Source organism: Ambystoma mexicanum, chromosome 1p (assembly GCF_040938575.1).
Source record: "Ambystoma mexicanum isolate Mex_15411 chromosome 1p, UKY_AmexF1_1, whole genome shotgun sequence".
In the NCBI taxonomy this organism is placed as follows: domain Eukaryota; kingdom Metazoa; phylum Chordata; class Amphibia; order Caudata; family Ambystomatidae; genus Ambystoma; species Ambystoma mexicanum.
The window spans coordinates 1,319,633,135-1,319,777,313 of NC_090921.1; the positions used below are offsets into that span (position 1 = coordinate 1,319,633,135).

At 45.2% G+C, this 144,179-nt stretch overlaps 1 protein-coding gene across 1 annotated transcript; it reads right to left on the minus strand.

The window, feature by feature from the left end:
• Positions 1 to 10,782: 10,782 nt before the first annotated feature.
• On the minus strand, positions 10,783 to 116,873 carry LOC138453563 (serine/threonine-protein kinase SBK1-like). The gene is made up of 4 exons (XM_069606545.1): positions 116,435 to 116,873; positions 36,741 to 36,936; positions 26,347 to 26,549; positions 10,783 to 21,591 (listed from the first exon to the last, which is right to left on the minus strand). Exons 2-4 carry the CDS (start codon positions 36,904 to 36,906, stop codon positions 20,773 to 20,775), a joined length of 1,188 nt encoding a protein of 395 aa, XP_069462646.1. The 5' UTR covers positions 36,907 to 36,936; positions 116,435 to 116,873; the 3' UTR covers positions 10,783 to 20,772.
• Positions 116,874 to 144,179: the final 27,306 nt, after the last annotated feature.

The window sequence follows — 144,179 nt, forward strand, 5'->3', positions numbered from 1 at the left end:
AATATGTCGTGGCGGAAATGACACTGCTAACATGCGCTCTCATGTTGAGAGACCGGTCCAGAACCACGCATATTATTTTTATCTTAGGAAGGGGGGAGATGTCAACCATTCCTAACCTGAATGATTTAAACAGGGGGTTCAATTTAGCGAGGTAGTTTGAATTGACCAAGATCATAAGCTCAGTTTTACCTTTATTTAGAGCAAGATTGTTGGACATCATTCAGTTGTCAATAATGGAATATATTCTGTAGAGTTCTAATTCATCCTGTGAGTGAACACCCGAGAGTTTTCCCAAAACCTGGGTATCATCGGCATAGTTGGAAAATGAAATTCCTTCTTCTTCAAGTATGTTAAAGAAAGGCGCTGTGTAGATATTGTAAAGGCATGGGGAGGTACTGGCGCCCTGGGGAACACCATAGGGAACCGGGACAGGGTCCACCTCATGCTGTCCGATACAGACTCTAGTTTGTCTGTAGGCCAGGAAGGAATTCATCCAGGATGTAGTGAGGGGGGCGAAATTGGCCACCTTGTCCATTCTTGCTACCAGAATGGAGTGATCCACCAAGTCAAATGCCGCAGAAAGATCCAATGACACGAGTAAGGTTGGAAGGCCTTTGTCCATGTTGGTTAGTAGTTGTGACTTCAGATCTAAAAGGGAGGTCTCAGTACTGTATCCCTGCCTAAAACCTGACTGGTAAGTATTTAGGATGTTATACTGGTTCAAGTGAGAGGCTATCTGTGAATAAGCCACACGATCTAGTATTTTCAATAGAAATTGAGTGTTAATGGTGGGGCGGTAATTAAGACGATTCTCCGGGGCAAGTCCAGGTTTCTTAAGAATGGGAGTGATCCAGACAGTTTTAAGATTATCTGGAATACAGCCCTACTGTAAAGAGGCATTAACAAAGGTGCAAATGGATTTTAACAGCAGAGGGGGGCAAGATTTTTTTTTTGCAACTTGGCGATCCCAGGTGAGCTGCAGGGACCCCCTGCTCCATTTTGCCATCCTGTGGCCAGCAGCCATGACCCCATGAGCCACCAGGCCCCCTCGTGTTGCTCCGTAACCCGTCTCCTTTGCTTCCCCCTTCCCCTCCCTCCGCCCGCCTCCCGGACCTCCCTCCACCCGTGATTGGCTACTTGGGCCTACACTGTGTTGGGTCTGCAGCTACACCGTGGGATAACGCCATTTGCAACGCGGCGATCCCAGGTGAGCTGCAGGGACCTCCTGCTCCATTTTGCCATCCTGTGGCCAGCAGCCATGTCCCCATGTGCCCCCAGACCCTCTTGTGTTGCTCCGTTCCCCATCTCCTTTGCTTCCCCCTTCCCCTCCCTCCGCCCGCCTCCCGGACCTCCCTCCACCCGTGATTGGCTACTTGGGCCAACACTGTGCTGGGTCTACTGCTACACCATGGGATAACGCCATTTTCAACGCGGCGATCCCAGGTGAGCTGCAGGGACCCCCTGCTCCATTTTGCCATCCTTTGGCCAGCAGCCATGTCCCCATGTGCCCCCAGGCCCTCTCGTGTTGCTCGATTCCCCGTCTCCTTTGCTTCCCCCTTCCCCTCCCTCCGCCCGCCTCCCGGACCTCCCTCCACCCGTGATTGGCTACTTGGGCCTACACTGTTTTGGGTCTGCAGCTACACCGTGGGATAACGCCATTTGCAACGCGGCGATCCCAGGTGAGCTGCAGGGACCCCCTGCTCCATTTTGCCATCCTGTGGCCAGCAGCCATGTCCCCATGTGCCCCCAGACCCCCTTGTGTTGCTCCGTTCCCCGTCTCCTTTGCTTCCCCCTTCCCCTCCCTCCGCCCGCCTCCCGGACCTCCCTCCACCCGTGATTGGCTACTTGGGCCTACACTGTGTTGGGTCTGCAGCTACACCGTGGGATAACGCCATTTGCAACGCGGCGACCCCAGGTGAGCTGCAGGGACCCCCTGCTCCATTTTGCCATCCTGTGGCCAGCAGCCATGTCCTCATGTGCCCCCAGGCCCTCTCGTGTTGCTCCATTCCCCGTCTCCTTTGCTTCCCCCTTCCCCTCCCTCCGCCCGCCTCCCGGACCTCCCTCCACCCTGTAATTGGCTGACTGTCTGGTCTTAAATGAACCGACCAAGGCAGCCCTCTGCCTGGCAGCCCCTGTGGCTAAGGGCCCCAAGGCCAAGGGCGGCTCTGACATTGGCGGCTCCAAGATGTGTCTGCAGGTGTCAGCAGGGGAAGCCAAGGAAGCCAACGGACACCAACAAAACCGTGAGTGTGGCATGGGTGGGGTGTAGAGCAATTACTCTACTCCAGAAAACCCTTGTCACTCTCCCTTACCTTCCATAACGTAGACTGCCATAGACTTAAACAAATACATACTTAGGAAGACTTGTGACCACTATAAATGGATTGTAAATGTTGCCTTGTGATGCATATTAACTTACTTGCCAATTTAGCTAGTGCCACACATGTAGGAAACTGAACTTTAGCTTGCATAGATAGAAATGTGCCCATTAACATGCCCTGGTTGACTTTAGAAGTGTGCCTAATAGCGTGCCTTGGTTGAATTTAGAAGTGCACCCAATATCCTCTCTGTGCAAAGTGGAATTTAGAAGTGTGCCTATTAACATGCCCTGGTTTACTCTAGAAATGTGCATATTAACGTGCCCTGGTTGACTTTAGAAGTGTGCCTAATAGCGTGCCCGCTTGACTTTAGAAGTGTACCTAATAGTGTGCCCCGGTTGACTTTAGAAGTGCGCCTAATATCCTCTCTGTACAAAGTTGAATTTAGAAGTGTGCTTATTAACATGCCCTGGTTGACTCTAGAAATGTGCCTATTAACGTGCCCTCGTTGAATTTTGAAGTGTGCCTAATATCCTCTCTGTGCAAAGTTGAATCTAGAAATGTGCCTATTATCCTCTCTGTGCAAAGTTGAATTTGAAGTGTTCCTAATATCCTCTCGGTGCAAAGTTGAATCTAGAAGTGTGCCTATTATCCTCTCGGTGCAAAGTTGCTTCTGGAAATGTGCCTATTAGGGTGCCTTGGTTGAATTTAGTAGTGCGCCTAATATCCTCTCTGTGCAAAGTTGAATTTAGAAGTGTGCATATTAACATGCCCTGGTTGACTTTAGAAGTGTGCCTAATAGCGTGCCCGGTTGACTTTAGAAGTGCGCCTAATATCCTCTCGGTACAAAGTTGAATTTAGAAGTGTGCTTATTAACATGCCCTGGTTGACTCTAGAAACGTCCCTATTAACGTGCCCTAGCCGACTTTAGAAGTGTGCCTAATAGCGTACCCTCTTTGAATTTTGAAGTGTGCATAATATCCTCTCTGTGCAAAGTTGAATTTAGAAGTGGGCCTAATACCCTCTCTGTGCAAAGTTAAATTTAGAAGTGTGCCTATTAGCGTGCCTTGGTTGAATTTAGAAGTACGCCTAATATCCTCTCTGTGCAAAGTTGAATTTAGAAGTGTGCCTATGAGGGTGCCTGGTTGAATTTAGAAGTGCACTTAATATCCTCTCTGTGCAAAGTTGAATTTAGAAGTGTGCCATTAGCGTACCTTGGCTGAATTTAGAAGTGTGCCTAATAGCGTGCCTTGGTTGAATTTAGAAGTATGCATAATATCCTCTCAGTACAAAGTTGAATTTAGTAGTGTGCATAATAACGTGCCTTTTCCTGATTTCAGAAGTGTGCCAAATAATGCACCCTGGTTGAATTTAGAAGTGTGCCTGATATCTTCTCTGTGCAGAGTTGAATTGGGTTGCCTAATATCCTCTCCGTGCAAAGTTGAATTTAGGAGTGTACCTATTAGCGCGCCTGGGTTGAATTTAGAAGTGCGTCTAATATCCTCTCTTTGCAAAGCTGAATTTTAGAAGTGTGCCTAATAGCGTACCCTCGTTGAATTTTGAAGTGTGCCTAATAGCCTCTCTGTGCAAAGTTGAATTTAGAAGTGTGCCTAATACCCTCTCTGTGCAAAGTTGAATTTAGAAGTGTGCCTATTAGCGTGCCTTGGTTGAATTTAGAAGTACGCCTAATATCCTCTCTGTGCAAAGTTGAATTTAGAAGTGTGCCATTAGCATACCTTGGCTGAATTTAGAAGTGTGCCTAATATCCTCCCGGTGCAAAGTTAAATTTAGAAGTGTGCCTATTAGCGTGCCTTGGTTGAATTTAGAAGTATGGATAATATCCTCTCAGTACAAAGTTGAATTTAGTAGTGTGCCTAATAACGTGCCTTGCCTGATTTCAGAAGTGTGCCAAATAACGCGCCCTGGTTGAATTTAGAAGTGTGCCTGATATCTTCTCTGTGCAGAGTTGAATTGAGTTGCCTAATATCCTCTCTGTGCAAAGTTGAATTTAGGAGTGTACCTATTAGCGCGCCTGGGTTGAATTTAGAAGTGCGTCTAATATCCTCTCTGTGCAAAGCTGAATTTTGGAAGGGTGCCTAATAGCGTGCCCTGGTTGAATTTAGAAGTGCGACTGATAGCGTGACCTTGGTTTACCTTAGAAGTGTGCCCATTAGCTCGCCTTAGTTGAATATCCTCACTGTGCAAATTTAAATTTGGTTGCCTAATATCATCCCCATTGCAAAGTTGTTTTGGTTGCCTATTACCCTATTTCTGCAAAGCTGAATATAGAAGTGTGCCTATTATCCTCTTTGTGCAAAGTTGAAGTTAGAAGTGTGCCTAATAGCGTGCCTTGGTTGAATTTAGAAGTGTGCCTTTTCGCGTGCTTTGGCGGATTTTAGAAGTGTGCCTAATATCCTCTCGGTACAAAGCTGATTCTAGAAGTGTATATAACAACACCACTCTGGCATAGCGGGATTTGACAGTGTCCACAATAACGTCACTGTGCCAAAGTCTAGAAAGTCTGCCCTATATCGAGTGAGCAGGTGAAGTGGATGCCCTATATCGGTTGAAGTATGTGAATGGAATGGGTGAAGTATGTGGACAGAAAGGGTGAAGTATGTGGACAGAAAGGGTGAAGAGTGTGAATGGAATGGGTGAAGTATGTGGACGGAACGGGTGAAGTGTCTGGACGGAACGGGTGAAGTGTGTGGACGGAACTGGTGAAGTGTGTGGATGGAACGGGTGAAGTGTGAGGATGGAACGGATGAACTGATGTAGAATGGGTGAAGTGGGTGGAACGGGTGAAATGGTAGAACGGATGAAGAAGGTGAATAAACGGGTGATGTGCTTGTAACCGGCGAAGTGGGTGGAACTAATGAAGTGCATGGAACAAATGAAATGGGTGCAATTAGTTAAGTGAATGGAGCGTGTAAAGATGACGTATGTGGATGGATGATGCTTGGAGTAAGGATAACGGGGGTAGAACGAATGAAAGGAGTAGTGCATAAAATGGTGGAGTGCATAAAATGGTTGAAGGACATGGAACCGATGGGAGTGCATGGAATGGATGGGAGTGCACGGAACGGGTTGGAGTGCATGGAACGGATGCGAGTATATAGAACGTGTTGGAGTGCACAGAATGGCGTGACGTACATGGAATGGTTTGGAGGGCATGGAACATCTGAAAGAGCTTTGAAAGGAACGTCTGAGTGCTTGAAACGGTTGTAATGCACGGAACAGTCAGAGTACATGGAACGGATGAAGTTCATGGAACTATTGGAGTGGGCACGATCTCAAGCACCTACAGTAAACCACCATATTCACATCTCCACGCTTACTCTCTTCTTGTCACCACCACTCAAATAGAACACAGAGATACTATGACACCATTCGGTATAGCTGTTCTCATACCAACATCTGCCTCATCTCCCCATCACTCTAACTAAACACTGCTGGTTACACACCCCCCAGCAAGGCGTTCTCCTTAGGCACAACACAGCGACAATCGGTCTGGATAAATCCTGCCAGAACGAACACATACTATTGACCTCTCAACCACCACACCTACCGCTAAGAAGCAGCTATTTCACGAATACCACACCAGCTGCACACATATCCGGTGCTCACACGCACCTTTGACTCTCTCTACTCTCTCTACTGACTTGAACTTCGGTTCCCAAGGGCGTTCAACCTACCAGCGCCTTCAGACCATACCAATGGTACATAAAGCGCTATATAAATGCAAGTAACATAACATAACATTATAGAAGAACAAGTATCGTCTTTACATTTAGTAGGCTTGAGTTGTTCAATAATAGATTTTAGATTTTATTTTAGATTAGATTTTAGACTTCTGAGATTGTGTGAAAGTTAAATTTGGGGATTGAGGTATTTTTGGTAAATGGTTTAACGTGGCAGCTTGTTTTTGGATAATGTCAGCTCTAAGAGAAGCTTATTGTTCATGCCATTCTGAATTTGAAGACACCAGGAATTGTCTATTGGTTGAGGTTGTCCTTGTGGCTCGGGAGTAGATTCCATGTCTTTTAGAATTTTAAATAATTCTCTAGTGTCAGATTTGGCATTAAGTATCTGAATATTATGATACATCTTTTTCGCTGCAATAAGCTCTAATCTGTAGGACTTGGCTGAGACTTTATATGCATCTAAAGTTAAAGGGTTAAGATCAGCTTTGCATTTGTGAAAAAGCTTGGCTGTAATGGATTTAAACTTTTGAAGTTCCTTAGTGAACCAAAGGTTGCTTCTATTAGGGCCCAAAAATGTTCTGGATTTGGCAGGAGCTAAGGACTGTGCAATGGAGGCTAAGTTGGTTTTAAGTATAGATGACATGTCTGCTAAAGTGGTATGTTCAGGGGAATTAATAGCAGGATTGAGTAAAGGGCCAATATTCTCCTCAGTGATATGTTTGAGGTTACGTGTGATAACAAAATTGGGCTTATGACGTTTGGATTTAACTGGGAAAGGGACTCTTATGGAGAAGTGAACAAATTAATGATCTGACTAGGGACAAGGTTTAATTTGGGTATCGAAGCAGGATGTATTAACTGAGGCAACCCAGTCCAAGGTATGGCCCGAGAGGTGAGTAGGCAAGTAACTTAGGTGTTTGAAATCTAAGTCAGAGAGGGTCTCCTCAAGTTCTTCGGCCATACGATCCTCGTTGTGGCCTAACCAATGGTTCAGATCTCTGACGAAAATGAGTCGAGTATTGGGTTTGAGAAAAGATAGCAGGTAGTTGGTGAGAGAGGCAGTGAGGTTATGTGGGGAGGAAGGTGGACGATAGACTAGAAGGAAGTTTAATGTGGATTCTGCATTCATGCCGATTTTGATATGCATAGATTCCACTCCTTCGAAGTCTCGGTATCGAAATATCCAAGTAGATAAGGTGTTTTTAAGGATAAATGCGACCCCTCCACCTCTCCCTGTGGTACGATTGTGGCGGGAGATGGTATAACCAGTGGGAATTGCTAGGTTGAGGGAGGGACCTGCGAGCTAGATGTCCAGGTTTCTGTTAGAGCACATAGGTCAAGGTCATTATTCTCAATGTAGTGGTTAGCTTCAGTCTCATGTTTAATAATAGACGGAGTAATAAGTAGTAAGCAACGAAGTGTGCTGAATGGAGGAGATTGATTACCCTCTGAACCTCTGAGGGGAGATGGAATGGCTAGCATAGCGGGAAATTGGTACAAAGATAAGTTATCAGACTGAGAGTCAGGAAGGGAGGCAACCGGAGGCATAGGTGAGCTCATAATGGAGTCAAGGGAATTAATCGGTGAGCTTAAGTTGTGCAGTGTGCTGGTTATGAGGCCAACCGGGTGAGAAATATGAGTGATTATTCAAGGAGTGTGCAGTCCGAGATGGGAGGATGGGGACTGTACATGTGGTACAGGGGAGCAGCAGCAGAAGCGTAAGGTGTCAGGGAGAGCAAACTTACAGAGGTAGCTATAGGCTGCGTGTGTCTAGGTATCACAGGGATGATTCACGGCACTTTATAGCTTCTACCTATGTATCTACCTATGAAGGAAGTCATATTGTATGTTAAAAAATTCCCTTCAGCCAAGCTCAGAGAATGTTATCTAAAGTTTATATTTAACCGCCTGCCGACATTGGAAGTGATGGATCCCAAGTGGGGATTCCGCTGGAACTGCAAGTCTGCAGGCTGTGTGGGGAGGAAATAGAGTCACTGAAACATCCAGCAATGTATAGTCATAGAGTGCTGGACAGGAGGATCCTTTTGCTCGACCTTTTGTCAATTCCCCCGCAGGCATTATAACTACAGACTTATGGCACAGGTTCGTGACAACACCTCATCTCTCTCTCACATTGTCATTGGTAAATTCTTGATTCTACTTTTTGAAAGATTGGAGGAGGTGTGGTAGGCAGCGCATGCTGAGAAAATTGGGGCAACTTAGTTCAGGGGGTACCAGAGATAATTTACAAAACCCCTTGATTAGTTATAGTACTAAGGGCATAAGAGAAGGCTTATTGTACCCATGGCAATCCTTGAATGCAGTGTTGGATTGACAATGTTTTACCGATTAATTGGTATTAAGAAGGGTTTTAATCGTTTTAGATGATTTAATTGCTTAGTTCCTGAATTTGTGTTGTGTGCCTTTCTTCTTTTTTTTCCTTCTTCTTTTTCCTCTGTTGTGGTATTGACCATTGAATTTTATACTTGACATAAAGTAAAAGTATCATGTGTACTATGCACATTTACATTTTTTTTAAAAATCTATCCCTATTAAAAGACAGAAATAGAAGAAGTGTGTAGTGTAATGAATTAATAATTAATAAAATCTACTAAGGCAGAGTTAACTTTAATTTCTAAACCTCATGTTAACTTCCATTGGAATTTCAAGTACTTTCTGACAACTGGTGGCAATGTGGGAGAATTAAGGAAATTGGCTGCTCGGTATAAGTAAAGATAAGCGATAGTACTCGGTAGAGCAGGGCAAGCCAGACCCTTTCTCACCAAAGAAAATTGTCTGAGAATTACCCATGCACCCATTGGCACCAAGACTGACTACTGTAATGTCCTATTCACATGTACCTTGACAAGCAATATACAAAGACTACAAGTGGTACAAAACAATGCCTTGGTGAGCAGCACTCCACATCCCAAAAAGCGATCACATTTCTCAAGCTAGAAGAGAAGCACACTGACTCCCCATACAGGAGCGCATCAAATTTCAAACCCTCTCAATCACCCACAAATACTTATCCATCACAGCCCCCCTGTACCTCACCTACAGAATCTCCAAGGCGCCCACCGCCAGACCTACAAGGTCCCCTTACACTGACCGCCTAGTCTTACCCAAAGTCAACAGATGTAAAGCCGGAGGTTCCAGCATCTCATCATCTCATATATTGCTGCAAAACTTTGGAACAACCTACCTCCCTCCCTTAGAGCTGAGAAGTCTTACTGGCTATTCCACAAAGCACTCAAAACACAGCTCTTTGCATAATGAGACCTGTATCTGTCAATTGTACGCTGACAAGGACATGCATGATAATACAGTTGTTCTTGATTTTTGATCCTACACTCTCATTACTGATGTACCTCATGTGAACTGCATGACAAGCTACACTTACCTGACATGTACCTGTAACAGCGCCTCAATGCCTCTGGGCTGTCTGTGCACTTTTTAAATGAAACAAATACATAAATAAATAAATATAGTTCAGGATCACGCAAATGTTTCTTCAGTGGGTGGGTTATGATGGATTGTTTTGGAATTTGATATACCCCTCTTCAAGAGATGGATGCATCAGGTTTTTCGTAATCTTGGAATGTGTTGGCACATATTATTTGACAATTTTGAAATGCTGTTCATGTCTTTTTGCATTTGGCTGCTTCATTTTCTTAGACATGGAAACACTAACAACCCTTGTTAGGTTACAGTCTGCAGCAGTACTATTGTGTTGCACTGGTGCGCGGGATGACGTGGTATTGGTACACAGAGCCCAACTTGTTTTGAAAGAATATTAAGTTATTAGACAGTTGTTGTGTGGAACAGACAGGTGTGATGGTTGTGGATGGCCCACTAATCTCTGTATATCTTGCAATAAGATATTTGAAGGGGGTCATTGTTGTAGATCTGAGATTGGTAGTTCTTTCGATTTTGGTGCCTTGAGATTCATTTGTGCTCTAATCTGCCGCAAGCTGTGATTAGCTTAATTTGGGCTGTTGGCGTTTCACTTGTTTAAATACAGCTATAACCCCAGCATCAGGGGCATTCTGGGTTGGTGAAGGTACTCCGGCTGAGCCTATGCATGCCCAAGTGAATCGAGGGCCACACAGAGAGCTGGTGGGCCCTTACCAGCGCGGCACACCCCCCACCCCCAAAGCGAGGTCATAGCTATTCACACCCCAGACTTCACCCAGGGTGCGAATAGTTTGAAAGTATTTTTTTCTCTGTGCATATTGTGTGAACACAGCCTCCAATGGAAAAAAAAACAATCAAGATGGCAACCACCATAGGAAATAGAAAATTGACAAAGTATCTTTTCTGTTTCTATGGTCGGCACCGAGAATAGTGATGGAGCCCAGCAACTGGAGCAGAAAGCTCTGGGCTAGTGAATGAGTGGGCCTAGAAGGCCGAGGGGGGTGGAAGGGGTGCAGGATGTCTTCAGGACCAGGGGGATGGGGACATAGGAGGGAACAGAGAGGGGCTGAGGACCGGCAATGCCAAAAACATGGTGGCTTGTGGGGAAGAGCCTCGGGTGACTGATCGACCTTCCCCAGGTGCAAATATAAGTTCACAATGTGGGTTTGTTGCTTTGCTTTGCATGATCCTTTTTAGGTGATGGGAGCCACAGCAGCACGGATGTATGCTACTGTAGTGGAGACCCCTTCTCTTTTGGGTAGTGCACGGTCCAGCTGGTGATGCACAAATTCCTTCTAAGCAGCTCGGCTTGTTCACACACTCCACTACATGCTCTTATTTAAAGTACTTTATTGTGCAAAAGGCCGTCAGGAATAAGCTGTGGCCAGATATAGAACATATAAAACCACACAAATGCAGACTATAAATACAGACTTCAATTGACATATCAGACAGTGTGTACCTGGGTTCGCAAACACTTGAATGCATGAAATCTAATCTATAAGCAAATAGGAGTTTTTTTTTTATTTATGTTTTGTTTGTTGCATTGATTGATGACGATTTACCGTGAATTTGAATTCAGAAGCCGTCTGCTATATAGGGGGATTGGGTGTTTCAGACAGGCAATGTCTCTGAAACGCAGATAACAACTTTCGACTGCATGCCAGCCCCCTGAGATGAGACGGTTTTATCTCTAGTTGGACGGGTCTTTCAGTCTTTCAGTGCCTTCTGCCAGTTGAGGAATGAAAGGATTATCCCTCCAGGCCAATCTGTCTATATTTAAAGTTCCCCAGCGGCTGGCTGATTTCAAGGCAGGCGCTGAAAGGAATGAAAAGGACAACCGCCTGCAAGAACTGTTGTGTTAGAGCGGGAGGGCCCGAGGAACGGAGAGTTGGGAGCGAAACTGATGAAGCAAGCCAGCTACCAAGCACACGTCAAGGTATTCAAATGACAAATAAACAAGCACCAGTGTCATGCAGATGGGTTATTTTGGATCCAAAACTGTTTTACTGGGGGCAAGCTAATTACATAAAGAAGCCATGGCAAAGCCGGATGCAAATATAAAAACCAAAGAGGGCAAAACTATTGCAATCGAAAATAAAACAAATGACTGTATTGCCGCTGTTGACGGAAGAAACACAAAGAAAATGAGGAGGCAGCATGGTAACCGCTGCAGGGTCCTCTCCCAACTTGTTCCCCTCCCCTGGGGAAAGGGGAGGTTGCGGGGGTGGAATGGTGCCAAAACACCCCAAAGCCCGCGAAGGGCAAAACAAAGGAAAGGGGCGGGTCAAGCCCCTTTATAACCAGCAGGGTCCTACAGCAGAGTCATCCAAATCCTGCAGTAGGACCTTGCAGACACGCCGTGTCAAGCACAAATGATAGACTCCGGATGAGCCAGAAGGAAACCGGAATGGGTCTTCAGTCTTCCGGACCAGTGCCTTCTGGGGGCCTAACGGCGGGGGCGTCTGGTGGTAACAACTAAGGCTCAGCTTCCCCTAAAAAAGAAACAGCGCTCTCCCCACCCACGGACACCGGCCCTACTATGGTAATTATACAAAGGTATAGGGGGAAGCAGGTGAGGTCGACACGGAGCAAGCACACTTACAGACTGGAGTTCACAAAATAATTCTGTTGTTATGGAAATAAAACTGCGGCCAAGTTTGCCATTTGAAAATACTGTCTCATGCCAATTCATTACTTGTGAAGTAACAAGGTGCAGCGAAGGAACGAGCGAAAGAGGGCTGTTTGGCAATGAGGGCAAATGGACAAATGCAGAGGTTATGCGTTTCACCCATAATGCTCTTCTCTCTTTTTCTTCTCCTTGTTTCAGCCGCCTATTTAGTCACCAGCTACCCTACTTATTTCATTTCTGACTGCGCACAAAATCATTACATGGCGGAAGTCATAAAACAAATCAATAAAATAAAAACATTAAAAATGCAGATAATGAAATGTTAACAGGAACAAGCTAGAAACCAAAAAACATATGACGAGGTATTCACCAAAACAAATAAGAAAGAATATAGTGTGATGGGCAGACTACTACTCATGTGAAATAAGATGGCAATACCACAATGTGTGGAGGAAATAAGTCAGAGGAGCTGTCTGGGTGAACATATAATGTGTTACAATGCAACACTAATGAGAGGAAAGAGTCAACCTGGAGAGATGAACAAAAAGCACACAACATATTTGTGTACAAAGTGCAACGCTACAGATCATTTACATATTTTGAAATAGGAATGAACTCGTAAAACCTCTGAAGAATTACATTTTCTTGTCAGATGCCATGCGTGCGTTTCATTATTGACAAGTTCAGCCATATTTAGAAAATAAATGTTGTATGTCTTTGCCACGCTGCCAGAGAAGGACTGACCTACACTTAGGCCCTGATTCATGGAATTTATTGCACGGTAAATAAGTACTTTGCGCACCAAACCGCACGCAAAACCCCTTCCGTTGATTCATGGAATCGACTGCACAGTCCTTTTCAGGGACTTGCGTGGACTTAACGCAGGACTGGCACGCCTCTACAGGCGGTCAAGAGCCTTGCGCGACACTCCTCGCAGAGTGTGAGCTGGGCATACGAAGAGACCTAAATAGGGGGCAGAACATGTAGAATGAGGAAGAACAAAGGAAAATGTGGGCATTCCGAGGGACGAGGGAATCGCACACCCACAACTGCGCAGTATAAATCGTATTCATGGATCTCACTGCGCAACCTCACGTCTTGGAAATAACCATGCAAAGCTCCCGATCTAACCACCACCCGAAGCAGGCCTACAGACACTTGCGCATAGGAATCACTGCACAGAGGTAAGATCGCATGTTGGATTAAAGGGTTTGTACACACAGTCAGGGTTCCGATCCGACTTAGGGGTGCACGTAAGCAGTGTAGCAGGGTGCAGGCATGGCTTACGGGGGTTCACACACATATTTACCGGGAAAAAACAACTTTTACAATACATGGTACGCATGATGTGTGGGTGCTCAGGATAGTTACAAGGGACCCTACTCAGTGTTGTGGGGATGCTGGCTTGGTTACGGGAGACCCCACTCAGGATTACAGAGAAGCATGAGTTTGCACCTCTGGACCACGCACAAATCGGTATTAGTGGCTCTTTCTGCTCAGCGGGGCCGTATCAGGGGTGTTCCAGCCATGACTTGCATATAGACTTACTTTGCAGGAACAATTCCATGAATATGCGGAGCGTGCAGAAAAACGTATGCCCGCAAGCTCGCACAGAGTCCTTCTCGGCGCGCAGGCTTTGCAGGATATATGAGCACTTTTCCATGAATCAGGCCCTTTGGGTGTTATTCTTGACGTCTGTGCCAGACAGGGGTGGGAAAGTGTTGATCAAATATCCTGATTACCTTGCAGACCAGTCAAACTCTAATCATTACAAACAAATGCCAGAATGTACATCTGGAAATAAACAGTGAAGAGTTAACGGTAGCACATGGCAAAATAACACAAAAGATCTCAACGCATTCACAAATTTGCGTGCTATCCAAGCTGCCTGCCTGTGCATTGCTAGCTGGGTTTATACTGGCTTAGAAAAACAGAAGCATGGACGCCGTAAGAGAACGCTGGATACACAAACGAATAATCGGTTACAGTAGCTCTGGATATTTAATACAGTACAGGACCGAAGATAACTTCTTCATCAGTGGGCATCTCTGCTGAGCCTTGGACGCCATGGTCTATCTGGTGCAGAGAGATTTTCAATCTGTGCAGATAGGTTATTAACCTGAAGTGTGTGCTGGATCCTTCAACCCCTATTTAGATTTCAGTATTACTTTTATCTGTCCTAAAGAAAACTACCATAAAACTATCTTAATTGCCCTTAAAGACCTTCCAACATACACATCAAATTGGGAAGCATACCAGATAAACCCGGTATTGCTTACATTCTCTTGGGTAGCCTTGTGGCAACTGATCACCTTCATTAAATCTTCATGGAAAGAGAAAGGTTGGCTATTTAGGAAGCAGACACCTACAACACATAGTTGATCAATTTCCGTCCAATCCTTCCACATTTTGGCGAAATTTCTAGAAGCATCTCTCTTATTTGTCTGGCTCCCAATCGCAAATCCACTCCTATCTAGTTTGGCTAGAGGTGTACCACGCTTCCCAGTGCTGTCAACTACACAGCTGCTCATTGCTTGGCAAGGGTGTTGCTTGTGATATTCTGTGATGTTTGGAGAAGAATGAGCGAGACCATTTTAACTAGACTGCACTCATTATATAAATTAAATCTTTGAAGTCAGCCCAGGGTTTTTTCCTGAGCCTCGTGCACTGGCTGTGTTTGGTATGACCAGGGTGTGCAGTTCGAGTGTCATGGGTGAAAGCATATATGTGCAGTCATTATGTCCTGCATTTTAAAGCAGGCTGGTGAGTTGACTTTTGCGGCTAAATGATTCTTGTGTGCGGCAAAGCAAGGATCATGTCCTCAGGTTCTATAGCTGGCGATAGAGCATATAGGCCAGACCGAGCCTAAAACACATAGTGCTGCCAGGCAGGGTCCATTAGACAGCACTCGTTGGAAGGTGATTGGTCGGCTATTGTCATGTGGGGAGCATTATTCATTCGGATGATATATTATGGGCCCATGTAAGAGTTAATTGGCAGTGCTAGATGACATCACTCTGATGAATAGACAAGTTTCGGGGCAGAAGACGAATGGCAACACGACAATATATGGCCAAATGCTTTTTCAAAAAACAAGCGCCACCTGTTTTATCGAGCGGCCAATGACAATTATCCAAGGGTGCACTGACAGGAATGTCATCAGGACATGTCTTCCCTAAGAACCGAAATGAACCACGTGTTTGACTGCCAAAGAATGCTTCATAGGTTTTCCTAAGGGTAAATGTGGGGTTGCAGTTTTCCTGGTGACTGCCTTTGCTTCTTCTGCTGATCAGAGGACTATTAAAATGCCCATGCTAATCACAGACATGTTTCATCCTAGATTAAGCTCTTTGGTGTGGAGCAGGGCATTTATTGGGAGACTAATGGTGTTCATTGGATGGCTCCTACTATGCAACCTCAGTGACAAAACCAGTACAATCACGATCGCAATCTCCATTAGACAACATATATTCACCATCATGACCTATGCACCACTCAGCAACCACCCCTGCAAGGTCCTTTATCTATGAATGTCGCGCTTGGTTCCAGGCACAAGCAGCCAGAGATCTCAAAAGGCCCCTTGTCAGGGACCTCCTCACGTCTCCATTTTTAGTTTCGACTATTTGGTGGCATGGAAAGGGCTGCCTATGAGCAGAAACTATTCTCACGGAGAGAGAGAGAGAGAAAGAGAGGGAGGGAGGTTGTATGCTTCACACTTCGGTGAAGTAGGTATGTTTGGTGTCGATATTAATGCAGGTTTTTTTTTATTGTATGGCTATCACCTAAATTCAAAAGGTAGACGTTGCAAATTGGATTTGCTTCTTTTTTTCGCTGCAGCAGAAACATTCCTTATCTTGTGGACCTGGACAGTGAGTAAGTGGCGACTTCAAGATAAGCAAAGCAGTATTCATTCCAAGCACCGATCTTAATCGTGTCTGTTAAAAATGGCGCATCGTGGTGGAGGTTGTAGGAAGGGGTGGGTTACAGTGTCAGCCCGTAACATACACATTTAAATACCTTGCATGGTGCACTGCGCAAACAAGCCTCCTATGTAAAAAGGATTAGTAGCTGCCCCCTACACAGTGCTAGTGAAATGCATCCGTGGGGTATTGATTCCATGCTGAGTAAGCCGGGAAGCCTCCTTGTGCTGAGTGCTAAGGAATTTATAGAACTTGTTAAGTAGAAGGGTCCTGCAGGGTGAGTGCACAGCTGTGGAGGAATAATATGTAACAGTTAAACTTGTTGAGGGAAGAAACATAGTAAAGGTGGCCGGCCTATACAGGGAGAGCAGGATGTATTGTGAATGGCCAGTGCCTCAAGGAGCCCAGTAGGGTTGGGACAGAGTCAGTCACATGCCAAGCCATGAAAATCATCCGATTTTTCTGCAGGCGGTGGTTCCACTTAGAAATGTATGTATTTATTTATTTATTTATTTATGTATGTATTACAATTCTTGAAAAACACGCCACATCGCGCGTAGGCCTCAAGGCGCACAGTTTGGAAGACAAGAATGATGGCAAAGGTGTGCTTTGGTAGAGAGTGAGTATATCTGAAACCAGTGAAATAACTCAGCAGAATAAAATCAAATAAAAGCTGCTACATTAAGCTGTGTGCAATTACAGGTCAGAAGTTCAAAACCAAATAGGGCTGGAGCCACCTTTCAAACTTCTGCTGTGGATAGCATGGGTACCAAAGAGCGCGGTAATAGAGGTGCACATTAGGTACGATCATAATAATTCTGTGAATGTCAGTGGGTCTCTCTTGCTCAAGACCACCAATTCATTGCAGATTGGTCAGCTGGATGCATGCCAAAGATCAGGTGCAGGTGCTCCAGTTTTGAAGGAATCTGAGGGGTGGGGCACGTGGTCTGCACACTCATTCCCTCCCCAGCTGATTACTTAGGGATCCTGAAAGAACTCTCTATGGGTTTCCACCAAGTCATCTCAGGGAGTCAACGAATGGAGCTGCAGTACCGCCTACACGCCCTGTTCTGGGTTTCCTCCAACACTTTGTGCAGCGCAGCCCTCCGAACAGCGGCTTTTTTGTATAGAGCTTAATCGGCCAGGGTCTGCACCAGCTTGATCATGAATTGTTGCTCATGAAAGGATGGGTTCGGAGTGTTGTTGTCGAATTAGTTGAGGTTTTGGTTTTATCCTTGGGGAATGGGCGAGTGTTCCGAACGCTCGATGCGGCCGGCTTGTAGCGTGGCAGAGCGTAAACCGCCAATGGGAGGATACACTTGAGGATGGGGAGCCTTACATGGGATTCTGAAGCATGGTTAAGAGTGGACTTGGGTCTCTCTGAGTAGTGACTTTGATTTCTACTTGATCAGTGGCTCAAATCCCAGCCAATGCAGTTGCCCAAGGATTACGCTAGAGAGAGGGTCATTTAGGACTGCTCTGTCTTCCTGGCTTCAACTTCATTCATTTTAGCACTTAAGAAATATTTTTTTTGTGGATTTTGAGGTAAAGGCCATTGTCTTAATCGATTTTGGCCCTACAATGTTCCTGTAAGTTCACATAGTCCCAGCACGCACGTTGCTCCCCTACGTTGACTATGCTGCAGAATTGCACTGACCCGGGCCAGCTTTTGGAGTAGCATTCTCCAAAAGGCATTGTCAGTCTGACGACCTGGAACACAGGCATTGAAAGAAGCGTGACTCAGTGCCTGTGCAGTCAGCCAGAAAGTCCTTGGCATCTGCCCTGCTGTGAGGTATCACCGCACTGACATTAAAAAACGAACCCGCTCTCTGTTCTTCACAATGGAATCTCCCTGGCACCCTCGTGTTGCCAGGTAAAAAGGAAACCTCAAAGCTGTTAATGGTCTTTTTCTTCATAACCTAGCAGCGGGGTAGTGTCCTTGCTCAGTCGCCCATTCCCTCGTGTAAGAGACTGCACACGCTAACTCATTCACTCACCTCATTTACTCACGCAAACCACTCACATGACTCTCGCACTCAATCACTTACATGTAACCAATGTCACAGCACCTGTCCTCACTGCCTCACTCTCACATATTCACTATAATCACTCACCTAATGACACACAACACTCTCTTGAAGCCTCGACCATTCACTATCTCGCCTCACTCCCTCACCCATCCTCCATCTCTCAGTTTATTCACACAACGCACTCACCCCACTCCTTTCCCCTCTCCCTCAGCAAGCACGACCCCTCGCTCTCTCTCTCTCTCTCTCTCTCTCACACGCACGCACGCACGCACGCACGCACACACACACACTCACTGGCTCACACCACGCGTAAGGTGCAGGGTGTTTTCTGCAGTCCCAGCTAGCCTCTCTCTCCCCTGCACTCTGTTCTCAGGACAGGCCACCAGCCTCCTCTTGGAAACGAAAAGGGCAGGAGGCAACTGTTTCTCTTTCGTAAATAGACCGGGGATCAGGATCCTTTCAGCGGAGAGCAGCACTCCTGGTCCCACTGGATCGCAGACTTGCTTGCGGCTAGTTGGCACTCCCATTTTAACAAGAAAAATGCCAGGCAGAGCCCAACAGCATTATTGTTTTAAGAAAATGGTAGTCAGTTGCGCTTACCCTTCACCCTGTGGTACAGAGCCGTTACAAATGCGTCATTCATTGGAGAAAAAACAAACAGATTGCCCATGATCCCTTGCGCACCACACAGCTGGTCTTAGATGCGCGTTATCAGGAGATTATGTCACAGAATTAAGACTGAGGGAGGAGTAGATTTTCCCAGTGTTACGACTACCCCCCTTTTTAGCCTTAACAGTGCCCAGGAAATGCTCAGAATAATACCACCCTCTAAAGGCAGGGCCACTTTAAAACAAAACCTTGTCAGCAAAAGACACATTTCTCTCACATGTGTTCAACAATTACAGACACTTGTTTTCCTTGTGTCATGCTTAGTAGTGTGATGTGGATGGCAAGCTTCGAAGACCACAATAGAAGGCTGACTGTTGGAAATGAGCCCGAATGAAGGGACACCCTTGCCTATTCAACAGTGTCAGTGGGGGGAGTCTGCTTTAAGATACTATGAGGGAATTATCCTCAATGAATACCAATCACTCCTGTATGGGGGTCTCATCGAGTGACGTCAGACTTCTTATCTTATATGAGGTGGGATTTAAAGATGGCACATCTACCCTTGCATGACCTAGAGGTGCTGAGCATGGCCTTGAGTGATCTGTGGCGAATTGGACTATGGTGTCTCCCAAATGGAATTCCATGGTCTGTAGGGACAGTCAAGTGAGGCTTCCTGCTGTTTTGTCAGGTGCTTAGAAGCCCATCCCTTCACCAACCTGTCTAGGACTGTTTGTTGAGGTGATGTATGAGAACCTGTCAGATTCCAGACAAGTGCTGTCAAGAATTATTGCTAGTAAACATTCCACTAGAAGGCCCGGCACGCGCTAACCTTTGCATGGTGCCTGGGCTGTGCAGTCATAGCAAGGTGGTTAGGTACCGTGCAGGCCACCTCGCATGCCTGTCAGTCACTGGCTGTTGGGTGTTGTGGAGGAGGGTCTGTGCATTTTCAGGTCAGTGCTCTAGAGTGGAAGCTGGTGCCATGGCAATTCATAAATAATGATCGAAGTGGTTGAATACAATTGTGAGTGACTAAACACATCGCAAGACCCACTTGGGTTTTTTAAGGTGACTGGAATTGAAAGCGGGACACGCCATGGCACCGTTTCAGAGCATGAATTCTCAGGGCACTTAAACAATGGGAAACTCAGAAGGTGGGGGTCAAGGAGAATTGATCCATAGATATATCGATACAGTCTAGTGCTTTCGTTGGATACTAGGATGTGTACAGAGTGAGTCATAGGCCAGGAGCTGTAACAATTGACAATTCTCTTGCCCCACATATCCCTCAGAGGTGATGTATGATTTTCCTACAGACCATTGTTTTACTTGGGATGGTGAGGACACTGTGCATCTGCCAAAGGTTTTGGTTGGAGAAAGGAAGGCATGATTGCACAGGTACCCGTACCTTTGCCGCAAACAGTGTGTTGTGCTCTAGGCAGCCTGCTGTGTTCATGCGTCTCATGCAAAGCCAACTTCCTACTTCAGAGGACCCAAGAGGTGTTCAGCATTCTTCCTTCAGAGAAAGGGATCACAATGTTTGTAACAACTGCCTACTGAATGGACAACCTTGACAAATTGCCATGCTATTTTCTATTGCCCTCCCCCGCTGGGCGTCTTCTTTTCCCCTGCGATCCTATGTGTACGTTTGTAAGTTAAGCACCATTCTACCTACAAATAAAGCTAATCAGTCCATTTCCTACCTTTCTGCAGGAAAGAGCACAAGCATTGCGGTACATATGTTTAGCTCATGTCCAGCAGAATTAGAAATTATGGTAGTGCAGGATGTCATATAGCGAGATATCAAACAATATGAATGTATCTATCTATTGTATGGACTTTTGTGACAATTCCACCATTGGAGGAAGGACACACATTCAGCACAACGTGAGATGATCTAAAACGAGAACATTGTCTACTGTCCATATCTGCAATGCCTTCTTTGGTGTTTGCATGTCAATGGGCTGCATTGCGAGGGCCTGCACGTCAGCTCAGTTCGCCTTGTCAGTGTAGGCTTGTGATTGCTTAGTAGCCTGACAGATCTGTAAACATATTTGCCATTTGTTGGGCTGATATACTTCATATCAAGCCCTCTGTTCTTGGAGCACTCTTCCAAGATGTCCAAGTATCTCCTCCTCCAACAGATCAACGTCCCTGTGAATTGGCCTCTTTCAGAAAGTCAGTCTTGTATGTGGTCTCTTCAGCCAGGTCCTCTAGACTTGTACTGCTCTCTGTCCAACTTTCCTCTGGCATTGAAATGCTACAGGAGCTCGGACACATGGGAGAGCATTCAAGGGAGAGCATCCTAGAGCAGGAGTCCGCAGTGCTCCGGCAGTCCGCACTAGCTTTCACCTTCAGATAGTTCAGATTGTCAACCTTCTCCTCCAGGAACTGGGAATTGTCCAGTCTCTTTGAGTTGTGGTTCAGGTTGCTGACTCGCCACGTGACGCTGAGGTATTTCGAGGCTTCTATGGCTGGACTTCTTTTGTTGGGATTGGGTGCAAGAAGTTTACGAAACATCACCATAGCTTCGCAAGTGAAGGATTTCCACTGAGAAGGTGTTGTTTGGTTATCGTTGGTACTTTGCCACCTGACAAACTCGTCGTACTGGGTATCAGAATTGAGAGCGGTGTCCCAGGGGAAGTACCCAGTTGAAATACAGAAGAGAAGTACGCCAAATGCCCAAACATCCAAACTTGGGTCCAGTTCCAAGGTTTCAGGGGCCTCCAAACTGCAAAGCTCTGGTGAAGAGTAGGGTAGTGTTCCAGACATGGGCGCGATGGGGAACCCTTCCAGCCGAGTGAGCCCAAAGTCGCCAAGCTTTATATGGTGACAGCCTTTGTCAAAAAGAAGGATGTTGTCTAGTTTGACATCACGGTGGACCAAGGCTTTGTTGTGCATGAAGTCCAAGGCTTTAGAAACTTGTAGAGCACACCGCTTTACAGTTGGTTCAGGAAGCCCAATCTGAGGAGAGATGAAGAAATACATGCAAGTTAAAAACCACTTCTCAAAATATTTGTTCTTGCCGCAGAGTTCCCTTGCTTAGTCCTGCAGACGTTAGTTGCTAACTAATGAGGCGGGTCATCATTTGTTGTGTAATGTTGTGTTGAGCAAAGTATTGTTGACTATTTTGTTTTATATTCTAATGATCAACAATGTCGTATTGGATGACGTTGCATTAGGAGATGTTCTCTGTGATGTTGCGAGTAGCAATACAGTGTTGGGTGTTGCTATGCTGATATTTCTAGGACTAAGTAATGTTATATATATATATATTGATTTTAAAAAAATATCCGAGGCTGTGTTTTGTGTTTTTGTTTTGACTGTTGTTATATGATATTGTGTTGTCTCACTTTGTGCTCAATGATGTAGCATTTGGTGGTGTTAGGCTTAAAATGCGGAAATGACCAATGATGTTTTAAGCCATGTTGTGTTATGTTAAATTGTATGCCAAGATGTTGCCTTGAGCGGTATATGATTGAGTCACGTTCAGAAATGATTGCTCGTCTAAATCACTGATGAAGAATGAACGAAATAGGTCACACTGAGTCATGCTGCATGACGTTTTCACTGTTGTGTGATATGCTGTTGAGTGATGGCACTTAAAGTGATGTGCTTTGAGTGAGGATGTTGCACTAGGTGTTCTAATGTTTAGTTATGCTATGTGATCTAGTTGAGTTATGCGTTATGCTTCGACTGATATTCGGTCGAATGAGTGTGTGGTGAGTGTTGTTGCAGCGAAACAAGGTTCTGTAGAATCACGTTTGGAAGGACATAGGGTTGCGAGATGTTGAATTGACTCTGATTGGTTGACTGTGCCGTGGATATATATTATACGACCATGTGTGGTGACATACACCAGAAGTGATGAGTGGGGGCATGTAGACGTCTGACAGAGTCTTTTAGGAAGACCCATGGAATGTGTTGGGTTGAATCACAAGCTTAGGAAAATCGTTCAATCGTTTTACAGACAGACAATTCATGTTATGTTCATGTTCTGAAGTTTTTATACTGTGCCAAATGACCACCATATGAAAAGAGAAAGAGCAAAAAATAAAGAATGCACAGGGGGTGACATAAGCTGGTAGATAAAATGGAGAGGGGTAAGGTTTGTGAAAGCTTGTGTGCATGCTGATGAGCTTAAAGGGGTCTGTATGGGAGAATTGACGCAAGAATAGGTTCAATGTAGGATATGATCAGTTGTAGCATCGGGCAGTACGATGGATTTGAGACGTGCTCAGATGCCCCCTTGAATCATGAAGGCTGTTGTTTTTTGATAATGCACCTAATGTCTGCAACCCACCAAATACCAGCATAGTAATAACGGACCTGCCAAGCCAAGGGACTATTAGTGGGCAAGTCTAGGATAGACTGTGATGGATGATTGTGAATTGAAACTTGGGGGTAGGCAGTGGCAGGAGATGCGGGCAAGCCTTATCCTGCTAATTGAATGAAATGTTTTATGACATCAAGTTGCGGCTCTGGTAGTGGGTACCCAGTGATCTAGTAGGCTGAATGAAGGGCACTGTAATACTTGGGACCACTAGTTTGGGATTACAGGCACCTAATGGCTGACACTTCCTCCTGATGAGGGATGAACTGCTTAATTAGGGCATGAGAGGTCCCCTGTACAAGACCTTATCCTTGAGACTTCAGAATCAGGAAGGTCCAAAACTTCTTCTTGGAAGCATAGGTCTAACAAATGACCAAAGACAGAGTAGCCATTGTTTGCGCCGACTCTCCCAGATTCCCACATTCCAGAGGAAGAGAAAGGCGCGCAAGATTATTTGATGTCTAACAATAGAATTGAGCTTGAACTCAAAGTTAGAAAATGTATAATGGTCGGGCGTCCCCGACCACACTTTTCCAAAATAGTTGTTTAGTATCTGCATCATTTCATTTTCAATTATTTTACCTATATATCACTTGCACCTGAGAACTGAAAAGAGACCTATACAATGATACATATGTAAGAGGGAATACACATTTTTGCAGATAATAGAGAGGTGACAAGTAAGATTGTGGGAATTCAAAGGAGAGCAGAAATAATCGCCGTAGGAGCAGATCAATTAGTGTGGGTCAGACCATTCCAATGCGTAGAGGCAAGAAACAAGAAAGAACAGACTTTGGACTGCATACACAGAGGCAAGGTACAGCCAGGTGAAGGCTCGAGGAGGACTAAAGAGTTCTAGATGGTGAAAAACACAGTGATGTATGAAGGTAGTGCCAGATCGTGAAGGCATTTGCCCACTGTGGCAAGGAAACAAAATTGTATTCAAGCAGAACAAAGGGGCCCGTGAAGTGAAGCAATCAAGTCCGAATTCTCTCTGGCTGGGGCAAAGTGGAAAATCAAAACAAATGAAAGAGTAATTAATAGATTTCAGCGGAGAGAAAACATAGGCAGAGTGACCAAAACGAAAAGAACAATAGCCCAAGTGGGAAAGAACGAGAACACAGGTTATTTAAAGCAGGACAACATCCTTAACACAAATGGTCTGCTCACTCAGATATTTCACTCGGCAGATCATGTGTTAGGGTGAGCGGTTTAGCTGAATTGGAACTGTACGCTTCATACTTTTCATTGGTACCATTGAGGCAAAGCTCTCTTTGTATCAGATGTGGACAATAATCCGAGAGCAGAAAAGATAACCTGCTAAGGGTTTGGCCCATGAATAGGATGTATCTTTACCTCAAAGATTTGTATGGACCTAAAACAATGTGAGCAAAAAGGTAATGATCTGTAGTAGGAGAAGACAAATAATATTCACATAGCCAATGGCAGGGGCCACTATGCTGGTTAGAGAACTGAGCACTACCATCCAGGTACTATATAACATTGCCCTCACATGCGCCATGTGTAGTTAACCTGCGATAGGAATAATCGCATCGGAAGGAAGATACACACTGAAACCTTCACCTGGCAATCACAGAAGGCCAATTGCCGAGTGCAGCTGTACCAGTAGCAGGGAGTTCTATCTCTTAATATCTAAAAGGGATAACTCAGGGGATTTCCTGCCTCAGGAAGATGTCGCTCTAGCACACTGTATGTAGGGCCTGCCAATGTACAAGAGGCAATGGAGTAGCACGCGTATAGAGTGTGGCGAAACACTGATCAGAGAAAAGTGTATATGGGAGAAGTCCCTTCTACCTTCATGTGAGGATGGGCAAGACTTATCTATGAAGGAGATAGAGCGCACCTGATTGTGTGTTTGCTGTCATTCATGCATCACAAAGAAAAGGTCAATTGTTGAAGTTGATAGAATAGAAAGGATGTTTGTGATAGACAGAAGAGATATTTTCTAATTCACAAAAAGGTCTGGGAGTCCCTCTACCAAGAATTAACATGGCCAATAACCTGTTCTATGGGAAGGTGCCCACTCGGGAGGGTCTACAACCACATTTTAGTTCACTGTACCTTTCACAGAGGAGAAATATCCATTTGCATACCAGTATTTGTCCCACCCACAAGGGCAGTCGAGCATCGAAATGCTAGGCAAGTCTCCTCTGTACAAGAGTACCAAGAGCAACCCCGGACACATGGTTTGGCCTAGTCGGGCCTCACCAGTGAGGTAATGCTGTGCCTCTTTAAGTACAGTGAGCAAGGGGTCCACATCTAGATTACCCTGGGTAATTTAGGGTGAAACCCCAAGTTCCTAATACATTTACAAAACCCTCTAACCGTCAGTCAAAGATTCTTCTCAGATTCGAAAGCCTTCCTGATTCAACTATGTTGAAGCTTCTAGAGAATAAGGGAACTGAACTAAGAGTGAGATTAAGGGACGTCTTCATGAGCAAAGCTTTCCCCATAAGTGTGTTGGCTGCGATTATGACCTTCCCTCAAAGTCGGTTCCACTGACGTTTGCACTTCAGAAATCATTACAGTATTGTGTCGGGAGCACTTAAAATGGGACACTGCCATGATGGAATGCTGTCTTCAACAGATGGAGGGAGGACTGGACTGGCAGGGCAATCTATTGTATGATTCCAGGCACAATGGTAGAATTAGATGTCTGTCAATCAGGATGGGGGACCCAATGGGAAATATCCACCGGGGTTTATGGCCTAATGATTAGACAAATCTCAATTTAAATGCATTAGAGTTGATGGTGGGGTAATTCCCCCTAATCAGTAAAGGACAGAATGTGGCTCTTCAAATTTATAGGTCAGCTGTCAATTTTGTAAACCTCTTAGAGAACACAAGTTCCATGGTCCTAGTGATGTTACCATGCATTTCTGGCAACACATCCTGGATCACCATATTCAGATTCATGAAGCTCATATTCCAGGTAAATTTAGATCCAAAACAGATTGGCTCATACGCATCACTGATAAGGTTACCAATAGTTGCACAGATGAGGACTTGTCTGGGCCATTGCACACATGATCTATTTTTAGAAGTTACAGTTATGGATACAAAGGCAATGGTAATCAATACTTTTCTCCATGACTGGATGACCCATAACCTGCACGTGTCCTGAACTCTATCCAAGGTAGTTCATCAGAAAGCCAATTTGGTTTAGATGATTCCAGCCACTTCCAGGCATGAAACCCAATTACCCATTCACGAGAGAACGGATAACCAAAGTTTCCTCATCCAGGACTGCTTGTCTTAAATACCCCACCCCTTTAGTTTTAATGAATGTACGCACTTTTGTAAACGTGACGTCCACTCTTGGCCCTCCCACGTGGGACTCAAGATCCCCAGTGGAGCCCACCTACCCCAGGTTCCATGATGGTGAAGAGATCCCCCGCCGACGCCAACTCCTGCACGAAGATGAAGTATTTCTCAGTCTCAAAGGCGATCCCAAAGGTGCCGATGATGTGGGGGTGGGAGGCGAGGCAGAGCGAGACACAGTACTCCAGGAGGAAATTCCCACGCTTCGTTGTTTTCTTCTTCATTAACTTGAGGGCCATGGACTTCCCTAGTTAGAAAGAGAAGCACAACACTGTGGTGAAACACAATAGGGCTCATTTCTAATTGAGCATCAGTATACTTGCAATGGCATGCCAACATTACAGAAGCCCCAAGCTAACGATTTACCCTAAAAGAGCCATCAGTTATAAGCACTGAAGTGAATTAGAGTCCAGCAGCCCAAATCCCGCAGAGGATTTTTATTAGGGCTTGGTGTTCCAATTTCTTCAGACCAATGCAGATATTGGGGCTAAAATCGGCGCTAATTTACTTATTTCATGTAACCACGGATCAATGCAAGTTGTTTTGCCAATCAGTATTTACATTGTAATTTTGGACCAATTAGAGCTTGCGCATTGAGAGCAAATCATATGTTGGCTTTTACAGATTCAGGATGAGTAAATCGACCATTCCCTTCATTGTGTGCGTAGAGTCACTCATTTGACGTGTTTATGAAAACGGTATCAGTGCGATGGGTTTGTGCCTCAAATCGTTCGTTTAAAACGTCTGGAAAATTCGTCAGTTCGTGTGTATTGTGCGGGCAGTCACTCATTCAAAATTTAATTTGCAAATTTAATTAAATGTCACACTGAAATGTGCAACACCATTATTTCACAAAATGAAAGTGTGCTCGTAGCACTTTTGGACCAAAAATGTGAACAGTCCTAATGCTTATTCTTTATTTTTTTTTATTATTTTTTTAATAAAACTTTGTATTGGATTGGTTTACAACATTACAACCAACAAACTTTATTATGCCACCAGATAAGGTACGGTTTCCTCTGTCTGTCATTATCTTGGTTGTTTTGCTGGGTCCAAAGTATGGTTTTGTCTCAAAAACACAAAGAAGTGAGAGAGTGGATTGCTCTGGCTATGTCTAAAAGTGAATAGAGTGGAAGTGTGGATGACAATGCGTGCATACACCGGAAAAACGTGCATTTCGAGGCAGTCTTTCCAAGAATTCCAGCTTTTCCTTAAACACAGAGTGGAATAGAAAATCCTCTCCCATGAGCCTTTGTGTCGCTTCCCAGGCTGTCTAGGCTGCTAAACCTGTGTCGGCTGAAAGCCAGCGAGTATTCCTGGCTCAGCACCTGTTTTTTGTCTACGTCCCTGGTGTTGAACGTGACAGAACGCAGCATCTGTGAGAGGAAATCAAAAGGCAGTTGTGCTTCATTAGCAGAAGCTAGGGGCGGGCGGACGTGCAAAAGTACAGTAGCCTGTCCACTGGCATGAGTCATGTGTGCCATGGCCACAAGGCCTCCAGCACTGTGCTGGGAAGGTCAATGTCTGAAGAGATATTCCGAGGGTATGCCAAGCAAAATTATGAAGTGGGAAAGTGAGACTGTGAGCTTATACCTTTTGAATTGCATTCCATCATTTAAAGGCAACTCTACCCTAACGTGAGAGAACTATTTGTAGATTTGAGCCAGAGAACAAGGAGAATAAAGAGGGTTAAGGAACCATAACTACTGTTATTACCTAGCGCTGAGAGCTTTTTCGTTATAGGTACCCCTCCAGAAAATGGAGGTGACAGGTTTTGACAAACTCACTTCCATTATGGGTCCTGGGCTTAGTGTTCGCCATTTCAAAACAAATTACTGAAACAATTACAAAATGGCTGCCGTGTATGCCACACAGATACGCCAGATGAAGAACACTGGAAAGGTAGACCAGTTTCTAGACATGGAAGGTGGGCTGTAGCCAAAAAGAACTAGTGGACTAGTGCATTATAGCAGTCCACTACTGAGGTGATGGGCTTGAAGGGATAGGAAAAATCTGGCAAAAGAGAGTAACAAGGTTGTTTTTATTGCCCAATTTCATCATACTCAATTTATCGACTTCAATAGGGGGCCATGAGTCAGACCTAGACTTGTAGGTTGAAAAAAGGTCTGAGAGGAGAACTTGACTTATTGAGCTATCTTCCCAAACTATTTTTTAATTGTTGTTGGCAATAACAGTAAAAATCTCAATACAAGCAAGTATAGTACAAACAAAAGTTAAAATGAATGCTTGTCATACAAACAGCAATTTCATAACCATTCAAAGAATAAGACATTGAACATAATCATTCATCTGTAAAACAGAAAGACCAGAGTTAAAAAAAAGATTAGAAAACTATTTAGTAATCCCTACTCAGTAACCCCCAGTGAAGCCATGGAGGCGACCTTCATTGTCTCTTCTAATTGAAGGGTTTTAATACATCCCACGACTGTTAATACTACAACAGCAGTACACACAGATAACAACTCAAGCCAAGAATCAACAGGCCCAGCACCATCGAATCTGTAAAAAGAAAGGGCTGAAATAAATTAGCTGCTTTGTTGTTAGAGCTGGGAACAACATAATCAGGTGTTCAAGGTCTTCGAAAACATTGGTAATCCTGCAAAAGCGTCATTTCGCCAGAGAGGCCTCACACTGACTATTTCGAATCAGTAAATCTTCAATCTTCAAGAGATTAACTCTAAACAATAGGAAGGTTCACCTCGTATTACGATTGGGTTAGATTGGCATATCGAAGAGCTATGAGTGAAATCGGAAAAGGGCAGTGTGACGTTATGAAAGAAAGACATGAAGACACACTGAAACGATATGCAAATACTAAAAGGATAAAGATGTAACTGGAATTGATAAGAGAAAAATGTAATCGAATATGAAGATATCATACGCATCAAAGAAATAAGTAAAACGAGATTAAGTGAATGTATATACACATAAACGCAAGGTAGCTGAGACATATAGAAGTTTGCAGAAGAATGGTTCAGGATTAATATCTGCCATTTGTAATGTAAACTAGAACATAGAACAATTATATTTGCAATGGATTAGCTAAACTCCATCTTCTCCTGGCGAGGCACACATGCACCCTACCATGTGTGGCTCTTGGCGTTGTGCCTCTTTAGTAAAAGAAATGGAGCACCAGAGTGCAGCAGGGTTCAGTATAGAGTCTTAGAGCTTTCACTACTTCAGGGCAGAGGCACCAGTACCCTTTGGATGGGGGGGAGGGGTATAGAGCCAACAATAGGAGTGAGTGGAGTCTGTGCATCCTCTCTCTCATGTGTGATTCCCACAGATGGTCCCTTTTTCCCTAATAGCACCTAGAGAGTGTGCACCACATGTGTGCCAATTCACCTGTGATGGATAAGCACAATGCACCCACTGGGCTAGATTGTTTAGGCACATACTTCAATGATCCAAAAGATATACAATGGTAAGTGAGATTGCCCCGTTTCCATGGGGTACAATGAATTCCAAATGAGGGAAAGCTTTATCATGAATGCCCTTCCACAAAGGTAACGCACACAATCGATATTACAGAAGGAGGCTTGCTCACCTTTTGTACTAGCAATGTGCCCCCCATGCAGAGCAAACAGCACATCTTTAGTGTTAGCTATAAGGTGGTGCTTAAGTGCTACTTATAAGCTGAAAAACGTTTCTATGGGGGAGATTACATGTGAGGCGGGAAACACAGCTTGTGGGTTTTATTTGATTATGTATGCACCCATTGACTGCCCAGAGCTATGCTAATCCTCTCACAAAAAACTCAAAAAGGGCAGAAGGGCCCAAAGGGCCAATCCAGCAGTCAGTCTAAAAAATAAAAAAACATTGTTTTCTTTTTATTTGGGCAGAGGCAGCAAGGGAGACAGCAGGGGTCAGAGCTGCAACCCCTAGTGTCCCCCAAATGATATCACGGCACAGAGGCGTGAAAGAGAAAGCAACAGAGAGAAAGAGAATGAAGAGAATGGAACCGAGAATCTGAATGACAAACATATCTGTGGGAGACCCAGGTAGTCGTCTGAGGGTACAACACAAAGAGAAAAAAAAGGAGAGAGAATTTGAGAATAAAGAAAAGTAAAAACTATAGCTAAAACAAGAAGATGAAGAGAGAAGGGAAAGGGATATAAAATCAAAGTGGCACATGCACTAAATTGAGACATATGTCGAGGATTAAGGCAAGTGGTGCATTTTATGCAGAAGTCTTGACCATGGCTATGTTCTTAATTTTAAGAATTGGATGAATGCGTGTAACACACAACACAATGACTCAGTAACACCATAGACAAAACCCACCTTGTATTCTGGTCGATTTATGCCCCAAGATGCCCATGTAGCCGGTAATTCCTCTCCATCAAGTCTCCTGGCTAGCTCAACCCCAACTAAAAGCAGGAATATGAAATCTGACACATCACTTAAGGTCTGGCCCCCAAGGGACACACACGTTCCTTGATTTTATCCTGCCACACTGTTTTGAGGATTGCTACACAAACAATATTGAAAGCACGTTGACTCTAAATGGGGGTTATTTACTTTACTTTACTTTATTTTATTTATATAGCGCACAATGGACCCATAGGCATGATGGTGCGTAACATAACAAACAATTGAGGTCTGCAGCCAATCCAGGCCTTTTGTGAAAAAATCTGTGTTGTCCCCAAGGCCTTTTTGTGCCACGGTGCCGCTCCCACTCCCTCCACGCACCCTCTTCCGCATCTCATCCCCTCCTGCCTCCTGACCCGCCAACCCCCGCTCTGATTGGTCCTGAGGACCTGTGTTTGTTGGCCTAATGCCTCGTGTGTCTGCACCGGCTCCATTTCAATTTCTGGAAGCCCTCTGGGCCTTTCCCTGTTTCCAGCTACAGGTGAGTGGAGCTTTGCTAAGAGAACCCATTTGTGCCCAGTAACTGTGAAATCACCCCATCTCCCATCCGCCCGCACCCCTCGTACCACTCATTTTCCCTGTTCCTGATTCCAGCTGAACCCGCCTCCCGTGCCCGCCCCGCACCCTGATTGGCCCTTCAAAGAGGACATTTCTGAACACTCCAGGGCAGCCCCTGCCTGTGCAGCCCTGCGGCTAAGGGCCCTAAGGCCAAGGGCGGCTCCAACAGAGGCAGCTCCAGATCGCATCTGCAGGCATCTGCAGGAGAAGCAAGAAGCCAGTAACCTGCCGTAAACCAGCACCAACCAAAAAGTGAGTGTGGCAAGGGTGGGGACTGAAGCAATTACTTCACACCAGAAAGCCCTACCATTCTTACTTAAAAATCTTAAAAGTTTAACTGTGTTACATCGTACAGTCACATACTAAGGTCATCACTATACTGAACCTTGTATGTAGACCTTGCTCCCAACATCATTGAGTGTGCCTAATAGCAACACTTTGTTAAAGTTGAATTTAGAAGGTATTCCCAACATCATTGATTTTGCCTAATAGCGTTAAAGTTGAACTTAGAAAGTGTGCCTAATAGCGTCACTGTGTTGAAGCTGAATTTAGAAAGTGTGCCTAATAGTGTCACTATGTTAAAGTTTTAAGTTTGAACTTAGAAAGTGTTCCCAACATCATTGAGTGTCCCCCAGGGTCTATCGACCTGCGATGCACCAGTTCCCCCCTTGCCATCCAGGAGGAGTGCAGTGAGTGTGCCCAGGAGCTTTGCTCCAAATAGTTTGTTTGCCCTATTTTGCCCAACAGTAACCCCCAGACTCTGTTCGGCTCCCCTTGCCTTCTTTCTCCCTCCCCACACCCTCTTCCTGTATCATAGCTCCCTCCTGCCTCCCAACCCGTCTACCGTGTACTGATTGGTCCATGGGTCATGTCCCCAAGCTATTGGCAACTGTCCCAGGGCAGCCCCTGCCCGGCATCCCCCTCAGCTAAGGGCCCCAAGACAAAGGGTGGCTGCTACAGAGGTGGCTCCAGATCGTATCTGCAGGTATCTGCAGGTGAAGCAAGAAACCAGTAGCCTACCGTTAACCAGCTCCAAACAAAAATGTAAGTTTGGCAAGAATGGGGATTGAAGCAATGACTTCACGCCAGAAAGCCCTACCACTCTTACTTAAAAATGTTACTGTGTTACATCATACAGTCACATACTAAGGTCAAACGATTACTAGTACCCTTATAGAATCACTATATTGAACCTTGCAGCTAGACTGTGCTCCCAAGATCATTGAGTGTGCCCAAATTGTCTCACTGTGGTGAGTTCTCATCTAGGTAGTGTTCCCAAGTATCATTGAGCGTGCCCTAATAGCCTCACTGTGTCGAATCCAACATCTAGATTGTGTTACAATTGAACTTAGAAAGTGCGCCCAAGATCATTGAGTGTGCCCAATAGCGTCACTGTATTGAATCTTGCATCTAGATTGTGTTACAATTTGAATTTAGAAAGTGTTCCCAACAACACTGATTGTGCCCTATTTGCATCACTGCGCTAAAGTTGAACTTAGAAAGTGTGACAAATAGCGTCACTGTGTTAACAGTTTTAATTTAGAAACTTTCAGAAACACTTCATTGAGTGTGCCCTAATAGCCTCACTGTGTTCAAGCCGCACTTGAATTTAGAAAGTGCGCCCAAGATCACCGAGTGTGCCCAATAGCTTCACTGCGTTGAATCTTACATCTAGACTGTGTTACAATTTGAATTTAGAAAGTGTTGAATCATACATCTAGACTGTGTTACAATTGAACTTAGAAAGTGCGCCCAAGATCACTGAGTGTGCCCAAACTGTCTCACTGTGTTGAGTTTCTCATCTAGATAGTGTGCCCAAGTATCATTTAGTGTGCCCTAATAGCCTCACTGTATTGAATCTTGCATTGAAAATTCTTACATCTAGACTGTTACAATTGAACTTAGAAAGTGCGCCCAAGATCACTGAGTGTGCCCAAACTGTCTCACTGTGTTGAGTTTCTCATCTAGATAGTGTGCCCAAGTATCATTGAGTGTGCCCTAATAGCCTCACTGTATTGAATCTTGCATTGAAAATTCTTACATCTAGACTGTGTTACAATTGAACTTAGAAAGTGCGCCCAAGATTATTGAGTGTGCCCAAATTGTTTCACTGTGGTGAGTTTCTCATCCAGATAGTGTGCCCAAGCATCGTTGATTGTGCCCTAATAGCGTCACTGTATTGAATACTGCATCTAGACTGTGTGACAATTTGAATTTAGAAAGTGTTCCCAATAAAATTGAGTGTGCCCTAATAGCTTCACTGCATTAAAGTTGAACTTAGAAAGTGTGACAAATAGCGTCACTGGGTTAAGAGTTTGATTTTAGAAACTTACAGAAACACATCATTGAGTGTGCCCTAACAGCGTCACTGTATTGAATCTTGCAAAGTGCGCTCAAGATCATTGAGTGTGCCAAAATAGTTTCACTGTGTTGAGTTTTTCATCTAGGTGGTGTGCCCAAGTATCATTCAGTGTGCCGTAATAGCCTCACCTTGTTGAATCTTACATCTAGACTGTTTTACAATTGAATTTTGAAAGTGCGCCCAACATTATTGAGTGTGCCCTATTAGCGTCACTGTATTGAATCTTGCATCTAGATTGTGTTAAAAGTTTCCATTTAGAAAGTGCACCCAACAACACTGAGTGTACCCTAGTAACACCACTGTGTTGTATCCTAGTAACACCACTGTGTTGAAGCTTGCATTTTGGAAGTGTGCCCAACAACATTAGGTGTGCCCTGATTGCACTAAAGTTTTACTGTATTGAATTGTGCCGCTATTTATAGGAGTCAAGCGATATTCAGTGCACCCCATTAACTTCACTGTACAGTGAATCCACTGTGTCGAACCCCACCTCTTGATATTACAACCGCGCCATGCCATGAGTCCATCCCGCCCAGCTAGGTCCAGGGTAAGAGCCTCACTCTGGTGCGCCTCCCTCCTCCTCCCATTTCTTCCCTCCCCCTCCCATCCCAAACCACCCCACCCTCCACCACGCTCCCACCCCACCCCCTATCCAACCACATGCCAGAGGAGCCCGATGGTGCGCCAACCCTCCTAAGACTCCTGTTCCTCCCATCCCTCTCACCCACCCACCCAGCACGCCTGCCCCCCCGCCCCACCAATGAACCCGAGACCCACCCTGTGCCGCCACAACCCCCTGTACCTGTATCCCCATGTTATCTGTATCACATGTTTACCCTATCCATCCTGTCGCTTTATATATGTATGCCGCTATGTACGCCCCTCTGTCCTGTTCTCGTACCTGGTCGCAGGCACTTTACTGATAACCACCATATCACACTACTACACCTACTCTCTCCTATACACCATCACTCAACTAGAACACAGCTAAACCATGGTAAATTCGGGCTAGCTGTTCTCATACTAACATGACCCCACAAACACCTCTTCATCCTAATAAAACACAGCAAGCTAAGTACATTCCCGCTAGCTAAGGCATCTCCTCAGGCCTAATGCAGCCAGAACTCAGTCTGGGTGTCCACCCTCCAGACTGAACACATCCAACTGATTTCCTCAGACCACACCTACCGCTATGAAGCAGCTATCATGCAACAACCACTCCAGTTCCACACTTATCCGGTGCGCCCACGCACCATACGACACTCTCTCTCTCTACAGACTTGAACTGCGGTTCCCGATGGTGTTCAACCTACCAGAGCTTTGAGGTCATACCAATGATATATAAAGCGCTATATAAATGCCAAGTAACATAACATAACATAACATAACATAATATAACATAACATAATACAAACAACAGGTAACATAAAACAAGAATCATAATAAAAGTATGACCTAAAAACCAGTAGAGACCCCCTAGGTGAACAGGAAGGCAAGCCCATAATGCAACCATAAGCAAAATAAAGCTAATATGTAAGTTAAGATCCGCCAGTCTAACAGAGCCTGGTCCTGTGCGTTGGCGCAGTCATGCTAGAACTTTATTTCTTAAAGTTTCTCTTGTCTCTTTTGAAGTAACTTTCTGGATATTTGAGATAACATCACTGTGTTGGTCCATGATAAACGCATGTGTACTAAGGTCCTTGATACAAGGCATTAGCAGTTTATTTGATCGCACATTCCGCTTGACAGCTTGCTTGGGAGCAGGATTGCTTTCAGGAGCTTGTAATTCATGATTTTTATCTTGGAAGTGATCTGGTACTAATGTTACCGTGGATATGTCCTTGGGTAGCTCCTTATCAACAGCACTGGAGTGATTGGTCTGTTACTTAATGGTCGTCGGTGTCCCGACTGATACTTGCAGGGAGCCAATGATTAGGTTAGTTTGGGAAGCTTGCAGGGTCGGATTGGCCCCTCGGACTGTGGCCGGGCCGAAATCGTCCCTGGGGGTCGGTTTCTGGCCATGCCTGGGCTGGTTTGGAAGAAAAAAAAATGGAAAAGAAATATATATTTTTTCAATTTTTCTTTCATTTTTTTCTTTTCAAAAAGCCTTTCATCCTTCTTAGGTCAATAAATGAGTACCAACACAGGTTGGGTGATATTGTATGAATATTTGTTCAATAAAAAAGAGCTAAGTGTAACTGCTATACAATAACATATTATCATTTGGCCTTGGATGTCTGTTTGGATTCACAGTAATTTAGGGGTGAAAGGTTGTGTTTCATCGCTTCCCGGGATGTCACTCTGCGGTGGGGTCATCAGAGCTCAAGGGTCGTGAGGTGAGGGGTGGGCCACTTTTTTGAGGCAAGGGGTGGGACACATTTTTTTGGGTGACCGGGCCTATTTCTTGTCCCAGTCCGACACTGGAAGCTTGTTAATGACTCGCTACTAGTATATTGGTTGGGCAGCCATGTTCTGGTTTTATTTTGCTGTTTCAGCTCAGCTGTGGGGATTTTTGTGACAGTTTGTGTTGCCATGTTGACTTTATGCGGACATATGACCGCTACAAACTCATTTAGAGTGGCCATAAGAGCGCAGAGATTCTGTAAATTATGACACTGCTGGAGTTCTGTCAGGATACCTTCTTTTAGATGTGAAAACTGCATAGTGGTAGTGTAATCTGCTTGGACAGATGAACTCTCGGGCCCTTTGCTAAGGTTAAGGGTGAGGATGTTAGAGGGTCAGAGTCACTCATGGCATATTTCTTTATCCCTCCTAATAGGGTAGTCACAGCTGGTGAGAAAGCTGTCCCTGCAGGGTTATTTATATCACAAATGGATTTATAGAGTCATGGTTATCCTGACAATAACTTCAACAACCAACATAAATAAAACATAGATAATTACATGGTAGTGTGCAGCCATTTCAACACCATGCACTGCACAATGACGACAATGCTTAAGAGGAGAAACAGATATAAAATTGGTTTTGGTCTTTTTTTTAAAGAAAAGGCTAGAAGATGTATTCTGTAGAAGAGTACATGCAAAGCTTAAGCCTAATTTTCCAACCATTACAATGTCTGTGAATTGAAGGAATTTCTACTCACAGACTCCTCACCCTGATCCATACCTCGCGACCGATGTTCCACTTGCAAGACATGTCCATACGAGCCGCTGCCCAGCTCCTTGATGACCCGGTAGTGTTCCTTCAGATCCAACAGGGGCATGGTCTGGGAGGTTAACTCCATCATCTCCTGGAGGATCTCCTCATTCTCGTCTATTTCGTTCAAGTTCATGGCTGACTTTGATTTGTGTTTGCAAAGCCTCTGAAAGAGATTGGACAAACAGAATGAAAAACGCCAAATACAGTGAGCTCTCTAGCATTATATTCGGGGGGGATAACCCCAGGCGTGGGACTTTTTCTGAGCCGAGAAAGAGATGCAGGTAAAAATGATAAAAGTGTTGATTTTCCAACTGAAACTCACAGTAAATTTTAGGATATTAAAAAACTCAAATTGCACATGCTTCTGCTTTTCTTGGCTATACAAAAGAATATCAAATGTAGGTCATTAGTTGTACATTTTGATCTCACAGCTCTAATCGTTCAATAAGGATCATGCAACTGCTAGTTATATACTAACACTGTAGTATGGAATATCCAGCCTGCTATATACCTTGCAGCTTCGCTTTCCACTGCAATCTGGATTTCCTGGCTGTTCCTTTCTAAAATATCATATTTGGGGCCCATATTTAACCCAACAACTATAAGATCACTGAGGAAACATCCACTAGTCCCAAAAACGGAGAGTGCGGTGCCACAGATCTTCCTATTGAAGCCTACAACCATCCATGGTAAATTGAAATGCCCGCAATCTCCACCATATGGCCCGTGGAATTTCTCAAATGGTAAATAACTGGGATGTATTGGTCTCACATTCCTACTTCACATATGATATGATATGATATGATATGATTGTATATATATATATATATATATCCAAAACATTGAAACGCAACATTGTTCAAACTGTGATAGTTTGGTTGGTCTGAACGTATGTTAATAGCAAACACGTCCGCGGTGCAACGCCACAAAGGAGACGCTTGCGCAGTATATTTTTCAGTAACAGATCAAAGAGGTGGAATGCCACTGCAATGCTCTTAAAATGAACATCAAGCATCTGCCCTTTGATTCAGAAATAATGCAGGTTATGGCTGTAGCAGTATTTCAACCTTTTCTGTCCCAACCGTGATCCTCTTGCATGGCGTTGAGCAGCGCAACTACCAGGACAAGTGATACCAAGATGAATAGGAAAGGGGTCATTAAGGAAACATGGGACTTTTGTTTAAAGATGAGAATCTTCAATTTATTTAAATGTTAAGCCACATGGGGTTCTACGTGCACTTAGAAAATCACTTGTAGCAATGCAGCAGCATTCTCATGAGTCAGATTGGGACTTGCCTTGTTTTGACTCCTCAGCTTCTCAACTGAGAACCATACTCTCACGCGTCAAGGATCAACTGGTTACATCATCATCAGATTTCGTGGCAGTTGAGGACCAATAATCCATGCGTAAAGCCAGAGCAAGTGAGCTGGGAATCCCCCTCTTGAAAGATGGCAGCCTCCAGGTGGTGCTTGGAAATATTTTATGCAGTCGTTTTAGTACAAACCGTGTTTCCAAAACACTATTGGTATTTGATTGTATTTGTAATTATTGAGGGGTAATGGGTATTTCACCCAGAAATACGTGCATGAGAAATCAACAGCAAATTGGCCGATCCTTATTCTGGTGCCACACATTAGCAGGAGGGTTAGTGAACAGCGGACCAGTGGGTGAAAGGGAAGACATGATACAGCAACCAGGGATAAGGCTGACGGGTGGCAAACAGTGCTCTGAGGGGACACCTGTTTAAAAGGTACTATGTACAGTAGATTAATTTTAGGATAGTCAAGGAAACGGTTAAAGGAAATATGGTGAAGAATGATGGACTAGTGGGCGGGGGGAATTCAAATCAGTAGTTGTCAGAGTTATTGAGGTCTGCCAAGGGCCTTTTGGGCATTAGTAGGACAGTTACCACCTGAAAGCAGGCTTGGAAGATACTGGTGGAAATGGAGAGGTTAAAGAAGGCAGAGTGTTAGAAGGAAATCAGTTCTACCAGTTCTTTCACCATCTGCAAGGCAAATGGTTGAAGGGGGGCACGGGGTGCCAGTGCAGCCCTAAGGATGAGTCCATCAGGAACATTCAGGGGGAAGAGCCTAAGGAGGAGGTGGAAAGTGTAGGTCATGGAGGGAGAAAGAAAAAGGGAGAGGGAAAGATAGGATGTGGGTGAGTGTGTCAGAGAGATTTTCTACTTTAAAATAGAAGTAGTGGGCACAGTCTACAGTGGAGAGGGAAAAGAGATAGCCCTAGTGCTAAGAGGAGTAAACATGGCTTGTCGTGTGGAGTGGAGGTGGCAGGAGTGAGAGTACTAAGGTGCTAATTGGATTAGAGAAGTAGAATAATGTTGCAGAGTTTATGTCTCTGATGGAGAGGTGGGCATCCTTTCAGGTGAGGAGAAGAGATGGATCCTGTTTTTAAGATACAAATGGAGGTGTCATTGTATATCTCCTTTTTAGGAGGGTGTTCTGAGGGTTGATCCTGGGCTCAAAACAAGGCTGAAGTCAGAGAAGGCTCAAAAGAGGAGGTCTGGTGATGAGCATGAAAAAGGAGGGATTACCAGACTTTGGCTAGGTAGGATATAAGGTGTGTGGTTTAAATGTATGTTTGGAGATGTGAGGTTCGGATAGCCAGAGGGTGTGGAAATATTGATATTAAAATGGAGTACTGAGTTGTAATAAAGGCGAGGCTGAGTAGTGATATTGGATAAGGGAAGAGAGAACAAGAGGAAGACAAGCTCATTTGTGTTACCATGGTAGCGAGTGGGTAGAATGAGAAGTGAGGAGAAGGGCCCTCATTACGACCCTGGTGGAAATCGTGGTGCAATATGCACCATGGAGCACGGCGGAAAGCTGCCGATACCGCCATGGGGGTTGGCGGATTAACCGCCCCATTCCGACCTTGGCGGGGCGGTAAATCCCCATTCCCCATTTCACCCTTCCCCATTCCCATTTTTGCCCCATAGGGTATAATGGGAGTGGGGAAGGCGTTAATTACGCCACCGTAAAATACGGTGGCGTAATTAACAACAAGGTCCCGTAGCGCCATGGATTTCTCCGCCCGGAAAAACCAGGCGGAAAACGCTCCATGGTGCTACGGGAACTCGTAGTAGGGCGGACGGGTCCGCCGCGAATACCGCTGGCGTAGACCCACTCCGCCAGGGTCGTAATGAGGGCCAAGGAATGGTCAGAAATTTAAGGGAGTCAAATTCAAGTTGGGGGGTTGGGAACACTATGGGTGCTATTGGAATTTTGTTTGGAATTGAGTCTATATGAAGGCCTAGATGAGAGAAGGGGTTGTGGAGGCAAGGCATCTGATGGATTAGAAGGCTGGTGAGAAGTTGAGTGATGAATTTAAAGGGAAGAGGTAAAAAGTCAGATGGAAGTGGGAAGAGGGATGGGCCTTGTTTACCAAAAAATCAACCTCCACCTCTTTTGGAAGAGCAGGAGGAGAGTATAAAGTTAGCAGATTGGGTCTCTGGGGCAGAGGAGTCAAGGGAGTTTTTCAAGTCTAATTGATAACCTTGACTGCTGGGACTAAGAGTGGGGCATGTTCATCAAAGTTATCAGTGACGAAGGAGGCATGATTACACAGACACACACACATATATATATATATATATATATATATATATATATATATATATATATATATATATATATATATATATATATATATATATATATATATATATATATAACACATATATATTTGGCATTCAAGAGCCTGTATTTAAGGGAAGTTTGGAAATGTGAGCACAAGGAAGGTACACTGGAGGGGAATACATGAGATTAGAGGAAGGACCATGGCCTGGGGACTTTTTGTGAGTGGGGAAAAACGTAGGGACACAATAGGAAGAGATAGAAAATGGGGAGAAAGTGAGGAGTGGTTTGGGAGGGGGAAGAGACACCATTGGGGCATAAGTATGGCAGTGACAAAGACAGTTGTAGAAGATTGGAGAGTGAGGGATACACTATGAGAGAAGGACAAGTAAAATGCAGGAGATTAGGGAGGGTGACATTGGGCAGAAAAGGGAGGGTGATAGAGAGGAGGGAATACAGGGGTGACCCAAATTCAAATAATGCAGTACATATGTAAGGAACACAGGGCTGGGAGATCAAAATGCAATTTATTGAGCATAATGAAAGGTAACAGGGGCTGGACGACCAGAATTCAAGTAATGCAGGGGTCTACTGTTAGGTGTGTTGCAACACTGCATGTAAACCTCATACTGTATGCTGACAGTCAAGTAAAACTTACCCCCAGCTAGCCACCTCAGCTAAATTTCTTGGGTTCAAAATCGACAGACATCTCCCCTTCAAACAGCTCATAGCAAGGAAGACAAACATGGTTTGGTACCAGCTTTCTCTCCTGCAGAAAATCAACTGCTCTGGATCCTGCTGCAAGCATGAATGATCATCCAATCTTGCTCTGTAATCTACAAGGCTGTCACACAGAAGTCCCCAAAGCTACCTAACTGAGAATCTCAGCACCTCCACAGGCATTAGAAGAAAGGACATGTGCAGACTTGAACTGTGCTGATGCAGGATGGAAAGAAGCAGAAGACAGGCCTTCCGTGACTACATCCTGAGACTCTGAAACCTCCTCTGCGTCAACACCAGGCTAGCCCCTGGCATCTATATTTCAGGAAGAGCTCAATAATCTTGTCTTCGAGGAATGTCTCCCCCCTAAAACCTAGGCGTCAAACACCCTCCACTTCCCAACTAATAAGAGACTGGGTGATCAGCTCCAATATTTCCTTCCTTGGGTTCTTGTAGATCCCTTGTTGCCAAATCACTGACCCTCACCCGACCCAGTTGTTGGCTCCCCAGTCACCTGTATTTCTGCTTCCCTTACTCTGTCCTTCTTCTTATGCTTTGTTAAGTGTTCTGTTACTTCCCAATGCTAGGTCTGCACTCAATAAATAGCCTCATAAAATATACGTGTAGGAGTGTGTATATTTATTTATTTGTTTATTGTGCATTTGTAAAGCTGTTATACAACAGGTAAATTGTGTTTCAAGATGCTCAAAGGGCAACAGGGAGGGAACATGGGAGTACAATTAGATATAACAATGTAAGATAGAGGTGGACCTACTAGGCCTTGTGAGCATTCAGAAAGTGCAAGTGCAGAGAGAGAGAGAGAGAGAGAGAGGGGGGGTGGGGGAGCAGGGGGTAAGTGCTGGGGAGTGAGCAGCTTTAAATATCTGGGTGGAATGGTATACCACCAATAAATATGTAAGTGCACGCCTGTGGTGGCACAGGCCAGTGCATGCCAAGGCAAAGTGCTGGGAGGGGCAGAGGCTGCAGGTGATTGGGTGTGGGAAGCCAGGGCTCAGGGCCTCAGCAGCTGTGAGATTTATCAGAGGAGGGAGGAAGGGAAGGAGGAGGAGAAAAGGAGAGTCGTGAGGAGCTTCTGGAATTTGAGGAGATCCGGCTCAAGATGAAGAGGAAGAGGGTGGCTGTTCCATAGGAGTGAGCATGCTGAGGAAAGAGATTGGCCACCAGCTCACTGTTTAGCAAAGCACTTAACACACAGAGAGTTGATGCCAGAGGAGCATAAAGATCTGGAGGGAGAATATTTAGTGAGAGCAAGTTGCAGATAACGTAGTCCCCAGCCCCAGACAGCCTTGTGGATGATGCAGAGGGATTTGAATTTGATCCTTGCAACAACTGGGAATCAATGGAGAGATTTTAGGGCTGGAGAGATGCGGTCCCTTGGCTTGAGACCAAGGATAAGTCTTGTAGCCCTATTCTGAATTAGTTGGATCATTCGTATGGAAGAAGAGGGTAGCTTAAGGAAAAAGGCTATTGCAGTAAACTAGCTTAGAGAGAACAAGGGCTCTAGAGACGTTGAGCTTCTGGGGGAAAGTGAGGAAATGAAGAATTCCTTGAGAAGGTGGAGTTGAAAGTGGGACTTCTTGGCAAGGTCCTGAATGTGAGGGATGAAGGAAAGAGAGGAGTCAAAAATGACTTCCAGGTTTCTGGCCTCGGATGAAGGAGAAGGGAGAGAGCCCATGGAGTGGACAGAAGGAGGGAGCAGGGGTCCCAATAGGAAGGATCACAGTCTTCCTTGCATTAAGGCAGAGATCATTGGAAATGCACCAGGACTGGATGGCAGATCGGCAGTCAGGAATGAGGGATGCAGTAAGAAGAGGATCAGAGGGAAGTTTGAAGAAGAGCTGTGTGTCATCTGCATACCACTGGAATTTTGGGGGGAAAGTAGAAACAAGGTGTGAAAGCGGAGCAAAGTAGTTGTTAAAGAGCCAGGGTGAAAGGCTGGAGCCTTGTGGGAAGCCGCAGGTGGAGATGGAGTTGGAGGTGGAAAAAGAGCCCAGAAAAAACTGAGACGGACGGTCAATGAGTAAGGAAGTCAGCCAGTCCAGTGCCCACTCCAAGATGGTTAGGGCATTGTGGAGCTGTTTTATGAGGATGCAGTTGTTCACCGTATCATATGCAGAGGAGAGATCAAGTAGAATGCGAACATACATAGAGTTGGAGTCAAGAGATGTAAGCAATTCCTCGGGGGTGTTCAGAAGGGCAGTTTCCATGCCTCTGGATGATCGGAATCCAGATTGATGGTCAAGGAGGCAGCCGACAGGTTCAGTGTGCTGGGTTAGTTGGGGGAAGACCAGCTTCTCCTAGAGTTTCCCAAGGACGGGTGTGATAGATATGGGGCGGTAGTTGGCCGGGTCTGCAGAGGTTTTTTCAGGATGGGGTGCACAAGGGAGTGCTTGAAGTAGGAGAGTAAAGATCCAGTAGCAAAAGAGTGTTTGCAGAAAACAGCGAGTGCAGGGGCAAGGGAGCTGATGTTGTCCTTAATAGTTCTGAAGGAGCAGGGGGAAACCTGTTTGGAGGAGACCTTCATAGAGCGGACAACTCTGGTGACCTCATCAGGTGTGATAGGAGAGAAGGAGGAGGGAGAGGCAGAGGGAGGAAGGGAGGCCATAGGGGAAGAGGGGATGATGGAAGGGGAGGAGGAGAGGGATGCAAGGGTACTCAGGATATCCTTGGTTTCCTTCTGTGAAGTGTGTGGCCAGTGCATTGTAGAGGACCTGGGAGGGAAGAGGTGAGGAGGAGACTGCAGAGGACTTGGCTAGTTCCCTGCAGATTGTAAAGAGTTCAGCTGTGTTGTTGGATGCACCCGGGATGCAAGCCTTGATGTGGGCCCTTTTCTTGGTGCAGATGGAGAGTCTGTATTGCCTTTGGAGCAGGTGTCAGGCCAGTTTGTCAGAGGGTGAGCCTGAGGTCTGCCACTTCCATTCTGCATATTTGCACTTGGATTTCATGGCTGCAAGTTCGGAGTCATACCAGGTGTTGTGCTTAGAGGCAAGTTTAAGGCAGATCCTCATGACTCAGGCAAGACTGTCAAGGGAATTAGTAATGGCAAGTTCGAGGTTGCTCAGAGCAGTGTCAGAGATAGATCCCTGAGTGGGGAGAGAGGGGGGATGAAGGTAGATGTGAAGGCAGCAACTGACACTTGTTTCATCGGCCGGATGTTCGGGAACAAGGTTGGCAAGGCTGATGGAGGTGCGCTCAGGGGGCCGAGCAGACCCAGGTGAGAGGAGAGGAGAGAGTGGTCTGACCAAGATGGAGGGGTGATCAGTGGAGGGAGTGAAAGATCAGTGTGGATGAAAGCATCAAGAGTGTGTCCAGCCGAATGGGTAGGACCAGACGCAAGAATGGAGAGAGAGAGTGAGGTGCAGTGGTCATGGAAGAGAATGGAAGCTGTGATTGAGGAGTCAAGGTGGATGTTCAAATTGGCCATGAAAAGGAGTTTAGTGGTGATATTCAGGAGGGAGGAGGAGAAATCAGCTAATTCAGAGAGGAACAGGGTGGTAGAGCAGGTGGCCTGTAGATAGTGGCAATGGTCAGACAGGAGGTGAGAGAGATGACCAGCTTGCAAACCAGGCTTTCAAAGGAAGAGTAAGGCTGGGTGTGTATAAGGGAAGAAGAGACCCACTCAGGAAAGATAAGAGCAACCCCATCACCTACACAGTTAGTGTGAGTATTAGACATTATCTTTAAGCCATCAGGGAGTCAAAAGCAGTCACTGAGCTGGCCTTGAATCACATCTTGGTAAAAGCAAGGATATTGAGATCAAAGTCTTCAAGAAGTTGGCAATATCAGCAGAGTGTTTTATTGCAGAATGAACACTGAGCGTCGCTAGATGCAACAGATCTCCACCTTTGAAGGTTTTCCGTGGAGGGGTACAGGGCAATGGTACACCAGTCGGGGGGAGAGTGGAAGAAGGAGTAGCAGGAGTAGGAAGTAAGCTAATGAGAGATGTCAGGCGCCAGTCAACAAAGAGGAGATTAGGTTGAGGACCCTGAACCAGGGTAGTGCCAGTGTGATAGACATTAATGAAACACCTGGATGATGCGAAGCCCGCCAAGAGGACTTCCCATTTGGTGTCTCCATTAATGGGTGAGGATGTAAGAGGAGAGAGAGTAGAGATGAAGTGAGGTGTCCATAGATCAGGAGAGTGGACACACAAGAGGATATCAGTGAAGACCTGTCTGAAAGATGCACTGACATAGGTGTCTGTGATCGGTAGGCCAGGGTTAGTGGCCAGGATATCTTTTTTATGCTTTTTTATTCCAGACTTATTGAGTGAGGGAGGGTGAGTGATAGTATAGCAGTTAGCAAAGATGGGGGAGAAGGTGAGTGCCCTGGTGGGGGAGGACAGGAGGAAAGAAGAGGGGGCTGCACAGCACAGTACTAACACAGCTCACCAGATGGCCTAGTAGTCAAGGGTAGCAGGAAACAGATGCACTGGGCTAGCAATCAAAGCAACAAAACATATAAAGGCACCTAAAATAGATTTTGAAACAAGGTACAGAAAGATCACAAAAACGGAATTGGCAGCTCTGATGTAAGGGCACCTAAATATGATTTTGACACAAGGTACACTAAAAGCACAGAAACTAAATTGGCAGCGCAACGTTGGAAAAGGACAAAAAGTCAGTACGACTAAGTCAGGTGAATTAAGGCAAGGAGGATAGAGTGTTGTAGGCACACTATGGTTCAATGGTTTTTTGAGATGAGTCGAGAGGCAGTTCCCAATGCTCAGTAATTCATCACAGTCAGTATGCAGGGTGCAGTGAGTTGCGGCCCAGGTTTGTGGTGTAAAATGCTGTCCACCTGTCGGCCGCTCCATGCTTTCCATGGGAAAAAGCCCTCCGTGCCCTCCCAGGCGTAGACAGGCTCAGACAGGGGCCTCACTCATGGGGCCTTGGAAAAAGTGCCCGGCTTCCACCTGCCGGAGAAAATGATTAGCGTTTCAAGGATGGTCGGGCCAATCACAGGGGGTGGCTGGCTGATCTGTGTGATGACCCGCCACACAAGGATATGTCGGCCATTACTGAGGGGGATCTAAATAGTTATATGAATGGCAGAGTGGCATCTAGTGTGCTTGTGCTTCACAAACACCAGCACAACAGGCGCGCATCAGGAAAAGGCCTGTGTGGAACACTTGTCATAATCTTTTCAGATGTTCTTCTTTTGTGTTACAATTCAGCTCAATATTACAAAGCACAACAGGGCTTGCCTCCATTTGGGTCTGTGGCCTCTGGAATGCTGCTCCTGTAGCATCTGACGTGGAGATGTGTTGATGGTTCCACACAAGGCTAATGCAAAATAGAAATGCAATGGCTGGTCCTGCTGGTTCACATATGTTGAACAGTTCATGAAACATGTTCCACGCAGTTCAATGGTGGAAAACACTAGAATCCCGGGTCTCAGACACAAGGGGAGTCCTTTTCCCATGCTCCCAAACACAGGGAGGATGGCACACAACTGCAGGGGTCCTCTCCCATGGTGAGGTCCTGGGTACCATTGTGACTGGCAGATAGGGGGTCTTGCACCAGAAGCAGGTCACCCGCAATGGTCCCTGTAATGGGTTAGGGGACAGAGCTGGTCTCTGCCTTGGAACACCTGCATCCACCTCTATGGATAGGGCTGCTCTCCCAGCAGGGTCCAACGAAATATTCAGAATGTATCAAGATGATTCCAGATGATTCCCAAGCTGATTCCAAGAAGTGGTGGGAGGCCCCTTCTTTTATAAGCAAAAGTCCCCAGTTTATTGGACTAAATCTAGCCTGCTTTAGAGGTCCAATCCCTGCTCTTGAAATGAGGGAACTTTATCCTTATGATGTCACACCCAAAGTGCATTTCTCCAGAGCAATTGGAGGGGACAGGAAAGAGAGGCAAAACGACCACTCCCTTTCTCAATAGTATCAAAGGCCTTTATAAATGCACCCCCGTGTTGTGAGGCCTGGCTCTCTATGAATGGGTGTGCCTGCTGCTTTCTATTCCCAGGCCAGTGCAGTGTGGAGTGGCTGTCCTGGGGGAAAGGGTGTTGGCTGCCCTATACAAAGGAACAAAGAGAAACAATCCCCCAAGGCTAATCCTATCAGTGGACGGGGTGGGCCTTGTCTGGGAGAAATACACATAATAATTCAAGTAATGCAAGGGGGTGATCTAGGGCTCTACTTTTAGGTGTGTTGCAGCACTGCATGTAAATCTCATATTGTATGTCGGCGAGCAAGAAAATCTTAACCCCAGCAAGCTACCTCAACCAAGTCTCTCGTGTTCAACATCGACAGGCACCTCTTCTTCAAACAGCTCATAGCAAAGGAGACTGAACTGAGCCCACAGGGCTGACACATTTGTGACATCAATTTAATGTGGCTGAGATAATTCTGAAAGATGCTGCCCACCATACCCTAACACAGGTATGGGTTAAATGTACAGTTTTATGTGCCACCAGGACAACATCTTCAGGGTTTTGAAGTTCTTGGAACAGGGATGCATATTTTAAATGCAGCTCCTGCACTGCAGAGACTTTGGTGTCTCTACCGCTGTCAAGATGGAACATGTGGCCTCTGAACCTGATCTGTGCCATTCTTATGGTATGAGCTTATGAAAGGGGAATCTGATTAGCAGAGATGGAATTACTTACATCATGTTATTATTTAAAAACAATATAAAAAACTGGGCTTTCAAACACTTGCCTGGTGGCAATCCATCACAATGTATGTACATATAGGTTTATACACAGGGAGGTGTAGACTAAAGAAGCAAATGTCTGGTCCTATCCACACAGATGCTGTTTTGCTAAATTTTCAGAGAGAGAAAGAGACAGAGAAAGAAAAAGAGAGATAGAAGAGGCCAATAGTAATCTCCATGTCCACCGTACTTCAAATGTCTTGTACTGTTCCACTCCTCACAGGCATCTGATGGTCTGTGATTCATGGGTATATCCCTTCATGATGGCATTCAGACATATATCACATATTAAAAAAGAGAAATGTTGACACAATGGGCCTCATTACGACCCTGGCGGAGTGGGTTTACGCCAGCGGTATTCGCGGCGGACCCGTCCGCCCCACTACGAGTTCCCGTAGCGCCATGGAGCGTTTTCCGCCTGGTTTTTCCGGGCGGAGAAATCCATGGCTCTACGGGACCTTGTTGTTAATTACACTATCGTATTTTACGGTGGCGTAATTAACGCCTTCCCCACTCCCATTATACCCTATGGGGCAAAAATGGGAATGGGGAAGGGTAAAATGGGGAATGGGGATTTACCGCCCCGCCAACCTCGGAATGGGGCGGTAAATCCGCCAACCCCCATGGCGCTATCGGCAGCTTTCCGCCGTGCTCCATGGTGCATTTGGCGCCACGATTTCCGCCAGGGTCGTAATGAGGCCCAATGTGTTTCGGCCTTAACATGGGATGCAACAGTTAAGTCCCTTCACTTTCTAACACACAGCCATGAAACATGACATTTGAAGTAAGGTGAACATAGAGATTACTAAAGGCCTTGTGCTGGCTCCACAATATACATGGGAACTACTGTTTTAAAGTGGTGTACAATAAATGTTTTGTAAAGTAGATATGTTTCATTGCGTGCGCTTACACATACACCTCTACTAACCTCACAGAGTGGTGGAATTTCAAAATTCATGAGGTCTGGTGTTAAGAATTAAGATATATTACACAGCCTGCAGTAGCAGCCGTGTAGTTATGGTTAAGTTGCTCAACCCATAGGAAGAGCACTTTTTGGGTGGCCTATAACTTTGCCCCCCCTGGACAAATCTTCCCCGAATTCTGCAAAATAAGTATATGGCCTCCTTGTATTGATCTTGCAAAGTTTAGATAGATTTCATCCGGGGGGGGGGGGCACAGTTACAGGGTGGTCCCAAAATGTGTGGTTTTCCTCATTGACGCAATGGAAAAAGAACGTGCTCGTGCCTTACAGCCCAAACCGCTGGACGGATTTTCATGAAATGTGCACCAGGAGCAGCAGCTTGGTCCAAAAATCATGCGTTTGTAAATTTGGTGTAAATTTGTCAAATAGTTTCTTTAAAAATTGCCATAAAGTAGGAAAAACAAATTAGTGATATCTGGGTCCGGTCTTTGGACTCATTTCCCAATTCGGTCCGTGGACACCCCTCTGGACCAATGAGGGCCCGGTGTCATGTCCGCAGACATTGAATGCACCCGCTGATTGGATGTTGAAAAACATGAGCTGTGTCATATATTTTGAAAAGGTCACCATGTTGGATTCGCTCACAGCCGTTGTTGTCCATGGACATTGCAGCAAAAACATATAAAACCACACAACATTGCACTTGTCAAACTAATGAAACAATCTCTGAGGAAGTGAGGGGTGATAAGTATGGGATGGGATATGGCTGTAAAAAGGCAAAAAACGTGTGGTTTTCTACCTTTGACGTTTGCGAACAGTTCGGGGACAGCCCAGTAATATTCGCAAAGATTTCAGATGCTCGGGGGCATTCATACATGTTTTTGAATTATAGGGTTGGTGAACAGCAGTTTTTGGATGGTTTACAACTATGGTGCTACTGAATGAAACTGCATGACACTTTGTGATGTCATTTTATATCTGACTTTGAATGGTTCTATAGAGTTTGGTGCTGTTTTGTCAAGAGGGAACACAATTAGAGGGGGTACCAAAATATTAGACAGACCTATACATTTGGTGCCTTTTTGTGAATTCTCACAAAAGTTTACAAAAAGATTCAAGACCCAAATTTAAATCTTTTTGCAAAGTCTGGTGGGATTTTGTGAAGAGGGGGCAAAATAAGAGGGGGTGTTTGAACATGTTGAGATGCTGCGTAACTCTTTTGCCGTTTGACGAATGTGTACAAAAGATTTTAGAAAGATTATAGACTCAACCTTGAATGTTTGTGCCAAGTCTAAATGGATTTTGTCAAGTGGGAGCTAAATTATATGACTATTGTATGTACCTACATTTTAACACTTTTCAAAATATAAAACATCGAAGGATTTGCAGCAAAGTCGTGCAAGGAGCATTGGCAAGGACCTGAAAGCATGGTTTTGCAAATGTGTCTGTGGTTTTTTTTGTTGAAGTGTCATAATGTAGATACAAAAAATAGTGATGTACTTTTGGTGACTGAGGTATAGCCTGTGCCCATGGGCAGCAGTGGGCAGATTGTACGTGTCATGGACTGTGGCCATGGGCAGGCCATGCTTCAGACAATCTGGCTACTGGCTATGATCACAAGGGACTGACAATGGGATTAAAGTGGGCATGGCCAATCGGGAATGGCTATGTGGTAAAGTTTTTCAAAATCGGGATAGGTTTGAATGGGATTTTTTTTTACTGGGACAAGATATTGGGATGGCATGCCAGACTAATTTCCATAATCTTGCAGCAATAACTGGCCCACAATCCACATGCATTGAGAGAGACCCTAGAGAGTCGAAAACACATGTCGGCTGACATCTAACAATAAATATAGGAACCAACAATCGTTTTCAAGACTGCTTTATTATGACAATCGTTAGTTATTGAATAACTGAGGTGAACATGGCTCACTCTCCTAATCGAAACCTAACACTTGAAGAAGAAAGAACCCCATCACTAGCAGCAGGGTAACGCATTTAAAGTACTAGATGAAGTGCTGTGATCTACCCATTCTACTGCCCTGCAATTACTTGATAATCATGTACTCTGACTTGATTATTGGCGCATGCAGCATGGCCGAAGCCCAAGGATTGAATGGGAACAAATATTTTGCTTGCGTCTACAGCCTGAAGTCCTGCATTAAATTACAACACACCTGCACAGGCAGCAGCAGTAAGGACCTGAAAGCATGCTTTTGGAAGTCTTTTTTTTTTTTTTTTCCCAAAGTGTCCAAAGGTAAGCACAAAAAATAGTGTTATAAGTTTGGTGCATGGACAATGGACCTAGCTCTCAGCAAGGACGAAAGTGTACTCTGATTTACTTATTGAGGCATGCGGCATGGCTGAAGCTTTAGGTTTCGATAGTAGAAAAAAATTCTGCTTGCCGCTGCTGCCTGGAATGCTGGACCGGATTGCAGAAAATGTGTGCAAGGAGCGTTAGCAAGGACCTGAAAGGATGCTTTTGCAAATCTGTCATGTGTTTTACTTTTTTGAAAGTGTTGAAACCTAAGTACAAAAAATTGTTATAGTTATATAACCTTTCTGCTGTGGGCAGTGGGCCTAGCCCTCGGCAAGGACAAATGTCTACTCTGATTTCCCTATGGGGGTATGCGGCATGGCCGAACCCATGCCCCATGCATTGTGGAGACTGGACATGCAAACCATGAGCACTGGCCATTGGTTACAGTATGAGGGTATAGTAGACACTGATCTAGGATGCTGGGTAGGAGCAGTGGATAAAGGGGTGGTTTGGTGTGGCTGGGGTAATGGTCGAGCCTCATGTCCTAGTCAATTGAACAATGTCTTGCATCCCCAGCATGTGCTGCTGATAATGATACACATAAGTGCGTGTTGCAAAACATATGTTTTTTAAAGGAGGTTTATAATTGTTTGATATATGGTTAAAGAGGAATTATTAATAACTTTATATAGTGATGTAATATTATGAAACATTTTCATTTATAAAAACATATTCAATTGACAGAAAAAAACATTGTTAAAGGGACGTTATGGTTAAGATGTACCCTACCCTTGGGACTCCTGTGCCCCAGTAGGTAATTAGTGGCGTCTAACCTTGGCATCCCTTGGCACTTCCCTCCTGGGCTCCCATGAGCACTTGTCCATCCGTAATGCCCCTTTTATTTATGGAGTTCTCTCACTGCACAATGCATATGTGCATTTATAGGAGCACTATGTATAATGTGTTGGTATAAGTATGGGAAATGCAGATGCAAAAGATGTGTAGAACATTTTTTTTAAGTGATTGGTGGATATATGTGTGAATGGTTTGAATTGGGCAATGAGGGAATGTTACAAACGTAACAGTAAAATGAGTAGAAGGGCTGTCATGTGTGATAGTGTACATTTGCAATCTGGGTTTTCTAATAAGACATTGGGTCTCATTATAAGTATGGCGGTAGGGGGTTAACGGCACCGCTAAGGTTGCCGGTGCCGTTAACGCCCTACCACAGCATTCCGAGGTCCCTTAGCGGGTCCCACTAAGGCCAGCTGGTTTTACCAGCCGCCCTTAGCGAGAGCCGCTAAGGGACCAGGGAGCTAATAACGGGCCCGCTATTTGCGGCCCCGTTATTAGCTCCTTCCCCATTTCCATTGAGCCCTATGGGGGCACGAATGGGAATGGGGAATGGTTTTCAGAATGGGGACTTACCGGGTCCTCCAAGGTTGGAATAACCCAGTAAATCCCCATTCCGACTACCCGGACACGGGTTTGGAGACAGCCATGGCACTAATAGCACCATGGCTACCTACAAACTCGCGATGAGGCCCATTGACTAGACAGGGGAATGTCAAGTCTATTGATAGTCATAAAGGGCAATGGATTACAGTGTTTATTGTATAATAGAGAGAAGAATTTCCGGCAGAAAATTGTTTCTGTGCTTTTTTCTTTTTCTCTAGTATACAATTGTCCATTATTTCCATTAGCATAGTAGAAAATTCTAAAGGAAATATTGGAGAATCTTATTGAATCTAAATACTTCACTGAAAAATGTAAAGTAGATGGAGTCTATAAGACTATTTTTTAGTTCTCTTTTTTGACTGTGAAAGGTGTTTCTTTTTTGTTGCAGGGGAGGGAAATGAGGGAAGGGGCACCAACCACTAATATGGAGGGGTAGGTGGACAGGGGAAGGTGGTGCGCGTGTGTTACATCTAAAATAGGGGGCAGTGTTTTTTATGCTCATTGATTCCAGCTTCAAAAGCACTTCGAAATTGCTCCCCCCTGCAAAGTGGTGTGTTGCAGTGTACATAGATTACTGTTGTCTTCGAAAGATATGGATCAACAGCCTCTTTTATCGCTTGCAAGGTAGCTGGCGGGATTTTGTGTCCCAGAAGCAGGCTGTGTGATTACAGTATTGGTTGAGGAAGAGGAGGTAGAAGAAGACAGCCTACTAATGCCTAAGAAAGGAACAGCCTTTCTGAGAGCAATGCAGTGGTTGGATTTGTTGTGGCGGGTATGGATGTGGTCCCGTAGGAGTGCTGCCAATATAGTTTGTGACTGAGTAACACTTAAGTAGCTTGATCCTTTGGTACATTCCCAACAGGTATAAAAAAAAACTGCCACATCCATGATGCTCTCTGGGTGCTTGAGATAGGCACTTCCTCTACCTCATCTTTCAGGCCCTCTTCATTGTCTTTTGAAGCATTGCGCTTCTTTCATTGTGTAGGTTAGGTCCTCCGGCTGGTGGTGGTGGTTGTGGTAGTGGTGGCTCTTGGGGAGGAGGGATGGCCATAGCTAATGGCATTTTTAAGATAAATAGCAGTTTTGCTAATATTCTTCCAAGTTTGTGCTCTGTGCTAGATTGTTAATGGATAATGAGTAAGAATAGGTGTAGGAACTGATCGCCTCGGGTCTTGTCAACTAATTAAAAGGCTCTCTTTTCATTTACTCAGATTACAATTTATTCTTGTGAGATGGTGACTTCATTTTGATCTAGCTGACTGCCCCAGTTGCCATGTGCTTCCCGAGAGTAGACCCCATTCTTTGTTGTTTTGTTGTTGCTATAAATACAAAGAGATTCGGGTATGATTTTTAGTGCCAATCTTGTGTGATATGGGACAATTCCTCGGTTTATACATGTGCATTAAGTAGCATCATACAGGCTGCCTTAAGGATATTCTATACATTGGTTGTGGGTCTGGATGTGTAGCTATTCACCATAGATTAGTGTCATCATTTTGTTTAAGTTAAACCAAATAAACAGGTGGCATTTGCGAGTTTGACTCTTTTGTTTTGTAGTTACTCAAATTGAGAGAGGATATTCGGGAACCATTGTATTATTGTAATTATTGTCACTTTTGTTGTATTTTATCTTCGTTTTGTTGGGGTCTTTTATGTTTTTTAATTGCATTTCTTGGTATTTCTTTTGATAACTTTGAAGGAAGTGTTTCAGAATAAACTTAAACTGAACTGATCAGCATATACACTCATACAGCTGATGCCCAAAAGTAGGGTGACCAGATAGCGCCATTTGACTGGGGCATCACATCGCCGTCCCAGGAGTTTCTTTTCACAGAGCATCAGTATTAGGTTTCTAAGCCCAATTCCCTCCATGAAAGTTACCCAAGACTACAATTCCGAGGATCAAATGACTTGCTCCATAAAAGTGCTACATGACGTCTTGTGATTCCCCTTCTAATTGCCTGAGCTTAACCTCAGAGGTACACCTCAGTATTAATCCATCACTATGGTATTTGAAATGAGCATGGCTAATTATGTACCAATAGCACATTAACGCCTCACGGGTCATGAGTGATAAATGTCCACTATGAAATGATTCTGTGAGTCTCTCAGCAGCTGCCCATTAGATGTGGGGGTCCAACTTCCATAAACAAAAGAAATGTCCTTGATACTTAAATCGCCAACAAGCCGCTTATATGCTCTTAAATGCTCCCAGGGCCCGAATGTGCAAGGAGTCCATTCTGCCCCGAGCAGAGGGCCATGTTCCTTCTTACAGTTGGCCCATATTTGATGTTGTTGAGCCCTAAATCCATTCCTCTGGGGCTTGTGGCGTCCTTCAGTGTGAACTGGAAATCATGAGGTCCTGGAAGTCATTCTCAAAGTGGCCCCATATTACACAGTTTGAAATAGCCCAACCATTTTCCTATGAGAACGTTTGAAAATAAAATAGGTAACTACACAAACGAGGCCCAGGGTGCATCTACAGGGTTGCCTGTAGGCCAGTGCATCCCTATTGCAATTCCATTATTGCAACCCTGGCTCAGAAAGCACCAGCACTGAACGTCCTAGCCATGCTTAACAAAACCAATGAACACATAAAAAGAAACATTGTAAACAAACAAGCAGGCAAGGGCAAAATACTCCAAGCTATTTTGGAAGCACCGGCTGAACCCAGGCAGGAACTAATTATAGGCCGAGGGGTCGGCGGGAGTTGACGGACTTTGACCTTAAACCCGAGTGCCCCGGCTGGTCCCATGAGCAAGGGAGGCAGGGGACGGGACCAGCCTGTGCCCCGTTGAGCCCTGAGATGAAAGATCTATTATGGGCAACCCAAGCGCTACCCGTAACTGGAGATGGCTGAACTCTCTTCTGATAACGGGCCGGGACTCCGTTTTGGAGCCTGCAATCCAGCACTAATGAAGATGTACATACCTCTTAACACACTGGTTGGGTGACGCCTGAAATTGCTGGTTGTGCAGTGTTAGTAGCTGGCCCGCTTTCCCGTGCATGCAGTTTTGTACCAGCACCTTGCATCAGCTGCTCACCCCTGACCTCGGCCTAACTTAGATACAGCCCCGTCTCCAGGGGCGGGCAGAGGGGTTGACTACAGGGGGTGCAGAGTTTAAGGAGCTGGGGGGGGCACGAAGAGTTCGACCCAGACAGTCGCCTCTGAGTTTGCCGCCAGTAGAAAGTTAAGCATTCCTTTGTTTCAAATAACGGAATTCATATTGCAAACGCAGCCTCTGAGATGCTGTGTAGACACACACCCTCCACCCTCCCCCCTCTCCCCCCGTGTCCAGCTAAGGCTCTTTGTGTTGATAGAGCCTTGAAAGTGGGGGCAATTTAAAAGTGATGGCTCATTTAAAAAAGCCATTGCTTTTACAGCACAGTGATAAGAACTGAACATGGGGCATTTTTCATTCTGAAGCCAATACAAAGGATCAGTTAGCTGAACAGATTCAGCATTCTTCCAAGAAAATTAACATGCCACTCATAAAAAGTTTTCCACTATGTTCTTTTTTTTCCGTGTCTTTTTATCTCAAACGCCAACACCTTTTTTTGGGTATATTACTTTTTAGTCACATACGGCGCATGCTTGAGAAGGTTAACTGTAATTTTCCTGCCTAAGGGATCTAGTGGCTGCTTTGGGACTCAGACTAAATTCACCTCCTTGGCATCGAAGAACTTATCATTTTCTTAAACACCAACCACTGCCAGATGGCTCCTCTATGTGACCTGGCACCTTGACTAGGAAAGCAGAGTTCACTGGGTCGCTGTGCAGACAGTAGTCCATGATAGCTCAATGCAGTGATATGTGTGCAGCAATGATGTGTGCGCTGCCCAAGTCACCACCCGGTGTGTTAACGCATCTATGTGCCGCTCCTCTACATAACGGCACATATGACTATTTTTGTTTGATGTGTGCCATGTCCATACAATAGCACACTCAAACTATGTGTGTATGCAGCTCTAACGAAAGTGCCATACTGTCCCAAAACTTAAACACATAAAGCAATCAAAGGGGTTCCCACAAATTGTGCTTCCACTAACCGAAACACTCTTTCTACACTGCCAGGCCATGATTTTAACTAGCTGCATGCCAGGGAAATAAGAGAAATTAAGAGATGCTAATGCCAGCTCTGTTAGATACCGCATGGGCCTACTCTTTTGTGATGAAATAACCCCTGAGACCTGCAGAATAGTGAGGAGGCTCTGGAAATGTGGACCCTATACCACATATCTGAAGCTGGTTTTGTTTAAAACGCTTCATCAGCTTATTACTGGTCAGGTTAAAGTTTGTAAGAGGTACAATCCTTTCTGTGTAGCCTTTCTGTGCATTGTTTATTGGGTAACTCTTGTACGGTATCCTGTCCTGTCTGCAGATATAATTCCCTAAAGATGTTTCTGTATTGGGGTTGTGCATTCTCAGATCGAGACCCAGCCCCTCCTCATCTAAAGTTCTTCAGAAACAAGAAGCAAAAGAGCCCTTATACTCCATTCGAGTGGTCGATGTTGCAGCCATTTTATCCTCAAATCCAAACACCTAAGACGTCTGATTGAGTATGTATGGTTCATGGTTACAAGCATTTTAATGTTAGGGTGAGTGTTGTGAACAGTGATGTGAACACCAAGCCATGTGTCTGTTATTTATTGAGAGATTCACACATACCTTTTTTTTTATCACAGACTTGTTTATCAAATATAGAGATCTCTGATCATTGTTATATTCCTGTAATGCTCTGTGAATTAATGCAAATCAGACAGGAACACTCATTGGTGCAATTTATCACCATTCCCTCCCTCATAGGGATATTTTGAGAGAGTACAATAGGAGTGTACCAGACTGTCCACCTTGGAATGATAACCTTCTATCAAAAAATAATATGGTTAGTACAGTTTTTACCGCTTGCAAAATACAAGTGAGGTGTTCGAACAGAACACCTGCAACACAGGGCCAGTGGTCCGTGGGCCCTCAAAACCTGTGAGGCTGGTCACACCACAATGGGTCAGAATGGGCAGGTTGAAACTGCATTCAGGCAAGGCTTTCCCTAAGAGCCGGTGACAGAAAAACTGTTTACTTGGGCAGCAACAGCTGTGTTTTCACATTAGATTTCTTCTGTAAAGTACTTGAATTACAATGTAATTAAACCAGCTTCAATTGTCTAGCAATGATCTATTGATATTGAGGAGGGTTTTGTCGCGTGACACAAGGGTTTAGTTTGAGAGTGATGTGTGCAAGTCAAGGGGGCACATTTTAATTGTGTCTCCCTGGGCACTAAGTTGGCTAGAAACTGCCCTGCTTAGATTGTTGCACTTAAGGCAACGACAGATCTTTTCAGGGGCGGTGCTAAGAATGTTGCCACCATAGATAAAGGGCAATTAGTCTCTCCCCTTCCTCCATGTCAACGAAGTGGTACAGTCCGACTTTTCTCAACTCAGGCTACTTCACGTTTTTAACGTTACTCGCCTGGTCATGGTTGCAAATTTGTGCAAATCAGTCAGAATCGATTATAGAAATTCGGGATAATGAGGACTCCCGCAGTTATCAGCAAAAAGCTTCAGACAATGCATACGTGCATCTAAAACACACACAAAAAGAGACTCGGCACATGATTTATACAAGCGCTTTTCAATGGGCAAATTCCCATGGTAAAGCACTTTTTAAATCAGGCCCTCTGCCTCACCTGCGCTGACACAGGTTTACCAGCTTCCAGTGGGGCACTGGGTTGAGACCGAGCAATTATGCTTGACACATCTAGTGTGTCAATCTTCGGGACCCCAATTCCTGCACGTTAAATGTACCTACTATGCAACAGCAACTGGTCCTCCCTTCACTTGTCACCACATTCTTCGTGTGCCCGGGACATGCTACGCCAACAGGGTGCTCAGTCGTTCTTCTAAACTCAGGAACTTGTAACTGAGGGCAGGGGATGACTGTCTTGTGGCCTGAAAATCCCTCAAGACCTTCCCATTTCCACATTAATCCCTTACTACCTAAGGCAATATCATGTATGCAGCCATCCCCAGTGCCAGAGTGTCCCTTTGAGGGTATACGTTACACTTGTGTTTGATATGATATGAAATGGCATTTATAACGCGCCTATACACAAGTGTTTCAAGGCGCGAATATTAATGACACATAACGCAATAAGTGTGTCACGTATGCTTGCATGCAGTGCAATTGTAGGTCCAATTTAAGGCCTTCTGGTGGTGGAGTTCAAAGCAGATATGTATCACTGTCTCGCTCTAGACTAGGCTCTGTAATTAGACGTACTTGAGTTCCTGGCCTTTTCCTGACCACGACTGAAAAAAGTTACCTCACTTTCAAGAAAGCTCACTGAGCAGCTCCAACACTCAAATCCATTAGATGTAGTTGACTGTTCTCTAAAAGATCGCAAATGGTCCCAATTTTGATTTTGATTAACTTATTCTGTTAGGTTCTTTCCGTGCACTCTGGAATTTGCATTTTCTGTGTTATTCCTCATTCTAAAAGCAGGACTACAAGTCCCAGAGTGTATGCAAATCTCAGGATGAATCTCACCCGCCATTGGCCAACTTGAAATTCCTCCTCTAAAGGCACAGTCCAACGTGAGCTTGTGCATGGTTTGAAACGGTCGAGTGTTGCCACGCTGCAAAGCTGGAGAAATGTGTCTAATCTCATGTTTGCATACCGTACATACAGCTTTGCTTCTCACTTTACAAGCTCCAGAAAATAAAAAATAAGGACTTGATGAGCTACTCACGCCTCAGATGGGACAGATTCAGACATGAAGGTATTTACACATCCAAATGGATAGCTAAATAATGTTTTTCTTCTCTGGAAAGGCACGGGTGATTATCTGTGCCCCGGGTAGGTGCCAAGAGGCCTGCAACATGGCCGAGCTTGCTATACAAGGCTACTTTACAGCACCACCCAATCATAACCTTCACTGCTTATAAATGTTCTGGGAAGCAAAGACGACTATGAACAACCAAGACAGGTGCTGCCCAGCAGCCGGAGCACATACTTCTGCATGCTAATTTCTCACGCCCTAGTCACGACACTTCAAAAGTTGCTGAAGTTCGGAACAAAACAGTGACATCATTTGCATTATGACATCAGTTGGCCAGAGTCTGCTGAGAGGATCTAGGGCAAGCATTCCCATTACCCAATCCACTGATTCCAGGAACAAGTGAGCTCAGTGTTCTCAGTGCGCAGAACCACGCGTGTGACGCGCCCACCATCTGTTAGGAATTCATTGGTCTTGCGGTCAGTTTTCCCTTATCCCCATGCAGGAATGTCCCAGATGTCTGATATTGTTAATGCTTGCTTGGTGTCCATAGTTCACCTCTCTTCCATCTGAACAAGTGTTTCTACTGTACACCAGGCATGTATCCAAGGATGACAAGAAGCTTGGTAACCAAGCGCCTAGATGCCTCCGGGTTGGGTGCGCTGTACAAATGTCAAAATAAATAAATAAATAAACCACCACCAGGCAACCGCTTATCTGCCTCTTTACTTATACAGAGCAGCTCAATTCCCATTTCCTGATCTCCAATGTATCCGATTGTGGTTGCATCTTGAAGTTGCTGTTTACTTGGATGAAGTAGATAGTCATCCCCAGTGCCCACATCATCCAGTGCCCTTTCTATGATGTGAACGCTCAAACACTACACACCGAGATGGATACTTTTACTGGTGAAGGAGCTGAAATCTCTGACAAGCCTGCTGGGGATGAAGACTAGACAGCCACATGCCGAGCGTGGAACATAATCATTACAATATAGCACTGGTGCGGAAAGGCAGGAGGCCAGGAGAAAAGTCGGTCTTACAGTGGGGGAATCTGGGACTGACTCTGCATCAAGATCTCAGACGCACCGGCCTGTAATCTCTTCTGATTTCCAAATTGCAAATCCCACTTGTTCGCATTTTGTAATTCGAGCTTCTCGGATTTTGGTTGTTTGTCCCCCATGTATTTGGGGACACCCCTGCAACTCCCACAGCCTAAAATATCCAACCTTGTTCGGTATTAAGGGATTTGATCTTTTATACCAGGCTGAATGGGCACTAACTGTGAATTTGACCTTTTCTTTTTGGGGTATACCCGGACAGACCACCTCTGTCAATACCAATAAACCAGTGCCCACCTCATATTAGTTAAAAGTATAAGGGTTTAAAAGTATAAGGGTGAGTTCGCTGGAACATGGGTGAAGAGGTCTGGCGCAGGGGAAATTCTCCTGCATTATCTCGTGACCCATTCTATTTCCTCAGAGTAATAAAAGATGCATTTTCTTGTAGCATGACCCATAATGGCCCTATTACGTGAGAATGTGGTAGGACTGAGCTCTGGGCTGTTACAGACCCTGCCAACCTTGAACGCAGGGATCATTGCTATTAGCACCCCGTGGCATTTATCAGAGGTGTTAATACTTGTTTTGTTGTTTTTAAAGAAATAATGGAATCAGCATTAGCAGCATCAGGAAAAGTGAGGGAGAAGGCTACTCCCTTTCCTGTTTTTTTATTTAACAAATGTGCACAGGTAGCAGCGATGGAGAGTGGGACGAAAGAGTGGCTGCTGGCACAGGTAAGTGTAGGGGACAAAGGGAAGAATGGTGGGTGCCGGCTTGTTGGGGAGGCACCAGGGAGTGAAATTTGGGTGGGGCAGTGAGCAAGACAAAAAACACAGAAGAGCTGGGGAGTGGCACAGGATCCAAGGGGAAGACATAGATTCTGCCCCTCTTCCCGGTCACCTAAATGGCAAGTGCCTCTTACCAGGTTGCTAATATAGCTATCACCCACATGTTCGGGGCGTACAAGGCCAGTAACCGCCTGCCAACCTGAGCCTAGGCAGGCCCAAGTGAAGCAAGGGAGTCAGTGAGGGCTGTGGGCGGGTACTGGCCATGTAGGGCAGAAGATTGTGGGTCATGGTCGGATTAGAACCAGGCATTGCAGAGAATACGCTTTGGGAAATGATTTCACCCCTCCCTGCTAGTGCTTCCACGGAAAGATGGAAGTTAGGGGCATCCACATTGAAGCATGGATAAGATCCTTCCTCTTTTAAGTAAGGACCCCTGTGTACAAGGAACATTTCCACCAAATCAAAAAGCTGGAGAGTAGTAAACAGTCGCCCTTGGTTCCAGGAAATAACGACAGGGCTGGCCTCTTACAGCAGAGCATCGCTGGACCTGGCACACTTAGCCAGAGTGAAGAACCTTACTTTGCCATCCTGAAGAGAAAAGGATGCTCCTAGGGGTGCATGGGAGGTTGGCACTGTGTATTCTTTGAAATCGCCTGCCGGCATGGAGGCTTACCTAGACCGTAAGTGCAATGTCAATGTGTAGTATCTGTGGAAAGTACTGAAAGTCGTGCTCCGGGGATGCGTCCTTGAAAGTGGTTCTTTGAAGATGGACACAAGTTATCTGAGACCTTAGGTTGCTGTGTCCCTTGGGATGGAACTCCATTAGAAACCATGAAAACCTTCTATCTATTGTATGTTGACGATCTACGTGGAAGAAACCACTGCTATAGCTCTCTGATGTTAGGGGGGCACCACAATCTTTGGCCCAGGATACAGATACGACATTCTCCACACTACTCGCCTCAGCAGTTTTTGACGTCACTATATTTTTGTGGGACCATGGACATTAAGATTCAGGATGGGTTGGGTAAAGGCTTACTATGTGGTTTAAGGTACGCATCCGCTTGGGGTCTGGTCGTGTGAGACTTGGGTTTTAAGACTGACAATTCATGTAATATTCCCTCACCCTGATGTTTAAATGTATACATGTATAGTGTACTCTCCTTTCAGATAGATAACAATGTTATATGGTTTCGTTGTAAAATGTACCTATATATGTGGGAGGATTTTCAATGTGTTTTTGTAATGTCGGTTGATCTATTGATTGGTTAAGTGAAAACATATCTCGTGGCAGGATGCGTGGCTATCAGAATCATGGTAGCAAAGAGATCATAAGATCAAAGGTGGGGGTGTACAGAGTTGCCCCTCGGCTAGATGCTATCAGCAGTAGTTGGATGAGGGTAGGTATAGAGACAAGTGTGAGATCGTTAGAAAGGTTCCAAAATGTAGTTATCCAGCTCCATTCCTGGCTGACAGGGATCTCTGTCATAGCGGGGAGCAGCAGCCCAGCCCATGTGGATCTGACCTGACTTCATGTATACCTTGATGAAATATTGCGAACCTATCTGTCCAATCCTATAGCAATGTGTGATAGGGCAGAGTAAAAACTAACCATGTTGCCATTCACCATCACAGACGAGCCCTTCCATGCTGTTCACGTGATCTCTCTTTAATACCTCTAACGCCTTCACCATTAGCACCCTGGGAGGAGGTGCTGTCCGATCAGGATGATCGGAACGCAGGCTGTATTCTCTAGTACAAGCCTGTGTTCCGGGAAGACTGGGTCGCCAGCGCCCACTTCCCAGCTCCCCCTTCACCACTTAGCACCCATGTAGTTCCTTACGTGGGTGCTAATGGTGTCTTTAAAAGAAAAAAAAAAAAGAAATGTGCCTTTCTTACGCTGTCCGGTGTCATGCAGTGCAGCTGGCAGCTTAGACCGTTTTCCTGTTGATGATGTCACAGTCTGAAGTCCTTTCTTAAATTCAGGACAGTTGTAATATCAAAGTAACCTTAAAAAAGGACGTCATTTGTTGTTTTAAAATACATATTTTCACATTTTAGTTCCTTTATAAGGAAATATATTGAGGTGATATGCCCCGAGGTGGTGGTGCCATTACCGACAGGAGATTTTGGAGTCTGCCACTTAAGGATTGCGCCACACATTCAAAATCACAGAGCCCTTTATTCCTGGTTTACACGTGTTTCGGCTGCTCAAGAGCCTTTCTCAAAACAAAAAGGGCAACAGCAAAAATGTCATAATCTATATACAAAGTTATATACATATTCATAGATTTGACCACACAGGAGGACAGAAAAAACATAGGGTTAGGTTTTAGTAGATATTTGTTAGAAATTCAAACAGTTAAACATAGATTTTTGTTTTCAAAACCATATATATATATGAGTAGATATTTTCATCAGTTCAAACACAGAATATAATATAAACAAACAACACATACGGTAAACGTACCACAAAGGTAAAATACCACACAACAAAAGAAGAGAAAAAAACAAAAAGACAAAAAAATATAAAGAACAAAGAAATAAAGAAAATCATTTAGCATGTTTGTCATATATTTAAAGCATAATAAGATCATCTCTCTACATTTAATAATGCCAATGATATATATATCATCCTTTTATCTAATTCCCGATAATATTCCATATGCTATACCATTTGTGTTTGATGGTCACTAAAAGTTTCTGGTTGTAGGTTTGTGACATCTCTTATTTGACATACTCTCCAATCATGCTATAATGTCATTTAAATTGAAATATTCTTACCCATCTTATTTGCAATAGTCCCGGGTAAATCCCTGTAATTAAGGCATAAATTGTAGTAAATTGGCCAATCGATTGTAAATTCCTATTCAGAAGTCAATTTAAAAAAAAGTTGTTATATTTTATGCATCCCTTTTTGATATGAATTTTTACATGCCCCTCCTATTGTGACTAATAAGCGGGTCCCATTTATTTAAAAAAGTTTGTTTGATTTTTTAAAAAGAACAAAAATAGCAAAACGTGCCCCACATTGATTCAAACAACTAGTGAAAAGTGCATACACACTCCGTGCTGGGATTTTTTTATATAGCTATGTTAGCTCTTAGATAGGTCACAAAACAGTTTCTGCGCCTCACATAGGCGCGTTTCTTAGCGCGTTGTGTGCTCATCGTTAGCATAAATTTATCTATATCAGAAAAGGTGCCGAAAAAATAAGGGCGTGGAAAACCGTCTCCTTTACCCCCGCCCAGAGACCCTCTTTTGTCTCCTTACCTCAAATGTTCTAACTTCAAAGTTCCTCCCGTCGGCTTGGCAACAATAGTGAGCTGTCCCGCGAGTCTTGCCCCGTTTTGTATACTGTTGCCATGGTTCCCTAATTGATCCTTTCTCGGTTTCTACTACTTCTTACATGGTGGCCATTTTAGAACGGTATGTTCAAAATGTGAGACACAGGGCCGTGTATTACAAACACCTAAGTAGTTCTTATTAATTGTCCACGTAAGTACGTGCTCGACCCTGTATTTTAATTTTAATATATTTTAGGTGCATTATTAAGATTTAATTTTTATTATACATTGCGTTTAAATGAAAAACCATATTTTACATACCTACATTGTTAAGCCGGTCCATGATCCTGTATCTCTTCTTTTCTTTCCCCTTGTTTTTCTCGTTAATATGAGCAAGCATTTTAATGATATGACCACATTACAACAAAGCTAGTTTGTAGAGCACATATTGCAAACACTTTAACAATTCTAATGTAAGTAGTTAATATTAGCTGTAAAAATCATATTAAATTAGCTACTCAACAGTGTCATCTATGATGTGCCAAAAAGCTACAACCTATTTATACTATGTCTAGTACATGGGCATACTGCTCAACAAATGATCTTTGTATTCACATTTTCCTCTACTCGGCTAGTCTAATTACCACTTATACCCCGTTTTAACACATGTTGAAATTGAACCAGAAAATCATTATTTGAATATAGATTCAATAATAAGAAACAGTGAGCCCTTCCCACTGTCCATTCAAAAGAAAACTAAAATGCATCGTTACGCATTTTTATATTCATTTTATCTCCCCCCCACACATTTCTCCAAATGTGATTCACATTCCACACTTGTCACTAAAGTATCAAGAGTCTAATGATACACCTATTGCTTCATATTCATATTCACATTCATTAGGTCAAAGGAAATTCCCCATGTCATTATCATGATTCAAACCAAATTCAATTGTTCTGAATTTACAGATCAATCTTGCTTCCATCTGCCTTAGTTTCTGTCATGTCACGTGGGAGACCGGAGTCTGCCGCTCCCTTTTCCTCCTGGCGAGTCTACCCGCGCGTTCGCGTCTGGGGACTCGCCAGGGGAGGAGCGTTGGGTGTTGGGCCCGGCGGCCTACGGCGCATGCGCGGGAGACCTCTGTCGCGGTTCCGCGCATGCGCCGTGGACTGGGCTCGCCTCCTTGGAAGGGCTTGCCTTCCAGGCCTCGTTGTGGGTTCGCCAGTGCCCGGAGACGAAGCGGCTTGCGTTCCAAGCCTCTCGGGCGCCGGCGACCCATAAAAGAGGCCACGAATCGATGCAAGCCGCGTCTCAATGCGGTTTGCTTCGCTCCGCTTCGTTTGTTCCTGTGCTCCTGTACTTACCTGGGTCCAGTCCTGGGCCAGCCTTCTACCTTCCTGGGACTTGCCCTGGGCCTGTCTGCTTACCCCTACCAGGGTCCTGCCTTGGGCCTGCCTGTTTACCCTTACCTGGGTCCTGTCCTGGGCCAGCCAGTTACTTACCTGAGACCTGCCCTGGGCCTGCCTGCTTACCCCTACCTGGGTCCTGTCCTGGGCCAGCCAATTACTTACCAGGGACCTGCCCTGGGCCTGCCTGCTACTCTTACCTGGGTCCTGTCTTGGGCCTGCCTGCTCACTCCTGCTATAATCCCATCCTGGGCCTGCCAATCACTTACCTGGGTCCTGCCTTGGTCCTGCCAAGCAACTCTTCCGGGTCAACCCTGGGTCCGCCTACTCGGCTCCTTTTAGGGCCAGTCTGCTAGTTATATCTGGTCTCCCTCATTCCTGTCTGGCCTGCTCCTGTCGGACCACCAGCATCTGCCAAGATCTTTTCTTTCTGCGGTATAGACCTGTCTTGCCGCGTCGGACATTTTGACTACTACTGCAGTTCTTGAGCCTTCGGAGTATTGTCATCGGACTTCGTCTTGCCAGCAATCTTCACCAAGACTTTGGCCTCACCTGTCTGTGCTTGCACAGTCCCACTGTCACAGTTATCAGAAGAGTGCCTTCGTCACATTGGGAGTCGGTCCATCCTCCACCCATTTAAAATCGTGGGTGGTGGAGAGGCTGGTTCTTCGTGCCACTTGTTCATCTTTTCACAAGCTCCAGACTGGCGACCTCTGCGAGATCGACCTCCAAGACATCAGGTACGCGGCCCTCTCGGGCTTCCCAACTTGACAGATTGAGACGCCTGCCTTCTGACCTGGAGATGGATGATACGCAAGACATGCGGAATGAGTTACTAGCACTCAGGGCCGAGATGACCGCCCTGCGTCAGGAGAATCAGACGTTACGCCAGATGATAACCCAAGGAGCGCCTAGTACCTCTCAGGTGGAGGGATCTTTGGCTCACACTACACCTATCAAGTTTGATGGAGACCCGAGACGGGTGGCTGAATTTTGTAATCACTGTAGGATACATTTCCTTTTCAGATCTACTTACTTCAACAATGATAGGGCCAAGATCGGGTATATCCTGGGAAATCTAACAGGAAATGCGTTAGCCTGGGAAACTCCGTTTGTAGTTACAAACAGTCCCATTTTGAATGATTTTGCTGCCTTTGAAAAAGCATTCCTTGAGGTGTTCCAAACGCCTAATTTGGCCTCCGCTGCACAGAATCAACTGATGGATTACAAGCAGGGAAGCGCTGACATTATAGCTTACATCAGCCGCTTCCGACTTTTGGCTACCGACTCCCAATGGCCAGAAATTACACAGAAGACTCTGTTTCGCCGAGGCCTCAGAGAAGAGTACAAGGACGAGTTACTCCATATCCCCGAACCAGAGAGCCTCCGACAGTTGATTGATCAGGTGCTCCGTATTGACCAGAGGTTAGCCGAAAGAAAGGCTGAGAGATGTCGGCTCGAAAGAAACAGTCCCAGGACGTCCAGTTTACCCGCAGGTTCGTTCGGTCCTACTGAATCTGGATCGGAGCCAATGCAACTAGGAGCCATAAGAGGTCCATTATCTGAGGAAGAGAAGAGACGGAGGAGGTCTTTACGTTTATGTCTTTACTGTGGAGCAGCCGGGCATTATCTCGGTACGTGCCCTTTGCGTCCGCAGAAGACGAAGTCGGGAAACTAGGAGACCTGTCGTGTACTGGAAGGGCAATTACAGGTCTCAATCCATCTTCAGACCCTTCAGTTGTTTGTTCGATTCGTCTTCCCATGCAACCAGCAGTGTTAAAGACCTTGAAGATCCAGATTAAGTTGCCTGACAAGAATCTGGAAGTATTAGGCCTGTTGGACAGTGGGGCTTCCGGCAACTACATCGACGAGACATTCGCCTCCAGACACAAGATACCACTCATTTCCAGACACATACCTTTAACCGTGGAGCTCATTGATGGAACTCCCTTGTCTTCCGGGCCCGTTTGTCAGTTCACAGTAGGTCTAGTCCTCCAGATTGCGGACCATCTTGAAGAACTCGTCTTGGATGTAATAAAGTCCCCGTCCTACAAAGTGGTCTTGGGGTTACCCTGGCTGCAATACCATAACCCGGTGATAGACTGGAGAACTCAGACTTTAACCTTTTAATCCGCTGTTTGCGCTCAGAAATGCAAGCTACCAGCTCCTACCCTGGCCGTTTCAACCTCCCTGGAAACATACGGCAGAGGGGTCAGTCTATGTTCCACGTCTCTGATTCCACAGGAATACATCGACTACGAACAGGTATTCTCTGAACCTGGCGATATACCTCTTCCTCCACATCGTTCCTTTGACTGTTCCATCGAATTGTTGCTGGACTGTGCCATTCCCCGTGGGAAATTGTATGCCCTAACACGAGACGAAAAGCAGGTGCTTCAGGAGTACTTGTCGGAGAGTCTACAAAAAGGATACATAGTGCCGTCTAAATCACCCGCAGGATTCCCCATGTTTTTTGTAAAGAAGAAAGAAGGCACTTTGAGACCCTGTGTTGATTATCGGCAACTGAACGATATAACAGCAAAAGACCGTTATCCATTACCTCTGATTCGCAGTATCCTTGAATCCTTGCATACTGCTCGGGTCTTCTCCAAACTGGACTTACGCGGAGCTTACCACCTGGTACGTATCAAGAGCGGGGACGAGTGGAAGACAGCCTTCAAGACACCATTCGGGCATTTTGAGTATCGAGTCATGCCTTTTGGCCTATACAATGCCCCCGCTGTTTTTCAACGATTTATGGACAACATCTTCGGCGATCTGCTTGGCTTATCCGTCTGGGTGTATTTGGATGACATCCTGGTTTTTTCCAAATCCTTTGACGAGCACGTGGAACATGTTCGTGAGGTCCTTCGTCGGTTGCCCATTAATAATCTATTCGCCAAGGTGGAGAAATGCTGCTTTCACCAACCCAGCATCGAGTTTTTGGGGTTTGTGATTAATCAGGAAGGAATTGGGATGGATCCCAAGAAAGTGCAAGCCATACAAGAATGGAAACCTCCTCATGATATCAAGTCCCTTCAACGCTTTCTGGGATTCGCTAATTTCTACAGGCGCTTCATTCCTCAATTTTCTTGGATCTCTGCACCCCTCACCAGGCTAACCAGCTGCAAAATCGCTTTCTCGTGGGATTCCAAGGCTTCTCAGGCTTTCGACATCTTGAAGTCAGCCTTTATGGCAGCCCCGATTCTGCGCCATCCACAGGAGGAGCTACCCTACATTGTGTAGGCCGACGCTTCCAGCTTCGCGGTTGGTGCTGTCCTCCTACAGAAAGACCCGACTACGTTGGTTGAACATCCAGTGGCCTATTTTTCTCGCAAACTGAATCCCAGCGAAACAAATTATGCGGTGATTGAAAAGGAACTGTTGGCTATTAAGACCGCATTTGAGGAATGGAGACATTTCCTTCTCGGAGCTCGCTTTTCCGTGGAAGTACGGACAGATCATCGCAATCTGCAATACCTTCGCTCCTTGCAATGTCGAACTCCTCGTCAGGCCAGGTGGGCCTTCTTCTTTTCTCAGTTTGAGTTTCATGTTACTTACATCCCGGGAACCTCCAATTTGAAAGCAGATGCACTTTCTAGATCCCTAGGGAATGTGGAAGAGGCGTCCTGCCCAGCTCAGCCGCTGATTTCCCCTCAACATTTCTTGCTGACTTTGTCTCCTCACCTTGAGTCCATCGTGGACGCCACTCGAACTGATCCCGAAAGAGCGACTCTTCTCAGTCGTCAATTTGTGTCTGAACAAGATGGGCTTTTGTTTTTTCGAAAAAGGCTGTATATTCCTAAGGGAGCTATTCGAAATGGCATTTTGCATGGATTCCATGATTCGCCTATTGGAGGACATCGTGGGATAAGAGCCACACGGGAGTTGATATCCCGACAGTTTTGGTGGCCTGGTTGGGCTACCGAAGTCCAGAAGTACATCGAAGTTTGTCCAATTTGTGCCCAGTGCAAAATACCTAGAAAACGACCGTTGGGATTGCTGGTACCTACTGAAATAGCACCTTACCCATGGCATACCATCGCCACCGACTTCATTGTGGATCTACCTCCTTCAGAAGGGTTTACTTGCATAATGGTGGTAGTGGACAGTTTCACTAAACTAGCCCATTTCATCCCATTTCAGAAGATCCCTACAGCAACCCTGATGGCTTCAGCGTTCCTGCATGAAATCTACCGGTTACATGGTCTACCTGAGAAGATCATTTCAGATCGAGGGACCCAGTTCCTCTCTTTATTCTGGAGCAAGGTGTGTGGTCATCTGGGAATTCATAGAGCTCTAAGCTCGGGCTATCACCCACAGACCAATGGGCTTACCGAAAGGACCAATCAAACTTTGGAAGAGTACCTCCGCTGTTTTGCTAATGCTACTCAGTCCAACTGGAAAGCTGGTTTAGATCTTGCAGAAGTGTCTTACAACAATACAATTCACGCTTCCATTGGAGTCAGTCCGTTCTTCTGCTCTACTGTTCTACATCCCCGATTGATGCCTTTTCATCCGGTTCCTTCCAGTACAGTCCCATCTGCTGATGGCTATGTCACTCACATTCAGAAACAACAGGAACTAGCACGCAAGATCCTGAGAGAAGCCAAAGATCGGATGAAGATACAGGCAGACTGGAAGAGGAGTGTAGAACCAGATTTTCAGGAGGGAGACAGGGTGTGGCTATCCTCAAAGAACCTGCCTCTTCACAACCTGCCCGTCAAACTGGCTCCCCGATTTTTTGGGCCCTTCGTTATTACCAAGCGGCTGTCCTCTGTTGCTTTCCGTCTCCGATTACCCCCTTCTTGGCATATACACCTCGTTTTCCATGTGTCCTTGTTGAAACCCTACGTGGTCGATACCTACGGCCGCACCTGTCCTCGCCCGGCCTCTGTCCTGGTGCAAGGCGTTCCAGAGTTCGAGGTTCACGAGATTTGTGATGCCCGTTATCGCAGGGGGGTACTCCACTATTTGGTAGATTGGAAAGGGTACCCGGCCTGTGATCGTACATGGGAACCGCACCAGCACGTGCATGCCCCCCGTCTGGTATGTGAGTTCTATAGATGGTTTCCTTGGAAACCTGGGGCCCCGGGTCTTCCTGGGAGGGGGCATAGTGTCATGTCACGTGGGAGACCGGAGTCTGCTGCTCCCTTTTCCTCCTGGCGAGTCTACCCGGGCGTTTGCGTCTGGGGACTCGCCAGGGGAGGAGCGTTGGGTGTTGGGCCCGGCGGCCTACGGCGCATGCGCGGGAGACCTCTGTCGCGGTTCCGTGCATGCGCCGTGGACTGGGCTCGCCTCCTTGGAAGGGCTTGCCTTCCAGGCCTCGTTGTGGGTTCGCCGGTGCCCGGAGACGAAGCGGCTTGCGTTCCAAGCCTCTCGGGCGCCGGCGACCCATAAAAGAGGCCGCGAATCGATGCAAGCCGCGTCTCAACGCGGTTTGCTTTGCTCCGCTTCGTTTGTTCCTGTGCTCCTGTACTTACCTGGGTCCAGTCCTGGGCCAGCCTTCTACCTTCCTGGGACTTGCCCTGGGCCTGTCTGCTTACCCCTACCAGGGTCCTGCCCTGGGCCTGCCTGTTTACCCTTACCTGGGTCCTGTCCTGGGCCAGCCAGTTACTTACCTGAGACCTGCACTGGGCCTGCCTGCTTACCCCTACCTGGGTCCTGTCCTGGGCCAGCCAATTACTTACCAGGGACCTGCCCTGGGCCTGCCTGCTACTCTTACCTGGGTCCTGTCTTGGGCCTGCCTGCTCACTCCTGCTATAATCCCGTCGTGGGCCTGCCAATCACTTACCTGTGTCCTGCCTTGGTCCTGCCAAGCAACTCTTCCGGGTCAACCCTGGGTCCGCCTACTCGGCTCCTTTTAGGGCCAGTCTGCTAGTTATATCTGGTGTCCCTCATTCCTGTCTGGCCTGCTCCTGTCGGACCACCAGCATCTGCCAAGATCTTTTCTTTCTGCGGTATAGACCTGTCTTGCCGCGTCGGACATTTTGACTACTACTGCAGTTCTTGAGCCTTCGGAGTATTGTCATCGGACTTCGTCTTGCCAGCAATCTTCACCAAGACTTTGGCCTCACCTGTCTGTGCTTGCACAGTCCCACTGTCACAGTTATCAGAAGAGTGCCTTTGTGACATTGGGAGTCGGTCCATCCTCCACCCATTTCAAATCGTGGGTGGTGGAGAGGCTGGTTCTTCATGCCACTTGTTCATCTTTTCACGAGCTCCAGACTGGCGACCTCTGCGAGATCGACCTCCAAGACATCAGGTACGCGGCCCTCTCGGGCTTCCCAACTTGACAGTTTCTCCTCCAGGTTTCCCCCTCTTCTTCCTGGTTTCACTTTCTGTAATCCAATAAACTTTAAAGCCTTCTTGTCATCCATCTGATGTTTACATTGCCAATGGTGAGCCAGTGGTAATGATGCATCCTGACTTCCAATTGTTGAAAAATGTTCCCTTATGCGAATTCTTGTTTCCCTAATCGTGCTTCCTATATAAATCATTTTACAAGGACAGATTATCGCATAAATAATATATTTTGAACGACAATTAATGTTCTTTCTAATTTTTATACTTGTTCCTCTTGGATCCACAAATTCAGTTGTTGCGTCATGTGCAAAATGGCACATGGTGCATAGGCCACATTTACGATAACCTGATACCCTTGTATCGAGCCAAGTTCTAGTGGGTTCAGGGTTCACATCCGGGAGAAGTGATGGGCTCAGAGTCATTTTCAATGTTTTAGCCTTTCGATATGTCATTTTTGGTTTATCGCCAATATACCCTTTTAAATGAGGGTCTAGTTGTAAAAGATGCCAATTTTTATTTATAGTTTTTCTTAGTACAGTGACGTTAGAAGTGTATGTTGTAATAAAATGTATTATGTTGGATTCATTCCTATCCATTTTATCTTTTGGCATCAGAGTCTGCTCCCATGTCACCTTGGCCACCTTCTGTTTTTCTGTCTTGCAAATAAGACGGGTAAGAATATTTCAATTTAAATGACATTATAGCATGATTGGAGAGTATGTCAAATAAGAGATGTCACAAACCTACAACCAGAAACTTTTTAGTGACCATCAAACACAAATGGTATAGCATATGGAATATGAAAACACTTTTCACTAGTTGTTTGAATCAGTGTGGGGAACGTTTTGCGAACTGACATGTATTCAGGGAAGGCGCTGCAACGCTATTTTTGTTCTTTTTAAAAAATCAAACAAACTTTTTTAAATAAATGGGACCCGCTTATTAGTCACAATAGGAGGGGCATGTAAAAATTCATACCAAAAAGGGATGCATAAAATATAACAACTTTTTTTGAAATTGACTTCTGAATAGGAATTTACAATCGATTGGCCAATTTACTACAATTTATGCCTTAATTACAGGGATCTACCCCGGACTATTGCAAATAAGATGGGTAAGAATATTTCAATTTAAATGACATTATAGCATGATTGGAGAGTATGTCAAATAAGAGATGTCACAAACCTACAACCAGAAACTTTTAGTGACCATCAAACACAAATGGTATAGCATATGGAATATTATCGGGAATTAGATAAAAGGATGATATATATATCATTGACATTATTAAATGTAGAGAGATGATCTTATTATGCTTTAAATATATGACAAACATGCTAAATGATTTTCTTTATTTCTTTGTTCTTTATATTATTTTGTCTTTTGTTGTGTGGTATTTTACCTTTGTGGTATGTTTACCGTATGTGTTTTTTGTTTATATTATATTCTGTGTTTGAACTGATGAAAATATCTACTCATATATATATATGGTTTTGAAAACAAAAATCTATGTTTAACTGTTTGAATTTCTAACAAATATCTACTAAAACCTAACCCTATGTTTTTTCTGTCCTCCTCTGTGGTCAAATCTATGACTATGTATATAACTTTGTATATAGATTATGACATTTTTGCTGTTGCCCTTTTTGTTTTGAGAAAGGCTCTTGAGCAGCCGAAACATGTGTAAACCAGGAATAAAGGGCTCTGTGATTTTGAATGTGTGGCGCAATCCTTAAGTGGCAGACTCCAAAATCTGCTGTATAACCAAGGAGGTAGGGGATTGGTTCCTCCAACTCAGGCCACAGGGATGCGACACGGCTGAAAAGCCTTACTAATTAATTTAAGGTCGCCAACAGAAGAGGTTGTACCAACACACATCCCCACCAAAACCTTTTCCATTACCGACAGGGTCTGCCCGCCGCCTCGGGGCATATTGCCATTAGCACTGGTGTAGTTATCTATACAGGTGCTAAAGCTGTTTATTGAAAAAATGTAGCTTTGAAGGGCGGCCCAACACTGTGTAGTGGTGTTGGACAGGAAGACGGTTTTCAATATTGATGACGTGGTACCTCCAGAAAAAGTAGAAAGAAAAAAAACCGAGGCAGAAAATATTGAATTTTTTATGCAAATGTTTTGACTTTCCAGCAAATAAATAGATGGGGGTGGGGTAAGGGGCTATATTAGGATAGGCGGAATTTTGAGGGAGCTTTGGGGGATGTTCCCACGCATTTAAAGTCGTAACCTTTCTTCAGGCTATCATCCACAAACCAATGGGGCAACGGAACGAGTAAATCAAACCCTGGAACAATATCTTCGTTGTTTTGCCACCAAGGTTCAAGACGATTGGTCTCTCCTTATACCTTTAGCCAAATTCTCCTACAATAACTCAGATCATTCAGCTCTCAAGATCAGCCCTTTCTATTGCAGTCAAGGTTATCACCCGTCTGTTTTGCCATCAGTTCTTCCAGAATCTACTCCGGTACCTACCCTTGTCTCTTGGATTCAGACGCTGATCGACTTACAAAGAGAGGCCAAGGATCAGTTAGAACAGGCCCAGACTCGAACCAAAAGATATGCGGACTTTAAGAGAAGACCATCACCTTCCTATTCAGTTGGCGATCAAGTCTGGCTAGCCTCGAAACTGTTACCTCGACATCTACGACCAAACAAATTAGCTCCTCGCTATTATGGTCCATTTTCTATAAAGGAGTCTGCATTTTCTGGCTCAGTACTTTCTATTCAATCTTTTCATGAACAACCAATGACCTTGGACGTCAACATTGAAAACAGGCTTCCTGGATGACAGCATAGCACCGGGATGTGCTTCAAAGTGAAGTTTCCTTTGTTAATAAAAGACCAATAAGGCCTCATCACGAGTCTGGCGGTAACCCTTAAGTCCGGCGGTCGCGCTATTACCACCGGATTTAAGGGTCCGCCAGATCAGGGCTTCGGCGGATTCCTCCCCAGCTCTGAACTGGGGGGAAATCTGCCGAAAATTCACACTATTACCGCCGGCGGGAAATCCGCCGGCAGTAAGAGCGTGAAAATTCCCCATTGTGCCCAATGGGGAATGGGGCATTCCTGAATGGGCTCAGTGGGGAATGGGGAATTCCATTACCGCCAAACCCGTGATCCGGGCTAATAGCGCCAGGGGGTTTGATGGTAGGGCTAATACCGCCGGCGGTAATACCGCCAGCATTACTGCCCAACTCGAGATGGGGCCCATACTCTGAGCAGCCCTGCAGGAAACTACGCGGGTGCTAAGAGATGAGGTGGGGTGGGGAAGGGAGTGCTGGGTGCCCAGCTAGCTCGGAACACGGGCTTGTACCACACAATACAGCCCACATTCCAAGCCTCCTGTTTGGCTTGCGCCCCCCTGCAGGGTACTAATGTATAATACATTTCTTATGTTTCCATTTTGAAATCAAGGGTCTCCAGCCTGCGGCTCCCGAGATGTTTAGGATTACAACTCCCATGATCCCTCCCCATTGACTCTTATGGTTACGGCACCACCTCCATCAAGAGCAATTACACCCCCCATGCTTCCTGGGGACACATCCGGAGTTCTCTACAAAATCAAGAACTTGAGATGTGCCTGGGAGGATAGCATGGGAAGTGGAGCTTAGGTTAGCGCAAAGGTACAGGCAGCTTTTTACTCACTACGCCTGTTGAAACATATTTTGCCTTTCATCGTGATTGATGATAGAGCGGTAGTCATTGGTACTCTGGTCAACTCTAGACTTGACTACAGAAATGCACTACTGTCAGGTATATAAGTCTACCAGCTACGCGGACTACAAGTGGCTCAAAATGCAGCAGTCAGGTTAGTACATAGGGTAAAAAAAATCAGCTCCAATCTCTGATTTAAGGAGAGCCTTACACTGGCTGCCAATAAAGCAAAGAATTGAGTTCAAGGTTCTTTGTCTGATCTTTAAATGTGTCAATGGCATAGGCACGGGATACCTATCGGACAAAATCAGGAAGTATGTCCCTAACTGACAGTTGCGCTGAGCAGATAACAATCTTCTTCAGATTCCACGTACTAGGTATGTCAGTAAAGGGGACTGTAGATTTGGAGTCTATGGTCCAAGAGCATGGAATAAATTACCCAGAGAAATCCACGAGATTACAAATCTCACGGCATTCCGTAGGGCGGTGAAGACCTATCTGTTTTGTTAGAGCCCTTGTCCGTGAGTCAACCCATTCCTCCACATATAACTGAACTTGATTTGAACACATTTCTAAACACAAAGATGACATCTGCGCCCAAACACGATCCATTTCGTCAGGTGCGCGTTACAAATGGACAAAAATCAAAAAATCAAATGAAATGGGAGTTGTAATCAAAAACATACAGAGAGCCAAAGGTTGCAGACCACTGTTTTAAACCAACTGTCTGGGCACCTGCTATTGGCAGCAAAGGTCATTAGGGGAAGGCAAAGTGGTAGGCCTGTGGGAGTGATATAGGTTGGGAGTGAGCTTTGCAGGAGGCGAAGGAGAACATGGCAGGTTGATCACCTTACCACGTGCGTAGCATGGTTGGATTATTAAAGTTCTACACTCCACTTTTGTTCGACAGAGGCATGGGTCAGGATGCTTGTGTAGCCACGCCAAACCTCCTTACAAAAAGGAGCGCATTCGACACACTTTACTTCAGCCGTGACACTGGCCGGGGTCGTACTGTATCCACTGTGTTCTAATATGAGTCACATCCATCCATGCCAAATGGAAACTCCAGGCCAAGCCTCTGGGCTTCTCAAGCATCATAGGTGGTCCCTGTGCATCTGCTGAAATACTGATCTCTCAAGTGGGTGCACTGTACAACAGGGTGGCACAGGGTTCTTGCTCGCTATGTACAATGATTAATATTAAATGCGGCCATGTGGGAAAGTTTTCAACACCCTGATGGGATAGTATGATCTGGCCTTGTGGCGTGAAACGAGTTAGGCACTTTCTCTACTAAGGAGTTACCCCTCTTTGCAAGTATCAACTGCGCTGTCAAAGAAAAGACTCCTTTTGGTTCCCACTAGCATTGTTACCTAACGCCATGTCCGGCGGGACACCGTGTACCACAACTTGGCTTCCACTTCTCCTTGAATTGCCTGTTGGGAGTTGCATGGTTGGGTCTCTTCAATTGAGTAAAATGGACTGAAGTGAAACTCAGATAAAAGCAAAGCTCAGGTGCGGATTAGGCTGTCCATCCTGGCATGGTGTCAGGTGGCAACCTTAGGCCCCACCCTTTCATCGTTATTACAGCGACCGCTGGGAATTTGGCAGATTCGGTTGGGGGTCTTCTTCTGGCTTGTACAGTGTGTGGAGGTGGAGATTGTTCAGCAGTTACCTTAGGTTTACATCAGTCACCACTATGATAAATACCCCATGAGCATCATCTCTCCCCAACTCCTGATCCTGGTCAGAAAAAAACAAGGGCCTTTTTGCCACACTCCTCAGTGAAATACACATGAAAACATTTATTTTCAAGACTAACAGCGCAGCCAGGTAAATTTGCAATTTTACCTTTATTTCCCAAAGGTTTAACGAGCCTAGAAAAAAAGGGACATCTGTGAGGTATGTGCCGCATGACAACTAACCAGCTTCAATTTTCACATGGAATGTCCTTTCAAAAGAATTTCTCGCTACATGTGCATAGCGACACCTTGCCCCACTTCTTCCATAGCTCTCCTCCACAGGTATTTACTTTGCGGTCCTTTCCCACGCAGCAAATACCTCAGGGCTCTTTCCGCTTGCTGGCCGCCCCCCTGCCACAACCCGACCCATGCCTTCAAATAGTGTTCCCCTCCTTCATCCCCACTGCCTGCCTCATACTCCTATGAAGGGGTTCCTCCTCTTACCTCAAATCCCTATGTTCTTCTGAATCGTATAACCCCCACTTACCTCCAGACGTCCTGTGGGATGTATTTACCCATGCATCCGAGCCCTACCTCAAAACTGTGCAGTACTGACATGGAAAACATCATGATGGCCAGAGCTTCCCAGAAAATGCACAGGGAAATGCATGAAGAATAGGCTGCCACTCAATTTTGCCGATGTTATGGGCACAGAAGGACACTGCCTAAAACCACCATTGGACTACCCACACAGTAGTCTGAAACCATTGGGAATGGCAATGCTGATTGCCAAAAGCAAACCCATAACTGTGGAGAATTCATTTCTTAAATCCCAAAAATGGGTGCATTACCAGTACTCACCACTATCCAAAAGCCGGCATTTTAAAACAACACCAGATTTTACTTTTTGTAGAAAACTGAATAAATGAACCCAAAACATGCCAAAGAAAGACTTACTGAGAGGTGGATCCAATGTAAAGTTATATTCTGAAGTGACTTGAAGGTTTATAACAAGACTGGCTGAGTTGTGGATTTCAGCAGTTTAAGTAAATTTGGACTGAAAGACACTAAAAAATCTAAATGTTTAAATTGACTGAGTGACCTACTTTTGAGTGTCACATTGGTTGCAATTGTTTAAATGTCATAGTTTTAAACTTAGAATCAGCATTCTAGCTGCATATGTAAAAAAAATGTCTTGAGTAACAAAAAGTGACATTTTATCTGAAACCTGGCTTAAGGAACTGAATTCTGCCCACCAGCTACCCCCGACAGGAGATGAAACTTGAGTCACAGCTGTGTTCCCAGGCCTATCTGCCTTTTGCTGGCCACACTAAGGATATGCCATCTCTCTGATAATTGAATTAAGGGGAGCCCCCACAGAATACAGGAGCTCTGAACAAAGCCCTGTCCTGACCCAGGCAGATGGTTTATTGCAGATGTCGTAAATGTAGCTTCCTCCTGGAAGTAAAGGGGAGGAGCACTGCCTGTGAGAGCAAGCTGGCTTGGCAGAACTGGAAAAACCAGAAATTCAACCTTGTGCTGGAGGATAACCACACCCCTTTGGGGCCAGAACCTAACTCTAAAAAGATGAATAACTCATAGAGCGGACATGTGAAAATTTTATAAAGGATACTATAATTCTTGTGATTTTTCTGCCCACATTTTAAGAGGTTTTTAGAACCGGTGGCATGTTCAGGGGGGTTTTAGCGGAAAAGAGGATATTACTCAAAATGTGTGCATGTGAAAAATCTGACACTTCATCAACTAATGTCCATACTCCTTGCGCACATGTGTGTAAATTTGGGGTAATGTCCGGTATCGCAAACCAGCAAAATATTGCCATTTCTGAATGCAAGCTCTCAGGAAGAGCAGATTTGGACAGGGTATACCTCCTGTAATGCATGATGGGTGCATATGATTTTAAAACAATATGCACCTCTGCAAATATGTATTTGGTACAAATCTAGATTTGTGTGCAAGTTGACAGGAGGAGTGGACTTTCTGCAGGCTGTAAAATGACATCACTCTGACACAACTTAGCTCCCCCAATCAGGGGAGAAATGAAAGCTTGGCCAATGATGAGTGGAGAGGGGTAGAGTCTAGTGATGCTGCACACACACCCATTTTGAAAACACATAAAAGCAGATAGTGCAAGCCAGATAGGGACCTTCAAATCCATTTGCAGCTGGAAGCTCTGCCGGGAAAATCCATACTTTACCTCCATCAACCTTCAGAGACCCAGACCAGACCAGCAGAGAGAGCTGATCCAGACCACTGTTAGCAGAACCAGAGAGAGCTGACCCAGATCACTGTGAAGTGCAGAGACCAGAGTCCAGTCTAAAACCTGACCAGATCCGTGGCGAGGCCCATTCTAACTCAAGAATATAGTGTGAGTACCTAGAAAACTGTGCAGAACCAATCTCTTAGTTAAAATAATATAATCCAAGCTATTTTAATCTAAGTAGAACTGTCTCCTAACTGTCACTTGTCATTTTCTAGTTGCAAGCTGCACTTGTCTTTTTGAACTTTAAAATTTCAAATCTGAAAAACGACCTTTATTTAATCGCTCATATCTCCGCAACCGTTTGTGCTAGAGACTTGCAGTAACTTTCATCTGGAAGCTGAGATCCTAGGCTGTCTTAGGATAGTGATAGTCCTTGTAGTTCCTCTGTAATCGCGTCCGGCGCATTCGCGAATTTTGCCGCGATTTGCAAATTTCTTCACGTGTAAAAATCTGCTGCTGCTTGCCTTCCATTTGCCAGAAATTCGTTTAACCTGCTAATTATCCCTGAATCATTGCTAGTGTGAGCCTGGACTAATATTAACTAGATACCACTCACCCTGAACCTCTAGAGGGAATTAAAAGCATTTTAACATATTTTCACTCCATTGCCAGCACATATCAAAGCATTTTGCCTGTGTTTTCAACTTCCGTAGTCTAAGTTGCTGGGGTGAACTGAGTTACGTTTGAATTGCATTTCTGAGAATTGTGTGCCTTCCTTCCCTTTCCTTGCATTGCATAAAAGGGGGGGTGAATTGTCCAAGAAAGTGATTACATTGTCTTTTGCTGAAATCCTATCAAGTTATTTTCTGTACTGCATTTCATTCCACATTGCATCCATTGGAAACCATAAAAGTATTGTTGCTATCTTATCCATTTCATGTCAACTCCTTAGCGATTATAAAGAAGTGTGCTAGTGCCAGATTCTCCGTTGTTAATCTTTATCATATCAGCTTAAGTGTGCTATTCAATTATTAATTTATTCTAAAGTGTGATATATATATCTATTGTTTAAATTATCAATTAAACCTTTTAACTTGCAAAACAGAACTACTTCTTGGCTCAGTGGGGTCAGGGGGATTCTAAGAGAGGGGTGTTATATAGGGGTAGTCACCCAGAACGCATGAACTGGACATAAAGATATATCAATAAGGGTTTTCATTCAGTATTCTAGACTAGGTGTTGACTTGGCTGTAGTGCTGAATTGAATCCTCTTACAAATTGGGGGCTCGTGCCGGACGTTTGGGTTAGATCTACCATTTGTGCAGATTAATACAGCGTGCCAGCTGACCAGATACACATATCCGGTCGGATCACCATGCTGTGTTACGCTGTAAAGCACTCCTCATAGGAACGCTCTAAGAAAAAGGTCTGTTTTGCAAAAATAAAATACTAATTTCTGTAAGTCAGGACAGAGACCAATCTCTAGAATGACGACCTTAGTAGACATGAAAATAGCCAGAGAGCACCTCTTACATAAACTATTTGTGAGAGGTGAATGGACTGAACAGGGCCAGGATGCCTGGTTGCAGGCCATCACGCGACAGGTCACTGAAACAGGTTCAGACCTATGGAGAGATCAGGGTCCATTACATGTGGCCCTGAGTGAACTATATATGGCTCCTAAAGCCAAAGATGAACACAATAAGATTGCCAGGATAGCAGCATACCTGTACCTATATATGGGAGACATGCAGGATAAATGCACTGAAAGCCAAGATCTGGCAAATAGGCAACAGATGCCAGTAGAGAAGGCCCGATCTGATCTGGCCTCTTCTGAGCAGAGGCTGCAGAGGAGCCAGGAGTCAGAAAATGATAGTAGGCAATATATCGTTAAAATAAAAGAGGATATGGGCATCCTACAACAGGAAAAGACAGACCAGGATACCAGATTTCTGGCCCTGCAGAAGGAGCACCAAGACAGTTTGGACTCCTTACTGCAGAACCAGAAAAAGTTGGAGCAACAGATCAATTTCAACAGGGCATGCGCGGAGCAGGTAGTCACCCTGCAAAGCCAGCTAGATAGAGAGAAAGAGGAGAGCAATAAACTGATTCTGAAAGACCTGGATACCCAGGCAGAGTTTGATGAGGAGCGCCAGAAAGCTGGTGCCTTCCAAAGGCAAAGGGACGACCTGGCGGCACAGATGCAGGCTCTTTGTCAGGAAAGGGATACCTTAGGCCAGGAAGTCTGCCACTTAAAAAGGAAATTGGAAGAAAATCGCCTGGCCCACCAGGGACTGGGTGACCTCCAAAAAGAACACCAGGACTTGCTAGAGCACACCAGGAGGGTGGAGGATGCTCTGGCAAGAAAGGAGCAGGCCAGTAGGGATGGGACTCAGGAGGTAAACCTCCTGCAGCAAAGACTGGCCCAGTTCTCCAGGACCAACCAGGAAGCACAGAGGGAAAATGAGGACCTCTGTCAACACAATGATAGGCTCCAACAACAGGTAGCGATGCAGGAGAGACTGATAGAGTCTAGTAAGGCCTTAACTGAGGAACTGAAGGCACAAATGCAGGCTCTTGCATTGCAACAGGGAGCAGGGGCGGATGGAGACCAGGTTCGCTGGGAAAGGGAAACTCCTGAGCATAACCTCAGGAGCCCTAGTACCAGAGGCCTGTATATCTCTCAGTCCCTGGACTCTGCCACCCCCATGTCCCCTGGCCGCCATGAGCACAGGGCTACAGGGATGGCAGATTACTATCCAGCCAGAAGCATGGGGCTCATAGGCCAGTACCACCCAGGAATGGAGGGGCGGGCATCCGGGTATGGGCACCCAAGCACAGAGCAACTTAATGGGGAACCCCAGGAGAGTAGGCCCATTAAGGGCATCCTGAAAACCTCTGCCCAGTTAGGTCAGTGGGTGGGGTACCCAGCAAATCCTGGCCACAAGGAGGGTTCTGAAGACTCCTCTGAGCACCACAGGAAACAGGAGACCAGGTCCCCACATTCTGCCAGCCATTCCCAGGCTCGCAGAATCCGGGAAAACCTGGAAGAACAGACAGGAACCTCTGGGAGCAGTGCCTCTGAGTCAGAGGATGAACGGACAAGGGTTACCCAAACCAAAAAGGCCAATAAGGCAAAAAGGGCCTTGCTTAAGGACCCCTTAAAGCAGATTAAGGCGATCAGGAGCGTCATCACGCCTTACCATAAGAACGCTAAGTATTCTGTTTGGGAGCACTTAGAGTTGTTTGAGCAAATGATGGAGACTTTCCATTTGAAGGACAGCCAAAGCTGTATTCAATATGTAAAGTGGACCTTCTCCCCGGAATACTCCAGTTTCTTTGCGGGGCTGGAGGACCAAAATCATTTAAGATGGTCCACCTATAAGGTGGCCATCTTGAAACATTTTTCCATTCATAGAAATCCTCAAGAGGCTCGCAAGGCAGCCTACAATTTGCAATGTGGGGAGGATCAGGCCCCACAAGAATTTGTGCAAGAACTGAAACGTGCTTTTGCGCAGACCACCAGAAGGGTGCGCACAGACAGTAGAGAATTCATCAATACATTTTTTCATGCCTTGCCCAAATATATAATGACCCAGCTCGTGAGGGATTTTCACGAGAAAAGATCTTTAGACTGGGTCATTGAACAGGCTACCCGGATCTATGAGGTGCAGAAACCGGTAGATAGCAAAAATAATGCCCAGAAAAACCCCAAAGCCAACAGCACCCCTGCTGCTGCCAAGGTGGCAGAGGTAAAGGTCACCCCCGTTTTAGAGTTGGAGATGGGGGGGCCTAAAAACCTACCTGCACCTAATAATGCTAGGCCCAGAAGGTCCTCGGGCCAGGCACAGACAGGGAGCCAGGGAGGCAGCCCCACAAATGGGGTCCCTCGCTCTCCTGACTATGTAAGTCCCCGTTACAAGGGAAATCGACCCATCCTGGGTTATGTGTGGACTCCTCCAGCCCAAGGGGGGGGATCCAGCCAAGCACCTAGCCCAGGGAACTTCCCTCCTAACTTCCCACCGGAGGGCAGAAACTCTCCAAATCCTGGGCAGAACTTTTTCCCCAGGTATCCACCCAACTTTCAGCCCCAAAACCATCCATCCTTCTTTCCCCAATTCCCTGAGCCCAGACCACTGAATCCGGGAGAGGGGAGGCCAAGGGTGGAGGGGTACTCAAATCTTCCCAACCAGGGGTACTACCAAAGAAGGGACAGCTACCCTTCCCGGGATCAGCCAAGGGGAGAAAACAGGGCCCCGTATCAGCCTGAGCGGGTTTCCCAGTTAGAGCGCCAGGTTCAAAACATGGCGCGGGATCTGGGTCACATACTGAGGGCGCAGCAGAACCCTCAGAACGGCATGCCGGCGCAGAACGCACCCAACTCTGGACCTGGTGCTCCAGAACAATGACGGGGGCAGCACCCCGATAACTCACCGGTTCCCAGGGAGGAGGCACAAAGGGAAGGGGGGTGTAAAGCCTTGGAGGAAGCTTCCTTCCTCACTTGTAAACAGCCCCTGGAAACCCAGGAACCGGAAACAAAATCTCTTGCCCCTGAAAGTCTGCCTCCTAAGGAGCAGCGGGGGGGTAGGAGAAACAAAAGACCCAAACAGACTCAGTTTGAGGAGGTACAGATCTTCCAATTTGAGGGAGAGGGATCCTCAGAGGATCCTGGGAAAAGGATCTTCTCCTTCCGAGAGGGGGGAACTCCTCCCAAAGAAAAATGGGTCCCTAGGGATGCAAATCCAGACTGGGGAGATGTGGAGGCTGAGCTACCGCCGCCCACCATCTCATCCCAGAACCAACAGCAAGAAAATCCCCTGGTTCAAACCCATCCTGGTGACTGCCTCCAAAAAGGGGGGGGCGGCCCAGAACCGGAACCAGGGGAACCCACAATGGCTCTGATCTCCAGTTGCCAATTTTTTCTTTCAGATTCCCAAGGCTCTTCACAGAATTCCACCCAAATCTCTTCGCTAGCGATGTCCAAAACCAGAAAGTTAGCCCACCAGTTGTCCAAAAATGTGCATTATCTGTGCCCCCTTGAGGAGAAGGAGGGAAGATACTATGCCCCGGTACAAGTACAGGGGCAGGGTACAATTTTGGCACTGGTGGACACTGGATCTCAAGCCACCCTTCTGTCCAGAAGGGCCTTTGATGAACTGAATGCAGGAAGGGGAGAGAATTACCAAATTCCTCTCACCTCTCTTCCTGGACAACTCCAGAACTTTGACGGGGAGGAAATTCCCGTCGAGGGGACAGCAGACTTGGACATTAAGATCGGGCGACACAAGTTGAAACACCCGGTCATAATTGTGACTCCAGAGGGCACCCCTTGTTTACTAGGGAATGACCTCCTGAGAAGGTTGTCACCCCTAATAGATTGTGTAAACAAGGTCCTCTGGACCCAGACTAGCCGACCCATAAAATTAAAACAGAGTGTCAACCATGTTAGTTTAAACGGCACCTGCCACATGGTTGAACAAAAATCTGACCAAGTAGAATTTCACTTCCAGAATAGCCAAATTCCAGACGTGACAGTAATAGCAGTAGGACAACAGACTGGTGATGGGGGGTCCTCTCTATTTCTGAAAATCAACCTTCCTTCCAGTCTAAAGTGGTACTCCACCCTGGAAGGAAACACTCTGAGATTCTATACTAATCCACAATCAGAAACTCCCACTCCTATAGTCCAGAAAGATGTGAAATCAGCTCAAAGCCTGGCTGATATTCAGCAAATTGGAGAGCAGTTGTTCATCCCTGTTCAGTTAAATGATGGGAAGGACTCTGTTCTCGCTCGAGTGTGTGTGAACAACGGTAAGAGCTTCATCAGCGAAGCCATGTTCCGCCAACTCCCAAAAGATCCAGCCATTCCCACATTCAAACTGATAGACAAATGGGAAATGGACCTGGAAGCACCTAATTCCAAACATCTCCTGCCAAGCAGGTGTATGCTCAAAATCTCTATTGGCAACAAGAGCATAGTCCATAATTGTTGGGTCGTGCGAGACGTCCCTGCCGCCTTTTACTTAGGCAGTGACATTCTCAATCGCTTTGCCATTAGTTTGGACCTAATAAACTTCAAAGCTTGGTCCCGATTAGCGGATAATCCCATGGGCTTTGATGATCCAGAAAAAGCATTTAGGTCAGCTCAATTGCTACCTTATGCAGTTGAAATTCAGATCAAAGAGGAAGTCACCATCCCAGAAAGGACCCGACAATTCTCCCTGGAAGTGAAAGTTAAAAGAGGACAATATTTGCAAAACCCTGATGCTTACATACATCTAAATGCTTCTCTCCAACAGCAAGGGTTAGGGGTAAACCCAACACCATTAGTCAACATAGAACATGACACCATTCCATTGGAGGTGGATAACAGCGACTTAAAGAGTATTACTCTAGCCGCAGGCACCATTATTGGAATGGCGGTTGATGACCGACATTTTTCCATAGATTTAGGTAATGAACTGTTAGGGCCAATCCCCAAGGACTGCTTTGACAGTGACAGTGATGACAATACAACACCAGACAGGATTTTTACCCGGCATGGGGGGAACTTCCTGGTGTACACTTCTTGCCCTTATGGTAAGGAAGATGTGACTTGTGACTTCAGGAGGGATGAGGTGATTTTCCAGGTTCATGAGGGCTGCCTTTCCCACCTGAAGCCTCCGGTCCAAATCAGCACTCTGACCAGGGACTTCTCCACCCAGCTGGAGGAGGCCGCAGAGATAGCCAAACCAGAAGTCTTTCCAGGCTTCAGGCAGAGGGTGGAAGAGAGAGTCAACCTAGCTGATGCCTGTGTGACTCTGGAACAAAAGCAAAAGTTGAAACAAGTTTTCTTGGATTTCCAAGATCTCTTTGCGGTAGACTCATATGACTGTGGTCGCACTGACATCCACACAACAACAATCCCCACGGACCCTGGCATGACTCCTGTGTTTGTGAAGCAATATCGCTTGCCTCTCGCATCAATGGAGTCCCTTACTGAAATAATTAAGAACCTTGAGTCCCGGGGAATAATCCGTCCAGTCCACAGCACCTTCAATAATCCGGTGCTGGGAATATTAAAGCCAAACGGCCAGTGGAGACTCTGCGCCGACCTCAGGGAGCTCAACAAACGGGTCCATACTTCCCGATGGCCTCTGCCCTACATTGACCAAGGGCTGGCCCAGATCCAGGGGTCACAGGTATTCACTGCAATAGACCTGACCAATGGATACTGGACCGTGCCGGTCAGTAGGGAGGACCAATACAAGCTGGCTTTTACCTTTGGGGGCCAGCAGTACACATGGACCCGGACTCCCTTCGGATACCTCAACTCCGGTAATGAGTTCAATATTTTCCTACATAAGGCCATGCCCGACCTGGGTGCGAGGGGTAACCTGCTTATGTAGATGATGTCCTCATCAAAAGTTTATCTGTGGAGGAACACATAGCGGAGATCAGTTATGTTCTGACGCAGTTGAGGGCCGCCGGAGCAAAACTTTCCTTTCAGAAAGCACAGTGGTGTAGAACCCGTGTTAATTTCTTGGGGCATGAGATTACTCCTCAGGGTCTCTGTCCCCAGGAAAAGAAAGTGTAAGCACTCCAAAAACTGAAAGACCCCACAACTCTGCGGGAACTAAGGAGCCTCCTTGGACTGACCAATTACAGCAGAAAGTTCATTGAGGGCTACGCAGAGATCACCAGACCCCTGATTCATCTCCTGAAGGGGGGGGTCAAGTGGGAATGGGGTCCAGAACAAGCCGAGGCAGTAAAACAACTCAAAAGAAGCCTCTCACAAGCGCCTTGCCTAGCTTACCCTGTCAGAAACAAGGAGTTCTTCCTGGAGACGGGGTTCTCTAATACGTGCTTGACGGCAGTATTATACCAAAAGCATGACAAGGTCAATAAAGTAATCTCCTATGCGAGCAAAACTTTATCCTCTGTGGAGGAAAAATTCAACGATTGTGAGAAGGCACTCCTGGCGACGGTGTGGGCATTGAAGAATTACCGCCCGTTCATCCAGGGGGAACACATCATAGTGGAGACTCCACACCAGCCTCTGCAATATCTCCAAAGTGACAGAATCCGGGCCGGAAATGTGAGTAATTCCAGAATTACTTCCTGGATTCTGTCAATGCAAGGCTTTCCTGTGGAGGTCAGATATGGCCAAAACAAGAAGAGTCCCCTCGCGCAAGGTCTGGCTGACTTGCATGATTGTGCCAGAGAAAACTGTCTTGAGGACGAAAGTCTAAAAATCAAGGACAACATGGAGGCATACCTTAATTCCCCCCACAAAGTCTTTGAAGAGGACAAGTGTGAGGGAATGCCCACTGTCTATGTGGATGGATGCTCGTACCATGTTGACAACAACGGGGAGAAAGAACTGGTGGCCGGCGTATGGAATGCATGGGTGAATGAGTCCCCAGAACCCTCCGCTGGATACAAAATTGGTCCCCGAAGTAGTCAGGTGGCAGAATTGATGGCTGTGCATCAGGCCATCCTCACTGCTGTCCAGCATCAACTCCACGAACTGGTCATAATCACAGATTCGGATTATGTACGGAACGGGTTCGTGGAGCACCTGGTTAATTGGAAAGCCAGAGGCATGTTATGTGCTAACAACAAACCCTTGAAGCATGTTTTCAAAATAAGAATGTAATGTTTTTTATGATGAAATGCATATGCTGCCCCACTATCTCAACAGTGGTGGAAAAATGTCTATGAATAGGTATTGCCGCTCTTCCTTTGTCGTCCTAGGAGAAAGAAAACCGGGAGACGGGCCAAGGAGGACGATCCGGAGACCGGGAGCAGAGACGCAATGGGCCCGGGGTACCGCCCAATCTTCCCATCAGGACCGGCGAGGAGAACCGATCGATCAGTACCGGACGGAGGAAAAAATGCTGAACTGTGCCATCTACCGGAAGAAGATGAGAACAACATCCCAGATCTTGCGGGTCCCACCAGTGAAGGATCAGATGGCCACCGCAAGAAGGGGGCTTGTGGGATGTATTTACCCATGCATCCGAGCCCTACCTCAAAACTGTGCAGTACTGACATGGAAAACATCATGATGGCCAGAGCTTCCCAGAAAATGCACAGGGAAATGCATGAAGAATAGGCTGCCACTCAATTTTGCCGATGTTATGGGCACAGAAGGACACTGCCTAAAACCACCATTGGACTACCCACACAGTAGTCTGAAACCATTGGGAATGGCAATGCTGATTGCCAAAAGCAAACCCATAACTGTGGAGAATTAATTTCTTAAATCCCAAAAATGGGTGCATTACCAGTACTCACCACTATCCAAAAGCCGGCATTTTAAAACAACACCAGATTTTACTTTTTGTAGAAAACTGAATAAATGAACCCAAAACATGCCAAAGAAAGACTTACTGAGAGGTGGATCTATTGTAAAGTTATATTCTGAAGTGACTTGAAGGTTTATAACAAGACTGGCTGAGTTGTGGATTTCAGCAGTTTAAGTAAATTTGGACTGAAAGACACTAAAAAATCTAAATGTTTAAATTGACTGAGTGACCTACTTTTGAGTGTCACATAGGTTGCAATTGTTTAAATGTCATAGTTTTAAACTTAGAATCAGCATTCTAGCTGCATATGTAAAAAAAATGTCTTGACTTAAACTGGGTAACAAAGAGTGACATTTTATCTGAAACCTGGCTTAAGGAACTGAATTCTGCCCACCAGCTACCCCCGACAGGAGATGAAACTTGAGTCACAGCTGTGTTCCCAGGCCTATCTGCCTTTTGCTGGCCACACTAAGGATATGCCATCTCTCTGATAATTGAATTAAGGGGAGCCCCCACAGAATACAGGAGCTCTGAACAAAGCCCTGTCCTGACCCAGGCAGATGGTTTATTGCAGATGTCGTAAATGTAGCTTCCTCCTGGAAGTAAAGGGGAGGAGCACTGCCTGTGAGAGCAAGCTGGCTTGGCAGAACTGGAAAAACCAGAAATTCAACCTTGTGCTGGAGGAAAACCACACCCCTTTGGGGCCAGAACCTAACTCTAAAAAGATGAATAACTCATAGAGCGGACATGTGAACATTTTATAAAGGATGCCATAATTCTTGTGATTTTTCTGCCCACATTTTAAGAGGTTTTTAGAACCGGTGGCATGTTCAGGTGGGTTTTAGCGGAAAAGAGGATATTACTCAAAATGTGTGCATGTGAAAAATCTGACACTTCATCAACTAATGTCCATACTCCTTGCGCACATGTGTGTAAATTTGGGGTAATGTCCGGTATCGCAAACCAGTTAAAAAGTGCAAAATATTGCCATTTCTGAATGCAAGCTCTCAGGAAGAGCAGATTTGGACAGGGTATACCTCCTGTAATGCATGATGGGTGCATATGATTTTAAAACAATATGCACCTCTGCAAATATGTATTTGGTACAAATCTAGATTTGTGTGCAAGTTGACAGGAGGAGTGGACTTTCTGCAGGCTGTAAAATGACATCACTCTGACACAACTTAGCTCCCCCAATCAGGGGAGAAATGAAAGCTTGGCCAATGATGAGTGGAGAGGGGTAGAGTCTAGTGATGCTGCACACACACCCATTTTGAAAACACATAAAAGCAGATAGTGCAAGCCAGATAGGGACCTTCAAATCCATTTGCAGCTGGAAGCTCTGCCGGGAAAATCCATACTTTACCTCCATCAACCTTCAGAGACCCAGACCAGACCAGCAGAGAGAGCTGATCCAGACCACTGTTAGCAGAACCAGAGAGAGCTGACCCAGATCACTGTGAAGTGCAGAGACCAGAGTCCAGCCTAAAACCTGACCAGATCCGTGGCGAGGCCCATTCTAACTCAAGAATATAGTGTGAGTACCTAGAAAACTGTGCAGAACCAATCTCTTAGTTAAAATAATATAATCCAAGCTATTTTAATCTAAGTAGAACTGTCTCCTAACTGTCACTTGTCATTTTCTAGTTGCAAGCTGCACTTGTCTTTTTGAACTTTAAAATTTCAAATCTGAAAAACAACCTTTATTTAATCGCTCATATCTCCGCAACCGTTTGTGCTAGAGACTTGCAGTAACTTTCATCTGGAAGCTGAGATCCTAGGCTGTCTTAGGACCCCAAAACGATAGTGATAGTCCTTGTAGTTCCTCTGTAATCGCGTCCGGCGCATTCGCATATTTTGCCGCGATTTGCAAATTTCTTCACGTGTAAAAATCTACTGCTGCTTGCCTTCCATTTGCCAGAAATTCGTTTAACCTGCTAATTATCCCTGAATCATTGCTAGTGTGAGCCTGGACTAATATTAACTAGATACCACTCACCCTGAACCTCTAGAGGGAATTAAAAGCATTTTAACATATTTTCACTCCATTGCCAGCACATATCAAAGCATTTTGCCTGTGTTTTCAACTTCCGTAGTCTAAGTTGCTGGGGTGAACTGAGTTACGTTTGAATTGCATTTCTGAGAATTGTGTGCCTTCCTTCCCTTTCCTTGCATTGCATAAAAGGGGGGTGAATTGTCCAAGAAAGTGATTACATTGTCTTTTGCTGAAATCCTATCAAGTTATTTTCTGTACTGCATTTCATTCCACATTGCATCCATTGGAAACCATAAAAGTATTGTTGCTATCTTATCCATTTCATGTCAACTCCTTAGCGATTATAAAGAAGTGTGCTAGTGCCAGATTCTCCGTTGTTAATCTTTATCATATCAGCTTAAGTGTGCTATTCAATTATTAATTTATTCTAAAGTGTGATATATATATCTATTGTTTAAATTATCAATTAAACCTTTTAACTTGCAAAACAGAACTACTTCTTGGCTCAGTGGGGTCAGGGGGATTCTAAGAGAGGGGTGTTATATAGGGGTAGTCATCCAGAACGCATGAACTGGACATAAAGATATATCAATAAGGGTTTTCATTCAGTATTCTAGACTAGGTGTTGACTTGGCTGTAGTGCTGAATTGAATCCTCTTACAGTCCTGCAGCTTCCTCGCTGTCAGTCCCTTCTAGATAGTTCTTTGTCGGCGCACTCCATCATGCCCCCTACCCTTCCCCTACAAGGCTACTCCCTCCCAACTCACTCCCTGCCCCAGATTGCGTCGAAGACAAATGACGAAAGGCCTCACACTACCCCTGCTGCAAAGATGGCGCAGCAAAGACACGCTTCCGTCCGATTTTTTCCGCGGAGAAGTGAATGCAGTCCTTGCTTTGTAGCAAATGACAATTAGTAGTTCATACTCACAATGGAGAGCACAAAATTAAAGATCAAGCATGAAAAGCTCTATAAGATTAAATAAAAAACATGGACCGCATAAAGTGGAACCTTCCAACATGAGACACTTCAGCAACTGTGCGGGGGAACACAATTTTCCTATAACGAAATGAAGGATAGGCATTGTGTGGGAGCTGCCCAAGTTGAAATTTGATTCAGAAAATGATGCAGGCCAGCAGCAAACTGGATCCTCTTACATTTGCCCAAATAATATGACTGTGGGATTAGTGAAAATGTGCGTGGAACGCCCTCAGTCAGTAGACTTGCGTAATAGAACAAAAGCAAACATAGCCAGAAAAATGTTCCACTGAATGAGGAGGCCTTTGTAATCTGCTTATAGCAAGGCATGCCTCCACTTCGGATTGCTAAGGCTAGCCTCTCTAATGCGCTAAAACAGGTTTTCAGTATATCCATGTATAGAGTCCGATTCATCAAATTATCTGCGCGGAAAATAGGGACTTTGAGCTCCAAACCGTGCACAAAGTCCCATTTGTCGATTCATGGAATAGACTGTGCAGTACTTTTTCATACTATGCGGGGACTTTGTGCAGGCTCGGTGCGTTTCTGTGAGAGGTTGAGTGTCTTGCGCAAAACACCATGTAGAGAGTGGGCGAGGCCTGCACAGAGGGCGGAGTAGGCAGAGCAACTCGGAAAATGAGGAAGAACAAGGGAAAAAGTGTGTTTTACAAGGGAGGATGTGCCGCAGGCAGTCCATAGCTTGCCCACAAATGTACACAACAAAATGTATTCATGGATATGACCGCGCACCCTCTCGCCTACGAAATGCCCACGCAAATCCCTCAATCTCTCACCCACCCGAAGTCAGGCGTAAAACACTTGTGCCCAGTGCAGAGGTGGGTTTGCATGTCGGATTTAGGGGTGCGTGCATGCAGACAGGGATCCGATCGGACTTAGGGAGGCGCGTACATACCGTAGCGGGGTGCTGGGCCGGTCTACAAGGGTCCGTACACATGTTTTCCCAGTTTTACCCCAGTTATGAAGTATCCTACTCATGTTGTCGGGTGTTGGTAAGTTACGGTGGACAACACGTAGGGCCCTCGAGATGCAGGCCTGCTTGAAGGGGACCCCCCGCACTGTTTGAAGCATGCATCTATACCTGCCAGGGGAGCTGCAAAGGTGACTGTTCTGGCTGTTTTGTTTTGCGTGGGGACATGTCAGGGGTGTTCCGGCCCCGACTTGCGTGTACAGTTACTTTGCGCAGACAATTCCATGAATTCTGCGCGCCGGCTCGCACAGTGTTGTTCTCGGCACGCGGCCCTTGCGGGATAAATGCGCACTTTTTTCATGAATCCAGCCAATAATGTGTAGGAAACAAATATATATCATGCACTTAAGAGTGAATTTCTAACATTTTCTAGCATATCATATCCTGCAGTGTCAAGAGAGACCTTCCATGCAAGAAGAAAGTATGGTTGATTGCAGGGATTTGCACATTTAACACTACAGTCTACATGTCACATGGGTTAAGGGATACAATGGCGAGCTGCAGATGAAGTTGGGAATTTAATTAACTCTTCAAAACTGGAAAAAAGATTCTTTTAACGTTTTATTTTCAGAAAAATATGTATTTCCTAGTGTAATATATGTGTTTGCTTTCAATGTGGCATGCCATTCATTCATAAACAAACCAATGCTTTATTCAACCAACCCAAATGTTTTAGCTCCTACATTTTATACATTTTTAAGTAGCAGTTTGAACATTTTAAAACACATAACTGCCCTTTGCATGATTTTAGTTCATAAATATATTGTTTTTTCCAAACCCCTATATAAACGGTAATAATGTGCTGCTTACTTGTATTCAAAACCAGGATCGGACTGGCCTATAGGGCAATAGGCCCATGGCCGAACCAAAAACGCAAAATGCTGGTGTCAGCCTGTTTTTTTGGATCAAAGTGGGCCGCTTTTTTGGCTAATGTGGGCCAGTTCGATTAGTTACTTCATTATGCGGCTGATAGTTTTGACCAGTGTTGCTGAAGAAATATTCTTTCAAATGCACAATTTGCATCACATTTGATCAGAAAACTCCCCCCTGGGTACTGCTCAAACAGTCTGTCACAAAAGGAATTAATTGCCATCTGCAACTGTGGGTCACTTTTTCAGTAGTGGCCGAGACAATTTTATGACCCAGTGCAACCCATTTCAAAACTATGGAACAACCCTTTTTTTTAGGAAGAGTGGATTGTTTGCAAAATATCCTATAGGAAAATAAATCCCTACAATTTGCATTTTGATGAGGGATTTTTTTTCTGAAGACTCCAGTTTTAATTAGAAGAGTTGTGTTCATGCAGTATGAAAAAGAGTGTTGGCAACTCTACACTTCACGTAGCCATTGCCTGTTATCAATGCACTCTTTGCAATGAAGCCCTAATGAACAAAAGCAAAAATCTGCTTAGCTGAACCTTCAGCTGTACAGAATATTGTCAGTATCGCAGAGGGCTTCTAATAACCAGTATTGGCTCACATATTGATCACCGCTGCCAACACGTTCCTCGCCCGTGCTGTGGATTTAAGCCTGGTGATTCCTTGAGCAGCGGGCCGCCAAGCATCTACTCTGTGAGCCGGCCTGGGCAGCCAGCACAAACCCTTCAACTAATGAAGGCTTCAAGCGGAGCCTTCACAGCCGATTCCACAGTACAAACGGGTTAAGTCTTAAAACTACTGCTGTGGGCTGAGCTGGCCATGAGTATGCCATGAGTATGCCATCGCTGCCCGCAGGCTCGCCGCATATCATTCCCTTCTCTTTCTGTCTTTGGCAAAAAAAGTGTGGGCATGCTAGGGGGCGCTTTTTGATAAAGTCCATCCGGGCACACCTATGTGATCGAGGGGTGCCATGAGGGAAACGATTGGCCTTTGTTGTGATCACCAACGACAAGAACCAAGTCATCAAATTCAAAGAGTCATTGCAATGTGGAGGTGGTCCGACGGGAGAAGGTGTACCGAGGCCTGAGATAATTCAACGTTATCTTCTTCAGATCAGTGAACGCCATTTTGGATGGAAGTCTGTTGGTTGTCACGTAAAATTACAATTCCAGCAGGTGTAGCGTGAGTCTCTGTGGATTGCTTAGTGAATGCCGCCCTATGCTCCCTGGGGTCCTTACTCTCTACCTTACTCTCTCTTTCTAACAGCGCATCTATTAGTGGGTATTGCTACAAAAAACAAGAACACTCCTACATGTACTTATTTGTACTTGCTTCTTGTAAAACATATTTTGTACTGTTTACATTACTTTGAATGTACAGTTAGTTATTTTTTTCCAAATTCAATCAGGGTTATTATTCCTCCAGTAAAATGACAGCATTTAACCACAACGTCCCATGTAATAGAAATTGTTGATTTATAAAACCCAGAGGTTTCTGAGAACGGCCTCGGGGATCGAACCTGTATTGCTGCACTTCGTCTTGCTGCCAAGGAGAGCGCGTTGCCCCTGAGCTATCCTCCCTACACAATGTATATCAGCCAGATTACATCCTGGCACAGAGAGCTCCTTGTACAATTAGACAGCCCGAGGTGATGGGTCATTGTGGTGGCAGTGACACCTTTTCAAGGAAACATAAGGGCTTGCACTGCCTTGGTGTAGATTCTAGAGCTCCTTAGAAAAGTAAAACAATACTTATGAAAGGCAGTACATTTTATAATAACAAAATAATGTCTAAAAGGAGAACAACTTGGTCTTTCGCTGACAAATGTGCCTGGGTGTGGCCTGTGTATGGTCCATGCTGCTGCAAGCAACATGCAGTTTAACCCCTTAAGTGCCAGGCTATTATTGAAGTCTCGCTCACTCTTCCAATGACAGCAGAATGTATGTGTTCAGGTCCTCCAGTGCTCAAGTGATAGTATCTTCCCAAACAGTCAAATAACTTGCCAATTGTACCACCGAAACTGCTGATCAGGTGGGTAGCTGCCCCAGGCTCCGCTGGTTTACATGTCCCAAGATGGAAGTCAAGGGGATATTGTTAATGTGCCTCCAGAAACAACCTCTGCCCGCGTGCCCTCTTTGGACCAGTCAATATTAAAATCCTTTGAGCAGCGAATCTCTTTTTATAAACAAAGCGCAACAGAGCTCCATTCAGGACTACTCGCCTGCACTAATCTAAGAGCATAAACATGTTCACACTACGAGCTACTCTAAGGCTCAGCCGACTCCATGCCGCATAGAATTCAAAACAAAAGCAACTTGCACAGAAGGGAGTTTCGAGAGTGTCAAGGAGCGTGCCCAGTCCTGGCGGCAGTTCCTGGTCCAGAGACGCCAGCCCCTCTCTGCCAACATTTCAGGAGTTGCCAAAATCCTAAAATGTGCTCTATGGTAATCCCATAATTCCCCCCAGTGCGGCAACTTTCGCGCCGCTTTCCTTGGCTTTTTTTTTAGAGTAGACATTTCTGCCTAGTCGACAATCTCCAAAACCCTTTTCTGGTTACAAGAAATATTGTATTCACATCGGTTAGTGAGTCAATCAAATAAATAAGAGCATCACAGTGCATAGTTAGGGTCATCATCAGACCGGGTCCCAGCTTTCAACTCAACGTGCAACTGGAGATTTACAAGAGAGTGGGGATGAAGGGAACATTTCAAACAGCTATTGGCAAGACATGGGGTATGTATTAAATATGCCGCCTCACGTAGTCTCCGCTCGGCTGATCTCCTGCTTCTTCACGTCCCTCGGGTGTCGAGAAGCACAATTGGTGGTCGGGCTTCCTCAGTGGTGGCCACTCTCCTTTGGAACGCCATCCCCTTGCCTTTGCCGGCTACTCCGGACCATTTGTCTTTAAGGTAACCACGTAAGACTTTTCTGGTTGTTCAGTAACGTTGAGTGTTCTTTGTCGCCTCGTGGCCTCGTTCTGGTTAACTTTGACTCCCCTGCACCAAGATATCTCTGGGTCTTTGCTGCGCTAAATAAATTCACTTAACATAACATAACATAACGTGGGACGTACATTGTCGAGGCACAGCCATGATGGGACTACCTAGCCATAAGATGTCAAAAGCTGGCAAATGGTGGCAATACATGGGCATGTTATGGCAGTGCCTGGCAAATGGCAATCTAATGCCAAGGTAAGAGGCACAAGTGATGGATTAATGCTTGTTTTTAATGGGAAGTCAGAGCAAGGACAAGATGTAAGTACCTACATACTGATTACATATCTAAAGACACAGAAAAAGTTGGTTACCCTTGAGAGGTGCTCCTGCGCCCGGAAGAAATAAGTGAAAAATCCATTAATTGGAAAAAATCACACAACTTCAATTTGAGATTGATATTTATCGATTTATCTTAAAAGATGTTGCCCTTTGGTGATAACACGTGTTTCGACGTATCCAACGTCTTTTTCAAATCAGGGCCATTGTATAGCGTGGTTATGCATATAGTTGTCAGATTTCATGTCCAGTCATGGGATAATCCCTGCTACCTTGGTTACTTCGTTGTATCTTTCCGTCCGTGTATACGAAATTGAAGTTGTGTGATTTTTTCCAATTAATGGATTTTTCACTTATTTCTTCCGGGCGCAGGAGCACCTCTCAAGGGTAACCAACTTTTTCTTTGTCTTTTCCTAATGGAGTAGAGGAATCAAAGACTCCATTGTTACCCTAGTTCCATGCGACCTTTTAAACTGTAGTACAAGATAAAGAGGGCGCAGAGTTCTAAGTGATAAGTACCTCAAAACGGATTCCTCACATTTTTTAAGATATCTAAAGACACACTTGGTTAACAGACGTATTGCATCAGGAGCGCGTTTAAGTGGTTTATAGCTGCAATTAAGCCGTCTTGGGAGGATAGCTCATGGGCAACGTGCTCGCCTTGGAAGCAAAATGACACGGAGCAACACAGGTTCAATCCCTGGCTTCGTGCTTAGAAACCTCTGGGTATTAAGTGCGTTTTAAATAACCAATCGTATCATACTTTTCAAAAGGCTGCTCAGAAAGAGCTAGACTCAAAGCAGTCCCAGGTAGATGTCTTCTGTGCGGGAAGGGGCAGGTCAAGGGTGGGAATGGCCATAGGCACTAGCATTGCCATGGTGTGTCAATGTGCAGATAAGTAACTAAACAGAACCCTCCTCACATCTTGTTGCTCTCCTATATTCACCTACAGAGGCAGGAGAGGAAGAGTTGATTATGGAGTAGCAGGAGGAGGCAGAGCTTTGTTGCTGTGCTGTGGAGACTACCAAAGGGAGCAGGAGGCAGCTATCCAATGGCGTCGTCACGCTCTGTTGGCGTTTTTCAGCCATTTTACATTTGATTTAATCCGTTCTTACAGGTGTTTTTCTTGTTGCCCATTTGGTTCGAATACACCATTGAGCAAATAAGCATTTCCTTGTTGATTCTTGACGTTACTTTCTTTTTATAAGAAAGACCTCACATTCTGCTTCCTAAGACAGACCTCACATTTCTTATGGACGTTCCTTGTCATTTTCTTAGAATCTTCAACTCACTTTTCCAGACTATTTGTTTGATGGCTTGATCCACATGCAAGTAATCCCGGTTGTCTCTTCTCTCTTAATATTTGCTTCTTTACAGGTTTACCTCTTGACTATTTGTTGTTCTTTTGTCTGATATATGATCCTTACAGTGTTTCTGCTTCTTTACTAGATCTAGCTTGCAGTGGCTTTTCCTTTAGGCCAAGGTATCACTTACCTGGATTGAAACAATTCGGAATAACTTCTATGATCACCACGAGTGTTAAACAACTGCCCTTTTTTAAAATGATATCCAAAATTTCGTGTGTCTTTAACTTTTGACATTGTGATTTCATATATTTCTGGGACTTCATTTGTTTATGCCATTTCTTATGCTGCAATAACTATCGCCTCATATTAATAGTAGAATCTTAATTGTTGCTGAATTTCATATTTGTTGTTCTCTGTAAATTATATAATTAAATGAGTATTTTGGACTTTTATGGATGACAAGACTCTTACTGTGGTCTCCCCTAATAGTGACTACGCTGTATTTTCCTTTATGAAATAATAATACGACATTATTATTCTGACAGATGTAATCTGTGTTCCTGATAAAGGGATTACCTTGTTAAACTTCAGAAATATTAAATGAGAAAACCTCAAAGAAGATTTTGGAGTCTCCAGACTTTTACATGGCATTATTGTATTGTTAGTTCAACGTTTAATAAATTACTTGAATTGTTATTATTTTACCAAATAATGACTGTCTTTAAATACCAGTACGAATGTGTCCAGGGGACTGGGATGTCTGGATTCTTGGATGCCAGCTTCTGTTCAGCAGCAATGAGGATGTGAGCCTGGCCATTGAGATCTGCTCCCTGGTTTTGTATATGGTCCCGCCTTGTCCTACTCTGTGCAGCGCTGTGTAACAGTCCCGAAGCATCCATGGATTTTGGTTGGGTTTGTTCATGCAACAGCCCCTGGCATGAGGATGTGGTGGGCGGTTCACTGGCCACATGCTGGTGGGCCCTGGCAAAGGTGGTACACTGTAATTGGTGCTGGCTTGGTGTTTGTCCCAGCCTGGAGGAATTACAACATGGGTTGTGGATTCAACCGTGTGCCTCCCCCGCTCTGTTTTGCTAGTGTTACAGCCATTTTATCAGTGGCTTTGTTTTCTTTAATAGCAGAGTCACATTCTCCTCTGGTCGTCATCTCCTTCTTCTTCTGCCATGGCAACTTGAGGTCCTCCCCTAGCCCTTTAATGTTTTAACATTTTAGTTATAGTTATCGGAATTGGCTCCTTGCCCTCACTTTCTTGAACTTTTGATGAGGGGCAGTTTTGCCCTGCTATAGTTTTGTAAAATGTTTCATTAACATTTTGCCAGACATTAGTCGTGGACTGTTTTTATTTGACTAATCCCATTAATTCAATCATGATGGAATCCTTTTGTCTTGTTGTCTTATACTTTTCTGTCCTATGAGGCTCATTACAAGTTTGCCTGCATCCTGCTGGTATTACCAGCGAGATACTGGCAAACTGCAATACCGTTTCCGTCACTTGGTCTGCCGGAATTACCGGCAGATTCAAAGTGATGGAAACACTGGTAAATCCCCATTCCATGGAGTGCAATAGGGCTCTATGGGAGGATGCTCCGGTATTACCGGCATTGGTGTTACCGGGTCGGTAATACCAGAATAATTTTTGCAGCGTGTAGTTGGCCAGTCTGGAAAAGTGCCAGTATACGTTATTAGCAGGACTTTATTTAGAGACCTGCCATCTGGTACTGAGGCCCAATTTCTCTTCATTGCCATCATTTCTGCTGTTGCACCAATTCATTACTTTTCTAAACCGCTTTGGCGCAAAATATTTAAGAAGCACAGTAATAGAGCATGGGAACAATTTCCCATGACAGTATGTGTGACTTATAGTAGCATTTTCAGGGCCTCTTAATACTGCTTTTTTCATCATATTAGTTATTTGTCACACTAGTAACTTTGGACAACTGTTTGAGTAGTATGTTTTTTAAATATCGTCATAAAATATCATCAACTAGACAAAATGCTGTCATTTTTCTCCAAAGTATATTATCTGATGGCAGTGTTACCTTTCTCCCTGTGTGGACATTAGCCTCATTACACATGTGTAACATGCTTTAGGCAATTCAGTGAAGAATACCACAGTATAGCAATGTTAGTACCATTCCTCCAGAATGGAAACAGGTTTCTTTTTGCTAACATAGTCACTGTAGTTGAAAGACAAGACACGATTCAACAGGCTTCACTTTTTTGTAGCTGGCAGAATTTGTGGGGGGTTGTCCCCAAGCTCGAATATCATAAGGATATGTAAACACCCGCACACGAGGGAAGTAGGCAAAAGCTTTCATGATGCCAAATAAATCAATTGCAATAATTTGTTTCAATCTTCGCAAAATGTGTACCTTTTATTTTCGTTCGACCAATAAAACAATTCTACCTACTTTAAGAAATACCATCAAAAAACAAATGCACACCTTCTTAAATGAGTTAGCCTCAGAGTCACCCTCTCATTAAAACTAGATAGCTGCAACATTTTGTTACACTGTCTTCCTGAGGTTAGAATTACTGGGACCCAAGAAAATCCACAATTTGGGGACTGGAACATTTGCCAGGACACATTCTGGGAGCCTTCTTATATCTTACAGGACTCGGGAACAATTAGACTGCGCATCCATCTTCATGAGGTCGTTACAATGGAGCCGTTTTTGATGTTTTGCCAATGACTTCTCCATTTGGGGAATTAGTAGCACGACCATTGATTGTCTTCTGGATAATTGGGCCACGTTTATTTACATTGATGGTGCCCATCACTTGCAGTTGCTTAAAAGCTACCCTTATTTGTGACAATGGTTCACCTCCTAATCCTGCCAACTGGGGGAACAGGGGAATGAAAGTACACACCGTGCAGCTGGGGGAATTTCCAGCATGCAAGCTTTGTGGATTGGCTGGATGTTTCCTCTGTTTTGGTCAAAGGGCAGTTGTCCAATGAGATTAGTAGACATTTCATATTGAAACAGCTAGGGCAGTGAGACACAGAGACACAGAGGACCTGATCTATAAAGGTTTGCACTGGAGTGAATCAGGAGAAGCATTGCGCCTCTCAGATGTGCTCCGGCTACCCCATACCTGAATCACAGCCCCTAAAACTAGAGCCAAATCAGAGCTGCCTGCAGCATCTATGAGCTGCCCTTGAGCAAATCTTTTTGAGTCACATTTGCATCGAGGCACATCCGAATTGGCTGCAGTTTGACGCGTTGTGAACCAGGTATAGGGTATCAGGAGCAGAACTGAGATGCTTTGAGCATGTCTTGATGTGCTCTAATGCAAATCTTTGCGATTCTGGCTGGTAGTGTCAAAGAAGAAGCATGTTTCAAGGTGGAATACACAAAAAGGGGTGAGATCCCGGGCGTGAGTTGTCGGTGGTGAGGGAAATAGGACTGCAAAGATGTATGTAGACGAAGCAGATTAAGATCCGCCAGCAGTGGATGCCAGTAATGCTTGATCTGTGGGGGGTGGGGCTTGTACTGTGCTTTATCCCAACACCTGTACACACAAATATCCAAACTTTACCATGGCCTAGTATGTGTTTGCTTATCTTTAAGCGAGCAGTGCACTACTCGGGCATTCGAGTTTACAAACACATCAGATTTTCAGGATAAAAACTGAATATGCAAATGATTGTCCGCTCGGATCCACAATGGATGCAAATTTATCTCATGAATATTCAAGTTGGATATTCTGATAACCTAACCTGATAACCATGCTTGAGAACCGGTTTGTGCACCCCCGGTTTAAGGTGTCATACAAAAAAGGACACTGAATTGACTTGCTTCTTTGAAAACTTTAGCAAACTAAGTAGAAACTTGCCAAATGGGTGACCGACAAATCACAAAGCCATTCCAAGTATTCATTTGCACTGAGATTGGAAACATTCTCTTTTTTTTTTTAAATTGACAATGTTCATTTCTAATGATCAATTCCAGTGTAAATTGGAGTCATAATAAGAAGGTTACACTTGCCTTACTGAGCAAAGCTCATTATCAAAACCTAAAATAACTATTTACATTATTTTCTGACAGGTTTTCATTCCAAGATGGACATTCTAGAACACTAATCGTGTTCTTTGGCAACATACCCCTATTTGCACATGGATGATGACAGTAAGCACCCATGAACGGGCTGGCTGCTTTTCATCAAATCCAACGCCATTTTGAGGATGGAAGAAGGGCAGCAGATCTTGATGTTTGACATTATGCCTGTGATAAAAGGGCTCTTCGTGTGAATTACTAAGTACATAATGCACACTGGTCTTGGAGCTCTTTTAATTTTTCACAACACTCGCCCTAACTTTAAAGTGTTTGTAAGCATGAACCATATATACTGATTCGGAAAGCCTCATATTTCGAGGCGAGTGCACAAGTCAGAACTATAGGGTGCGGAAGGAAGAATCAGAATAATAGAGATTACTAGTAAGTAGTTGAGACCTTCCTTTGTAAGGGTAGACGCCAATAAAATGAAGTACCATGTTTCTGACAGATTGACACAATCATCAACTGGGAATTCGTGTTTCCATTACAAACACGTTGCACACAGTGAAACCTTTTCTCTTCCCAAACCAAGCTCTCCCCATTCATGCTATTTCCTAACAGAGGGCAAAGCAATACCTTTCTCAGTGAGGAATAAACAAAATGTCGCTTTAAGTGGGTAGGCAAAGAGATCCCTCATGAGTTAAGCACTCAACTCAGAATATCAAGTCAGTGAGCAGTAATCGGTCTGAGTACCGTGATGGTTCCAACTCAGCAATTCGTTCCTGTGAGGTCGATGAACTGAGCACTGTTAAATTGGATATTAATAACAGCTGTTGTTACAACACTTACAAATGGGCGGAATCCGGCATGAGGTGCTAAATGGGAACTCAATTAGGCTAGGATGTCGCACGACTGCTGTCTGATGTAATGTGCTCCTTTCCACTTTCTTACTTCAGCGCTAGTCTTATGACCCTCATCTGCATAATCTCTTTCTGATTGCTGCTGAAATGTGCGGTCATTGTGGCATGTTTTTAATCCATCCTATATGTGATTTTAGCCCAGGGATGTCAGGGGGACTCATGAGGAAAGTTAATTACCAGTGGTATTGTTAAGGTCCTTACCAAGGTATTCTGTTCCTACTTTTAGAACACATTGCACAGTGAGGAGGGACAGTAACAGAATGGAAAGGCTAAATATTAAACTTGGAGCATTTTGCCACAAAGACAAAAGCAGTCAGCAAGTCCCAATGAAATTAATCAATTTGTTCAAGTTTAAATCAATGAGTGGATTGAATTCCACCTGGACATACATTGTCATGCTCAAGATCACATGGCGTGGCAGTGGGGACTTAGGTACATGATTTCTGTTTACTCATGAAAGAGCCAACCTCATCCAGTCAATACATCTAGTTGTTGGCCTTCTTCTGACCTATCGCCCCGCACAGGGAGGTTAAGGACTAATTAAATGGTAAAAAATTATTAAAACTCACGAAAAGGTCTAAAAGCCCCTCTGACGAGAACGGACACAGCCAAATAACCTGTTCTGTGCGAAGGTGCTCGTTCTACAACCACGTTTTATCTCAATGTATCTTTCATAGAGGAGAAATTTCCATTTGCATATCAGTATTTGTCCCACCCACTATGGCAGTCCAGCACAGAAATGCTAGGCAATTCTCCTCTCGACAAGAGTATCAACAGCAACCCCAGTCACATGTTTCGGGCTTGTCAGGCCTCATCAGTGAGGTGAAGTTGTGCCTCTATAAGCACAGTGAGCAAAGGGCCTACGTCTGGATTAGCCATGGTAACTTAGGGTGAAATTTAAAGTTCGTAAAAATGCACAAAAAGGTCTGGCTACCGAGAACAAACACACCCAAATAACCTGTTCTATGGGAAGGTGCCCACTCGGGAGGGTCTTCCACCACGTTTTAGCTCACTGTACCTTTCACAGAGAGGAAATATCCATTTGCATATCAGTCTTTGTCCCACCCACAAGGGCAGTCCAGCACCGAAATGCTAGGCAATTCTCCTATGGACAAGAGTACCAACAGCAACCCCAGACACATGTTTTGGCCTTGTCAGGCCTCATCAGTGAGGGGAAGCTGTGTCTCTCTAAGCACAGTGAGCAAGGGGTCCACGTCTGGATTACACTGGGTAAGTTAGGTGGGAACCCAAAGTTCCTGAACAAAAACAGAAAAAGGTCTAGGAGACCCTCTACCGAGAATGAGCACAGCCAAATAACCTGTTCTTTGGGAAGGTGCCCACTCGGGAGGGTCTACAACCATGTTTTACCTCTCTGTACTTTTCACAGAGGGGAATATACCCATTTGCATATCGGTCTTTGTCCCTCCCACATGGGTAGGCCAGCACTGAAATGCTAGGCAATTCTTTGAACAAAAGAACCATCAGCAATCCCAGACACATGTTTCGGCCTACTCAGATGTGAAGCTGTGCCTCTCTACGCACAGTGAGCAAAGGGTCCACATCAGGATTATCCTGGGTAACTTAGGGTGAAACCCAAAATTCCTAAAAAGGCACGAAAAGGTCTGGGGGCACCTCTACCGAGAACCTTGGTATAAAATGAATACTTGAGTTATTACGCAGCGCAACTATGCCTGTGCTGTCACCCTGCCCCTCAAACTCATTTTTCTCTGCTTATTATCATGGATGTTAATGATCTGAGTTTTTATAAAGGTGAATCCACCAAGGGCAGTCTTATACCAGTAGGTATCACCTGCATTCTTAGCAATCGGATTGGATTGCAGGACCCATCATCCCATGTGCCGATGAGAGAAAAGGTGATTGCCCAGCCACAATCACTAAATGTATTCAAGCTGGGGGCAAAACACACACAATAGAGTGCCTAAAGTTTGGAGGGGTTTGTCCATGCGACAAAGTTATACCACAAAAAGTTGGAATAGTACCCCTGATTCAAAGAACATTAACAACATAAGTCACGTGAGTCCATGGGGGCCCTCAAAGGGAAAGTCACAGCGGAAAGAGTTAGGAGAAACCATAATGTTGTTGTGGGATATTGGGGGGTTGATATGACTGTATCAGAATATCCCACAAGTTTTACCTTTTCTTTGTGGCATAGCGTGGAGGAGGTAGGATGATATCTCCGGTGTTCAGAATGGGCCAGAGCTTGAGAATCTCTTTTTTGAGTCTATTGGTGCTGTTGGAGTAGCTCAGAAGTGCAGTAATAGTCTGTTCTTGGGCTGGTTTTTGTGTTTGTTGCAGTGTGACTTCACGCGGGTTATTATGAGCTTGTTTCTTAGCTTCCTTAATGATCTTCTTAGGTTAGCCTCTTTTTTGTAAGCGGTCACTTAAGATGTCTGCTTGTTTATCATACTCCTGCAAGGTGGAGCAATTCCTCCTGCAATGCAAAAATTGTCCAAAATGTAAATTATATCATAGTCATTTGGGATGGAAACTGGAATATTCCAATAATGCATCACGATCTGTAGGTTTCCTAAAGATGGTGGTGGTCAGTATACTGTCCTGTACCCGGATTTCTACATCCAGAAAGTGTATTACCTCTTTGTTCAAATAGTATGTGAATATGAGGTATAGGTTTCTCGTGTTGAGCCACTCCATGAATTGGAACACCACCAGAAAATCATCTATGTAGCATTTATAAATAGTCAACTGGTTGGTATATGGGTTGTCATCACTATATATGTGTTGGGCTTCAAAGTTTGCCACATACAAGTCTACCAGGTTAGGTGCAAAGGTGGCACCCATGGCCATCCCTGAACATTGTTGAAAAAAAGAATCTTTGTACTTGAAGAAGTTTTGTGTGATTGCTATTTCCACCAATTGTAGTATGACAAATATTGGGATAGATGAAGGTGGGTTCAGATCTTGTAAGACTTGGTCCACAACAAGTAAAGTTTCCATTTATGGAATGTTTGTATATAAAGCTTCAATGTCTAGGGTGGCCAAGTATTGAGTGGCAGGGTCGAATTGTATGCTATTGAGCAGATTCAATATAGCTGTTGTACTTTCAGATAGGACTGTACCTTGGGTATCATTTAGAAAGTAGTCAACAAATTGTGACAGTGGTTCTAGAATAGAATAGAACCAATACCTTAAATGATCAATTATTGAGACGGTCACGTGCCCTTGGAGAGGGAGGGCATGCAAGCTCTCCTACAGAGACGTGAACAGAATTGGATCTTTTGCCTCAAAACAAACAAGGTATAAAATGTGTCAATAGTTTGGCACACTTTGGCCATGCTCACTTAACCACGACCATTTACACATGGGCATTATTGACTGAACCTGAAACACCCAGCAACTGCCACATTCGGGCCACAAGATGAGTCTCTTCATCTTGCAGACTTTAATGGGGTCATTCCACAGGCATGAGCCCACATAATTTCATATACGGACTGTTTTATGAGAGTAAAACCTATTGTGAGTCTGATCATTAGTTCCATCACAAGATCCATTCCAACTAAAACTTGCACAACATGCTATTCATCGCTGTTCTCACAAATAACATGCTCAGGCTACCATGTCCGACTCTACTCATGGTCCATGACTGCACTATCCAACACTAACCAGGATACAGATGACACATACACTGCACTTTAATTATCATTGAAGTAATCTCAGATACTGAAATAACATTCAAATGTGCACGGATGCGGTACCAACTAAGCCCACAGGGTGGCATGCTTGCACGCTGACGATGTGCGCTGCCTGACCACCTGACTCGCAGTAAACAGACCGTGCGTCACAATGCATGCCTACTCACACGTCCGCCCAATACGCAATCTGCTTATTGGGTTGCGTTCACAACAGGTCACGGCTATTACTAACTTCTGACCCGAGTTGGGCTCCACCAACACGCTCAGAACTGAATGGCGTATCCAATTCGGGTACCATTCATGTCATCTCAGCTGCTCATTTTATGGATTAGGCAGACATTCCTGCCCTGCCTTCCATACTTACGAACATCGCCTCTCCTCTTGCAGGTGCATGCCGTGCTTAACTTCAAGCACCCGTTCCCTAGCCTCCAACACCTGTATGGCTAGTACCAGCAGCACCCAGCCGACTGACATGCAACGCGCATGAGTGCTTTGATCAAATTCACGCATTTCCATACTGCATGTAGGCAACAGCGCCTACAGAGGGGCACTGGTTTGTAAAGTAGATATGCACGAGGTGTAATGATGGTATGATTTCACTGACCCGACATTTACTTCATGAAAGGCTGAGGTGACCTTATTATCAGACCCCAGTCCGCACAGGACAAACAGACTTTAAACAGTACGGTTTACGAGAATGAGCACATGATTAATTGTTCATTTTAGGTGTGTTTCTTAAAAGCATGCTATATCCAGCATTGTTTGTTCTAATTCAGTTAGTTTTAGCAACAACTTAAGTGACCCTGGTATTGTTTCATTCAATTCAGAGCCGCTGATCTATTCATGGGCTGCATAGCAGTACTCATAAGGAGGGTTCAAGCAACCAGCACGCCCCCTGCTAGATTCCAGACACATCCGGAATGATGTGAAGACTGTCCTGAAGAAAGTGGGTAAATCCATTTAAACACCACTGAAACCGGTAGACACAGAACTTTAAGGAATTACCTGTTCTCGCTTCCACACTCAGTGGGTAACTTTCCAAGGCATCCCCTACTCAGTGTGCAAGTTCTTTTTGTCTTCCACTGCTTCAATATTGAAATATTACATTTGATCAATTTGCAAGTTCACGTGCACAGGTTGGGTTATCAGATAACACAGTTTTACTACATTTGATCAATTTGCAAGTTCACGTGCACAGGTTGGGTTATCAGATAACACAGTTTTACTAAACGGATCATTTTGATTATCTATTATTAACATCTACATACCTCAAGGCAGTTCTGAAAGTCATTAAACTTTTAATTTAACCAATAGTAAGACTGATTTGGCATGTGTTTGAACTACCTTTTTTTGTTTTACTGCTAAGTCACCCTACACATTGCGTGTTCCAGGCAGTGTGTCTGACTCTAGTTGGCTTACAGGAGATCATTCTAATTCCCTAAAAACATTTACTGTCAGGTGCATACTAGAAACTTTTTGATCGGCGGCACACCAGCGCTTTCTAACGTTAGAGGGCATATAGGCAGTGGTAGAGAGAACTCACACCTATCCTTCTGTCTCCTTTGTATGCACTCTGAACATTAGGGTTTCTCCTAACTCTTTCCCGTGTTGACTCTCCCTTTGAGGGCCCCCACGTACTCACGTGACCTATGTTGCTAATGTTCATTCAAGCTGGGGGGGGCCGGGACTTTTACCGCTAAAAGTGTGACCACTAGGACACTGAATCAGTGAGTATAAAATGTACAAAACCTATACTGTAGATATAACCACCACCAAGCAAAAACTTAAACTTGCTCTGCATACAAAGCACAGTCATGCCTGCAAATAGGAAACGGTAACTCAAAGCTTGCCTCACACAGCGGATCTAACTGCTCTTATCCCACTGACCACGCACTCAACCCAAACCTGTTACTCGCAGGACTCGGGAGCATTGACTGGCCATGCAAAATCATTGCGAAAGCCCGACCCAGTAAGGTAAGCACAGATTGCTGTTTCAAAATGGCAAGTAACATGGTCAACCGCAAACTAATACTGAAAATCCACTGGCCCACAAAGGATGCTGAACCTACCTTGTTCACAGAGCCAGTCCGAGTGTTTTCCCTATATACCACACCTTGACCGTTTTCACAGCAACCAGGAGTCAGATTACAGAAACTTTGAACCGGTGCAAGTGCAAAACTGCATGCTATTAGCATTAGCCCTAGTGCAAAAATCATTGCGACATGTTAGAAATCCTTTGCACCATGACAAGTGCAAATGGTATTACCACTACCTTGTGCAAAAATATGGTTCTATGTGATGTTACCAAAGTTATTTTTACCAAATGAACTTTTACCGAAAAAAAAAGTAATATTGATATTTTTTATTGGGGGGTTCCCCTGACCTCTCGTTTTCCTACATTTGTAACCCCATCCGCCCCTCCACTCCTTTTAACCCCTTACCCCCACCCCATATATATTTATGTTTCGTATTTTTTTGGTAAAAGTTCATTCAATATTTATTTTCAGTTACATCACTGTATACCCACAAATATATACTTTCAATGCATTTTTGTACAATGACAAATGTAGCCCTAGTGCCAATGCGATTCTGTATTAGCAGGAGGGCAAACGCTGCCCTGGCGCACAAATGCATGGTAGGAATAGTTGCCCAGTGCTCATTTTACAGGATATGAAATTGCTGGGAGATATTATGCTCCTGCTTCTACCCTAGCAGAGTCTGGTTTTCTTAAAACCAACTGTTACTAGGGCTTCGTTTGGCTCCCGGGACCCTGGTGCATTACAAATGTGCCTATGTGACATTAACTTGGAATGTGTGAGAATGATGTAAATAAAGAATAATTAGGACACATTTAAATGTGATAGAGCATCATTGGCAACACGTCAACATGTGCATATCATGTGGAAGTTAGATTGCTGGTGCACTGGGACTTGCTCCTGGTTTCCCAGCAATAGCTCCGGCCTTCTGAGTGATGCCTGATACCCAGAAGCTGGTTTTAGCTCCTTCTGGGTTTAGCTCCCACTGTGTTAGTCAGCCATATTTTGCATTTAGCCTAATTGTGTGTGGTAGCCATACCTTGCTTTTAGTCCAACTGTGTTAGTCAGCCATATTTTGCATTTAGCCTAACTGTGTAAGGTAGCCTTACCTTGCTTTTAGTCCAAATGTGCTATTCATCCATATTTTGCATTTAGCCTAATTGTGTGTGGTAGCCATACCTTGCTTTTAGTCCAACTGTGTTAGTCAGCCATATTTTGCATTTAGCCTAACTGTGTAAGGTAGCCTTACCTTGCTTTTAGTCCAAATGTGCTATTCATCCATATTTTGCATTTAGCCTAATTGTGTATGGTAGCCATACCTTGCTTTTAGTCCAACCGTGTTAGTCAGCTATATTTTGAATTTAGCCTTATTGTGTATATTTTGCATTTAGCCTTACCTTGCTTTTAGTCCAAATGTGCTATTCAGCCATATTTTACATTTAGCCTAATTGTGCGTGGTTCTATACCTTGCTTTTAGTCCAACTGTGTTAGTCAGCCATATTTTGCATTTAGCCTATTTGTGCAAGTTAGCCTTACCTTGCTTTTAGTCCAACTGTGTAAGTCAGCCATATTTTGCATTTAGCCTAATTGTGCAAGGTACCTTGGTTTTAGTGTGTTAGTCAGACATATTTTGCATTTAGCCTAACTGTGTATAGAAGTCTACCTTGCTTTTACCCAACTGTGTTAGCCATATATTGTAGTTAGCCTAATGTTGTAAGGTAGACATATTTTGCATTTAGCCTGTGTATAGAAGTCTTACCTTGCTTTTACCCAACTGTGTTAGCCATATATTGTGGTTAGCCTAATGTTGTAAGGTAGACATATTTTGCATTTAGCCTGTGTATAGAAGTCTTACCTTGCTTTTACCCAACTGTGTTAGCCATATATTGTAGTTAGCCTAATGTTGTAAGGTAGACATATTTTGCATTTAGCCTAACTGCGTATAGAAGTCTACCTTGCTTTTACCCAACTGTGTTAGCCATATATTGTAGTTAGCCTAATGTTGTAAGGTGGACATATTTTGCATTTAGCCTAACTGCGTATAGAAGTCTACCTTGCTTTTACCCAACTGTGTTAGCCATATATTGTAGTTAGCCTAATGTTGTAAGGTAGACATATTTTGCATTTAGCCTAACTGTGTATAGAAGTCTACCTTGCTTTTACCCAACTGTGTTAGCCATATATTGTAGTTAGCCTAATGTTGTAAGGTAGACATATTTTGCATTTAGCCTAACTGTGTATAGAAGTCTACCTTGCTTTTACCCAACTGTGTTAGCCATATATTGTAGTTAGCCTAATGTTGTAAGGTAGACATATTTTGCATTTAGCCTAACTGTGTATAGAAGTCTACCTTGCTTTTACCCAACTGTGTTAGCCATATATTGTAGTTAGCCTAATGTTGTAAGGTAGACATATTTTGCATTTAGCCTAACTGTGTATAGAAGTCTACCTTGCTTTTACCCAACTGTGTTAGCCATATATTGTAGTTAGCCTAATGTTGTAAGGTAGACATATTTTGCATTTAGCCTAACTGTGTATAGAAGTCTTACCTTGCTTTTACCCAACTGTGTTAGCCATATATTGTAGTTAGCCTAATGCTGTATGGTAGACATATTTTGCATTTAGCCTAACTGTGTATAGAAGTCTACCTTGCTTTTACCCAACTGTGTTAGCCATATATTGTAGTTAGCCTAATGTTGTAAGGTAGACATATTTTGCATTTAGCCTAACTGTGTATAGAAGTCTACCTTGCTTTTACCCAACTGTGTTAGCCATATATTGTAGTTAGCCTAATGTTGTAAGGTAGACATATTTTGCATTTAGCCTAACTGTGTATAGAAGTCTACCTTGCTTTTACCCAACTGTGTTAGCCATATATTGTAGTTAGCCTAATGTTGTAAGGTAGACATATTTTGCATTTAGCCTAACTGTGTATAGAAGTCTACCTTGCTTTTACCCAACTGTGTTAGCCATATATTGTAGTTAGCCTAATGTTGTAAGGTAGACATATTTTGCATTTAGCCTAACTGTGTATAGAAGTCTTACCTTGCTTTTACCCAACTGTGTTAGCCATATATTGTAGTTAGCCTAATGTTGTAAGGTAGACATATTTTGCATTTAGCCTAACTGTGTATAGAAGTCTACCTTGCTTTTACCCAACTGTGTTAGCCATATATTGTAGTTAGCCTAATGCTGTAAGGTAGACATATTTTGCATTTAGCCTAATTGTGATCGGTAGAGCACAGCTAACCCATTTTATCCCCTCGCACACAGCACCTTTGTAACTTAGAGGAAGGTGCAGCCTCATTCCACACACCCTGCACTCACATATAACACACACGTTACTGCACAACACCTCTGCCATTAGAATGAATCTACTTTTTACTACACAAATTCGAAAGGTAGCTTCTCACAGTGTTCTCTATAGCTTAAACACAACCCAACCCTGCTAGTTCATAGTTTACCTCTGCTGCGCCCATCCACGTGCCATTCAGACATGCCTGACTAGCAGGATCTTAGCCACCCTCACATAACTTTAATGGCTGAAATGCACACACGCAAAATAGCAGCTTCAAACTTCTCCCAAAACTGGATCCGGGTCCCACCGAGGGTGTAGAACCAATACCGCATTGGGACCTTCATTATGATGAAAGGCTCTACACAAATGACAAAATGAATGAATGAATCTTAATTTCAAACCCTATAAGAGCATGCAAAAGTGCACTTGTCGTGGTGCAAATGTTTTTTTAATATGCCCCAAATGTTTTTTGCACTAGTGCTGATACCGTGCAACTGCGCATATGCACCAGTGCAAAGTGTCTGTAATCTGGCCCCGGGTCAGTTTGTATTGGTATGGTCCAGAACCAAATTTTGCCTTACTTTTTCCAGTTATGACTGTCCACAGGTGCAATTGAGGAACTTAGTTACATACTACAGTGAAATATCTCCGAGGCCTTCAATAAAGCATAATGCAGAAATACCCCCTGAAGATGAGGGCTTCATGTTCAAGCTCTCCCATCGGAACCCTCCATGTATGACTGCAAACGGCAGCTGCCAAAGTACACAACCCTGATAAGTTGATATCACGACATGCAATCAGTCCACTGCCTCCAAGTGTCGCTGCAATGGACAGGCCTTAAAGGGTGGCTGCTGACAATGTTTGCTAACACGTCCTGCGGCGGCCTCATTACTGACACGTTGCACCATCGCAAATGCAGTTTGGTCCGCTTTTAGCGGTGGGACACAAATGACCCCAGTGCAAAAAGCATTAGGCGGTATTAGAGAGATTTTGCACCTGTGCAAGTGCCATTATCACTGTGGCAAAAAAGTCCCTACTGCAAGAAGCATGTTCTTTCGAGCCCCCTTTAACCGGGTTAATGCTCGCCTTAGTGCCAGTCTCTTGCCCGGGTGCTGCGGGGATTTTTTGCAGTAGGCCAATGTTTGCCCTGGCGCTAATTTCACTTGCACTGGGTTTCTGCAATACTGCTGTGTTCTTTTAATCTTGTGATCCTTCCTTGTTTATGGAATGGAACGCCTCTTTTTGTGGACCCGCACCGACCCGGTGAGACTTTCTTTTCTCTGTCACATGGAGTTTCATATCTGCGCCTAGCAGGGACCAAAGGAAGAGGGTTGCAAAGCACTCGCTTCTTTTTTTTGGTTTCTTGTTCTTTTGATGCATATTTGCTGCAGGAAAAGGTTTGCTCTAAAACTAACGGGGCATGCACTTGAACATACAGTGCCCCGGTGCAAATATACATTGAAAGCGTACACATTTCCATGAGTGCTAATATTGAGCAAAACTAAACAAGTGGCCATATTTTCTGCCATGATGCCGCAGAATGGTGTCAATCAGGTGCATTGGCCGAGCCAGGTTCGAGGAGCGCAGTGCACCATCGTGCTGTGTTACTTGCCTATAAGCGCCTAACAAGCAAACTATAAATAAATAATAAATACCTGTCTGTGATACTGATTAAATGGTGAGACTTCAACTGCAGCCCTTGCCAGGGAGCTCTTGATATCCGAACAACATGTGAAGAATTCTCTGCACACCTCTTAGCACAGGGGAGCCAATGAGATAGCATGGCAAATGCGGGCATTGCTTCATTAAAATGTGTTGCCCTCTGCACATTTAATTTGTGGGGGTCGAAACTCAAAGGCGCCATAAGGCGCATACCGAAGTACATGTAACGGAAGAACGCCATGATTGGTGGGGTCCGTCGAAGCGCTTAAGGGCTGCCTTCGCGGCTGTGCAGAATTGCGCCCACTCCAAAACAGCATTGAAACAATGCGCATTTGTACTGGGGCAACTTCTTGCATAGGCGCAGGGATTGCACAAGGAGATGAAGTTGTTTACCGAGAATCACACGATGTCGCTTTGGTTAAATGTAGCCGGCGGGATTTAAACCTAGGTGGGTTTCAAGGTTCCAAAATGAACAAAGAACACACCACGTCTCCTCTTGCAGAATCTAACGGACCTCTTACAGATGGCGCAAAACCCAAAGTAAAAACAATACCTTGCGCACTTTTGGAAAGGACATTAACACAGGAAGCAGCCAAAAAGGGGAACGTTCAATGGAAATGTCAATGCACAGAATTATATCCTTTAGTGTACCTTGTCGATAACATATTATGAATAAAGATTGTAAAAGACACAGCGTGTTCCAATAATAGAAAATGCTGTCAATACTCAATACAGAGTAAAATTAATACAAAACTGAGTATAATGGTCATTATTATACAGTGGCTTAACTTTTCTCAAAATGTTGGGGGGACATGACATCTGAAGAAAAGGTGCCCCAGCCAAATGAATGGGGACACAATGGTGTGCCATGAAAGTTGGGGGGGGGGGGAGCAAATACTCCTGTCCCCTCCTAAAATTACGCTCATGCTATTATATCATCATATGTTATCAAATGACTAAGCTATACTATACCTAGGTATATATGTTGCATAACGATCCTCGTATTCCGTACATATTGTGATGTGTACACATATTTTATGAATTTATATTGGAAATCAACATAGATTGGGTATACATGTACAAACACATACGGCCTGATTTACAACGCGTATTTCAAGGGGATTGCGCCCGTGTAAAATGTGTTTGTAAATCAGGCCTGTAGTGTCCAAATTCACCAAGTCATCGAAACGAAAAACGTAGCACCCTCTTTTTTTTTTTTTTCAAAACGTGGGAGAATCTGGGCGTCCCTTTTGTCCACACATCTCGGGACGGGAAGATCCGAGCTCTTGGGACCATGTGTGGCCAGTTGAGACTCGTGCATGCATAACTTGCGATGTCTACTGGTAGAGCCAAGTTTCCCCTTCTGAGAGGTGTCTTAGCGCTATAGGCAGTTTACCATCAGTGAAAACCGCCCACGGGCGTTCTCATCACGAACGTGGCTTTCTTCACTGACTTGCAAAGGGATAGGGGAACTTCAGGGAGGGATTAAGTCAGTTATGGATAACAATTCGTATGTCTTCTGTGGTCGCGCATGCCCTGGCTTTTGGGCGATTCCTCTGCCGGCACCTGGTGCCACCTTCCATGCGCGTGGAGAGTCTGCCTTTCCCGGGAGTTACCATAAGGGCGCTCCCTGCTCACACCCTTCACTCGAGCAATGCGGCTCTGATATAACGCATTCAGCAAGTTCATTATGTAACCACTTTAATATTGTGCGTATGCTTGCACCTATGCATTGTTATGTGGCGTACTGGGTAGCAGTGCTCACTGAGAACACACAAACACCTGTGAAACGATCAAAGTGCACCGACTGTTGAGAAAATCTCACACTCTCCCCTCGTATCTTTTTAAAAAAACTCGCGCTCATTTTTAAGACCGCTAAACGTTTTCCAACTGTCTCACGGTCTGATTCCGAGATCGTTTCTGAATGCACGTTTTGGGTTCCCCCCACTGCATGCAGCGCTAGAGGCGAGCTCGGCACCCCTTACTAGAGCAGCAGTCTTCTTCCGGTCTTGGACGGACGGCTGTTTAATGTAAATGCATTTCACCATAATAGTAGCTCAGTGGGTCTGTGCCCCAGCGGCCGAGGTCCGTTCGCAACTTGCATGTCTCATTCGGCTATAATAGTTTTGTTTAACCAGTGCCGGAGTCCCAAAAGAGTAGAGTTCGTGGAGCTATATTTAAACATTTCAGCAAACAAAATGATCTCGGCAACAGGCTTCAAACAATGGTCCAGCCTTTGATTAAAAATAGATAGATAGCATTGGTTGTGTTGAACTGATAGGAACTGATATTTAGGAAACCAAAACAATGTAGGACCAAGAATTGCATAAATAAAATATTGTAACCCACCACCCCACCTCACCCCCAAATTTGAGCGAACTTGGGAAACCCATTTCAACTGTTCCCAGGTGTGCTATCGCACACCAAGCGCTTAGAAACAGCCCGCGCACCTGCATTAAACTCTGCTAAGCAACGGTAAGCATTTGTTCTGCGGAAGGGATATTTAAAGAGGACGTACCTCGCTCGGGGAGAAGCTGCCGGTTTAAAGCGCGCCGCCTTCTTCCTGAGCTGTCAGCCCTGAAGCGCGGGCATTTCTGGTGGATCGCCCAGTGCACGTGCGCGGGAGTCAGAGGGCGTGCTGAGGATGTGCGGGGCGCGCGAGGGCGAGCCCTGCGAGTCTTGCTGAGGCGGGACCTTTTCACGGGTGCTGCTGAGTGCGCATTTGCAAGGGAAGAAAACCGCTCTCCGCAGCGGCAGTATCGCTCAGCCCAGAAGTGTCCGAACGTTCAACGCGTATCTCGCTGCTACTCCTATGACGCGCCTGTGTTCTCACGCCTTCAACTGCCTCCCCCATGTGCGGAGGTCATTCTCCCTCTCTATTTATCTGTCCCCATTCCCTCAGGTTCCTCCTCCTTTCTCTCTCTCCCCCGCACTCTCTGTTTCCTCTTTCTAGAATGTTGCCGGCTCTCCCATGAGGACCCACCCGTCCCTCCCTTTAGTCTCGTTTCTCTTCCAGTGTATTGCTAATCTCCCGCCTTCTTCACCCCTCCCCCCCACACCACGCCAGACCACCTCCTAGCTTGGCTCTGCCTCGCGCCTCTCCTCTGGTACTGCTAAATCGAACCCCTTCTCTCCTTTCCCTCTTCCCCGCGGTACCCCTTCCTGTGCCACAGTCTCGTCCTCTCGTTCGCTTCCGTGTTCCCCCCTCCCTGCCCCGGGAACATGTGTCATTCACAAAGACAATTCCAGCAGCTTTCCAAACATAGCCCCGGTGCAGTCGGCGTGCTGCTGTCCCTGCAGCCGGTGAACAAGTGATGGAACGATATGCGCGGAGCGTGACTTCACACAACGAGCAATTCGGCGTTCCATCATCAGAGGAGCAATTCGCAGAAAATTGCCCAACGCCTTTGCGCAGTGCTAGCATTTTCACAGAAGGTCCAAGAACCATTGTTTATTTTTTTCACGCTCATTTCTGCACGTTAGAATTTTTAAAAGAGCGCCAACATTTCCAGATATGTTACAGAATTAGCATAAATGCACAAAGTGGCGCCCATTCTAGGTCACAGACATTGCAGTGTGCTTAAGGGCACTCTAGCATGCCCACGCGGTAGCAGAACCTATTAAGGTATTGTGATTGACCTAAGCATCACATTGGTGTGTGGTAGAGTGTAAATGGCATCCATTCGGTTTATGAGAAGCGCAAAAGCGCTACACCAGTGAATGCCAGACAGTTTCTAGGCAATATGGTGCCCAGGTCAATAAACAGAAATGTGCCCTCAACGCTTGGACTGCTCAATCCCATGCCACAGGCCCTGTCTCCTTACGCAAGCACTCCACACCTTCAAACCCAGGACTAGTGGGACCCTCTTGTCTCTGGCACGAACATGGCTGCAGATGGCACCTCCACAACAGCAGTCCCAAAGACCTGGTGTCTGGGAGGTGGCAACAGCAAGTGGGTACTATAATTCATCACTCAATCAAGTCCAATGCCCCTCGGCTCCTCACCCACCAAACACGGCAGCAGTATACCATTCATTTCATCCTCCTGTTCGGATAGGATGATGGTTGCCCTCTTCTATGCTCTATGCACCGTCTTCTTCGTCGTTTTGAAAGACTCTGGCTGAAGGCCAAATCTACGTCGGATCATTCATCTTCCTTTTCTTATCATGCTCTTTATGATGACTGTTTACTTTCTACTAAGCGTCTTAATTTCTCTGATCTTTTACATACCCAGTCTACTCATCCTAGGTGTCTGTTTCAAACCCTTGCTCGCTTTCTCTCTCCTCCCACCCTGGATCATTCTGCTAACTCTATCTTATCCGCTACTGACTTTGTTCAATTCTTTTCCTCTAAAGTCCTTTCTCTTCGTAATGACATTGAAACTTCTAATTCACCATAGGTTGTTAATCCTCCTCCTCACACTTCCATTGCTCACTTTGCTTCGATTTCTAATTCTGAAGTGTAGTTTATCTTCTATTAACTAAAGCTCACCCTACTGCACCCCCCAATTGATCCTATTCCTTGTGCACATATTCCCAAGGCCTATCCTTGTCTTGTACCTTATCTTGTTTCCTTTTTCAACGTCTGTCTCTCTACCTCTACTTCTACATCTTTTAAGCATGCTTCCATCATTGCAATCTTATGGAAAGCCACTTCTGATCCTCTGACTGTTTTTAATTTCCATCCTATTTCTTGATTACCTTATCTTTCTAAACTACTAGAACAGCTTGGCTACTCTCAGATCTCCACGTTTGTTTCTAATTCCTCTATTTTTCCTCAATTCAAGTCTGGTGTTCGCCCTTTCCACTCCACAGAAACTGTTCTTCTTTCTGTGTTGAATTCTCTTCTTTCTGCACAATATTCTAAATACTCATCTTTTCTCATTCTACTTGATCTATCAGATGCTTTTAAGACTGTTGATCATTCTTTACTTTTGCCTTCACTTTCTTCTTTCAGTCTCTCGGGGTCTGTTCTGTCTTGGTTTCACTCTTATCTATCCAATAGAACATTCTCAGTTTCTTGCGCTGACAAGTCTTCTAAATCTTTCCATCTTGCCCATGGTGTGCCCCAAAGGTCAGTTTTGGGCCCTTTTCTATTCTCTCTTTATACCTCTTATCTTGCTTCTATTATTTCCTCTGTTGGGTTATCTCACCATTTTTACGCTGACGATACCCAACAGTTTCTTTCCTTTTCCTCTTTTTCCCCTGAAATTCATCATACTCTTTCTGCTTGTCTAGTTACTATCAAATCTGGGACGTCTTCCCACTATCTTGCTCTCTTTGCTGGGAAGACTGAAGTCTTGTTTTTTTCCTTCTAATACCCTTAATTCCCACCCTTCTTCTTTTATTTTCTTTCCCCCATCCAGACTCTCAATTTCACCTACCACCCGAAATCTCGGCCTTCATTTTGACGCTAATCTTTCCTTTTCCTAACAGATTAACATCCCTACGCATCAGATGATGGAACACTAGAGGATTCGTCCATCTGTTCTATAATGATGAGCACAATTTAAATCGATTTGACATATTAACGCTGCAGGAAACTGGGTTAACTACTCAACCGAGCACTGAGGGATTCAACACTTTTTTGAACCCTGCGATAAAGGGTAAAAAGGGGCGACCCATGGCTGATCTTCTAATATTGATAAAAAAGAACAGGATTTCGAGTAACAAAAATTGAGAATCTGAATGCATATATTCAGACAATTACCTTGGAATTAGGTCAAAAGTCAAAAGATTTGGAAAAAGTAATGGTAATCGTAAACCTTTACTGGTTATATAAAGCAACATCATGTTTGCAAATCAATTTTGGCAGACACTCCACCACAATTTGGAATTCTACAATCTGTATGCAAATACAAAGATGAATTAATTCTAAAAGAGTGGACTGATTCCTGTCTTAAAATCTTGGAAGATATTCGTGCCTCTGTGGAAATGCTGAGAACAAATCCTGAGACAGTAAAAAGCTGCAACGATTGGTGAACGCTCATATTGTGTTCTTTTTCTGAAAAGTGTTGTCTGTATAACAAGCAGTAGGTATTGACAGTCGAGTGAGACTTGTCACGATGGCGGATTGTACTCCACTTATACATTTATGCAAACAATGGACAAAACACGCATCTAAACTCAAGCAGTACAGTGTAGAATGGGTTAAGGGTACGACAGGAAAAATGTTCATGCCACAAGGGGGATCGCTGTCAAAAGCGGTTTTGCAACACATGACCACATACTTGCATGCTTCGTATGCAGGAAAAAAGTTGAAAAAAGTGTTATCTAGCCTAGCGCTTTAGAAGATGGACCAGGAGGAACGGGAAGACAGGATGCTTAACCACTGTAAAGAGGGGGGTGAAGAGACTTCTTCTTCCCCCAATACGCCTGAAGTAAATGGCGATAGTGCAAAAAATGAAGGAGTGTATCCACTAAGAGATCTTAAAGCAGCGGCAGGATATAGCAATCCGACATACGAACCTCCTGCTTATAGCAGTGACGAAAGCCCAGAGAGAACGCCAGAAAAAGATGTGATCTATAAAGTCCCATGGGACAAAGAGAAAAGTGAACGACCAGGTGTGACCCTGGACATAGAAAGAGAAATTAAAAGATGGGAAGGAGAAAAAGATAAAACTGATGAGATACCACTCATACAGAATCACTGGATGGGCGGTCAGATATTGCTCAAACTTGATGGGAAGAGCATCGAGGAAGTGAGGCAAAGGGAAGATCAGGATGAGCAAGATAAAAAAGACAGGGAACAAGAGAAACGATTGAAAGAAGATGAGTCTAAACAAAAGAGCAGACAAAGACTAGAACAAATGTACCAGGAAGAGCAGCTAAGAAAGGAAGAAAGGGCAGAAGGGCGAAGAAAATATTACAATAGGCAGAGAGTGATCGAAGAACGGGACAGGCTAGAAAAGAACCTAGAAGAAGAGGAAGAACAGAAATAAAGAGAGAAAAGAATGCAAAGACGAAAGGATGAAGAAGTGTGTAGGGCAAATGAGAGAAGGGAAACAAAAACACAGGAGGAAGAGAGAGTTAGAGAACAAGCAAAAAACTGATGGGCATTTGATTAGGAAATGGAACGAAAGAGGAGACAGAGAGCACGTGATATCAATCGCATTGAGAAAGAGCTAATGGAAACGAATCCAGTAGTAGCATGGGAAGACACAGAAGAATTGTTCCCACTGCAGGAACCAATGCCAGGGCCCTGTAGGGTAAATCTTAAGGAGGAATTTGTGAGGGACTCAACGGTCTGCTCAAGGAAAGGATAGCCAAATTAAAGCCAACACTGAAGAAGGGGTGGCTGCATTGCTTGCCCCTTGCATTATATGCATTGAGAAATCAGCCTGGCTCAGTCCACCACCTCGCACCCCACATACAAGTCACAGGGAGGTGAATGAGAATGCCTCTATCTGCTCCATCGAAGACTAGTAGTGATGCCCAGACAACTTCAGAATTGTTAAGAACTGAGTTGAGTGATTACTTAACATGTATGACAGCTAGTATCTCTCTCATTTCAGATCAAGTCAAGCAGACAGGGTGTCGGTCTCAGAACACAGATGAAGACCATTCAGCAATCCAGTTCTATCTATACCTAAGATTTTCCAGGAGATTAAATACTGAACAGGAATTTCACAAGTAAGTGGCACGAGCCTAGATTTGGTGGCCCTTTTATTGTGGAGAACGTCACACCATCAGCAGTCAAGGTCCAGGTAAGACGAGCTTGGATTCATCAAGGTGATGTGAAAATGCACGCTGGAGAGACCCCGCGCCCCAAACCATTCAGAAGCAAGTTAAGAAGAAGCCGTTCAGCACATGCAGACTAGATCGATGATGAGGAAGAAGTATGCAGGGACTATACAATAGATAGACAAAGAGTACTTTGGACTGTGGCTCCTTCGCAGGCACTCTTGTAATACTTGGTAGGAGTGCAAACCAGCAATTGTTCTTGAGCCACAGGAACTTAGTGACATTGGACTGGGGCTTCCCTGAAAACACTCTTTGTATCTGCTACAGCAAGGAGTGAGAAAGTTACTGTTCTTAAGCCACAGCAGTGTGTTGACATTGGACTTTGGAGTGCAAAAGAAAAAGCAAAGAATGCCAGATGTGGATTTCGTGTTTGATGATTGGAAGAGAGAGCAGTTCTCAGACTCTTTCCAAACCGAGTTTCTCTTTGGTGGGCCATATGTTGCACACTGGTGTTGACGTACACAGACTACTTCTTGCTGCCTTCATCTTACCCTGCTCTTGTTGGCTGTCGTGTTGATGTGTGCACTTTCTTCCAATATCCTAAGGATGTCCCAGCGATTAGACGTCTTCTGGCAGCAATTCTAGACCAGTTCAGACAATTACCTGAACATCTCTTTGAACGCATGAATGGTCCCGTCGAGTGATGACATTTACAATTTACTGGCCTTGATCTTTGTTAGGGAGAATTCTCCAAATGTGCTAATTTCCCTTACCTTTTCAGACTTCCAGCAACTTTGCTGGATTTCTAGGATTACATTTTTTACTTGGGAAGAGAATGAGCCTTTTTTTCCCACTCTTCCATGTATTTTGTATGTGTTTTACTTTTGTGTTCTTTGGTTATGGAGTTTTAAAACAACTTCAGTGGCATCATATTTATATGTGTGTCACACAGCACCTTCAGTGCAGTGGCACAGGGGTGTCTTTCAGACTCCCCAAAGGTTTAAATACCTTCCCTGAGAATGACTACTGTCTCTCAGGACATGTAAAGTTAAATTGACTTTACTAGTCTCTTTAAATTTGCTGACCCAGCACACCCTAGCTTACTATAGAGTGCTGGAGGGGTTGCTTAGCTCCCCCTGAGTCTAAACATTCATGTAACACTAAAATGTTACCTTTTCCTATTTTAAATGGCTGGTGGCAGTGGTTTAGATTAACTACCATGATTTTTCACGACCGCTAACAACGGTAGCTCAAAATCAGGGGTAGCCATGTTTTTCAATATGGCGCTAAACAAAACACAAATTACTGTTTATGGGGTTGCCAACTGTGAGTTGCCCAAAAGCGTCGTCACACTAAAAAAATCACAGTTTGTCGAGTGGAAAAGGTTACAAGGGATCAGCTTCACTAACTGGGCTTTCCAAATCGTCTCTGATGCAGTGTGTATTGCTATAAGGCACATGCTGGACAACCTTGGTCTTCACATGTGTCTGCTGCCTTGCAGATGAAGGACATTGTTCACTTTAATAGCTTTTCTCTGTTTTAGGCAGGTGCAAGTTTGTTAAAAACAAGGAAGAAAAAATTCTTCGGTAGGTTCCTCTCTGGAGGTTTCCTTCTAGAATTGGACCTCTATTTTATTTCTAAGGGATCCTTTCTGGGAATGAGCTGTGCCTGTGCTGATAGATATTAACACTAGGTCAGGTCATTCTAAAGCCGACCTGTTTCTGTGGTACTGGGTAGGTGGGCCACATTCATCAGGGCTGGAATAGGGGCACAGGCATGTGCGCCTATTATGATTCACATTAAACAGTGTTGTCTGTGTCAATACTGATCCTCTCCCCTCTGCGGTGGTAGAATAGCTTCCTACACGGAGAGTGGGGCGGCCTGGGACCTTCAGCAAAGTGTCTGTGGTGGTCCTGTGAGCCGCGCGCGAGAGGTTTCTCGAGACGATTTCCAGAGACGATTTGGAAAGCCCAGTTAGTGAAGCTGGTCCCTTGTAACTTTTTCCACTCGACAAACTGTGATTTTTCAATATGGCGCCCCAGACCTATCTGTAAAAACAGACTCTGGTCATCTTTCTTTGCCATTTCTTTTAGGAAAAGTCCTTCTTGTATGTAACTCTGCATGCCAAACCAGGTTTGGTCCCTTTGTTTGTGCCCTTTAGCGGGCTTCTGTGCTGAAAACCTCCTCTGGTACCACAGTGTCTGGGGTGGACAGGATGTGAGGGAGGTGCCCGAAACGCCCTGTGCTTAGTCTCCTAGGAGACCTGAATGCACTCTGGTGTGATTGGCTGACTGACTGTCCGGCAAGGACAGCCACCCTGCTGGGTGAGTGACAGCCAGGCCGAATTAATGGGGGAAAACTGTTTAAAAGCGGGTCTCTGGGACTTGGAAAGCTGAATCGACCACTGGAACGAAAGAACCGAAGTCGAGAGGAAGGAAGAGGACTGATGCAACTCCTGGACAAATGGTGAGGCCCTGCTGCAGGTCCGAATTGCCTGAAACTCTGACGACAGAGAAGCCCTTCAAGGTTAACTTCTTCCCTTGAGTTTGGTGGGAAAAACGAACTTGCAGGCCACCTGGACACTGTCCTATTCTGGACGAATTTTCAGCAGAGTGCTGTTAAAAACCAGATAGTCAGAGGGAAGGAAACCAGGGGGACTTTAAGGCACTCAAACCTTAAACCAACGTCTTGCTACAGCTTTTGGCCTCTTCCCTGGGCAGTGCAGAAACCTTCCGACATCCTCCTTTGTTAAGGATTTCAATCAAGCAATACACCCTGGTCTCAGCCTAGCATGCAGTGCGCAAAATAAATACTTATTCTATTGTCTCTACAGGTTCAATATTCTGAGTGGTATACCACTCATATAACACCCCTTCTCAAAATACCCCCAGGTCACAATGGACCAAGAATCAGGCTGGTTGGTAAAGGTAACATTTTTCTTTTTTTTAAAATTCAAATCAAACATATGTTTTAATATATGGGGCAGCAATCACCAATGTGCTGACAATACAAATAGAAAGGTATGTAATGCAGTTAAGTCACTTTTCGCAACACAGAATATAAAACACAAAGGCCCTCATTACGACCCTGGCGGAAAGTGACTGACCGGACCGCCACAGCGTAAATAGCGTTTCCGCCATTGCACGATGGAGCAAAGTGCGGCCCATTCCGACCCATCGGGCACGAGCACCACGGCATGGCGGAAGTGCAAAGTCCGCGATGGCGGAAATGACCCCAAAACGGCCCACACCGCCGCCGTACGGCGTCCTAGGTGCAATACTGCCACCCATCTTAGCGGACACCGCAGTGAGCGCCAACCGGAAAGTACGGTGACCGGAAATATACGGGAACGGAAGTAAAAACATGGGCCCGGAACGGGAAACATCCCGCCGTACACCTATAAAACCACAAAATCCACACAACCACTAAAAACACTACCCTGAGACACACCCCAACCCGTCATCCACCCTAGCGAAACCAAGAAAAATGGGAAAAGTAGCGAAGAAAGCGTGCGACCGCAAGCGGCAGGTCCACTTCTCCCGTGAGGAACTCACCATGCTAACAGAGACCCTCCAGGAGAATGCCGCCGCCGTCTTCTCCACGTAAATGACCAGGACGGCACTTGCGAACAAGAAGGCCATATGGGCTCTGGTGGCACAGCGGGTAAGTGCGGTGGGGACCGCACCCCGCAACCCACAGCAATGCAGAAAGCGATGGGACGACCTGCGGATACGCGTCCGTAGCATACTTTCTGCCAACCGCAACATTGCCACAGCCACCGGGGGAGGATCGGAATCACCCATCAAGTTGACCCCCTGGGAAGAAATCTGTGCCTCCACCATTGGAATGGAGAGTATAGAGGGAGTCGGAGGGATGGAGAAAGGAGTGCAGACATCCGAAGAATCAGGTAGGTGGCCCAAATAAAACAATGCCAAATCCACAATGTCCAATCATGTGAAGTACCATGTGTCCAGATAGTGCAACAGAAACACATGGCCAGGAGAACGTCCACACACATTCGCCTGATAGCGCACTTTAAAACACACAATAAATACATAAATACTTAAAAACCCCAAAAACACCCACTACACGTGCAGCAGGCACACCCTAACTGCAGGCTGCCAAACAACTGCACCCTCACTCCACACACAAATGAAAGCACCTCCAAGGCCCCGACCCAAATCACCCTCAGGTACCACCCCAATGCATGTGATACAATGCCATTCCAATTCCCACAGACCCATTAATAACCCTCGCCCTCCTTTACTCCACCACAGGGTCCGATCCAAACGACGAGCTTCAGGACACCCCTACCAGCACACCTGCAAAGAGGGCCAAGACCAACGGCCAAAGACCCTCCACCTCAGCTGCACGCATCAAGACACGGCAGCAGCACAAATCAGGTGGCAGCACAGAGGAGGGAACATCAACAGGCACCCCAGCAGCCAGCATGCCCACAACAGCAGCACCACAGGTCCCCCCAATGGATGCCACAGAAGGCACTGCCTCTGGTGGCAGCAGCACCATAGGTGACACCCCATTAATGGCAGCATGCTCCGACACAGAAGACGGGGATGTCGAAGTCAGATCCATCCATGACCTGTCCCAATCCCCCTGTCTGTCCCATCCCGTACACCATGAGGATACCACGCAGGGGCACCCACAAGACGACGACTGGCCATCCCCCACAAGCCCTGTGGCAGGGCAACATGAGGCGAACAGCCACTCTGTGACACCACCGCAAATGGCCATGGCCCAGCAGAGGCAACAGTCCCTCGACCAGTTAATCGTGCAACAGCAGCAACTGGCCACGCTCCTCAAGGACCATGCCGATGAATGTGGGGGCACTAAGGCAGACATAGAAACATCAACTGAGACACTTAGGGCAGAAATGGAGAGAAGTACAGAGACACTAAGGGCACAAATGGAGAGTAGCACCGAGAGCCTGAGAGTCCAAATGGAGAGTAGCACCGAGAGCCTGAGAGTCCAAATGGAGAGAAGCACCGAGAGCCTGAGGGGGGAACTGCATGCGACGTCCAAAGACGTATGTGCCGAACTTGCCGCAGTGCGCCGTGTGCTCACTGAGCTCTCACAAACCCTTAGGGACATGCATGGACGTGAGCAGGCAGAGACATCATACGTTGCAAGTTCCGTCCAGGGCAGCCCCCAACGTAGATCTGGGAGGAACCTGCGCTCCACAGGCAGGGGTGCCCCTGATACCCGCAGAGGGGGCTTGCAATAGCGACTGCCCACTGACAATGAGCATCTTTGGACACTGGTGTTCGGGGGGGAGGTAGGAGGGTGGAGGGGGTGTGTTGGGCTCACTTGGGTGGCGGGTCGATAGGGTGTTTAACATGATATCACATATGCCATAAACAATGCACGATCAACCAATGAGATGTGTGGACAATGATCTTTGTGTACTAGGCCATCATAGGCGTACAGTCCATATTGTGCATGTACCAGACACACACAGTGCCACGAGTACCGTGTCCATGTATCAGCCACCAGGCGTGAGTGCTAGAAGCATGCATCAATGAGATGCTGACGAATGTCACGGCCCTCCTGTGCCTCGCAGACTCCTTGAGGTGCTGCCACATCCCCACCCTCATCATGACCATCTTCAGGTGCTTGCAGTTCTGCGTCAGGGGGCATGGGCACATTTCTACGTACGCACATGTTGTGGAGCATGACACATGCCATCACCATCTTTGCAACCTTCTCATGGCGGTACAGGAGTGCCCCGCCAGACCTGCTGAGGCAGCGGAAACGAGTCTTCAGTAGGCCGAATGCCTGTTCAATGACTACACGGGTACGTGAGTGGGCATGGTTGTAGTCCTCCTCATGCTGGTCCCGTGGGTTCCGGACTGGTGTGAGGAGCCATCTCTTCAGTGGATATCCAGCATCACCTGTATGTGGACGATAAACGTATAATGTGGAATGCCATTGCTACGTACGCACACACCCCCCCCCCTTCCTGCCAGGTCATTGCCGAATCACATACCCCACATCATCATGCATGAAATGAGACTCACCGAGTAGCCAGGATCTGTTCCCTGCGTGTCGCTCCATGTAGCGTGGTATTGTAGAGTTCCTCAAGACCATAGAATCATGGGTTGATCCAGGGAATCGGGCACAACAATGTGTAATGATCCTGTTGGAGTCACACACCATTTGTACATTCAGAGAATGAAATTGTTTTCGGTTGCGGTACTGGGCCTCCATGGCATGTGGGACGACCAATTCCACATGGGTGCAGTCGATGGCACCAAGGCAACCCGGTATGCCGGCAAGTGCATGGAATCCCACTTTTGTGTTGGTAATTTCCTGCTCCGAGCGTGGTAGAGAGATGTAGTCGTCTGCGTGCTGCAGGAGGGCATCGAGCACTTGCAATAGTGTCCGTGAGAACAGTGGCTGAGAAATGCCATGCAACTGTCCGACTGTGTGCTGGTAGGTGCCTGTGGCCAGGAAGTGGAGTACAGACACCACCTTCAGTAGGGGTGGGATGGCGGTTGGGCTATCTATCATGCTGACAAGGTCAGCCTGTGTCATGTCCACAATGGCGGCTATGGTGTCCCGGTCCAAACGGTAGAGGGTGTGGATCTGCTCATCAGTGAGGTTGAACGGATGTGCTCGGAGGCGTGGAATTGCGGGCTGCCTGCGTGGTGGTAGTGGCTGTGCTGGCGGCCCTTGCTGGCCCTGCCTTGCCCTCCTCCTCCTCCTGCGTCTCCTCCGTGCGGCCGGTTGTAGTTGGTGTTCGTCTTCTTCTTGGAGTTGGAGTACTTGCAGTGCTATCAGGTCCCCCAGGGCCAACATCGCGAGTCCTGCCGGTAGCATTTCGGAGTGGGTGTGGTTGTGGGAGGAGACTGGGTGTGCAATTTATGTGTTTTCAGGCTGTATGGCCTCCACCTGTGGTGATTCATTCCACCTGTGCAAGCTGCTCTCCCCTTTGGCCGAGCACGTCCCGCACACAACGCTGCAATTCGAGGAATGGCATCTTGCTATTGCAATCATGTATTTGTACCCGATGGCCGTGTAACATTGGTTGATATGTTCATTCGGCTATGGTCCCATTGTTTCACATACAATCTTTGCAGTCGCGAACAGACTTGTGAAGGGTCAGTGGAACGTAGTACTCGAGTAACGGTGGGCCCTCATGCATCACTGTACCGAGTTGCAACGACGGGCGGGGCGTCCCATTTGTGAGTGAAGGCAGTTGCCATTTTCACACACAGCCGCACTAGATGGATTAATTTGTGATTTCAAGCGGCCACAGATGCCTTTTCGACGTGATGTTGCAAATGAGGAATTCGAAGGGCGGCGCTTTCGGTTATCAGCTAGCGGCGAGGAGATGCCCACAGGTCTGACTGCAAATATAACGTTCTATTGTTCAATGTCCTTGAGACAGGGGCCATGGCGAGGATGCAATGATTGATATGAATAGTTTGGGATGCGCAATAGCGAAGTGGACGATGAGGCCGGACGTTCCCAAATACATGTTACTTCACAACACTGGAATTACGGGCTGGGGCACTGTGGATTTTGCAGGCTGCATAACGCACAGACTCAATGGATATTTCTAATGGTGGTCAGTCAAAAGGCCGAATACATAATACCGAATGTCAAAAATCTCGAAACCAAAATCTCGAAAAAAAAAAATATCGAATTATTTATTAATTTATTTATATGTGTTTTTGGGGTCAGGTAAGTAAAAAAAATGGTTTAAATAAAAAAAAAAAAGGGGGATTGGGGGGGAACCCCCCCATTTCGAAAAAAAACGTCATAAAAAAAAAAATTCGATATTTTTTTTTTCGGCCTTTTGTTTTCGAGATTTTGGTTTTCGAGATTTTGGTATTCGGTATTATCACTATGAACCATTTCTAATGTTATGTGAGTAAATATTCAGGCGTTTTCATACCGGGATGAGGGAATGATGAATGGATGCATGGACAGATGATTTGATACAGTGTTTGCCATGTACAGGGCTTCTTGGAATCTGTCCGCCTCCCCTGCGCTATGTGATGCAGGGCTGCCATAGTGGGACCATCTTCTATCTGGCCTTGTTGAGCCCTCCCTGTCTCGACGCGCCCTCAGACACTTGTGTCCATGCACGTTACCAATCCCATCTGATGGATTCTGTTTTCACAGACGCATGCACAGGTACACTCGTTTGTGATGGTGTTTACACCTCGATATAGATAGTTATGAGTCGCAAGTGGTTTTGGGGTGGTGATGATCCTTTGGAGTGGGCTAGCATGCATATGGCTGTGGATTTAGTGTGATCATTGAAGTGAGTTGTTCGAATGTAGTTCTGATGGCCATTCTGTTCTTTTTCTTTTCTTTTGGTTGACAGGTATCTCCTCCCCTTTTGCCACTGCCATCTGTATGCCACTCCTGCAGATGGCTTTTACTCCCGACACCTGCTGCTTCGTGTTAATCAGTGGAGCAGCATTACGATCTTATGGGACGATCGCCAATGGGCCACATGCCCTTACGCAGTACTAGTGGCTCGGAGCAACATTTCGGCCTTTCAGCTGGACTAGTGCCTCCCCATTGGGACGGCCCTGCGGTTCTGTGCGCTTCCATGTTGCCTTTTCGTACGTGAATGTGGCTCTGTGTACCATGATGGAACAGGGCGTCACACAAGAAGTAGCTGGTCATTTCTTGCGGATGCAGCCCACAATGGTGAAATGTGTTTTGGAGTTCATGGCCTAATGGCTGTATGGGCTTGGTGATTTTGTTGTGCATTAAATTTCTATTCTGATATGGGCCGTGTAGCGTTTTTCTTTGCAAGTGATGTGGCATATTCCTATTTGGGGAGCGATGTATTGTGAGGAGATCTGCATTGGGTTCCAGCTTCGGAGTATAGTTGCGTGGTACTGTGCTGGGCGCGTTTGCCTACGAAGCCCAGTGAGGTCAGGGATGAGGGCTGCCAATATGACTGTTTGAATGATGTCATGCTCAGGGGCGGGGGATTAGGTTTTGTGTGACAGATGCCGGTCAGCCAGGTGGACTGGTGGAATGATGTGATTTTCGGAATATTGCTGGTCACAGGTGCCTGTGTTTGCGTGCGTTTCTTGGTGGGGGACTGTGGTCATGTCCATTGGAATGGCTTCTGTATTCGTGCCATCTGTGCCCTGCAGCTCCCATTGGCCCCTCTTGTGATTCTTTTGTTCGTTGGCATGGATGGGTGACTTGTACATTTCACTGGTTGCATTGTGACTTCATTGCACCTACGGGGAGTTGTACTATGTGGGCAGGGAGCGGTGTACATGCACTCAGTGGGGCCGTTTACGGTTGATTCGCGATGCCGTACTTCTCACCATGGCGGAATGGTACTTTCCGCCGTGCTTGATGGCGTTAGGTACATGTCCGCTAGGGTCGGAATTCGCGTACCCTTGCGCCATGGTGGTATTTACGGTTTGGCATGGCGCGCGCGTGCGTACTTGGTGCAGTTAGCGTTGGCGTTCACTACGGTGTCGCTAATGGCATCGTACTTTGCGGTGACGGGTCATAGTCGCACCGAGCGCTATTCGATGGCGGTATTGCATTTCCGCCATCGTTTTTCGATTTCCGCCAGGGTCGTAATGAGGGCCAAAGAAAAGAACACTTTTGGCTTATTTGAAAGATAGCGCTTAAGTTAAGATTTCCCCCTGCAAATTTCCCAACTCACAAATAAGCAATTCTACACAGATGTAAGGGAGCAGCAGGTATTCAGGAATAAAGAACTATCAACAGAATTTAAAGATAATCTTCCCTCCCCAAACAAGAGAGAAAAACGGTTTGGAAATCTTACACTATTAAATTAACATTCGAAAATGGCTGAGCAAAACAATGAAAAGTGGGCAAAAATCCTTAAATCAATATAAATCTCTATGGGAGCAGCACTGAAAAGATTCTAACAATCATAAACTACAGGATGAGCAAAATTACACACTTTGAATCTTAATGGAAGTTTGGAAATACTTGAAATTGAAAATCACACGTGTAAAATAGGTTTGGGCATGATTCTGTGTGGGAACTTGGGGATCTGCAAGAAAAATATGGCAGTTGGATAGTGGGGGAGTTTTGGGCTCCCCTGGTTCTGATTCTGGGCCGACCCCCTTTTTTTGGAGGCAGTCCCCAGAATGGGTTTGGGCAAGGTGGTTTTCTGGATTATCGTTCTGGGGTTCAATGATGGGCGATCCTAACTCAGTCCCCACATTCATCCAGTGTTCATTAGGATCTCTCGGGACCCATTTTTTCTTTGGGAGGAGTTCCCCCATCCCTGAAGGAGAAGATCTTTTTCCCAGAGTCCTCTGAGGACCCCTGTTCTTCAAATTGGAGGACACTAACCTCCTCCACAAAATGGGTCTTTTTAGGTCCTATATTTCTCCTACGCACCCTGTGTTCCTTGGGTTGCAGACTTTCGGGGGCAGGAGATTTTGGTTCCGGTTCCTGGGTTTCAAGGAAACTTCCTCTAAGACTTTACACCCTCCTTCCCCCCGTGCCTCCTCCTTTGGAACCGGTGAGTTGTCGGGGGTCTCTCCCCGTCATTGTTCTGGAGTACCAGACCCTTGGTTTGTGGAGTTCTGAGCCTCCATGTTCATCTGAGGGTTCTGCTGAGCCCTCAACATGCGACCCAGATCATGGCACAAGTTCTGGACCTGGCGCTCCAGTTGGGACACCTGCTCTGGCTGGTACGTGGGTCTCTAGTCCGATCTTGGTGATTCACGGGAAGGGTAGCTATCCCTTCTCCCATAATACCCTGGGTTGGGATAGTTTGGGTAACCCTCCACCCTTTGCCTCCCCTCTCCCGGATTGGGCTGTCTGGGCTCAGGAAAGTGGGGAAAGAAAGCAGGGTTGTTTTGTAGGTTGGAATTTTGAGGGTACCGGGGAAAAAACTCAACCAGGCATTTGGGGAATTACTGGCCCTCCTGGGGAAAGTTAGGAGGGAAGTTTCTGGGTGGTACCTACCTGGTTGGACCCCCCCCCCTTGGCCTGGGGGTGTCCACACATACCCCAGGATGGGTTTGTTAGCCTTGTATCAGGGGCTAATGTAATCCGGGGAGTTAGGGGTCCCATTTGTGGGATTACCTCCCTGAAAACCTGTCTGGGATTGGCCCAAGGGCCTTCTGGTTCTTTGGCTGGAAGGATTTTGTACCGGTTTATTTTTAGGCTCCCCCATCTACAGATCTAAAATGGGGGCAACCTTCACCTCCGCCACCTTAGCAGCAGCAGAGGTGTTGGCTGGTTTGGGATTTTTATCGGTGTTCTTGTTATCTACAGGTTTCTGCACCTCATAAATACGGGTCGCCTGTTCTATGACCCAGTCCAGTGATCTCTTCTCGTGAAAGTCCCTCACCAGTTGGGTCATTATGTATTTGGGGAGTGCATGGAAGAAGATGTTGATGAGTTCCCTACTACCTGTGCGCACCCTCCTAGTGGTCTGCGCAAAGGCACGTTTCAGTTCCTGCACAAATTCTTGTGGGGCCTGATCTTCCCCCCGCTGCAGATTGTAGGCTGCCCTGCATGCCTCTTGGGGGTTTCTATGGACAGAGAAATGTTTTAAGATGCCCGCCCTGTAGGTGGACCATCTTGAGTGGTTCTGATCCTCCAGTCCCGCAAAGAAGCTGGAGTACTCAGGGGAGAATGTCCATTTCACATACTGAATGCAATTCTGACCATCTTTCAGATGAAAAGTGTCCATCATCTGGTCATATAATTCAAGGTGTTCCTAGACTGAATACTTTGCATTTTTATGATAGGGTGTTATAACGCTACTATTGGCCTTGATCTGCTTCAGGGGATATTTATGCGTAGCTCTCTTGATTTTGTTTGCCTTTTTGGTCTTAGTCACCCGAGTCCACTCATCCTCTGACTCAGAGGCACTACTACTGGAGGTGGCTTCTTGCTCCTCTAGGCCCTCCCTGAGTTTGCGAGTTTAAGAAGGGCTTGCAGAGTGTGGGAGCCAAGTTTCCCTATTCCTGTGGTGCTCAGAAGAGTCTGCTGACTCTCCCCTGCTCCCAGGATTGGCGGAGTACCCCCCTGCCCTACCTGGGAAGAGGTCTTTAGGAAAATATTTTTGGGCTTTATTTCCTGGAGTTCCCCACCAAATTTAACAAACTGATCTTTTGGTAAGTGGTATTTTTGAGGATCCAATTCCCTGACTCTCCCCTCTTCTGAGTCTTCCTGGTCAGAGATATTAGCCCTACCATTTGGGGATCTGTGCAGAGAAGCCCGTCCATCAATTTCTGGGAGGCTCTAATTTGTCAGTCCCATTCTACCAATTCTGTTGAAGTCTACCATCCCCATGGCCCCTGGTTCATATGCGCCAGTGGATATGAAGGTGGCAGAGTTCATGGTACTGAAGGGGTTTTAGTCCCTAAGTACAGGGGTCCTGATGTGATGCTCAGGGGTTGCTCTGTCCCTCTCTACCTTTTCTCTTTCAGCCCCTATTCCCTGATGATATGCAAATGGTCTCAATGATTCACTCTTGCATTGCTATCTGTTGGTGGAGCACATCATTCTTTTCACAGAGAGCCTCATTTTCTCTCTGTGCTTCCTGCCTGGTCTTGGAATACTGAGCCCATTTCTGCTGCAGCAGACTCACCTCCTGAGTTTTTGCATTATTGGTTTGGGTGTTCTTTTCCTAAGCATCCTCCACCCGTCTGGTGTGCTCTAGTAGCTTCTCATATTCTGTTTTTAATTCATTGAGCTCCTGGAGGGCAAGCTCTCTTCCCTCTAACTCTGTTTTTAATTGGCTTATTTCCTGGCCTAAGAAGTCTCTCTCCTGAATCAGGGTGCCCCTCTGTGCAGCCAGGTCATCCCTTTGTTTTTTAAATGCATTGGATTTCTGGCACTCCTCATCAAATTCCTCTTGAAAGTGGAGGTCTATAATAATTAATTTATTATTCTCCTCTTTTGATGTATCTATCTGGTCCTGTAGGGTAACTATCTGTTCTGCGCAGACTCTATTAAAAGTTAATTGTTGCGCCAGTTTCTGTTGACTCTGTTGCAGAGAGCCCACCCTTTCCTGACACTGCTCTTTTAGTGTATGTAATTGCAGTGAAGTAACTTTGATGAAAATGTTGGGGGGACATGACATCTGAAGAAAAGGTGCCCCAGCCAAATGAATGGGAACAAAATGGTGTGCCATGAAAGTTGGGGGGGACAAACACCCCGCCCCCCCCTAAAACTGCGCCCATGTTTAATTGGGTATCTTGCTCTGCCTTCTCTTCCTGTAGGAGAGCCAGATCTTCTTTTAATTTTGTAACATACTTTTTAAATTCTGTATCTAATTTTTGGCTCTTCTATAGCTTTTGTTCTGCAGAGTCTATCTCATTCTGGATTCTCTCTAGTGTTTCCACTTGATTATTTGCCAGAACCATGTTTTCAGCGTGCTTTTCCTGCATTATTCCTATGTGGAGGTATAGGTAGGCCGCTATTCTGGCAATTGTACTCTGCTCCTCTTTCACTTTTGGGGCCATGTACAACTCACTAAGCGCTTGATGTAATGGGCCCTTGTCCTGCCATATATCCAGGTCCATGGCAGTGACCTGTTCTTTGATTTCCTGCAGCCAGACCTGTTCATTCTGTTCTCGCCACTCACCCCTGACTAAACGTTTGTGCAGGAGGTGCTCCCTAGCCATATTGATTTCTACTGGGATTGCCATTTTGGAAATAGCAATTTGTTTATGAATTATTTCAGGGTTAATTTACTTTTACTTTTACAAACAGGCCTAGTTTTGAAGTATTTGTTTTGAGAGGTGCTTGTACAGTGTAGCACAGTACACCAACCAAACAAGGTGTCTGTACCTTGCAGGTTAGTCTGCTGTGTTGGACTGTCACGGGTGTCACGGGTGGTAACTTAAACTCAAAATCACAGCACGAGCCCCCAAATCTGTTAAGGATTTCAATCAGGCAATACACCCTGGTCTCAGCCTAGTATGCAGTGTGCAAATTAAATACTTATTTTATTGTGTCTATAGGTTCAATATTCTGAGTGATATACCACTCATATCACACCCCTTTGCAAAATACCCCCAAGTCACAATGGACCGGGAATCAGTCTGGTTGGTAAAGGTAATATTTATTTATTTAAAATTCAAATCAAACATATGTTTTAATATATGGGGCAGCAATCACCAATGTGCTGACAATACAAATAGAAAGGTATGTAATACAGTTAATTCACTTTTCGCAAAACACAGAATATAAAACACAAAGAAAAGAACACTTTTGGCTTATTTGAAAGATAGCGCTTAACTTACGATTTCCCCCTGCAAATTTCCCAACTCACAAATACGCAATTCTACACAGATGTAAGGGAGCAGCAGGTATTCAGGAATAAAGACCATCAACAGAATTTAAAGATAACCTTCCCTCCCCAAACAGGAGAGAAACATGGTTTGGAAATCTTACACTATTGAATTGACATTCAAAAATGGCTGAGCAAAACAATGAAAAGTGGGCAAAAATCATTAAATCAATATAAATCTCTATGGGAGCAACACTGAAAAGATGCTAACAATCATAAGTTATAGGGTGAGCAAAATGACACACTTTGAATCTTAATGTAAGTTTGGAAATACTTGAAATTGAAAATCACACATGTAAAACTTTGCAGAATTGCAAATTCCCGCCTAAAATTCACTAAATGGTTTTTAAGAAAGACTGGTGAAATACACTGTTCTTGGATGCGATTTTGTTTTGAGATGTAGCTACATGTGTTATGTTTAAGTCAGAGTTGAAATGAAGTCTCTAGCTATTAAATTGAGGAAGTTATGCAAGCTTGAATGAGAGGTGTTTTTAGAAAAATAGAGCAGAGAAACACAGAAAATCGGTTTTAAAATGACAGGTTGATTTCACTTAAACTAGATTTAATAGCTAAGAAAAAGAGAATACCACCCGTGAATCTCCACAGTTACACGGCCACTTGTAACCCTTCAAGTGGCGGATACCCCATTTTCTTTATGGGAATTACTTAATTTAATCAAAATCACTAATGGCTTATGGTCTAGTAAAACAAAAATTCTTGCTGCCAAATAACATGTCTTGAAGCTCAATGGCAAAATAAGCATTTTAAACCCTAAAGTCACATGTCAGTTTCTTTTTTCTTTCTTCCCAAGTGTAAGCAACTGTCCAATACTTTGAAGTTGAATGAGGGGCCTCTCCCTGGAGAGGGTGAGTGTCTAAGCCTGCTATTGTCTACTCCTGGGGCAAAGTGGAATGTCTAATGAAGTCCCTTTGTCATGAGTATGCGAGGCCTCCCAGCAGCAATTAGTTTTTCCTGTGCCAGCAGTGGAGGTGTCAACCTTTCTCAGGCTAAGAACTGTCAGAGCAGAGTTTTTTTTTAATATAGTTGATTAACTCAGACTCGGTTTAGCTTTTAAATTTCACATTTTTAAATCTTTACTTAACCCTATGGAATTAAACAGTTTATAAGTGAATTTTTACCAGTAGCAAATCCTTGTACATTTTTAAATAATCAAGCCTTTACACAATAATATACTTTTAAAATAGGCGATTTTGCTTCCCATTCAGGCAAAAGAAACATTTAACATATTTCCTTTAAAGTCAGTTTACATCTGCAGCAAATGCACATTTTAGTCAGCACTAGTTCTTCTCTTGAGTGCTGGAATTGTTTGCAGCATGACTTAATGTATCCAGTATTTGTTTATAATTTTTGCTTTGAACAGCTGTTTCCTGGTACTTGTTGCAAAGAAAATAGTCGCATTTGCATTGTCAAACGAGAAATTATATCGTGCCTCCTAATGTAATAAATGTAAGTATATTGGCCTACGCCAAGCTGCTCGTAAGTCGCTTGCAAAGGAATCCGTGTTGCAAGGTCCTGACCTTAAAATCAATGTAAGCCGCCATTTTAGGTCAATCCGCCATTTTAGGTTTGCTTTGTAAAGTCACCCTGTGAGTTAAAATGGTGGACGATGTCATTCCAAAATACAACATGGCCGTCTTGACCTCTGTATGTAGCTAATATATAACTTGCCTCCAGGCCACTTGTTGAGGTCGTGAACTGAGACCTTGTCCTTCGTTGACCTGTGTGTAAAGGATTACTCGTGTAATGAAACTAATCCACGAGTATACAATAAGAACAATGTATTCAAATACTGAACATAGAACACTTGTTTAACTACATTGTATTAATGTTTGAGAAGACATGCATGGAAAATCCCAGAATACACAGTTGCCGTATAGGCTTGTTGATATATGTATTAAAAGCAAACCAGTTATATGCAGATTTTCAAAACTTGGCATGAACCCTAGATCGGTATATATATTAGCGGAATATTAACCCGAAGTGGGGCTGGACATCGTGCTCACAAAAAATATAAAAAGCCAATGCATTCTAATGTACAGCGTCTCTCACTGAACACACTGAACCACACTGGAGTTTGTTGTGTTGCACTGAGGGCCGATAGCTATCTGATTCTTTTGTTTTGCTCTTTGTAACTGGATTCAGTATAAAATAAAGTACTTTGTATGTTCCTTTGTAACCATGTTCGGTTTATTTCCTTTTGGGGTACTCAGCCTCGATATTTTGATTTTGTTTTCACAGCATGAAAATGAAAAACACAGTCCCTGGTTGATTTATCAAGGCTACATTTGTCAGTAGCTGTCACTCAAATGAGGCCCGGTTCCTCAGAGCACACTGGCACATTCCTGCAGTGATTACTCTTGTTTTACCCCACCTGCAATGGGGTTGGCAGGGCGGTGCAGCCATTTTCTGGTTATTACAAACACAGTTTTGAAGATTTTGGCACACACAGGAGTCAGCACATCCATTCTGGGCTGTTTCCTTCACCATTGCAGTAAAGTGATGTAGTGGGGTACATTGGAATGGGTCAAAATATCCCATACCTTCTTGTCCCCACGACTGAAGCACAGGAACAGTGAGATCTGCTCAAACTGCCAGGAACAACTGCCTCAGCTACAGCTTTCTTCATTTAAAAAGGTACTGTGCAAACACGGTCCAGAAATCTTTATGGCCATCGAGAACGTGCGTAAAACTTTCCTCAACTACAAATGCTTGTCCTTCCCTAAACATTTGTCAAACTTTTCACCTAGCCAAATTCTTTAAAAATCCATGGCAAAGACTTAACCGTTCTATACCAGAACTGTGCTATCCTATACAAAAGACTCCGAACCATTGACTTTGGGCCAGGCCTGTTGAGAAGAATTGCTGGTTGTATTTAACTGAAACCCTTTGCCCTGCCTATGAATGTATTTGGGCTGTCTATTCTTATAACCTTGTCTTTTCCTCCCTTTTCTGAGTATCTGAAGTGTCATTTTGCTCCTACTTCATTTTTGAGCTGAACTTGTTCAGTTACTTACCGGTTGGATTTTTGTGGTGTATTAGTGTGTGATCTTCAGCTGCTTATGCTAGTGTACACCTTGTACACCGCCTAACAGAAAACCTAAAACTCACCTCCAAAAGCATCCTTCTAGGTGACCTTAACCTGGGGTATAACGACAAAAAGGACAAGCCAGCTAAATCTCTTGCACTAGCCTTAAAAGAACTAGGCTTCGACCAAAAAATAACCTCACCCACACACAACAAAGGCCGTATCCTGGACTGGATAGCCGACCACAACTGTCACATCGACATTAGCTCCATCACCCCGACTCCTTGGTCAGATCACCACCTCATTCACTTCTTCATTCCCGCCGTATCTAACACAAACAAACCTAACCCCATCCCCCCAGCACTGGCAAGATGTGTAAAAAATCTCACTAAAGATAAAATTACACCCCACCTTCACATCCTCTCCACAGACCTCAAGTTATCTGATCCATCAGAATTAGCAGATATCTACAAGAGCACCATAAGCACCGCCATTGACGCCATTGCCCCCCTGCAGACCAAAAAAGCCAAAACTATGAAACACTCAAATACCTGGTTCTCCACTGAACTCAAAGAACTCCGCTCACAGAAAAGAAAAGCACTAAACTCCTGGCAGAAATCGCCTTCCCCAGCCACCCTATCCTCCTACAAAAAAATCACTGCCCAATACAAAAAAGCCATAATCACAGCTAAATCAGTCTCCTATAACGAAAGAATTGCTAATGCAAGCTCCGAATCTAAAGAACTCTTCGCCATTTTCAACGAACTCACCACACCGGCCACCAAATCACAAGACATTGTTAAAGACCAAATCTGGTGCAACTCCATACAATCTGCCCTGTTAAATAAAATTGAACTCCTACAAACAAAAATTAAGGAGCACCACAAAAACCTATCACTGCACATCAAATCTCCCACCACCACGAGCCACATGCCCACCCCCAGCTCGGGGACCCCATCCACCAAAGCCCCCACCACCCCGTTCAAATTCAGGGAAGTCACAGAACACGAAGTTATCGAGGTAATGAACAAGATCAAACCTTCCAATTGTAAAGGAGATCCCTGCCCCGCCAGTCTGATCAAAGACTGCACTGAAACACTCGCCCCCTTCCTTAAATCATTCATTAATGCCTCTTTCAATACCAATACTGTCCCTGACAGTCTAAAAGAAGCCTGGGTGCGCCCGCTTCTAAAAAAAACCACCCTCGACCCAGAAGTAGCTACCAACTACAGGCCCATCACCACTGTGCCTTTCCTGCTCAAGATTCTTGATAAAATTGCCTACACACAAATCCAGGATTATCTCGAAACCAACCATATTCTAGGCAAAAGACAGTCAGGCTTCCGACCAGGTCACGGAACAGAGTCAGCCCTACTTGATCTGAAAATACAACTTGCAGACACTATGGATAAAGGCAAACCGGCACTCCTTCTCCTACTGGATCTATCTGCCGCCTTTGACCTTGTCAACCACGATATCCTAGGCATGCACCTAAAAAATGAAGCACACTTCTCCCCGGAAGCCATCGCATGGGTGGCCTCATTCCTAAAAGGCAGACTCATGAAAGTCTTCTCAGACACTGCCTCGGCAACCCCTACTACCATCCACTGCGGCGTCCCCCAAGGCTCCTGCACCGCCCCCACTCTCTACAATATATTCACCCTTCCTCTCTTCAATGACCTCGACTGTCGTAACATAGCGTACACCAACTACGCAGACGATACACAGGTACTACTCCCGCTAACTGGGACCTACGAAGAAGATGCGACAGCACTAACCAAAATCTACATAGCCATCCAAACTTGGATGGCGGCCAACGGCCTCTGCTTAAACGGGGACAAAACCGAAATCCTCATAGTAGGGACCAATGAAATTCTCAACAAACTCCCCCCCCCAATACAAATCCTTCAACATCGACAACTCCACCATCACAGTCTCCAAGACTGTTAAAACCTTAGGTGTTCACCTAGATGCCTCACTATCTATGTCTCGCCAGGTCAACGCCATAGCCTCTTCCTCAGCACTCACCACCAAGGTGATAAATGCTGTCAAGCCTTTTCTCTCCACTAAAAACTGCCTGTCCATCGCCAGAGCCACTATAGGTACAAAAATAGACTACTGTAATGCCCTGTTCCTAGGCACCTCCGCCCACAACCTAAAAAAACTCCAAATCACGCAAAACAACGCGCTCCGGGCAGCGCTGTCCATTCCAAAAAGAGAACACATCTCGCAAGCAAGGAAAGATGCTCACTGGCTACCCGTGAAGGAACGCATACTTTTCAAAGCCATGACCATCACACATAGATGCCTCTCCCTGGATGCCCCACCCTATCTCGCAGAAAGAATCACACCGAAAGCCTCCATCAGACCCACCAGAGCTCACCGCACCAACATGATTGATGTCCCCACGTTTCAAAGATCCAGGGCGGGAGGAACCAGCTTCCAACACCTCGCACCTAAAAACTGGAACTCCTTACCTACCTCACTAAGGAACGAAAAATCATACCACACCTTCCGTAAAAACCTCAAAACCCTCCTATTCCGCTAAAAGTCCTCCACATGCACATTCATGCTTGCATTGTAACCACAGCATAGCATAACCCCTAAGCTCAATGTTTATTAACAATGTGAAACGTACTCTGTAACTCGGTTTACATCTGTAAACATATTCCTATGTTTGTGTTCAAGACTAAGTCTGCTGTAACAGCGCCACGATGCCCCAGGGCAGTTTTGTGCGCTTTATAAATGCAAATAAATAAATAAAAAAAATAGTGTAATGCTTTATGAGTGATTGAGTAAATAAATGTATATTCTTTTACCAAGAAACCTTGACTAAGTGTTTACTTGAATCACTGTATTAGTTGGTCCTTTGTGTAACTTGTTCTACTGCTCACTTGAACTCTTGAGACAAGTCTGGCTGCTCAGCCATCGCTACCACTTTACTGTGTAGTACAGGGTTGTACCAAAGGTGAAATTGTGCTTACACTTTGTAAAGACTGGAGGGGGGGTCTGTACTTCTGCTCTCTATATGGCAGAGGAGAGGCACAGAGGACCCTTGCCAAGATTCTCTATTATTGGTAACGTAGTCGAGCAATCAAGGCCTAGCTTCTCAGGAGGTGATGCAGGCTGGTTCTTAAGTACAGTGTAGTCCCCAAGCACCCACAAAGGAATGTCCGTACACCGTATTGGTTAAAACACAGTATTTATATAATTAATATTAAAGGTTATGTACAATATCACGATAACTCACTTTGTACTCGGTTATCTATAATGGCAAATCTATACAGTTATTTGTGGTACCACAATTACTATTCAAGCTCTTTAAAGTGCATCAACTTTATGGTTAAATATCACACAAATCAGTTCGTAAAGGAAACCAACAATAGATATACGAGGAAAGCAGTTGGTTAGAACAATTGGCAGAAAACTGGCCCTACCGTTAGACACAGTTCTGTGTGGAGATCCCCCCACCTCGGCAACCTGTAGAATAAAGATATATCACAAGCCCAGTCCATATATTGTTCAGAAGAGTCTTTCCAATAGTTAAACAACTCCAAAGTACCTAGCGTTGTAGCATTCCTCGGCAGGGAATCTATGGCCCTTCTTGAGTGCCCTCCCTTTAAGGCAGGAGTCACGGGCCATCGAACGTCTGGCGAAGAACAGGGTGAACTACGACGGTGAATTGGCAGCTTCTTTCCTAGCGGTGCTCATTGACTGGGAAGCGTAAACGTCCTGCCAGGAAGAGCCATGCGGGGCACCTTGATGTCGATAGTTCTGGACCGCAAACAGTTTGAAGAACTGTGTCCCAGCAAGGGCGTCAAGTCGTCGGCGTCTCTGTGGTCTTTGGGTGGCGGGAAACCCACCGGCGGATGCTCCTCAGCGCATCGACTGCCTAGCCTTCTCCGGCAGAGATAAGGCAGGCGGCGGTGTGGACGAACGTGTCCGTGGATCAAATGTTGTTAGGCAAAGTGAGCACAGCGGCTCCGGTCAGTGACGGCGGTCATCGACGGTGGCGGACAACAGTCCGGGTGCTTCTCTTTGGGATTCCGCAGCAGACCCCGTCTCCGGTCATCAGCCTTTCATAGGTCTGTCTACCAGGGAGCTTTGGCAGAGATTGGCTGGTGCACGATGGTCCGTCGTAGCTCAGGAAGAGGGCGCCTTACCAGGACCTCTCTGGGTCAGTCCTTGGAGACACAGCAGCTTTCAGATTGATGAAGGAGAGCAACAGCAATTCTTCTCTTCCAGCAGGGCTTCAAGGTCAAGCTTCAGTTTCAATCCAGTTAATCTTCATAGTATGGACTTCAGCTTCTAAACACGATTGCTAGCAGTGAGAGGTCCCCAGATATTCTGTTGATCTCCCATTCCTTCTGCAGGGTCCCACTCAAGCATCCAATCACTTCGAAGGGCATTCAGCAGTAAGTCAGCCAAACAGGCGCATGGTGCATTCAGGCCATTCTTCTCCATCCAGACACTCACAACATAGAATGTGGATTCTGACAAGTACCACGCCATTCAAAACTACACACTTCATTCATACCAGTTTCGGGCAGGGCTGTCTCAGTCATTGTGTCAAACACCAGATACCAGACACCCACAACAAGAAGTGTAGATTTGTCACACACTCCATTCACCCAGGATCCACCCATAGGTGTACCCACAACATATGGCCATTGGGAAGGCTCCAGCCAGTCTGGTCGGCACTTCCCCACACTACCATATGTGGAACTTCCACCCAACAGACAGTCAGGGGGGAGGTACAGAGTCAGGGCTTCCCGGGACTTCAGGAACATCAAGGTAACAGGCGATGGAAGGCAAGACGCCACGGGGGGCATCTTGTCTCCATCAGGAATCTACTGATTCCAATGACAGGGCCTGGGCATCCCAAAATGGAGGACGCACAGGGCACCAGTCAATTCAGCACAGAGCTGCCACCAGCCTGTACCCTGCTCTGTAGATCACACAGGTGCCCAAAAACATACACTAGGGGCACAGGGCTGTACCCCATCCATGGGTGCCATAAGGGTATCCTATGGGTCTGTACACCAAACCAAAAGGGAGAGCTGCACCGCCAGGAGTCCCACATGAACTCCTGCACAGAAAACATGACAGAACACAAGATAAAAAGCAGTAAAGGACAAGGATACAGAGGCCCTGTCCCTCCAATGCATTTCCAGCATCACACATTTGTAGTCCTAATTGCCTGTAGTGTTCCCCAAGGGTACTGCAGGTGATTCTG

Bases quoted from the DNA above. Each gene is read 5' to 3' on its own strand.
- LOC138453563 (XM_069606545.1), bottom strand. From the start codon at position 36,906: ATGAACTTGAACGAAATAGACGAGAATGAGGAGATCCTCCAGGAGATG. The intron at 26,550-36,740 runs GTATGGATCAGG...CTTTCTAACTAG, and splicing joins AGTGGAACATCGGTCGCGAG to GGAAGTCCATGGCCCTCAAG. The intron at 21,592-26,346 runs GTAGGTGGGCTC...ATCTCTCCTCAG, and splicing joins TCACCATCATGGAACCTGGG to ATTGGGCTTCCTGAACCAAC.